Source organism: Oenanthe melanoleuca, chromosome 3 (assembly GCF_029582105.1).
Source record: "Oenanthe melanoleuca isolate GR-GAL-2019-014 chromosome 3, OMel1.0, whole genome shotgun sequence".
NCBI lineage: Eukaryota > Metazoa > Chordata > Aves > Passeriformes > Muscicapidae > Oenanthe > Oenanthe melanoleuca.
In genome coordinates this window covers 51,970,351-52,114,529 of record NC_079336.1, presented here as the reverse complement: position 1 = coordinate 52,114,529, position 144,179 = coordinate 51,970,351, and the positions used below count along the sequence as shown (strand labels likewise).

At 38.9% G+C, this 144,179-nt stretch overlaps 2 protein-coding genes across 2 annotated transcripts; one reads left to right on the top strand and one right to left on the bottom strand.

The window, feature by feature from the left end:
• Positions 1-83,841: 83,841 nt before the first annotated feature.
• On the bottom strand, positions 83,842-137,421 carry TMEM200A (transmembrane protein 200A). The gene is made up of 2 exons (XM_056488582.1): positions 137,323-137,421; positions 83,842-87,023 (listed from the first exon to the last, which is right to left on the bottom strand). Exon 2 carries the CDS (start codon positions 87,005-87,007, stop codon positions 85,532-85,534), a length of 1,476 nt encoding a protein of 491 aa, XP_056344557.1. The 5' UTR covers positions 87,008-87,023; positions 137,323-137,421; the 3' UTR covers positions 83,842-85,531.
• On the top strand, positions 136,613-138,780 carry LOC130250848 (collagen alpha-1(III) chain-like). The gene is made up of 2 exons (XM_056486960.1): positions 136,613-136,784; positions 136,916-138,780. Exons 1-2 carry the CDS (start codon positions 136,613-136,615, stop codon positions 138,778-138,780), a joined length of 2,037 nt encoding a protein of 678 aa, XP_056342935.1.
• The last annotated feature ends 5,399 nt before the right edge of the window (positions 138,781-144,179 follow it).

Below are 144,179 nucleotides of genomic sequence, written 5' to 3'. Positions count from 1 at the left end.
GCTTTTGTACAATTATGAGTCCACAAAGAGCTTATATTTATATAAGCTACATGTACACATACATACACTGAAATATTTATATAGAAAAGTTCCAACTACCCTTCAATTACCACAATCAACAAATAGAAATTTGTTTATGCTTATGGCTTCTCATGCTCCTTTGTCAGAGGCTGTCATGTGGGTATTTTTATCTCTGCCTTTTAGTGCAAAGTGCTTTTTTATTTATACAGGAATATGTAATCAGTTGCAGTCTGTGAATTAAAATATTACTCACTTGGGGGAAAATGACCTTCTTATAAAGATTGATGGAATAACCACCAGAAACTTAGAGAAATTATGTTTACCATTTTCTAAATGATAACATCTTGAACCAATTTTGATCTCTCTGTATTCCTCATCTACCTCCAACTCATTTGTAGCAGACCAAAGAAAATAAACACAAGAGGAGATAGATGTTTAATTGTTTGATGTTGTCATTATTCTCTCATAATTTCCTGTCTTTTAAACTTGTACACATTTATGATATGACTCCCTACTGAGTAATATAAATAACTACCTTTTTATGATTGTTTACAATCATAAGCAGGGGAGCTTGTCTTCCCCCCTTCCCCTTAATGTTATTCTAGGAGCACTTTAAAACCCTAATAAAGATCAGTATCTTTTTGTACCAAAATCTGTCCCCACAACATATAAACAGTGTCTGTTCCAGATAATTCCCATTTGAAATATTCACTGTGGAGGTTGCAAGCATGTGATCATCAAAATAAGAGGTAAGATGAATAACCTTATAATCAAATATCCACTTGTAAATGGCTTCTTAAAGGCTAAAAATCATACACCTCTGGGAGCTTCAACAGGAAATTTTGTTCTAACTCCACAGATTATTCCTGGTATGGAATATATAGACTCTTACCCAGAGAACAAGTCTGAAGTCATCTTTCTTCACAAAACCTGCTGCTCAAAACAAAACTGCAGTGTGTTAAAATGCTCAGAAAATAGCCTAGCTTCCCTCCTTACAGAAAAATCAGTCAAGATATTTGCAAGCAGGTTCATAAGGCATAAGAAATGTTTGCCAACAGTAGAAAACCTGCAAAGTGTTCTCTAAGTCTTTGTTTTTGGTTAACTTTAGCAGTCAACTAAACACCAAAAAGCCCCCAGCTCAATTCCCCCCTTTCTCAGTGAAAGAGGGGAAGAGAAAAATAGGAATAAAAGCAACAAAACTTGGGTGTCAAGATATAACAAGCAAGCAAACAAAAGTTTAGCAAGTGAAGAACAAGTGGAAGAAGAGAGAAAAGAATCTAAAAGCAAGTGACGCAGAGGGAATCAATCACCACCTCCTGTGGGCAGGCTGATGCACAGCCAGTTCCCAAATAAAAGGTGAGTAACACTGCTAAAACCTCTCTTTTTCCTTCTAATATTGCTGTGCATGACATTATGTGGTGTGGAATATTCCCTAGTTAGTTCTCCTCTGTTAGTTTGGGTCACTGCCTGCCCCATTGCACACCCCTCATCTATTCACTGGGGGCAGAGTGTGAGAGGGCCTTGACACTGATCAGCAAAAGCTGTAACATTAATGTGTAATCAGTACTGTCTTGGCCAAAAATCTAAAGTGCAGTGTCATATGAGCTACTATGAAGGAAATTAATTATCTCCTAACCAGGCCCAGGAAAGTCCTTTTAAATTTCACCCTCAAATCTAAACTTAGCTTATGTTGTGCATTGCTCCCAAAGGAATCCAAAATATTCTTGCTTTTACAAATTTTGCCTGGAACTTCCAGATATTCAGAAAACATCATACAGAAGACAAGAATATTACTTTCTTCATGGCATCTCTTCTTTTCTGTGGAAAAGTTATTCTTCTCTTTTTTAAGGGGGGTGTAGTTATTTCTCACACTGCAACAGCCAGCAGATGAATTGTACTGCCTCTCTGAGAATGTTGTTTCACATTTAAATATCTTTCTCTGGGGATGTGATGGACATCAGGAGAATGAGGGATTCTCAATCCTTCCAGGAGTCAGAACAGCTCTCATCTCCTGGCAGGCAGTGCCTGACCTCCCTGCCAGCTGAACAGGAGGGCAGACCTCCCCTTGACATGCATGAGCAGGATGGGACCCTCAAGAGCCAGCACAGCCTCATCGTTTTCATCCCACAAGACAAAAAAATTTCAAAAGGTCAGTGAAGGTTTTTGAGGCTTACATTTTGCACAAAGCCATGTCGCATCAGATCCCCGTTGCTAGGGAAGTTACACCATGCTGAGCATGGAGCCTACAACTGCTGGAAATTTCTTTCAGCTCAATGTGATTCACAGGCATGAGGACTAATAAGAACATATTGTATTATTAAAAATATCAGCTTGACAGGGCTCAGCAAGTGCCTGTAGCAAGCGTACCTCGGAAGCAGGGGAAAAGCCTGACACCATTAACTCTGCTTCTGAGCCTTCTTCCTTATCTGTGGAGAGAGGCACAGAAATTACATGAGGTTGAGATTTTAATGAGAAGAAGTAGAGGACTAATGAAATGCTAATGAGATCGACATAACTCAGTGTGTCACTGCAGGGTCTCAGTCCTCCCATGCCTGGTAAACAAAATAGCAACTATTAATTTGCTTGAAGTGGATTCATGAATTTAACAATAGAATTTAGAAAGCATTGAAAATACCCCATGGATTTAACAGTGACATTGAATCTTTGGGGTTCTGAGACATTTCCTGGAGGTGGAAGTAGGGACTCAATTTTCCACCTGCCATGAGCTTGCTAAGATGGCTTCAAACACAGCCAGTTCCCCCACAGGGATAAGCAGGTGACCAGATGGTTTCTACCCAGGTAACAGCTTTGTTAGGAAGGAGACCTGACAGAAAACTGGGGATGGACCATATGTTTTCGTGGAAAGCACCAGTTTTGAAAAGGGAGGCTGTTTCAGGCGCTGGTACTGGGGCATGTGGCTGGCTGCTCCACATCTGTCCAGCTCATCCCCCTTCTTAAGGCCCAGCACTTCCCAATCTACAGGGAACTTTCAGGCAAGAGTCTTGTCTTTCCAGAGTGACATAGCCCTGGGCCACAACAGCCTGTGTCATAAGACTGGAGAGCTAAGAAAGGCAGAAGTAGGTTGAAACTATTTTTAAAGCTCTGTGATCCAAAGATGATCTTTCTCTTATACAAGAGAGAACAAGTTTCAAGATGTTCTGTTTTGCTTTGGGGTACTTTTGCTGTAGCCCACACTGCTCTGCAGGGATTAGAGGGACATGGGGTCAGGGCTGCCACTCATCTCCTTTTCAGTGAAAGGACTTCACTCCATAGAATAATGATTTAACTCAGATCTCTCCCTGTACAAAAACAGCCAAAGGCACTACAGGACATGTCCGAAATTACTCCTCAAGTTGTATCAGCTGATTTATTTATTCACAGCTCCTAAAATAACCCACTTCTACATAAACTGAACTTCAGATTTCAATGTTACTGTCCATCACAGCTACATTTGCAAGTTTTGGACCTTATTATGAAGGACTTGTAACTAGTTCTAACCTGGATGATAATTTTTGCCCTAGAAGCTACCAAGACTACCATGACTGACTTTCCTTCAGATTCTTCATTTATAGCATAAAATTATGAATTCCAGGCACTTGTTCCAGACAAATTGCTTCTTTCCCACAGGGAGAAGAAAAATGCAAAGAGAGAAAATAAAAGCAGTCATTCAGCACATCTTCAAAAATATTTTACCTTGACTTCCCCTCGTTCTATGTTTTAATTTTTGTTCTTCTAAGAGAGAAGTCTCTTGCCCTTTCAACACATCTTTTCAATTATACATATATCACAATAATTTAGCATACATTTCTCTAATCTTTGATTAATGTCTTACCTTTCACTTAAATACCTATTAACATGAAACCATCACATCACACGCAATTTTGGTTGAATTCTCATATCACTGAAGTACTGTTAATGAAAACAAATTAGCATTTGGAGCTTTCAAGAGATGATTGCTGTAGTGTTTGGATTCTCTCGTGACAAGATAGACTCTCTAATTCTTTCAAGTGAGAGAAAAAGCATAATTTCCTTCCAACCGGATTTCTGCTCTTTCTTAAGCACAGAACCCCAAATGAAATTAAGTACAAAATTCACAAGCCAGGGATTCGTCATTTGGCTGAAAAGTGTGCTCAGGTCACTGTTGGACCAGCACCTGTCTGATATGCTTACTAGCACTACTTTATTATTTCTTCATTTCTTCTCTCTCTCCTCTTTTTTTTTTTTTTTTTTTTTTTTTTTTCTTTTCCTCCCATCTGATATGTATGTTTCCATCAGACCCTTGTCTTCTCTCTGGGTTTTAAAGAGTCTGGGACAGGAATTACCAGTTACAGAAACAAAAGCAACAATACATTTTAACTTTCTAAAATTTCTCTTCTGAAACAAATTTCACCTTCAATTATGAAATACCACATGAAAATTTCATTCATTCTAAAATGCTCCTTTCAACAAAATTAGTTCTCTATATGCCTTCATAGATTTAGTTACCTGCTCTATTGAAAATAAATTTCGAGAGCCAGATTTCTGTGATTGGTAGTGCATTTGTGCTCACAGCTAACACTTTCAAGATCCACTGAGAACCTTAAAGGTAGCCCTGAGATTGGCAGAAAATTACATTCCCAAAGTCCTTCTACATTTGTTGCAAAATGACAGCAGTAATGTCTTGACAGAACTAGCATGCAAGACTTAAATTAATTAGTATTATTAAAGTACTTCAGGACTCCAAAGTGAAGTAGACTAAAAGTACTGTTGCTTTAAGGAATGTTGACCTTTTCTTATCTCTTTCTGACATTCTCTCAGAACTAGAATGATGCAGTTTTCATCCTGAAAGACAATTTGTGCATAGGGTACTTTTTCATGACCCTGTGCAGCATTAGCACCTTTATCCCTTTCCCCATGAGTCATGTGGTTCACCTGGACACAAAGGTAAGGGCTGACATCACCTGCCCTGGATGAGCTAAGACAGAGGTGAGGAATTCATAGGGAGCCATGTGGTGCTGCTTCTGGCAGTGCAGTGTTTGCATGAAGGAGCTCAGATGCTTTTGCTTTTGAATGCAAATTGGGTCAGCTGCTGAAGCTGTCCCCTGATACCACTGTGAGGCTTTGCTGCTGCTGCTTCCTCCTGCTGTGTAGATTCATCTCTTTCACATATAAGTGGGGGAGGACTGTTGTCTCAGACAGAGAAAAGTTCTTCCTTACCTAACTCATGCCCTTACTCTGATTGCCACTGACCCTGCTTCTTTGCCAAGTGTAAATGAGGACTGATCTGTGTTTTCCTTAGGGCAGGGTCTGATATTCATAGCAGAGTGTGTGCTATCCCTGTGCCTAGCCTAGTTCAGCATAGTTAAATTATGTCATGTATTTACATGGCTTTGCCACTCTCCTTCCACTGCTTAATTAAATGAAAATTACTGGGGCTCAGTTTGTTCTATGTACTAACTTGTATCATGCAGTTTGTTTGTTGAACTTGTCATGTTTACTCTTGTTTGTTGAAGTTGCCTTTGTCCAGTGTTAATTAGGATGTCCACTTCACAGAACCACCACTGGAGTCCTTGACCTGAATACACTTGTGCATGTTGCTTACCAAAATAATGTGAATGGTACCACTGAAGAAAAAGCTTTAGTTACACTAGATTATAATACAGTATTTGGGCTCTTTATAGATTATTAGAATGGCATCTCATAGAATTACTTAACTCCTCAGTTTTCTCATCTCTGTACCTCATACCTTCTTTTACTAGTTTGTTAATCAGTGTCCATCTGATATGATCAACTTCTCAGTTCTATCTTAGCAGTATTATTAGAAGCTTTATGCAATGCAAATAAAATATATGGGACTTTAAATAGTGCTACATGTATATTAGATATTTAGTAGAAAATTAAATACTATAATAAGAAAAGCACCGGTCTAAATTTCACAATTCCACCAGTTTTAAAACCATAATATTGTCTTTTCCTCCAAGATTACACCTGGCCTGTGCAGAGTGGGATTTTAAGGCAACTCCTCCAAAATAAATACAAAAAGCGTAAAGTCAAAGAATAGAAGAAAGCAGTTTGAAGAGAAACTGGGGAAGAAAAAATGAAGGAAAAAAAGACAATTTAGAAAGCAAACTTCAGTTTGCTTTCAACTTTAGTTAAGGGAAAGAGGGGAAATAAACTATATGATACTCATATAGACTTTTGTTTGATCAAAAGCCTAAATTTAAAGTTGTTTATTTTATAAGGTACTCTGTAGTAGATGAAAGGAGAGAGCTACCATTCCAGGGCAGATCATATATCCATGAAATGTATAGAATATCAGTAAAACATTACCCTTTTAACATCTTTTTCTTTGTCTGCTTCCTTCAAAAGATCAAAAAGTATGTTCTAGTTTTTATTACTCTTACAGTGATAACAGTGCAAACTTCTCCTTGCAAGGATTTCTCAGATTATTCTTATGACAAATATTCATATATATTCATATATTGATATAGAGATCACCAGAACTGAACTGGGGAAGAACCAGATGTGAAAGAATTACTTGAGATTTGTTGTTTTTTCAGAAGGGTGGTGGATATAGTGGGTATTTACAACAAAGATTAACATCCAGTTATACTGTGTACGACACGTTTTCCACAAGAAGTTTTTTTGTTTTTTCCAGTTTTCAGTCCATTAAAATTCCACAATGTGATTGCTTTCACAAAACCTGTGGTAATTTCCAATTTGATCACTTTCTGCATCAGACTTCACTCAGGAAAATGTTATAGTAAACTAGCTTTGCATCCTTCTAGTCTGGGGTCACTCCATGAATTTCTGGCATCATCTACATGAAGCCTAAGGAATAAAGTGTGGCCTAAGATTCACTGGTTCTCTAATGTCAGCACCACTCTTTGAAGTCCTCTCAGTTGCTTCATCTTTGCAAACTCCTGGTTCTCAGGCTGAAGTAGAAGTGGCTTGCATTTTCCTTGCTTTGTGCTGGAAGATTTCTTTCCCAGCAGAGTCTCTCCACACCTGCTGGGGCTCTGCAGGTGCTTCTCTCTGGATTAAAGGCACTGAATCTAAGTTGGAAGGGCCAAGTGCCTGAATGTCTTCCAAGAGTGACACCTCTAGCTGGAAGTGAGACCCACAAAATCCAGCTCTTGCCAGCACCACTTTTGCCTATGAGGCCAAATTATGGAAGGGTATTGATTTGCTGAGAATTCATGGAAACCATGTCTCTCTAACAGTTGCTGTAGCAAATAGGACAGATTGGTGCTTATTCTGCAATCCCAGGGCTCTTCAAGCCTCAGCTGTTCTTGCCATGAGAGCCCAAAGCACAGCAGGTGCCTGCAGGGTGACATGTGCCCTCCACCTTCAAGCAGGATGGATGTGACAGGGACACACAGCAGGGCAGGCACAGATTGACAGCCTCACTGGGCTTTCTCCTGCTCCCCCCAAAAGAGGGGAAAGGAAACATGATGGATTTTGATGTCAAGCCATCTCTTTGATAGAAGTTGAGCAGTGAGGGTGGCAAGATAGAAGAAGCACAGCCCTGTGTGGTTTGGCAGTGACATAAATGGCCAGGACTGGCTCACATGGCACTTCAAATTGTTTTCTTCCCTGACACACTTTCTACTTTTAGATGTTTGAATTTCCTATAATCTTTACTCAGCCACATGTGGACAAGTAAACAGATTGTTTTGAATCTAACAGCTGTGCTGACTTATTGCACTGTTTAAAACAAAGCTTGAACATGTTGAATAAATGCAGGGACTGGATGTACCAGCAGATAGAAACAATCTCCCTCCCAACTAAAACACCCACAAGAGGCAGCAGCCTGGCCAGCAAGCAGGGTGGTTTGTGAAAGATTTTTGTCTCCTGGGCCAGGACTGTGCCTCAGCCACACATGGGAAGTTCTTACAATAGTTTACACACCAAATCTGAGGCCAGAGCAAATGAAAATATTCAGGGATATGTCCTTAACCACAGAGCAGGTAAAACTGGTTCTGAGCTTAGGGTCTCCTGGTGGTCAAGGTCACTTGACTCTTTATACAGCAATTTTGCTTTTTCCTGAAGTAAGATACAATCTCAACCACATTGCATTTCTGTCAGTTTTTCTTTCTTTTTCTTTCTGTTTGTAGGCATTTCATGGAGCCTGTGTTTATTAAATGAAAAGCAGGAGAACCCCACTGTGAACTAGTGTGGAAAAATACACATAAGAAATAAGCCTGTAGTGGAAACTCAAGAAGTTTATGGTCATGATCAAGTAATATTTTTTTCTTAGTTTCATTTTTGTTGTCATTTTTAGGCTTACTTTCCTTTGCAATTCTCACATCTGAGTTTGAATCTTCTAAAATTTCCCTGAATTTCCACAACATGCTTCACTGAACATTTCTGCGAGGAGCCAAGCAACCAAATTTCAACAGCATTTCTAATTATCTAATGTCAGGTGAGAGATCTCCTGCCTGTTCTTACCTCTGCACCATGTCCTGACTGCCCCTGGCATGAAAAGATATTGGGAGAAAAGTCCAGTGAGCTCTCTGGCAATGGGCAAACTTCAATGTGAAAAACAAATTTCAGGTTTCCCCTATGTCTATTCATAGCCTAACAAGTCAGGGATTTTAAAAACAAACTGGGCTGCAATAAAAATATACATATGTATGTGTAGCTGTTTTCAAGGAACTGCCCAGCAATGATGTATTCAGCAAGTTTTATACTGAGATTTATCTTTCTGGATAAATACCTGTGCTGACCTAACCCAACAATGTTTGGTAGAAAGACAACTTTAAAAAAAAAAAGAAAAAAAGAGCAAGCAAGAAAAAAGGAAACAGGTGGTTTGGTCCAGGCTTGCCAAGAACATTTTGGAGCCTTGAGAACATCCACTCCCCTGCTTGACTGAATGTTGTTTGTCTCATCCACAGAGTGATTTCTTCTCTTTCCTACCACTTCCTTCTGCTGCCAGCAAATAACCTGCTCTCTGCTCATTTTATCTGTCCCCTGGGGATAGGCCTTGCCATTTGATTCTCCACGTTTTCTCTTCTTCATATCAACTCTTCCTGATGTGCAGATGCCAGGTGCTGATAGATGATTATCCTCTGACCTCCAACCTCCTCATTCTTCACTCCAACCAAATAAGTCAACATTTTTCACTTTGGAGTTGAAAATGCTGCTGTTCCTGTGTGCTATATTGACAGTATTGGTGAACACAGATGCTCAGGGTAATCATGAGCATAGCTATGGTTTTCCTCACCTGTCTTCCTTCTCATCACTGAAAACCAGTAGAGCATTTGCAGAAAAAAATATGCCATCTTTTTTCTTTAGTGTGAGTACAAATGAGGTCCTGGGGCTTCAGCTAGTCCGCTGATTTTAATAAAAGCATGATACTGCTCCTCCTTTCTCATCCATGCTTTAGAAATCCAAATCATTAGATATGGGAGTATTACAGTGAATTACAGCATTGACATATCTATTTACACTTTGTCTTGCTCAGAACAGGACCACACATTCCCTGAAAACTCTTATGCTCTCCAAGAATTACCTCCACAAAATCTCTACCATACTTCATCAATACATAAATAGTGCTTTCATCTCTCTTTGTATGTCATAAACAAATATGCATGCCCCAGACAGCATTGTACAGTGGAGTCATTGCATCCAGGTCACAGTAAACCCTAAAATGTCTTCTGTGCTATTCATTTCTGCATGTGCAGTATCTGTCTGATTGGGATTTCCAGATGTCTGGAGCCTGGCCAAAGCTACTCCTCCACCAGGGCTTCTGGACATCTGGAAATTCCAGACATCTGGAAATTCCTGGGGTGAAAAAGAGAACTTACACAGAAACCTGAATGTATTTTTATACTTATCAAGAAACCCTAGACAAGGTGATGATGCTCACTGAATGAAAAAGTACACTTAAAAATGCTCTTTTTCATTAAAAAGAGCATTAAAAAATGTCTCCTACTGAAAGGCAATAGGAGTGCCAAATTCCTCTTTGAACCTCTCAAGTCCTGCTTCCTATCTCATTTTGCCTTGGGTTTATTTTGCTTCCTTTCATTACATCTAAACAGGCACCATCAGTAACTTCTCTCCACTGTGAAAACACTTCTGAGCTCCACAGTTATACAGTGCACTTTCAAGCTCCCATCTTTACATCTCTCAGTATGCTCAGCTCTAGTCCTGTTTTGTTGGCTTTTCCTTCCACATGGCTCCATAACTTACACTTCTCAAGGGACCTGGGGGCTATTTTTACTGGCACATCTCTCCCTGAGTCATACGTGCAGAGCTTTACAGTGCTGCTGTACAAACACTTGATATGAGCTGTGCACTGCTTTGTGAAACTTCAATCGATCAGGCAACTCTTTCAAAACAAAACCAGGCCTACATTAGTCCTAGAGCTGTCTTCTAGAGATAATAAACACATTGTGAACTGAGTTCAATCCTTTCTAAAAACAGTGTGGTCAAAGGGAGCATTCGTGCTCAGAATATTTGGAATGAGTGAATATGCATGAACACTTGGCTGTTACTGTGGGATGGATCTAAGTCCTGATTAATGAATGTAACTTTTGTGGTCAGAATGATAAATTAGACAGTAAGATTGCAGAGAAAACAATTTTAAAAAATATGGGCACATGGGGAGGAACATTTACATCCTTAAATCATCAGTAGAAAAACAGAATGCTGGGGGTGAGTTTTGGTCAGATGGTTTGCAGTTAATTTTATATTATATACTTGACCTATAAATTAAAAATTAATCAAGCATATAAAAATGCACACAGAGAAAAGGAAACGTATCTAGGTAAAATGAAAGTGATATCAGATTTAGGAAAGTGAGAATTATTTCAGATCACAATCCTGTTAAGACTCACACTTGGAATTAATGCCAGGAGTTAGTCACGTCTGCACTGAGGCAGGCAGTCTTTCCAGTTAGTGAATTCTGTTGCTTATAGCTTGGTAAACTGTGGTGAAATTTTCTGTATTTGTGAAGAGTAGTTATTACCATTTCCCTAATTCTTGTCAGGAGTTTCCTCTCCTAGACCATTCTATCCTTTAATATCAATATTATTTCTGACAGAACCCTGTTGTTTTTTACAAGCTGCTTTCAGTAATCCAACACTTTCAAGGCCAAAGTGCTGAGTAGCAACAGCCATAGACAATTTAAATAGACCCATTGTTTATTCATGTTGGTAAAGGGACAGTCTGACAACAAATAATCAAAAAGTATTTTAAATGAATCTTAAACTTGTCTTAATTTTACAAAAACAGATAAAAATCCTTTTGATATTTACTTGGAACTACATTAGTGAATTTCTGTAGTTTTTTTTCCTCAATGATCAGTGCATGTTTTCAAGCCTTCTTATCAACTTGATAAGTAACTTAAGGAAGCAGGTTGAAACTTCAGTTTTACTCCATTTAATAAAAGTTAAACCATATCAGAATTAGATCACACCAAAACAAAAACAGAATATGTTCTGTGTATGGTATAGGGTTCATTTATTAATTTTTGGATAATAATGAATGTATCTTTATATGTATTTAAAATAATATTAAAGCATTTTAAGGACTAAACATAAAATGGTCTGTTCCCTGTTTCTGTGCTGTTGGATTTGGTGCCTTTGACTTGCATGGTTTTTGTTTTTTTTTTGTTTTGTTTCGTTTTTTTCACAGACTAGCTCTTAAATACCCTTTTTGCATTCACCTACTTTAACAACTGTAATACTGGCCTGAAAATCTGTGCTCATTAACTTCAGCCAAAGGTGGCATTGAAATGCAAAATATTTGTATTTATAAATAGGTACCATTCATTACTGGTATGATCAGTGCACTCTAAGCCAGCAGGAGTTGAGGATCAAATTTTTATTGTATTAAGATGTAACTGACTTTGAGGAAAGTTAATCATTTTATGAAATATAAGATAATGTTTTCTAGCTAATGAATTGATAAAAATAATGGATTTCAAAGTAGGTTTCAAAAGGATTTCAGATGGTTTGAAATAATGCTTAAAAAGGGCAGAAAAATCTACATTATCCAAGAATACATGTAATCTATAATTTAATGCATAATATCTGCTCTAACCCAGACATTACCCTGCCAGAATCTGACTCATTATTGTATCAAAATGAATACCTCAAAAATTCTGAGTGCTATGTGAAATCTAGAAGTAGTTTTTACATTTTGGGTGGCAAAATCTTCAGAAAGAAAACACTTCCTCTCCAGATCTTTACTAAATCACACACCTGACCATTTAAGGAAAGGAAAAACAATTGTGCCTGCATAATCTTAGCAAAGACATACGAGCTTCATTATGGAAGCTCTCATTTTTTAGGAACTGAAAGCCTACTTCTCAATCTATAGCTAAAATCCCATGTCCTTCTAATCTTTATTCACTTGAGAAAGCAGATGGGACTGTTAGAATGAGTAAGACATTGAGCCCAGAATTCTTTGACAGATTATAACATTTTAAAACTCAGTTTGAATGATCTGTCAATGTAACACATAGGTTGTACAAGAGAAATGTATTTTCTATCCATTTCTCAATGAAAAATCGTTCCACATGGGAAGCAATTTTGTTTCCATTTAGAGGGAACAGTAGAGATCAGATGGAAAAATTTTAATTGCTTGTTTGAGGAATTCCAGATGCCACATTTTCTTGTTAGTTATAGGGGCAAAGATGAAGTTTTAATTTTTATTCTTGATGTGTAAACTTGCAATTTTCTTTCCTGTAGAAGCCTACAGAACCTATATAATAAAGGAAAATATCAATCTGTTTTCTTACATATGTTAAAATCTACTTGCAAAAAACTTTTCCTGAAGGCCATATCTAGTCTTTAACCTGGTTCATCCAGTTTGAAATGTTTCTTCCCAAACTGCCTTTCTTTGCAGTTCTGCCACATTTGTCTCTGAAAAATGTCATGGGGTTTACAATGGAAGACCTATTTTGGGTTTTTTGTTCTGTTGAGTGATTTTGATCATGACATTTGGAAACAAAATGCTTCTTCTTCCCTCATAAGTCTTTTATCTTGTATAATTTCTCAAGTTTTGTGTTTGGGTGCATCTCCATGACATAGTGCAGTGCCTTGGCAGTATATCCAAGCTACCTTGGGCACAAACCCAGCATCCATTAACACAAGGTCCTGTCTTAGGTTAATTAGCCCTGCTGAGAAGGTTTGTAAGCAGAGTATCACTTTGATGCTCCAGCTCTTACTGCACCAGAACTAGGTTGCAGAATATTTCTGAGCAATAATACAGCCTTGTCCTTTGATATCATCAATGTCAGAGGCTGCAGGGAGACAAAACCTTCAAGATCCCAAGCAGTCAAAAGAGGACGAAGCTCTGAGAGACAGAAGACTTGTGCAGAGAGCCCCTTCATCTGCTTTGTCTGTTGAGCCTTGGCTGGGATTATGAATATCAAATCATAGAATGACAGAATATACTGAGTTGGAAGAGACCCACAAAGGTCATGGAGTTCAGCCCTGGCCCTGCACAGCACCATCCCCAACAGTCACACCATGTGCCTGAGAGCATTGTCCAAACACTTCTTGAACTCTGTCAGGCTGGTGCTGTCACCACTTCCCTGGGGAGCTGTTCCAGTGCCCAGCCACTCTCTGGGTGAAGAGCCTTTCCCTGATATCCAACCTAAACCTCCCCTGGCACAACTTCAGGCCATTCCCTCAAATCTTATAATCTGTCACAAGTATCAGTGTCAGAAACCATTCACATTATTTCAGAGATCATCTCTGAAGGATGCTTTTGAGTACAACAAATGCAAGACTTTTGTTGCTAATGGTGACTGCAGTCATTGTGTCTCTCTTGAAATCAAACAATTCCAGGATGCTTCCACTTCTTTTGAGGGGCTACTCTTTTGGCTAATCTGTCTCATGCTATTCCAAGAAGAGAAGAAAATGAGCAAGCCTTTTACAGTATCCTGAAGTTCTCTCAGCACCTTCAATGAGTACTAGATTGCCTGTTTTCAACCTTGTACAGCACAAGAAATTTCCCTTCCCTCATTTCACTTAAAAAGGTAGTTGGCCACTCGTAGTGATGAGCACTACTCCTAAGTCAGCATGAATTTTTGCTATATTATGTATCTTTTTTAAAGCCACATCTAATGTTAGCTGCACAATGAGAAGTTATCTGTCCTCAGGAATAAAGCAGTGCTTGTGATAAGTCCATTTTTCAGAATTCTCTTCATAAAGACATATATTAGACTAAAGTGCCTGGACTGTAAAAAGTGAAAGCAAACAGGTACAGTAAGAAGGTAGGAAAGTGCTTGCTGAATTTTATGCTGATGTTTCCTTTCTCAGTGCTTGGAGCAGTGTAATTATCCTGTTGCTTAGAGAATGACAGGGAGCTTGACTCACACCTTTTAAGTAAAATATTCTCTTTGACTTGTCTAGAACTTATTTAGGTGGAAATACAGGTTTTTATGCCCGATTTCAATATACTATGCTTTAAAAATTGCAAACGGTCTGATTTCAATCTGGAAGAAATTCAAAGTAAAAAAATTCACCCAAAAGAGAAAATAACGTTCAATCTTTTGAAAATATTCTTAGTCTCTGTAATGGCTGATAGGATACACTCATGCAGCTGAAAATAACCTGTAGACTCAGATTCATAATGTGCCTATACAATTATGAATGTCTATAAATGAAACTAATTCAATGGTTTTAATTTGTTCTGTGGAAACAGAAATGCAGTAATAAAAAAGAAAATATTCAGCTTATGCAGGATTAGTTCCTGTAACATAATTGGTCTAATGGATAAAGCTATGGAAGTGCATTTTTGCTGATAGTAGATTGAAAACAGAAATCTTCTTTCACTCAAATATCTGTATGTATTGCTCCAATTCAAGACTTCAAATGACTGCAAAAGAAATTTCTTTATATTAAAAACCCAGTTGTTTTCTCATTAGGTTGTTGGGATACTCAAGAGCTGTAATAGTGTTTTTGCAGCAAAGATATGAAATTAAATAGAGTATGGTGATGTTTACTAAAGTATGGTGATGTTTACTGCTGGTACATCTATTCAACAAACTTCCATTTGCAGTAAGGACACCATAAGTTACACTCAAAATAGAATTTAATTAATGGAAATCTTGTTAATTACCACTAGGGGTTTATTAGTCTTATAGCATTTCTACTTAAGCAAATTACAATAGCTGTACCTTTCAGTGGCATTTGCTGGACTTTAATTGTTATGAAGTGGGCATGTATTAACTGCAATTTTGCTTACATCAAAATTATATCTGTCATATTGGTTTGAAGCTGACCAGGAACTTAGAAATAACATTATAAGCAACCCAACCACCTGATCAAGTCAAATTGAGAATAGACAAGCAGGACCATACAAGATGTTTACTTTGTTGTATTATAGGCAACTGCAATTCCTGATTTGTTTAATTGCCTGGGATCAGACCTGCTGTGTCCTGGGAAACTCTCAGAGCATTAATCTAAGCTTCAAAACCATATAATAGATAGAATAATAGATACTGTTTAGGAAAATTTACCTGTTAAATATTTCTTATAGCTCCCAGAAGTGTTTTCAAAATTGGCTTGCAGTTATAATGTAGCTATGAAATATTGTCCAGAAGGTGAGTCAGCAGCATATGCATTTACAGAAAATTTTTAAATGAACAGAGCTGTATTGCTTAGTGATTCACTGCCAGAGTAGTTCAAACTTTTATGTGGCCTAATCAGATGAACTCAAGATGAAGGCAAATGCTTCACATTATAAATGGATTTGTTATCAGAACTATTTAGCAAGATCATAAAAAAAGCTTTAGAATTTTTTCCAGGTGTTTAAATATTTATTTAGCATTTCTTTTTAACTCTGGTGCAAATCTTTGTCATTTGTATATTTAGTCAGTCTTTGTAGATTTGACACAGAATGAAATATCCTGTATAAATGAAGGATAAGAACAAGCAAGATAGCTGACAATGCTGGTGGATGGGCAACAGCTCCACTAACTGCTGGTCTTGTGCATCATGAAATTCTTGTAGCTGAGCAAGACAGCAGTTCTATCTACATGAATGAAACAAGTCATGGAAACTCTGGGCTCTGAAACAGATGTCTTTACTAAATGCTTTTAACTCAGCAGTAAAACATCCTGGCTGGAGTCCTACTGCATAGTGAAAGTAAAGGTGGATGTGGTGCCTCAGACACTTGGAAAAGTGGATCTGAGTAGATATAAAGTCAGAAATGTCCTCAGGGAGCCTTCAGCAGAGCTGAAGTTTTCTTGTCGAGGAGAAGTTTGTGTTCAGTAGTGGTACAGCCTTTGTCACCATTGGGTGACCAGGGTTAACAGTGGGGCAATAGGTGTGACATGCAAACTGTATAAAAGTGTTTTACAAAACTAAGGAAAGGAGATGTAGCAGGACTGCACTGTAGTGGGTTAGGGGAAAGGAAGGTGAAGAAGACTGTAGAGGTTATAGAGAAAAGCAGAGAGGGAGGGAAGAGAAAAAAGAAGAGTAAAATGATGAGAAAGAAGAAAACACCAAAACTAGGGAGACAGACATTTTAATTTAATTTTATGCAGCATACTATAAGACAATTCTTGTGGTTTGCTATTTATTTACCCACGCTCTGTCTCCATTACCTGAATCAATATAATTTGTAGCTCAAATTTTCAAAAGGATCTTTGACATAAAATTCACTGGGGATTGCTCTGACTCTGATCAATTGAGGAAAAAAAACCATACTAGTTTTTGTGGGCTGTGTGAAATAGCTTTCCTAGACCATGTGTTGGCTGCATGGCTAAGTGGGATATACCCAAGGGAAGAGACTGAAAAAGGCAGCAAAGGACTGAAGTGAAACAGATGAACAGATAGACTACTCTTGGGGAGGCTGCACAGGCAAAAGCAGTTGGTGTGCTTCTTCTTAATCCAAGATGATTCCTGAAACCTATCAGCATTAGAAGATTAACAAAGTTACTAGCCAGCCTGCTGATCCAGCTCTGCTCAGGAGTGAAATCCCTCATCAAATCATAACATTTAGAAAAGCTCCTAGAATTTATCTTCTGTTCTCTAACATTTGGACACTGATTAAACAGGATCATCAGATGGGATAGTCAGTGTCTGGTTATACAGAGCAGCATTTTGCAAAATTAAATCACTTCTATTCACAACAGATGAACTTGTGATGCTGGCTGCCCCAGTAAGCACTACTGAAGAGCCTAGGACAGACACATGGGCTCCAGCACCCCACATCTGAAATATTTATCATCAAATAGAATGGAAACAGCTTTTTAATGTATTCCTAGTAAGTGTCAAAAAGATAATATGCATCTGGAAATATATTTTCTTTTGCTAACTGTGTATAAAACACTAAAGTCACTGCATGGATGCATAAGAAAGGATTGTTAAGATTGTTTTTTAATAACATGTATGTCAGTGGTTTTGGGGAAAGGAGATTTTCCCTGTCTGTGTTTCAGACCAGAATCCTCAGTGCAGATCTGACTGTCATAGAATGATTTCTCTTCACCCCTGCCAGCTGTTTGATGTTTTGAAATGGCCACTCTGTGTTCATGTGTGTGCACACACGTGTGGAACCTTCTTCAGGTCACACCCTTACCTTCCTGGCTTCAGTCAGAGTTTTCCAATGTACATCTGTGAGAGGAAGCTGAAGGTGGAGGAGAGTTCATTTTTTCTCAGAGTCATTTGGAATCTGCTTTGTTTGACAGGTCTCTCATAGCACTTTTTTAAAAAATGTGTCTATTTTCTTTTTTTAAAAAATTTTCTTCTTTTAATTCAATTTTTCATGGAAGAATGGAAGAAGAAAAGGTCTTACTATGAATAAATAAAGACTGTCTCCAGTTGCTACATGGTGCAAATTTTGCATTTTTAAGTTTTTGTGTGGGCTCCTAGGAACTGCAGCCTATTATCAAACCTGCTCCTCGTGTGATTCCTTCACAGTTTTGGATGACATGAGCACAGACTTCCCATGCCTCTGGTGTGAGTGCCCATGGCCAGTGTGAATAGCCTTGGCTTAGAATTTCCTTCTGGGAGGATTTAAATAGTTTCATTAGGATTTCACATCCACAGATCTGTGACTGGAACTTGACAGACAACTTGTTGCACATTCAGATGTTCAGTGTAATTATTTCAGCCTCCAGTTTGTACTGTATCACAGAGGACTACAGATGTAAGTACCATTCTAAGTGTAGTAAGCTATACCAGACTGTGTTTGTATTCTGTATACCAGAAAAGTATTGTGAAGTATGAAAGCCAGGGAATTTTTCCTTTATTGAGATACACATCACCTCCTTTGCTCCCCTGTGCTCTTGGAAATTTATCTGCTAATGTGGCACAGATTGAACAAGGACTAGTTCTATTATTCATGCTACTAACTAGAACTGATAGGAAAATGAAAGGACCTTCTGCACTTTATTTTAAATTTGTATTGAAAAAATCAGAAACTGAAAATAATCCAAAAGCTAACACTACTCAGTGTGAATTCTCATGCCAATGTTTTGTTTTCCAGCTAAATTCCAAAGCCTTCTTGGGAAGCAGACTGGTAAATGCCTTGGCTCATTTCCAGCAAGGTGTGATTGGCCCTTCTGTTTGAGATCAGTATACATGAAATAGTTCATGAACTTTGTTACATCCTGTCTTTAAAATCTGATTTCAAGGAGTCGAGCAAAACAGCAAATTTGAGCATTTGATCCTCCACATTTGAACATACTTAAGTGGTCTTAAAGTTTCGTTCACTGTGTGAATAAAATAATGTTTAGGCCACACCCCAGTGAATTATTAGATTTTTATGGCATACTGATTATTTCAGTTAGATATAAATAACATTTTAATAAAAAATCTCCAGACAAAATCCAAAGCCTGAGCTGAAACCCATCTTTTTTGTGCTTATCCTGACAGATGTAGAGAAGTATTTGAAAAAAATTATTTGAACATGTGCAATAATTGACAAAACTTTTGTGCAACATAAATCTCATTGAAAGCAGTAATTTCTGTGTGCCTCTATATTTCTGATGTTTCCTAGTATTTGTGCCTTATGTGCATATATTATTTTTGTCTTAAGCACTTCATTGGTGTTGATCTTTAATAATTAAAGTTCACACAATAATTTACAAATGCGAGACAGCAAAGGATTCAGTCAGGATATTCAATGTCCTTGAAACAAGTGAAGTTTAAAAAATTGTTGTTTTGATACTTGACATTCCTTCATGCAGAAATTATTTCAGTCCTTCCTCTTCTTCTCCCTCTGTTCTTGGTTTATTTCTGTACAGTACTGTGAGTGTTAAGTGACTATTGTAATATAAATCCCCTTCTCACCACTGCCAAAGGAATTTTCCAGCTAAATGCTACATTACCAGCATATGCAAAATGTAATGAACCCATCTGTGGGTGTAAGTCTGTTCAGTATAGCCTAATATTGTCACCCAGACTGCACTTGGGCATGTATCACTTGTATGAGAGTTAACAAGTAGTTCCAAATATTTGCTGAAGAGATATTAAATTACTTCCACATAGCAAATTTTAGCAAACTGTTACTGATTTGCCATGTATGCAAGTTTACCTGTCGTTAATCCTTTTCAAAAGAGGAAAATTCTTCATGAGCTGTTAGAGTGCAATTGGATAAGCCCTAATTTATGGCTTAGGAAAAAAAAAAGATTAGTCCACATTATAATGCATAAATGTGACTCAATTATGCTGATATAGATCCACTGTAATTCCATTAGTCAATGAATTTTTTTTCCAAATTAATGTTGAAGTGACTAAAATTCAAATGCTTCCCATAATTTCTGTTGTCATCTTGAAGGAAATGCAGAGTCTCTTGGTATTTTTCTTTCTCCTCAGACAGTTTTCAAAGGGGGGATGGTCGGCAAAGATGAATGGTGCTTTCCTACAGGGCTTTTTATCCTAAGAAGGCAACATTTTTAGATCTTTGTATATGAATATGAAAATACTGCATTTCTACATATCTTTGACAGGGAACAGCCAAAAGTCAGGCACCCATCCTCTTGCTCTGCAACAGAGGCCTGAGCAGAGCACTGCAGACAGGCTTGCCAGGCTGGGGGTGTTCCCAGTGGGCACAGAGCATCCTGTCAGCTCACTCAGCTGTTTCCCACTTGTAAATGCATATGCTTGGCCTTTTCCAGGTGCAATTATGCAGTATCATCACTACTGTTTCTTACATGTACCTCAAGCTGACCTGGTACCAAGGGCTGCTGTTTCCAGTCCTTTTTCCGGACAGTCATGCATTAATTAGATGTTTGCCACATTTTTCTAAAGAAAAGCTTCCTTCAGCTTCCCTTTTTTTTTTTTTTTTCCCTACCACCAATTATAAGCAATAAAAAATAGGTGAGATTTTGATTGTGTTTCGGTTATGATGAATAATTCCTTCAGCATACAAGAGATTTAGTCCTGAAAAACTGAAAAGTACTGTTATACACAGATATGCTATATTGCCTTCATTATGAAGAGTTAAATGACATTCTCCTGCCTAAGGAGAAGAATTTGAAAAATGGGGAAATATCTCCTAAGAATATTTTAAAGTTAATTATCCTTTAAATATGCATTTTATCAAAGTTTTTTTTCTGTTTGGAAGGACTTTTTCAATATCAAGCATGCTTCTGCAATCCATACCAAAAAGTGTAGGTGCACATTTTAGAAGTCTCAAGAGCTTTTGCTATGTAGTCAGTATAGTTGGAACAAAATTAATTTCGTGCTTGAAGCTACATTTCTCAGTCTTTCTATTATACATTTTTTGGGGAAAAAAGGAACCCTTAGAAGAGACTTTTAGAGCATATCTAAATTACTTCAAATAAATGCTCAGACTGGCTGCTTTCTTCATGACAATCATGCATAACTTTATCAGGCAGTCATATGAATTTAACTTCCATTGTTCACTTGTTCACAGCTTTCTAAGGTGAGCTCATTTGGAGTTGAGGTTAGAAGTACAATCACATCAAATTGCTTTGAAAAGTCTGGTCAAAACTTTCTGAAACGATTACTGATGTGAAAACTTGAGGGCAATCAGTTCATCAGTTCAGTTCCTCTTCCATTCTTTGTGTGCTGTGAAGGAAAGAAATCTCACTGCCCTGCAACCAAAACCATTGGGTCAGATGCTGTCACTGTGAGATATCAAGCATGGATGTAATGCAACTCAAATGGTGAGACTGTGTGTCAGTTCTTGAAATGGATGGACTTCCACATTTTTCACAGAAGTAGAAGAATGATATCAGCTATCTCCATCTCCTTGTGTTGTGGCTGTGTGCATTGATGCTCACAGTCTTCCTCCTTCATGGAAAGAGGGTACATTTAAAGTAAAGCCAATAGGAAGAGGTAGGCACTTCAGTGAGCTCATTTATTCAGGTTTCCTAGACTGATCTTTAAACATACTTCATCTTCACCTTGAGAGATCTGACATTTGTTAAGACTTCTTTCCTTCTACTGTCTTAAATTGAAAACCTTTTCAATTTTGAGTGCACTGATACTAATGAAAGACTCTGAAACCTAAAGTTCAAACTAGGAATGCCATGAGAAATTTACTCTGTATAAAAAAATTATACTACTTCAGTTCTATCCATTTTGATCAGACACTCATTTCTGCAAGTTTGGGATTTTTTTAGTAAATTCTACTTGTTTTGGTTTTGGAATGGTAAAATGATGTGTTGTTGTGCTTCAAAGACATGCAGCTGTGCCTGCACACAGACCAGATGCTTTGTAGATAAGAAAATGTTGCCTAAGCAGTGATTGGGAAGATATTTATAATATGTGGAATCAGTTACTGGCATTAGAACTCGCTCCCTTTAATTCAGCATGTTTTCTCTCTTATTAAATGTGATTCTTCCTAGAAGTCCTGGCTAGGTTTGCTCCAGAATGTAAACTAACTTGGTAATGGGCCAATGGCCATTCTGCTTGCTGACATGGAGCACAGGTGCATTTTTCCAAAGAAGCTGTTCTCACTGATTCACTTGACATCTGCACCTTAGGAGTTCATGTTTCTATTCATGTTCTGAAATGGACATTGCAGGGATGAAAATGGATAGTCACAGGTTCAGACCACTTTTCAAGCAGAAAACTGATAGATAGCTTAGGGAGTTTTAAGACTTTTCACCTTTTCTAGGCATGCAATTAATGTTTCATTGCTGCATATTTAGAATCTCTTATTTGAGCTTTTTTTGGTATTTCATCTTCCAGCTGAAAGACTACAAGAAAAGTGGAAGAAGGGATTTTGGCTTTTATTTGTGAAACATTCAAGTTTTGATTTATTTTCATTTTACTTTTCTATCTGAATGTAGTTTGCAAACAGTAAAAAGGTCAATATTATACTATGTGCTTAAGCATGAAAGCTGCTTATTTAGTAAATAAAAGGTTCTAACTTGTTGCTGATGCTAAATCCAAGCAATTGACATCTTATCTATGAGAGTGTCATAAAGAAAATCTTCATAGTTTTCAATCATTAGATAGCAGCTAATTAATTTTACATTCATTTTAGCTATTATGTCCAAGTGAAATAGAGTGACACTGCAGCATTTTCTGCTTCATCTTGTGTAATCAGGGCAAAGTTATGGTCACATATGTCTGTGGTAACAGAAGGAAAGCATATGTTTAATACCAAACTATAATGCTTTCACTAGCAGATAAGTTGCAATTACAGAGAAGGGATTAGGTGAGAAAAGACAGAAATGCACACTCATTCCTTCTCCATCTTTTTTTCTAGAACACCTATTAAAATTTCACTACAAAGCAAAGCAGACTGGAGGATGTAGAAAACCCACCAGGGATTTTATTTTCCATACTAAACTGTATCACTCCTAATCTCTTCAATGTCCCTGGGACTCTGGTGATTGATAAGCCTTTGCTGATATCAGTCAGTGATGTTTAATGGGGCATATAGCTGACCAAGTGATCTGTGGAGCTCTCCCTCTGCAGTTTCCAGCTGGGAAGAAATTCTTGTCAACCTCAAACTACTATAACAGTTTGCAAATTAATTCCATTTGGGCTGCTGTCACACCACATTAGCTCTCTGAACATCTCTGGTGGTAGCAAAACACAGATCCGTGGCATAAAAATCACACAGGAAGATATGGATTTTCTGTTATTCAGTGACTCAAGTATAATCATTGCATAAAAAATAATTCCCCCTAATTGCCTAACTGGGTAGCTTTAAACCCCTAAGTGAGGCTGTGAAAGAGCAGGTCTTTCTGCAAGAGACAGTGTGTGATCTGATGGTCAGCAGCTGCTCTGGTCTGAACCAGCTGTGGTGGTGGGAAAAGTGGAAGGGCCACTTGTCCCTGATTCACTTAGCATTGCTCCTCTATGGGAAATTACTGTCCATCAGACTTTTGAATTGCTTATTTTCTTCTTGCTGTGTGAACGGCTTCCTGTGTAAACTGCACCTTTATTTGCTCCAATCAAAACAAATACACTTAAATAGTCTACAGAGGAAACTTTACTGGTCTGGTTCTTCTTTGTGCAGATAACACATGAAACTCAGGTCTGAGGAGACCACAATTCCTATGGTCAGGATCAGCCAGGTGAGGCAAAAAGGGGTGATAGAAAAACTCCCCTTCGGCTGCAATAGAGTATTCCCTGTCTGCATCAACAACTGATTCTTGTTGGGAGAGAGAATTTTGTGTTCATCCTGCTGGTATACTCTGAAAAAAAGAAACACACCAAAAATGTTCTAAAATGGCAGTGAAATCAGCGGAAACTACACGTTCAACAACTTGGGTGAGAAAGAAGATACTGTTTTCAGATGAAGGTATACCTTTTTCTGCACATTAAGACACTATCACTTCTGATCAGGGGTTTTGCTCAGCTTTTCCATGGAGCAGAGTGCTTAGTTGTATCTCACTTTTTGCAGTATAAGACTGGAATGAAAATATCATCCCTTTCCAAACACAGTGTTTCACCACTTCTTTTTTCCTGTGAAGCTGCCTCCCCCTGTTCTGGCACTTTTCTACTAGTGAATTCATTTTTGTTCGGTTCCAAAAGCAGTGATGCAATAGGGCAATTGGAAATATACAGGGCAAGTGGCATTTTCTTCACTGAGCCCTTTCTTAAAATGTCTGCTGGTTTCTTCCACCATCCCACAGCTAAGGAGGGTCTGTTTTGGGGTAGAGCCTGTCTCAGTATCATTTAATATTCTGCAAAAAGTCTCTTTTAACTACCGTCTTTAAAAATCAGAGAATTTTGTCAGTTTCTTGACATTCCTTATGATGCCATGTCCCTCATGTCAGACTTATAGTCACTGTATCTTTCTTCTAATTTTACTTCTCTCCTTTTCAAGTATCTTCTTCAAGAGTCTTTACATGGCAAGTACTAAAATTCAAGGTATACAACCCTAACAAGATCTTCTCTCTGCAATAAGTACTGCTTTGGAGTTTAAAGCTTCAGTTTATATTAAAGGCAATTTTTCAGATATCTATTTTTGTCTCCAAAGTCATCAGATGGAATAATTTGTGAGAATTTGCATGAGACTCCCAGTTGCTTGTTCCTTTTTTCAGCTCTGCCCCTAGCTCTGCTTATTTCACCATGTTACTCCAGGTTTACACATCTGGCTCAAGTGAATTAAATAGGAGCTGTCCTTCCATGTATGAAGCCAAACATGATGCAGAAAAGATGGAAGGCATTACAGTGTGGCCAGTCAAGGTTACTTAGTGCTCTTTACTTTAAAACATCTTCCTACATCCTAAGGGAAAAGTGCAAGAAGATATTCAGAGGATGTTCGTAGCTAGACTTTCTTTTTCAGAAGGTAGTAGAGAACAACTTGAACTTAAAACTTGAAACTCTGAGCTGCATAAATCCTGCTCCACAGCTTAGCCTCAGCTGGGTTTACAAAACAGGCTCAGCTCTGACTCAAAATTCCTAATAAAAAGGAGGATATCTGGATACTGAGGCCAGCATCAGGGAGGCAGGAATCATAGGTTGCAGTTCCTGATCTGGTGAAGAGTGTTGGATAAAACAAGCTTCATAGGGCAAGACTGGGAGCTGAAACTAGTTTTGGACAGTATATAAATGCCATAGAAAGAAATGCCTTCTGATAAGAAATGTATTCTATTGTGCTGTGATTCTGAACTGTCAGCAATGCCAGTTGGAAGCCTTGTGCTGGGGCCCAGCCCAGTCCTGCACTGCCCAAACCTGCTGGATCCTGGCTTCTGCCCTCTTCCAGGTAGTGCTGCTGCACAGGGCAGAGGGCTCTCTTCCTGCATCCATGTGTCAGGAGTCTAGAAAACATTGTTCAGTTTGAAAACCCCTCACCTTCGAGGGAAGCAAGAGGGAAGAGTTTCCTAGCAAAAAAAAAAAAAATCCACAGAATCAGATCCCAGCTCCACAGCAAGAATGTAGCAGTGGGAGAGCAGAGGGGATTGAGAAGTGAAAAACGCCCTCTAAATCATGACTCACATAAACCTACAAGTACTGCAATACCTGGTGATGTTATGACATGATAGATTTGTTTTCAATTTCATTACTGTCATATCCAATTAGGTTTGATCCAAATTAAATCTAGTTATGCAGAAGGAGGATTTACATTTATTTTCTCTAGTGTAGATAAAAGCTATTGCCTGCAGACTACAGAACACAAGAAGAATGGCACTGAATCTATCACCTGGTGCTCTCATTTAATCCCAGATGAAGATCCCTGACGGTGAATCTTGAGGGGAATGGAAATCTCCCACTCTTGGAAAAACAGTGCTGACTCTGTTCCCCTCTTGCCAATACTTTTCCTTGATTTGCTAAGGATGTTATTTGCTCTGTTTGTGATGGGCCAGGCACTAAATGGCAGAATACCTAAAAAGCAGATGCTACAAATTACATCCTAAATCCTCCTAGGAAACTAATTCTCGTGTCCAGGTTCTCATCTTGGAAGGTGAGATAACTACTCCCTCCCACCTTGCATGGGCATTTAAAAAATACATTCACGTCTAAGAGGCACTCAGGTACCATAGTGAGGAGAAATGCAGCCTACAGAGGATAATTTCACCTTCAGATGAGGCTATGGAGTGCAGTAAATGACATTTGGTGAGCTGCACGCTGAAAAACAAGAAGAAAGCAAAAATTAAATAGCTACTAGCTGCATGAGAATCTTGTGCTGAATGAGAGGAAGGTTAGGAAAAAAAGGTACATCATAAAAGTGTGTCACAGTTTGTAGGCATTCAGTGAAATAATTAAGGTTGTACAGGCTTCCCCTAAATGTCAAATCCTTGCTTTTTTAAATTCCAAATTTTGTTCTATGTACGGTGTTTTTCTTTGAAAATGAAATAACATATTTCCCGTGAGAGTTTTTCCTCACTTTGTCCTAAGAAAACTTTCTCATGTAAAATTAAACCTGAACAGTGTTTTTTGAAGGGATAGGCAGATTTATTTTATTCTCTTTTTGTGTGCCACCTTTCTCCAGGTCAGACCTGCATGGACACTTCCCAACTGCAGTTCCGTGGTTCACACTGTGCTCTCCTGGATCACCAGACTACTCTATCCCCTACACTGTGTCTTGGGTTGTGATACAGGATGTGACCAGAAATGTGTGTTCTATCACCATCTGTTGAAGCTGGGTGGGGCAGTGACCCTTATCTCCTTGGCACATACCATCTGCTAATGGGCCATTTTTAAAACCAGGTGGGGCAATCATCTTTATCTTTTCCACAACCCATCCTCCCTCCAGAAAGATATCATCTGCTGCTGGGCCATTCAGTCCCACTGTGTGACTGATAAAACTACATCATCCCATTGGGAGATGCTCCAGGCAGGTGGGGAGCCAAGCCTTTCCTACCTTGATAAAAACTGAAATTTTGAACACCAAAGAAGCCTTTTCCACCGGATTCCAGAGGAAAACTGGACCTTCCCACATAATCCCTGGACTTTCAGAGGAAAGCTGCACCTATCTACAGGACCATTGCTTCAGCTGAACCACATCTGTCACTGCAGGAGGACTGTAGCCACCATTTAATGGGACTGCAGCCACCTTGTAATGGGAATGCTACCAACACCCTGACTGATGGGGTGGCAGTGTTTTTGGGATTGTTCTTTGTAATACTGTATTTCTACTTTAAGTTTCCTAGTAAAGAACTGTTATTCCTAATTCCCATATTTTTGCCTGAGAACCCCCCAATTTCAAAATTATAATAATTCGTTTCAAAGAGATTCTTCTGCCTTTCTTGGCAGATACCTGTCCTCCAAACCAGGACAACCTGATATCTGCCCATCATTTTTCTGATGTGCAGCCAGCAGTCTGGGCACACCCCCACGTTCCTGTGGGGTGCTTCTGCATTGTCCCCCTGCAGGGTGTGCGGAGCCCAGCTGCCTTTGGTGCTCAATGCTTGCTCTGCACGTCTGCAAGCAGCAGCTGGCTGACACAGATTGGAGCAGCTTTTGCTGGCTGGAGGTGTTGCTCACTTACCCACAGACACTGAGCAGGCAGATAAGTGTTAAACACTCATGTCTGATCATCTGCATTCTGCCTACCTTTCTTAGAGCTTGGAGGGATGTCCAGCTGTCTCAAGCACACACAGCTAAGTCTTAGTTCACTCTCCATTCCTGCTGAAGGCTCTACACATATACATTTGTGTATAATTTCTGAAATTATTGCACTTGCTCACTCTTTCTCTCTTTTGTTGACATATTATATTGCTTTTTCATGGTGACATTTTTCTGAACAGAGATCTGATCTCAGCTTGCATACCCCACAGCCAGCAATTAGGTGTTTTCTGATAACTAGCCTTCTTCTTGCTCCTGAAGGACCCTCACTTCTGTTGCTCATCCCACTGACCCATAACTGGCAGCCTCAGAGCAGAAACCAGCAGGTACGGTGAAGTACCATGTAAAATTCACCAGATCTCTCCAGCCTGGGCAGATTTTATAATGCAGAGTGAGCACAAGTGTCAGTTTCTTTCCGTAGTTATTATTTACCCAAGTTCTTTTGCATTACCATTTTACATCAGCATTTCCAGGCTTTGGCCTTTGTCAACTTTAATTTGCATTTTGAAGAGCTTAGTGGGGTTCTCTTTGAACTGTCGTGCTGAGGTAGAAGGACTAAAAAGATGACTCCTGCTGCAACAGGCAGCTTTAGGAACAGTGCTGGCTAACTGCCCTGGCAAACTGAGTGAAAAGAGAAGCTATTTGAGAGCAAAAGAAGAAGAGACAAAAAATTTTATGTGTCCTTTCTGTGCTCACGTTGACTTTCTATTTCCCACTGAAGAGCAGAAGCTTGGAAATATAAAATTAATTTGTCTTTCTATGAATCTCATTTTCAAATGTGACAGCAAACAAAACAAGTGATAATCTGGCTTCTGTAGCAGATACTTCAAAGCAGCTTTTTGTTGTTGGGGTGGGGTTTTTTGTTGTTGTTGTGTTTTTGTTTTGTTTTGTTTTGTTTTTTGGTTTTTTTTCTTGAAACACATTGAAACAAAGCTTCCAGAAGCAACATTGAGATATGAAGCTCGTGCAGCATAATCAGTGTGCTGACAGAGTGATACCAGTTCCTCCTGTCCTAGTGGAATCATTAAAAATGTATCACTTTAGATCAACAAAAAATAAGGGGGATCAAAGGAGATTAGTACAAAGGAGATTTGTAGTTTGTGAAGTGTCCCACAGTAACTCTAAGATTTTTTTTTATATTACTGTGTTTTATATCAAGCCTTTAAAATAATTTATATCTGGATTACGTGCAAATCCTGAAACAGCAGCCAGAGCATGATGGCATGATGGCTCAGTGGTTCCTGTATTTGGCAAAAGTTGCTAATCTTCTTTGTGTGGAATTCCATAATCAGTAAAAATATGTGGTTTACCAAGCCCACTGTTTCCTATGACCTCAGGTGTAACGAGAAAACTTGGGCAGCTCAGTTTAGGAGTTGCAGAAGATATGAAGATATTATGCTTTAAAATTGAAAAAAAAGTTATAATAAAAAACGTTTAGCTCCAGCCCCATCTCACTAAACCAGCCTTATATTTTTTAATGTATAGCATGATTCACTTTTTTAGCACTTAGCATACTGTGTTTAGAGCATGGAGATAGGGAACTCTTTCCCATACCTTTCCCAATGTGCCATTTACTCTGCCAAACCTGAAAGGTGAAAAGGCAAAGAACAGCAATGACTTTCACAGGATCAGTGTATAGAAATCAGCGAGCACTGACAAAAATAGGCTTGAACACTATCACATCTGAAAGCACCTCATGGCCTTAAAAGGTAGATTAACCACAGGACATATGAGTCAATAGATAGCCAGATGCATAACTTTAATTTTAAATCTTCAGTAACTTTCTGAAATAACACCTTGTAGTTTTGCTACTACTCAGTTTTCCAGTTTCAGAAGATTCCTCTTGGTCTCTTTATTCAGGCATACAGTCTATGAACTCTTCAACAGGAGGAAAATATTTTTGGTTGTGAGACAGAGACAAAATTATGTCTCTATTCTTCTACCAGGATAATGGCAAGTAACATCCTTCAAAGCCAACTGAGTTTAAAGGAGGATATGACTTTGGTTTTGATTTCTAATGTAAATCTTCTTCCAGAAGAGCTTATAGGCAGGGGGTAAAGATTTTCCTCACACTCCTGTCATGAATTAGCAGAGAGTTAATAAAGCTTTAAAGAGGCATATCTAACGATCTTTAACAACAGGTGGTAAAACTCACTTACCCAGTTTACCCAATAGTAGCTGTAAATGAGGATCCCACAGGGGAACCAGCCACAGAAAGCCTCTCTTCTTTTAATAATACCAACCTCTGTTTCTATGGAAACAGCACATCGTGTTTGCTGCTAGCAAGGCATGCGATTAGCCCCTTTTAAAATAAACTGTGTTCTCTTTGCATTGTTTTTAAGACTGGAAAAAGCACTCAGCTTCCAACAGACCAAATTATTGATGCCTCTCCTTCTCCTCTAATTAAAAAAAAAAAAAAAAAAAAAGAGTTTGGATGTATACCCTGTTGCTTTTAATTATTGTAAGAAATAGTGACTTTTTTGTAGATTACCATTGCTATGAGGAATTGATATCTCTCTGCTTTATGGCAGGGCATTGGATATTTTGGAATTGTGGCTAAAAAAAAGTGTTAAGCTCCTAAAGATGATAACTGGCTGGTTCTGTTAAGCACATACTCCCCTGCATGCTTTTCCATGTGTTGGAGTTTGGTGATTTGCACCAATGCCTTTTGGAAGTGCTTGCTCTTCGTATCACTAGGTACTTAAAGATGCTAAAAGGCCATCTGTCAGACATTTGGTGTGCCTCATACAAGTGCATGTAGTCACCTCATCTTCTACTGGGCCAGCAGTTTTTCAGCCTGAGTCACTACAGAAATTAATGGAGTTTTCCTCCCCAGCCATAGATGTGAAACAGCACTGAGTAATTAGATTGCAAATAAAATAAGATGTTAAAAGCTGCAACTTATCTGCTTCATTGATGGGTGCTTAGGTCATACTGAAATAATTTTATAAGCTGATGAACTTACCACGGAAGCTGGTTTTATAGCTTTCCATATCTTGAGCAGTGAAAATAGACTGGTCCATTTCAAGCTGTGATGGAATGGAGATTTGCAGAGCTTGGAGAGTCTAAAGGATGGCATTATAGGGTTGTCAGAGTAACAGGCCTTGGGAATCTGCACTGTTTATGTTTAAAGGGAGAAGTCAGCTGGAGGCAGACATCTGAGACATGTTGGATTGATTTCCAGCTTAAAAGCAGATTGTGTTTGGGGAGAGAAGAATGGGACTCTGGCTTGCATCTGTTTTTCAGATTTTATAATGAAAAGATGTTTTCTTTTAAAATGGCACAAACACAACCCTACTTTAGAAGTAGCAGCAGTTTCAAACACCTAGTGAAGCACAGTCTCACCTTTGCAGTAGGCCATTAAGAGAGTGAGTGTCATGAAAGAAATTGCAACAATACAGGTTAATAAGGTTTAAAAAAAAAATTTAAAAATGTTTTTGAGATTTGAAGAAAGATATATTTTATACACCACCAGGCATATTTTATACACCACTTCATATGGTATCTGAATACCACTTCCTGAAAGATGGAAGAGATTTGACCCCCATTTTTCACTCAGCAAGATGTCCTTGTTGACTGGAGCCTTCTTCAATGCTCATGAGCCAAGTATAAAAGGGTAATTTGCATATTCAACTTAAAAAACAGCATTATGGTGCATACAGTTTGAGATGAGAGAAAAAAATTTCAGATGCTGTAGAGCATTACCAAGATCAAATTAAGAATTTGTAAGTCTATAAATTAACTCTCGTGATTGGCAATACAAACATGGCTGATAGCAAACTAGATGTCTCTCTCTTTCCTTTGTGGAAAATAGAACTTTTACAGTGCTAGGAAGCTTTTGATACTTCTGTTTTTCCAGTACTTCTCAGCTATTCTTTATAATTCATTACTGCAATGGATTCCTTGCCTGTTAGTTAAATAATACAGTTCTTTAGCCAATTTGTGAAGATCTGCAATTTTCTGTCTGCCTCTATTGTGTTAAATTGTACTTTATCTCTTCTTTCTGTAGTGTTTCCAATTCTCTGTTGATCAATATGGTACACTGTCATTTAAAGGGAATATTTTCACTGGAGTTGAAAAGGTTTTTGTACAAGACACATGGTAATTTTCTTTAGAGGTGAATCATCTTTTCCTCTGCCTTGTTCTACACTATTTTCTGGGTCTTCAGTCTGCAAAGAACTTTCTTAATATCAGCTTTTAAAGATATGTGAGACCTATCCCTATTACAGCTGAAACTGATTAAATAGTTAGAGGTATAAAAAACTTTTTAGTCAATTCCTCATAACCATTTTAACCCCCAATTCCATATAATCCAAGATACTTCTGGAAGAAATGTTTTTCTATAATAAATTTTTAATAATAGGGTCTTTAAGCCTTTCTGTTTTCAGTTTCTGTTTGAATAAAATAGGATAAAAAATAAAACTATTTGCAGTATTCATTTAGTCATTTGTATGTAATTCCGTACTAGGTAATACAGGCCATCAAATACCTCCTTTGATCTGTCCTGCTCTCTTCTTATCTCTTTTTCCCCCAGCTTTTTTTGTCATAGAACGATGAGAAAGTTTTTTGACTTTTCTAACACAGCTACAGCTGTCTAAATGTTGTTTCCAAATTTTAATGAACAGATGGTTTCTCTGCTGGTACCCAGGGTGTCAAAGAGCACTCTCTCTCTTGCTCTTTCCTCTCAACATATGTTTAAAAAGTCAGGACTGGATGCTGAAGCAGAAAGTATTGTTAAAAGTACTTTTTTTTTTCATCAGCAACAGTCAGAGTGATATATTTGGCTTCAGTTGTTGAAAAATATAAGCCTCAGAAGGAACTCTTCTTAAACAAAAGAGGAAATATGATTTTAGAAATGTCATGAAGCGGTATTGTAGACCACAGTTAAATTATTTCTCCCAGTTTGTTGATCCTTAGCAAATTTGAAAGGCTGATATGTGGGCTCTGATATACCTTCAAAACTATTTGAAGTTACACAAAGTTTTTAATGCTAAGAGATACTATGACTATGTTGAATTCTTATTTAAGATAAACCATCAAGATGTATCTCTTAAATATAAATTCATGCTGAAACCCATCAAGTTTGTTTGAGTTGCTCAGTCTTTCTTCTGTGATTAAAATCAGTGTTACTTATTTACTGTCAAGTACTGCTAGGCTTTCTTTTCATATTTAAGATCCTCTTTATTTTTTTAATATTTATAATTTGTATGATATGATATGATATGATATGGTATGATATGATATGATATGATATGATATGATATGATATAATATGATATGACATGATATTCTGGTGTTTGGTTATACTCAGACTTGTTTTTGTATTTATTTATTTATTTTTGCACCAGAAACTGTAGTAATAGATGTTTGTCCCACCCATAGGCTGTGGCACAGCTGAGAACCTGTAATGAGAATTTAGACCCTGGACCCCTCAGTGATCAAATGTGGCTCCAACACACAGTTCACTGAGAAAAATGATGTTTATATATCCATGTTTACCAAAGAAGATAAGGATAAAGGCTCTTTTTATTGCTTGCAGCATTAAAATATGATGAACAACAGACCCCAAAATGTTAAGGGCAACTGTATATCCCATGTACACTGGAGCATATGTGTATATGTGTGTATCTACTACACCTTTTTACACAGGCTCTGACACTTTGAGCTTCCATCCTCAGCATCCCAGCTTCCAGGACAGGCAGAATGGAAACCAAGAATGATACCAAAACATAACTGTAGGTATTTGCATAGAGAGGTGAGGAATTTTTTTTTACATTGAAATTCAACTGCCAACATTTTCCTGTGAAACAAAATCTGTAATCTAAATTCACACACAAGAAATTCTAGATGATGTGCTTTAACTTCATAATCAAATATTCACTCATTATATTTGTCCTCTGATTTGTCTAGCTTACCTCTTTCAAATCTTTGATTTCATTCTGACAAGATTTTAAAATCTATTTTCTTCTTCTTTTGACCTGTGCAAACACTCATAAAAGTACAATGACTCTGGAATGCTGAGTCTGTCTGAACAGCTCCTTAAGGAGAGACTGTAACAAACCATTCTGGTTTTCTGTTAAGCTGTTTCACTGATGTTAGCAACCAGATCTCTGTTGTGTCCCTGGTAGAGAATTATTAGTCTCTGCCAGTGTTCATCAGCATAATTGCATCAATCTTCCCATCTCAACTTATGCAAAAGAATGATGGAAAATAAGAATTTTTTAATGTCATTTACATGTCACAGACTTGCCAGAGACTAGAATTTGCAGTAAGAGATTGAGACCATGCTTGTTAAATGATTGCTAGGATAAACTGGCAGGATCTCTGCTTCTAAAGATAGGCTACTCATATACTAGCACAAGAGGCTGGTAAAACCCAGGGAAAATGATAATTCAGGTATTTTCCTTGATGTACAGAAAATACCACTTTGCAGAGTAGTCTCTGCTTCTCCTTTTGCCATCCCAAAGGAACTGCAGAAAAAGCTCCTTTTACAGGGAAGATTTCAACCTTACAGCTTTCTCTAGATGCATAATTTCAAATCTGTTGATTTATTTTAGAGTAGATTTCCTGTGGGAATACAAAACTGGAGCAGACCTCCTGATTGATTGAGGTCATCTTCTGCTTTGTCTGCAGTCTCAGGCAGCCACATCACACACACTCTTTTAACAACTCTTTTAATGCCATCCTAAAGCTGGATGCACTTAGATATTTTGTTTATTGAGAGAATCCCCCAAAATGGTTCCTGTGCTAAAGCCTCAGAATTTCTTAGGCTAACAAAGTAAAAGCTTTTGCAACTGGGTATCTGCCTTCATTACCCAGTAGGCTGCAGACTTGAGGAGTTCCCCGATTTAAAATTTTTCAACTTGCTTTCAGGCCAGGCTGGTCATTCCCATTCCCCTTATTCTTCCAGCCTTTGGTCTGGTGTTCCTAATTTCATATTAATTCTTTCCTCTGTTCTGTAATCTCTTTCTCCACTCTCAAATTTTCTTACTTGAGATGACTTAAGTATTTCTTGTTTGAGATGGCTTAAATATTTTCTGCAAATATTTTTCTTTTTTCATGTGACTGAACAGTCAGACAGGTAATGGCTAAATCTTTGACTACAAACACTTGCTTACAAACCCTTCAGCACTCCAGATGCTTTCTGAAACTTGGATTTATCACTGCTGGCTTTGCCTCATGATTGCTTCCAAAATTTCTAATTCAGCAAAGCAGGGCAAGAGTGTTTGAGAGCATCAGGGCTTAAGGTGTGAAAGTGTTAAGTATGAGACAGAATAAAAATGCCCTAGATAAGCACACCACAATCTATCAACAACAAGAATAATACAGAGTGGACCAGAAGATTTGGCCGGAATTATCTCTTTGTGTCCTTGGGACTCCGTTTTTTTGCTGGTTTGTTCCAGGGACGGAATAAGGAGAGCTGGCAAGAGGTCACAAAAGAGTCTGCTTGGTACAATCAACAGCTGCTTTCAAAACCAGAAATACTCTGACTGAGGTGATGGCAGCTGCTGAGGAAGTAGCTGATAAAAAGCAAAAGATGTAAATCCAAAGTGTGTCAAACTGCAATCCAACAGGAGTTCTGAAGTGCTCCTGGTGTCAGTCCCAGGGTGCCAGCACAGCCCAGCACAGCGTGCAGGGCTCCAGCAGAGTCACTCCTGCACTGCCTTGGCTCATAAGAGCCCCTTTTTCCTAACAACAGTATCAGCAACTCTGGCATACACTTGGAGCTTGTGTGAGACAATTGAGCAAATAACGAAATTGAAAATATCTTTTTCCTTCAAATAAGCTGTGAAAAGACTGAGTTGTGTAGGAGATGAATGAAAACAAGGGAGGCTTTGCCTTTTTATGTACTTAATAGCATAGCAATCTATGGGGGTCATGTTTTCTATCAGCTGAAGGAAATTGTATACATCTACTGCATCTAGCTGAAGGCATAGTTACAATAGATGATCCTTCAGAAGGCATCTATGCATTCTTTAGATGTTCAATTATTTTGAGTTTATGGTAATTGCATGTCTCAGGTTCAGTTTTGCAAGATGAAGTACACTACAGTGCGTGATTCAGTTTCTTAGAGTGCATCACTCTAATATTTGAACGTGGGAAAATGAGTTGCTGATTACTTTCCAGTCATTATGTTTGATTTTTAGGTTTTGTGTATTTAATCATATTCCATTCACTTAAATACTCAAAATTACCTTGTGATTTAAAACATGCAGCCAGTTATGCTGGTTAGTGTTTAATACAGTGAACAAATCACTGGTTTTACATGTTACCATTTCTGTGATGTTTTATATCATGGCTAATATAAATAACATAATTTTCCTTCAGTGCTTTTCATTTTGAAGAGCAGTAAAGCCTTATCAGAAGAACAATAATAATGTGGGTTTCTGTATCTCCTTCATTTTACAAGAGCAAAATAATGTGAAATCTTTTGGTATCATTCCAAGTAATGGGTTTTCCAGCATATGCATAGCAATGAATATTTTATTCTTCCAACATCTTTTCTGCCTTTAACCACAGCAGGAATGGCACGATAAGCAGGAAACATATGCCACCCACATAATAGTTTCTTTATTATCTTGATCCTAATGTCAGTTAAACTTCAGAAATCTTCAGTAAGTGACCTAAATTCTTCTAAACAAGTGTTCTGTTAAAGACTACCATACAGACATAAGTTTGAGGGATTCTTCCAGTACTGAGCATTCCATGAAAATGTAGTTACACTAGTTCAAATTGGGACAGAATGAGTTTGGATTTTTCAAACACCCGTTTCAAAAAATGAGGAAGAAAGTAATAACTCTGTATGTGCCTTATGATATTGTGCCCTGTTAATATTCCTTAATTTTTTTTTAGCTGACCACAGTAAAATCATATAATCATAGAATCATAGAGTGGTTTGGGTAGGAAGGGACCTTAAAGATCATCTAGTTTCAATCCCTCTGTCACAGGCAGGGATGCCATTGACTAGACCAGGTTGCTCAAGGCTCCATCCAACCTGGCTTTGAACAATTTCAGGAGTGGTACACGAGCAGCTTCTCTGGGCAACTCAAAATTACCTTGTTCTGTTCAATAGGCAGCTCTGTTACAACATAATGCACAGATCTCTGTGCCCACTGGAAAGATCAAGTGACCACAAAACCTCTGCTTGCTACACAGCATGTATACACATTTTCTCCTTGTTTTGAAGAGGAAGGATGGTGACTTGGCAATGGTGAGTCCCACCTACATGAAGATGCTGGGGAATGACTCTGGTTTTAAATCACTGGAAGTGGAACAAGAGAGCAGCACCACCAGTTAGCCTGGACTCTTAGGGAGGGCCCACATTCTGCTCAGTGGCAGTACAGATGGTATCTACAGGAACAGCAGTAGGGATTTGTCTGCTTGCAGCCCATGAAATGAACAGACTTGCCTAAACTGAGGGAGTGGACAGCAATTTCATGAAATTGCTGTGTTAGCAATGTGTTTGTACTGGATATCTTGTCCATTGATCACAAAAGTAATTCACTTCCCAAAATGGCTGGAATTACAACACTAAACTATTTGACCATTCCATGCCATATTTACATGGCACCAAAGCATTTTGAGCATTCAGTGCAAAAACTATGATTCTATTTTGAAGCCTGGTGCCATGACATCCTACAGCATCCTAGCCATGCTAGGTGGGCTCTTCTGCAGGAAAAAGAGTCCCCAGAAAGTGATCTGTGATTTGTATTTATCATGAGACAAGCTAACCCCACCAATAGGCAGTGTGTGTCCCAAGGCACTCACCACCAGGAAACTGCACTGTACCTGCTCCACAGGTGAGCAGTCCAAGTGGCTGTTCAGATGGCAACCTCTTCCACCCCCAAGTACTCCCAGTCCTTGGGTGTGGCAACGAGACTGAGCCCTGCCTGATCCCTGAAACCCAGATGTTCTTGCAGCCTGGTGACTTTCCTGTAGGGATACAAAGGACATCCTCGCAGCACTGCTAGCATCTCATCTGGGCAATCCATGTAAAAGACTATCCATGATATGCAATAACTCAGTCTCACATTGGTGCCTGCCAATGAATATAAATGACCACCTACACAGAAAAGCTGTCCATCTCTTCACACTCTTCTCTCTTTATCATCTGCTGTTTTTCAGAAGGCCAACCTGTCTCTGCGCCAAAAACAGCTCTGGATCCCCGTGCTTACACTAATATTACTGTTCTCAACAAAGTTACACCATTTCCTTTTGATGAATCTCTGAACAGACTCACCAGGAATTTCCCCACCTCCAATGACCTGGGAATCCTGTAGCCCCTCCCTGTAGGGATCCCAGCTGTCTGACAAGCCCCTCACAGGGACTGCTCCTTTAGGAGTCATCAATATTTGCCAACAAAACACCGCTGGGAAAATATGAAACCACATAACATAAATTTCTGATACAGAACATGGTGAAGTACAATCAATACAGTGAACCTGGAAGAATGTGGTTTTCCCCATTGCAAGAGCTAAGAAAGCTAGAAGAGACTTGTGCTGCAGTTAGAGCTGAACCTACCTTGTTATGAAGAAATGTAACAGAGGATCACTTGGTTTGTCTTGCCAGTATCTGATGAGGATGAAACTCTGAAGAAAAAGAAGATTAAGTCAATATAAGAATCTGTTTCCAGATATTATGGCAGCCAAAGTTTTTAAAAATGTAGTTGGAACAGCCTGACAAAATACGAAACAAACAGATGCAAATGTTTCAAAGCAAAATAGACGTGAAGTGTAAAAGTTGATACCTCAATTAAAAAATAAAATTCACTTCATGAAGCAGAGTTTATTATTGTAGTTTTAGAAGTAAACATATGGGTCCATGATTTTGTGCATAAATATAACAGAAAGGTATCTTTTGTCTATCCTTTTGAATTAGAATTTTTTTGAAAACGGATTTTTTTTTAAAAAAATGCTGTGTTGCTTTTTCCTACCTCTTCTGCAGAGTATCTGAAGTTGTGGATTTATTACTCAGTACATGCTGTGGAGCAGGCAGATCCCCATAAGCATGAAATCCATTCCTATGTGCAATCATAAATCGTAAAAGCACTATCCTTATCAGCAAGAAAAATAAGTGAGGACTCATTTTGACTCTGTGTATTTGTGCATCATCTTGTTTCCTTTGTGTTGTCTTTTTTCTCCCCTGCATATATTCTCATCAGAGGGTTAGAGCACTGTCTCTACCTATTTTTGTTCTCTAAATGCCACCAAATGTTTAGAGGAAGGATGAAAGCTTTGTGCTTAGCACAGACTAGGACAGGTTTGTTAGCTAGTCAGCTGGTGACAGGTATTGACACGATTTCCAGTAAAAATTTGAGCTGCTGGAACAGAAGATGAGGTGGAGATTCTCTGGGGATTTCACGGAGGGGAGCTTAGCCTCACACATGCTGTGCAGCCCATGCCTCACATACAGCCCCCAGTGACACAGGAAAGGCTGCTGAGGAGAAATGGCAGTCAGAGCAGGATGCTACAGCTGCCACAGTAATTCCTGCTGCCTGGAGCTCCATGTCCAGAGGAGGCAGTGGGAAAGAGGGCCAGTGGGCCAGATGAGTCATTTTCTCAAGGGCTGGACTGAATCATAGACTGTGGGCTGAGTGTTCCACATCTTGGAGAGCTGGTTTGATTTCAGCACAGGCCACTGAATGCTGGATCAGTTTGAGCTTCATAGAAAGAGGCCAAAAAGGATATTTATGAAGTCAAAAGCATTGGTGTTTTTACATGAGTCACCTGCTTCTGGAAATGGCAAGGGTGAAGTGATTTTAGTAGTGCTCCCACACTAGTGTAGAGTGGCTTCAAGCCAAGCTGGGCACATCCCTGAGTTCTGTTTATGTGTGTATTTCCAGTGCCTTTGCCACACCTGCTCTGAACTCATATTCACAATGTCTGCCTCCAAAGTTATATCTGAAATTATCAATCAACATATCTGGCCTCAAAGCCTTAATTTAATAGAACACTGTTCAATTAACATTTTTTCTAAATAATAAACTTTTCAGTTGACAGATGACAGAAGTGAACATGCCAAGAGTGAGCACTGCAGTGGGTAATTCTTGTACTGTAGCTGTAGATTTGTTTTCTTGCTGTCTTTCTGTCAAGCTTATGTTTTTCTAAATTCATTGCCCAGTGATCATTTATAATGTAAAAATCATAATATCATAAAATAATTTACATTGGAAATGATTATTGCAGGTATATCATATCACATCCTCCTTGAGAAAAAAAAAATAGTGACATTCTCAAATGTCATGAGCATAATTAGAGTGTTTGTTTTTCCTTCCTCTATGCACAGAAAAAGGTTTCATCGGAACAAACTGTTTCTTGGTGATTGTAATTGAGGTTTGTAAATCACATCACATGCTTACTAGGACCATCTCATTAATTCCTTGCACAACTAGGCCAAACATTAGTATCAGTTGCACTATGTTTACTTAACTGCACTTGGAACAAGAATCTAGCTTTTGTACCACTTCACTCCCTCAAGATTGGCTAAATAAAATTAGGTTCTTTACAGTAACACTAAAGAGAAATAACTGGTCTTGCTAAAGCAGTTCTTTATCCTCCTACATAATGCTGTGAGATCTGCAACAGAAGTAGTGTAAATACTTTGATTCACAGTATTTGTACCTCAGGATTTGAAACCATGGTTTTAGTTCAAGGCTTCACCAAAGCCTGAAGATGTTGCCCTCATAGCTCTAGCCCTCAAAACAGCCACACCACCAACAGCTGTAGCAGAGACAGAGGGAGGCTTGTTCTCAAAGAAACACCCCAGTGACCCCCTGGCTGGGGTGTTTGCCTGCTCCTGTAGCGAGAGAAGGTCCATGTGAAGGCTTCACCAAAAGCTGAGGGTAAGCACACGAGCACTGAGCTTGAGAACACAGGGACTGTCAATAGGATCATGATACAGGGCAGAGAGCTGGGCAGACACAAAATAATGATGAGTATGACGACATGTGCAAGTCATCAAAGGTGCAATTGGCCCTGGCACTTAACCTTCTCATAAGCAAGCAAGATGCAGGAATAGACCCTGTCTATTTGACTGCTTGCCTAAAATCCTTTTACAGAAACTTTTCCTCTGGTTTATCTAAAAAGTCTGTGGGAGAATGTGAATGCAGTGTGACATTGGAAAATACAATTTCAGCCCATTACCCAACCCACTTTGCATGTGGCTACTGCTCAAATAAGAAAAAAATGAGTGTCATGAGCCAGCTGGACACGTCTTTTGCCCATCTGTTCCATATTTATTTATTTTTGCAACATTTGATTTACTGTTTAATGTTTCTATTTCTCTTATTTGGTACTCAGTGGAGAACTACAAAAAGTCATCAATGCCTCCTTCTGTTCAAATTGTCCTGGAATTCCCAGAGTCAAAAATGGCTGCAAAACCAAGTGCAAGCTCTGTCACCAAGCAGACTAACATTTTATTTATGTGCTTATAACACCTTCACTGACAGTAAGTTTCCCAGCTATCTTTACACACTCACTACAACAGTAGCAGAATATTAGGATGTCTAATTTGACTTGGAAACATTCTTTTTTCCTTTCAAAGAATAAGGAAGTTTCTAATAGAAGAACAAATAGTCAGAATTCTAAACCTAGTATAGGAGCAATCCTAGATCCTCAAACCCTTTCTTCACTTCCTGCTTTGAAAGACAAGAAACACAATGTGTTTATTCTTGGAAAATTAAAAAAAAAAAACAAACAAAAAAACAAGGGAAGAATTGGAGGAAAATGAATTTTAATGCTGAATGTGTCTCATAGGATGTTCTTTTCAGTGTCTGTTCCGGTTTCAGTCAGTCATTGCATCTCTGGGAATTTTTAAGGCTGCTAACCTGTTTTGGAAAGCAATTTCACTGACACATTCTCAATAAATTAGTTTTGTTCTTAAAAGAGTGTTTCTTCATACTTGTTAATATTTGTATTGCAGCTCTGCTGCTACAGGGATACAAGTAAAGATAATTGGGGGAGGAAAAGGTTTACCAAGTGATCATAACCTTAATAAGCATTTAATCAATCAAGAGTACCTCTTACAACCATCCCTCCTGGCAGCACACAGGGTTAGAGCCTAATCAGCTTATTCTTTCTTTGAATAACTAAATCCTTAGCACTCCCAAACATTTCAGACCTATCAGCCCTAGGAACTGGGTTTCCTACATGCAGGAACTGGAGTTTGAAGGGGCAGCAGACCACGGTATGTGGTTTGTTACCTGTTTTTTTGCAGCTCAGCAGAGAGCACTGTCACAAGCTCTACCATTCTTCTGGGTCAGGAATGTGATCTAAAATTACAAGCTACCAGCACTGCAGGGAAATATAAAGTTTCCCAGAAGGAACAACCACTTGAAGTGTTATGTTGCACATCTAAGTCTGGCCATGCCTGCCAAGCAGAAGTTTCAACACTCCACAGGCTGATGTTTTGAAGACCACAGCAACTCAGCTCTTGCCTCAATCCCTAATATAGGGGTAAGAAAGTGCTTGGGCACAAAACAATAGGAAACAATGCACTTCTTATCTGCAGTCCCACTGCCACACTCGTGACACCAGTTCTGGTTTTGCAATTTCACTTGGGATTGTAAATATTCCTTGGAAAACAGCAACAGTCATCCCAACAGGATTAGGATGATAGAGTTTACACCAACCATGAGCACAGAGCAGGAAGTGGCTGAACAGCAGGTGCTCCTGCTATTACCATGTACTGCCTGAGTAGCATGAATTCATAACTACCAGCAGTATATAGCTCCTTTTAGTTGCTTGCTTATTTTTTAAATTTAAAACATAATTATGGAAATCATAATATCCAGTTCATTTTTCAATGAAGAGCATAGGGCTAAAGAACAATCCAGGTTTCCTGCTTTTCATATTGTGCAAAACAAAGTGCAGTATTCCTGCTGTTTGCCTAAATTCCAAAATTTAGGTTTATGATTGTGTTCTGTAGCAGAGGTAGGTCACATGTCTGTAAACAATGATCACAGTACAATGAATTTTGGATTGAGCACCTCTCACTTAAAAACATCTGTTCTCCTGTGTTTCCTGAAAGTTTACCTGGTGTCTATTTCATTAAGTCTCTCCTGTTCAGTACTGACTATTTTTTTGGACTTCAATAACTTCCTTTGAGAAACAGAAGACAGAGAGTGGCACTGTCTAGGAAAAAAGCCAAGACAGGCTTTTTAGTAGCAAACCCAGTTATCCTGAGATGCATGGGAGCAGCAATATTTGTACAGCCAGCAGAGAGGGCAGCCTGGAGGACTGAGCTGCCCTGTTGGATACACCAGTATCAAGAGGCTGAAAATGTCACTGAAGATAACTGGTCAAGAGGAAGAAGTGCTGAGACAATTCCTAACCACTGAATTGCTGCAGAGCCTGACAGTAAAGAGATTACAGCTGAAGGAGCTGGGCAGGACAGAAATGGTTATAGGGCACATGTATAGTCCTGAAGATCTTGAGAATGCTCTGAAAAGGTTTAGGAATATTTGGCAAGTGCTTAGGGCAGAATAAAGCCCACTCTAAACTATGCCAGCTGCCTGGCAATTGCACACAGCAACATGCAGGAGGCATAAGGCTGGGCTCTCTAGGACCTGACTGATTCAGCCAGAGAGGCGAATTCCATTGATGCAGCTTCCTGCCTCTGGGCTGATCTCTGCCACAAGAAAAGGGGATGATTTCAAGAAGCTCTAGTTTTCTCCATCTGATTTCACAACACAAAGTCACATGATATAGTCAAGGATCTGTTTGGGAATAGAAAAAATACTTTTGAAGTAAATATCTTAAGCTTCATTTTTGGTAAAGAGCCAACATTATTTATGTTTGTCTATGGCCCAGGAGTTAATAACATTATATTTAATGAGCAGAAAGCACTTTTGCAATTAACTTCCTTTGGAACAGTATCTGGCTTTTTAACATTGATTTTACACTTCATTGATTTGATTGTTACATTGCTATAAAAAGACCACAGGATTTTGTGCATGATTGCTATTGTTAAAGACTAAACAGAACCCCCTGTTATAGCTGCTACAGGTAAATAAGAGAACTACAAATAGCTGCAAAAATGAAAATCCTAGAATCACAGAATATTTTGGGTTAGAAGGGACCTTTAAAGACTACCTAGACCAGCCCCTCTGCAATGAGCAGGGACATCTTCAACTAGATCATGTTGCTCAGGGCCCCATAAAGCTGACCTTGAACACTTCCAGGAATGGGGCATCCACAGCTCCTCTGGGCAACCCATTCAAGACTTCATTATAAAAAATGTCTTCCTTATATCTAGTCTGAACTCACCCTTTTCTTAAATCACTTCCTCCATATCCCAACTTTCCTGCTGATCTTTATGACCCTTGTCATGAATGCAAGCACGATTGGATTTGGTGCAAAGTGCTGGTGTTTTCTTGACTCTATATTAAGATCCAGCACCAGTACCATAGGATGAAAGAGGAAAAAAAAAAAGAACCTGAGAAAACTGGCAAAAATAAATAGTCCTTCCATCCAAAGCCAGGACCTTTTCTTCCCTCCCCAGATCTCCCTCACAGACCAGCCTAGGCAAGGCTGATGTGTAATACTGGTGAATCAGCATGGCTCACCCTGAGCACACTGGCAGGTTAATGTACCTGATATTAATATAGATAGCTAAACCTCCTGCACCCACATTAGCCAACTTGTGTAGGAGGTACAAATACAGTTGCAGAGAGAAAAAGCATCGGATTTTATTCCATGCACTGTTCTTTGTATCTTTAAGGGGAAAAAGTTCTATTATGAGTTTTGTTATAACACATTTGTTAAAGTACACAGACACACCCCTAGAAGAATGGAAACAGTGATTAGAGAGGATACAATGACAAAATCACTGAAATAAAAAAATGCCTAGCTTATGAATACCTTTAAAATATCCTAACTAAAGCTCCACTTATATGATCAGGCTTTGTTACCAATTTAGTAATTTCTGTCCTGGGCTGTGTTTACTCATGTATAGGAACATTTTTGGGATCCGATTCTTTTGGAAGCAGAGCCTTTATCTATGTGAGTACACAAATAACTGGGAGTCAGGCTGTCTCTGCAGGCCAAAATCAGTGTAATAGGATATGGGGAAAATTTTGGAGCTTGGAGACACTGTTGTTGAAGAGAGACAAGCCCCTGTCTTTTCCAGAAACTGAGGATGCCACATCCCTGAGTGCAGAACAGCAGGTTGTGTGGCAGCTGGGAACTCCAGGATTTAATCTTATGTCTCTCCTGCTTCCTTTTCTGTCTGCCAAGAGCTATTAGCCACACATGCACAAACAAACCAGGAATAGTTACACAGGCTTTTAAAAAACTTGTGCTTGAATTGCTTCTTTAAAAAGCATATTTACACAGTCAATCAAAGCCAACAATATCTCCCAGCCAGTCAGTTGCACCCACTATTTCTTGTAAAATACAGCCTAAATATTCCCCCACTCTCCCCAGCCAGCCCTCCCTCCCCACAGTGGAGGGTTGCTGGTGGCATCTCCTTGCCCTTGTGCTCTGTTTTCTCCTCTGTTCTGGCAATATTAGAAATGTTATGCTCCATCTTGTCATTGGGCTGATCTTTATATAGAGGCAATGGCATTCCTCTCTCATGCAGCATGAAGGCATGCTCAGTGCTGGGGAAAGACGAAAAGAAAGTTTCAGATGCAATAATTTCCCACATAAATCCACTCACACATCCAATGCAGTAGAGCTCTCTGTGGCTGTATCCTGCAGAGTGCTTTGTGCTGAAGAGCATCCTTCTGGGATCTCCTGGGCTTCTGAAACATCTGCTGCACTTTGATTTTTAAAATCCTGTACTGGGAAGTAATTGAAAAGTAAAGAATTCATAGGCAGGAAAACACTGAGCAGTTTCCAGGACACAAGAGAATCACAGCAGGAATTGACTGAAAGTTTGATTAGGCTCTTTAGTCTATAGATGTTGAAACTCACTAATTAATACTGAGTGGTGATATAGATTATTTAATTAGCAGTCTCCAATGAACTAGAGCTGGTGAATTTTGTACTGGAGTTATTTCTGACAAAATAACATTACCTTTCTTTCTTAGCTCTTAGAAACAGAGTTAAGAAAAACTAGATTTTAGTGCAAGGTTGCAGAATAGCAATTCCAGGGAAACAAGTCCTCTCATTATTGAAAGCACTACAGTGCAACCTCTACCAGTTGCCCTGACAATGTATCTAACACTGCCATGGAGAAGCCTAGCACAAGGTGTTGAGTGGGTGTTTCTTACTACTTGCTTATAAAACCTTAGTGTTAGCTGAAACTTCCACAAGGTCTCCCAATTAGTGCCAAGTTTGGTGATGGTTTTCGCCATGTGGATGCTTTTCCTACAGGAATTGGAATCCCACTGCAGCTTTGAAAGAAGGAGTCCCAAAAACAGCATCTCTGAGATCAGTTTAAATTATAAATTTGCTTTGTATTATAATCCTTCAGATATCAAACTTATAAAAAATGTATAACGAAGAAAACAATGATAAAAAACAATACCTAAATATATTCTGGTCTTAAAGATAGCATTAGCAATTACTTTCCAGAAAACAGAGGAGAGCAGTGATAGGGAACAGTTAATATTAGAGACAAGCTGCAAATATGAGATAATTTTACTCAAAGCAACTCCTATCACAAGTTATTACTTAAATTACTTGTCTGAGTTCTAAAAGCCATTTGGACTACCTATAACTGATTCTTAGCTCATATTGATATCAGTATCTCTTATTATTAAAATAAATCAATCCAGCAATGCTGTTGTTGAAAGAACTTTCTGCATTTCAAAGAGGCTTTGAGCATCATTACTTGGGTAACTTCTGAAATTAACACATGTAAGAGATGAGCTTTTTCATAATACAGAATAAATTGGGGTCAATGCAATTTTGCCTCCATTATACATGTTGGGAAATGTAAAAATGAGGGAAGACTGGGAACCTTCAGAGGATGTATAAAGGTTTAGAAGTTTTTGGCTTGGCATCATTATCAAGTTCTTACTCATACAAATTGAATAGAAGAAAAACACAGAAACAAACTGGAAGAAAACTCCTGCATACATGCATGCTGATGTGAGCTGCAGAAATCAGCAATGGCAACACTGGAGCCACAGCTCAGAGCCTGAGTGGCCCATAAACAATCCCCAGTGTATGAGAGAGACCAGACTGAAGTCTACTCCTGTTACCAAATTTTGGTGGTTTTGATGCTTCTCCCTTGAATTTCAGACCTCTAAGTGTGGACTGGGAGATGGTATTCCTGGCAGACAAGGAGGGATTTTTTTCTTATTAGGGCAAAATCATTAGTGAAATATTATTTATCAACATCTGGCCAGATGTTTCTGAGAAAGGCAACAGAGAGGCTCAGCAATGCAAGTACAAATTGCTTGAAAGATTATCCTCAAAACAAACATTCATCCCTGGATCTCCTCTGCCCTCTCAATCCAGGAGCCTCATAGCAAAATTATTTTTGTAAAACACAAATTTCATCCTAGTTGCAACTGTTCTGATTGAGAACAAGTAGCCAGCACTTGGATCTTTAGGCCAAAGGCAGAAGCCCTCCCTATTTGCTACTTCAGCTTGAAAAGACTATGTCCTATTTATTGAATAAGTAGGAGCATCAGTGATAGCAAGAGGAAGGTGGGACCTATCTCAACACACAGAGAGGAATGCTGAACTTGTCTTGTCCCCTTATTCTCTTGTATTCTTCTCTTTTTGAAATAGAAATTGCTCTGAAAAGGGGTAGTTTAATGAACTGGCCTTCTCACATTCACATCACATACTCCCTCTGCATTTGAACTAAATTTGGCTCAGGTGATTGTGCAGATTGTCTATGCAACTAGTCAAAATAGTAACAGCTGAAAGGGAAAGATGAACAAACATTTGCTCTGCAATAGCTGTACTGTGGGAGGATGATTCAAACCCCCTATAATACTTTTTTTTAAAGTATTGAGAGATACCAGATATTTTCAGCTTTTGAAACGTTTCCATTCAGCATCCTTCCATTGGATTAATGGTTTGATTTTTTTTTCCTCACAGGTTGTTCTGAAAAAATTGCATGACGTACTTTGCTTCAGAAAATATAAAATCAATCAGAGAAAAAGAAAATTGATGTTGCCACATATCCAGTAGATGAACTGGTCAAGTAAGCAGAGAAATTGGAAGTTCTGTTTTAATTCATTGCATACAAGCTTCTGCTCTACTAGGATGGCCAATTCTTCACACAGAAACAGCTTTACAGTTCAGTCTGTACCTGAGCAAAACATAAATTTGGTCTTTTGGGTAGCAAAATATATGTTCAATCCTTTTGCTATATTATGCCAACCTCTTTGAATCAAACTATTAAGAAGACTTTTGTCACTTCATTTTTCTTCCAGGTACAGCCATCACAGTGGGAAAATTATTTCACATATCAGCACTCCTGGACTTCCTACACTAGATGTTCTCAAAGGGACATGCTCAAGCTATTATTCCTAACCAGAAAGAGATCTATTCCCATATTCCCATCCCATCTCATTGTGACTTCATCTGGTTGTCTATGCTCTTTTCCCCACCAGATCCTTTCATTTATCTAACACTTAGAGATCTCTGTCTTCAGATAAGCACGAGAAGCCAGAGCTGCTATTTATTCTCTGGTGTGGCTTTTGATGGGATGGAGTCAAGTTCAGGATGTCAAGAAAATGCTGGGAACATGCATTCATGCTAAGTTTAGGCCTAGTATCCTTCTACTGATCAGTAAACAGAGAAGCTTTCTGAGCTGTCCTGAGCTGCCCTTCTGTAGATTGTACTGGTTTTGCCCATCTGGGTTTGTAGGGAGCTAAACTGGCTTTTGTGTATGTCTGAACAAGTACATGGGAGTGAAATCATTGACACCTATTAGCCATAAAGACATCATCTCTGACTGACCTGCAAAGTATCAAAGGTTGGGAGAGTGTTCCAAGAAAATATTTTGCTCTGTTTTTCTACTCTTCTTGAGGTATTTCCTGTTGGTTACTTCTATTAATATCTGCATGTACTTGTATCCATGGTGTGCAACAGCTGGAACCCAGAGAAGCTGAAAATCACAACCTGCTCTAGAAGAAAATTATGCACTGAAGTTTGGCTCTACCAACACACCACAAATTTCTACAATGCTAAATCTTGCTTACAGAGTTTTTGCAGATCTAACTCACAGATACTTCTCCCTCCTTAACAGTTAAGCAATCTGACCACCAAACCTCTGGCTTGAATTCTGTCTAGATGCTGATGTACTTTAATGTTCTCAGTGTGGAGACAAAAGATGCAGTTTTATCTTCATCTTGGACAGGCAGATCCCTGGAAAAGGGAGACTGTAGGTACCTTGATCAACAAAATCTGAAATAAGCAGCCTGCAAGAAAAGAGACTAAAGCTCTAACACTTACAAGGATTCACACTCTGGAGCAGACAAGAACACATGGCACTTTACTATGTTTAGGACAAAGGATGTGCTGAGCATGTGTTTCAGATACTTAATACACAGTAACAAACTATTTTAAGGAAAAACACTGTAGCTATTTGCTATATTTAGAGCCTGGTCAGGGTGCACTGAAGATAAGGAAAAAATGTTCATGAACTTTGGAGGCCTTTGTATCGTGCTCTTTTGGGATAGCAAACATCAAAACAACAGGTCATGTTGTGTTTTAACTGTGCCCAGTGCCAAGGACTTCTTCCCTTTTAAGACTTTTTGGGTTTTATATTTTCTTTTTAAAATAAAATCATAGAGGCCATCCTTGGAATTAATTTCCCCTCTTCTAAAACCAGACAGTCTACTACACAGTGTAAAAGACATTTTCAGAGTCTGTAATAGGTTTCACATGTGCTGAGATGCCAGGAAGGTTATAAAGAAGGCTGCAATACAGGGAAGTCATGAAGTGGGTTGATATGTAGAGCAAACAAGAACACAGGTACAATATTATTCCTTCCTGAATCAAAGCAGTGTTTTGTTTTCACATCTTGACCTAACTTGTCTTCTCAACCAAGAGAGCAGGAATGGGACTTTAATAATTAAAAACTTCTGCCTTTACTACCACGGAAAGTGTAGGGGGAAAGCCACTGAACACGTCTCTGTATGACAGCTGTGCTTTTCTCAAGCTCCCTCATGTCTGAAAAGCAACAATATTCAGAAAAGTCCTGAGACAACACCTCAGAAACATTTTGCCTAAAGTTGCAATGGTTAATTGGGCTAGCATATAGGTATGAAAAAATTCCTTCCCAAACAAAGCAACGTTTCATGTCAGGTTTATCTAATATCTATAGTATGTTCCCTACACATACAGTTGCCACTCTGGACACTATCAAAATAAGCTTTCTAGGGAATTCTGGTAACCACATTAAATAAAGGAAGTGGAAGCCATATTTTGTTGTGATTAATTTCATTTTGCTGGTTGAGGCCTCTGATGTGTACAGTTCAAGGGAATTGCAATTGTTCAAAGTGGAATTTTTGGGTTATTTGACTGAAAACATCACTAAATTCATATGTGGGTTTTTTCCCATCTTGACATAAATGCACACCCATGTATAAGAAGAGATGTTAGCAAGACACATTTATAGAAAAGCCAGCTAGACATATTGGACTACATCAACAATGATTCCAGTGAAAACAAAATAAAAATCAAGTATACTTCTATTTTTTGCCTGTGTCCAGCTATTGCATGAGTTGGACAGAATGACAGGTTGTAACACTTATTAAATCCATACTTTGCTTGATATCAAAGAGAATTGCCTTATTCAACAAGAATATTTCAGGAAAATCTTGACAGTTTTAACACGAAACAAAAAAAAAATAGCAAGCCACTTGCATTCATCCTTACCATGAAAACGCATACCTGTAGCTTGCTATGATGATAGCACCTAAAACAGAAAATTAAATATTAACTCAAAATAAATTGGGCCTAAAATGAAACACACTTGCAGCAAGCAATTTAGATTTCAGTCTTCTCCATGCATTGCATCTATTGTCTGTGGGAGTAGAAAATAAATGTTTCAAGTCACTTGGTTACCTCTGAGTAATTATCCATGTATTTATGGTCAGTGTATAGTAGCAAGGGAAAATGTAGGGATAATTTAGTTACCAAATCAGGAAAGAGAAAGCCTTGGACAAAACAGATTTGTCTGCTCAGTGTAAATTAGAAACATGGCATATATATGGCATAAGACAATATGCAACACTTTTACCTTGGTGCTGGTGAAACATTTCTATTAATTAGAAAAATCACAGTTTTTAATTACAATTAATGTAAATAGAATGTACACATATCAATTTGCAGAAGAAAAACATCCTGAGTAAAATTCTGAAGAATTCTGAACAGAAATTGTTCTTAGTGTGATTCTGTTTATGAAGCCTTGGTTTACCAACTCAACTACATGAGGAACACATCTAACCTGAAATTACATCCTTTCTTGCCTGAACATGATGGTAAAACCAGAATGTTTCACCTGATTAAAAAAATTAACATTCAAAGTAGGACACAGTTCTATTACAAGACCTTGCAGTTCACCAGGCAGGAAAGGCAACATGTCACTAAACTCATCCCATGAGAAATAGGACATGGTTTGACACAAGGAATGCAACAGATCATTTGAATTGCAAAGAATTAATGTTTTAATCTCTAAATTACATACATATATATAGTGATAGGATTAGAGCTTCTTTCTAAGGATAGTGTTACATTTCCTGTTATTAATAGAATTAACATTAACAGTGTTTGCAGGTTCCTGCTCAGGACTAGAGTTTTGTTAGAACAGATGCTACAAACGCACATACAGTGATAGTGGTCCCTCAGTTCAAATTAGGCTTCTTCAATCCTTTACTTATATTATTTTTCTTGTAAGTCAGCCTGTTCCTCAAGACAGAAATAATTTTATTTTTAGGAGATCAGAGACAAACTTTCATCTGAAGATGTGCCAGTAAAACTTTTTCATACACTAATGCTGGCTAATATCTAATTAAGACCAGATCTACCACACCATAGAGCCTACTAATGAGAATCTTTTCTTCAGACTGGGTTGATGCCAAAAATTGCTTAAGACTGGCTTATACTTAACATTTTTGCTAACTATACCTCTTAGCTGTTTCCTTAGGAAAGTTATTAACCAAACTCCATAATTAGTTTTCATCAACCTTTTCCCGATTTTGCTCTGTCTATAAGAATAAACCACTTGAAAGTTAGAAAAATACAACTACAGTTTTGATTAATAAATTTTTTGAAATACACAACCAAGGCATAATCATTGCCAGTAAAGTAAATGCTGTGGCCTATTTGTAGAACAGAGAAACTGACCTAAGTTTTATAATCTTCCAAACCAAAAAGAAAAATGTGTACTTCTTTCCATTTTGTTCCAACAAGTGTGAATATTCTCATTCCCCCTCAGTGGCAAGTGCAGGCATGGAGAAGCTGGTACTTGCAGCTGGAATAGCCACATGCCTAAAGATGTTGCTGCCAGAACAACAGTTTCTTTACTCAGCTAGCCATGAGAAGATGGAGCAGATTCAATCCTGACACCCACTGCTGACTAACTCCCAGCATAATTAACAAGCTCAGATTAAAGCTTTTTACTTTTAAAATTAAATGGCTGCAGAATTAATTATGAATATGGGAGGAATCAGGCATGGTGTGTTGAAAATGCAAATGCTACAGAAAGTGGCCTGCAGGTGGCTGAATTATTTTGGAAGGCCTGTTGTAATAACCACTAGAGCTGGGAGGAGATTGCCAGAACTGTTTTCTGAGTTTCATGGATCCAGTAAAGTAGGCAGGAGAAGGAACCAAGAGAAAAGGTAGAGCTAGAAATGGTGCAGGAATGCTGTACATATCTGCCACTCTCTCAGATGCCCTTCAGACAGCAGTCCACAGGAGGCAGCTGCCTTCAAAACCTTGCAAACCAGCATTCACTGGAACTCTGCTTCTCTTTCCTTTGTGCACTTTCAGCAAACTCAGCTGAAAAAGTAAATGGCTTCAAATAATGACCTAGAAATGGCTAAATTTCCAGAAAAAATACTGGTGAAATAATACTCAGTGTTAAGCAAATGTTTAAACACAGAAGTATAAAATCAGGAAATGCTCTGTTTGTAGTCAAGCATTACAAAATCCACTTGATATGGCTGTTGAGGTAAGACAAACTTTGGTCTCTAAGAAGACTGAGTAATGAAAGCTACAATTTTACATAAAAACTAATTAGCCAACATGGGAGTAATAAATTCCAGCGTTTCAGAGACTTTCATAATGAGCTAAGGCTTAGACACACTTTGTTCTATTGTATGATCAATACAAGCACAAGCACTGTTTCAAAAATCACAGCAGTGTTGATGTACTTTGAATTCTCATTGTCAAAATTTCAAAAGCAACTAATTCTGCAGTAATGAGCAAACAACGTGAAAAGTTTCTTGTAAATTAGGTTTGGTTTAACCCAGAGGAGTTCAAAGAAAGTAGCTATGACAACTGAGGATGTAGTGTAGTTAATGAGGGTTTAAAGATTTCAATTACAAAAATATTTGCTCAGTTCCAGGTCCAGATTTTGGGAAACACTGCAGTAACTTTCTACAACCATAAGAGAAAATGTCAAGGATGGAATCTTCCTCCCCAGGCCATGGTAAGCAAAAAGCTAACACACATCAGTTAATTCTGAGCACAAGCTGTGCTTCTACAGCCCTCAGGAAGCTCTCCTGTGAAGAGATGAAGGTAATCCCATTGGGTCAAATGCTTTGCAAATGCATGAAAAGGATTGTTCTTGACCTGTGACAACCAGGCTTCAAGTATGGGGGATCACACAGATCATATGAGAAAGTGTTTTCCACAGAAGAGAGTGGTTTCAGTACACCAAGAATCCAACCACTGGTGAAACCACCAGAACACTGAATGAGAACTGTGGTGTCCCACTCAGCTCAAGAAAAAATCTTTTAATGGCTAATGAAAGCAGCAAGACAGGGAAGCAAAATGGAAATGTGAGAGGGCAGGACAGCAGTGCACAGCAGAGTCAAGGAGCTGATACCTGAAACAGAGAAGAGCAGAAGAGTCTGAAGGGTCAACTCACTGGTCAGTTTTAGATAGGTTTAACTTGTGAGTAAAAAGTGTCCAAAGAAATAACTGAGTAGTGAAGGGGAGCTGAAAATTACTACTTCAAAGGCAGATAGGGAAAGGGAAAGGGAAAGGGAAAGGGAAAGGGAAAGGGAAAGGGAAAGGGAAAGGGAAAGGGAAAGGGAAAGGGAAAGGGAAAGGGAAAGGGAAAGGGAAAGGAAAAGGAAAAGGAAAAGGAAAAGGGAAAGGGAAAGGGAAAGGGAAAGGGAAAGGGAAAGGGAAAGGAAAAGGAAAAGGAAAAGGAAAAGGAAAAGGAAAAGGAAAAGGAAAAGGAAAAGGAAAAGGAAAAGGAAAAGGAAAAGGAAAAGGAAAAGGAAAAGGAAAAGGAAAAGGAAAAGGAAAAGGAAAAGGAGTCCAAAAATCTCCATCCCTGTGTATGCCAGAAAGTGAGAGAAGAGAGCTGTAGGAGGAGAAGGCAGCAAAAGGATTAGACAAGGGGAATGACAGGTACTCACTGTGTCAACTTTCTCTTTGAGGAAAGCTACAAGATCCCATGCAGCAAGAGAGATAGAAACAGCAAAGGAGGATGCAAAAGAAGTGACACAAAGAGTAAAAAACCAGCAAACTATTACTGAACAAAGATGGGTGAGACTGAGGCAGCCAGGCACCTGTCCACCTCTTCCTGCCCACCTGACCTGGTCACTAGAGACTTGGCTTTGCCAGTCTGGCCAGCAGCACGAAGGGCTTAATGACTTCCTAAATTTTGTTCTCCTTCAAATTTCTCTGAAGTCTGCACTCTCTCCAGTGAGGAGTGCAGTGACTCTCTCACACACTGTCTGACAAAGCAGCATCACCTCAGTGATCCTTCTGATGCCCACGAGGCCAAAGATGAAGGAGTAATTAACTCCATGATTTGGAATCAGCTGTCTCAATTCCATCAGCTTCTGGCTTTCATGGTCTAAGTACCTTAAAATAAAGGCTTAAAGCCCCAGATATCTCCAGCAATGGTAGCCTGAACTAGTCACAGTGCATGAAATAAAATTCCACTCATTAAGACATTCTAGCTTAGTCATCAGCCAAAGGTCTTATGCCACTAGTAATGAAAAATACAGCTGATTGACCATTATCAAATAATTTATATTGATCTTCAAAGCTATGTTTGGAGATTTAAAATGTGCCCTTTTGTCAGAATCAGGATCAGACAACATATTTGCTTTAAAAGGGTAGGAAAAAGGTATAAAGGTTTGTTATGGAAGTCTGTTACATAATTTGGAAATAGACTAATTCATGGGGCCATGTATGGTATTATTACTCCCTGGATTATCATCATAACAAAAAGCACATTCCTCCCTGGAAAGAGTGAGATAAATTCCAGCACCCTTCCTTTAGCAAGAGTGTAGGAGCCTCCATTACTCCTGGAGTGATCACTCCTCAGTCAAACACTTGCAAATAAGAACAACAGCTACAATGGGGTCAGTTGAGATAAATTTTCACTTTACCCACTACAGTTCTGAGGTGGGACTGTATGGAGAATGTGAACCTAGACCTAGATTACCAATTTGTCTTACACTATTGGAAAACCCTTGGATAAAGATGTGTCAAGGAAATCTTGTCTAGAAAACACTTTGAATGCAAAGCCAACCCAATTCTCATCAGGTATTTTTCTTAAACAGTTTTTAAGTGTCTCCTGTGAAGTACTAAGCACTGTTAGAGAAATTCAGGACACTCTCCTGTCTAAGGACCATTAAGGCCAATGAGCAGCAGGAGATACATGGAGAGACAAATAAACAGAACTGCCACTGCTGATCTGAGGAACCAGGTACAGGGAGTAGAAATCTAAGTACTAAAGTAGTCATTGTTAAGAAACCTGCTGTAGTACCCAATTATTACAATATTAGTGTTACAACTTTGTGAAAATATATGGATTGCACTTGACACTACTAACCCTATGACTGCTGTGTAAAATATTTAACCATCTATTAGAGTCTCCAAAGCTTCCAAAGTCAGCTGAAGACTTCAGTGCTTTCCATTCATAGTGTATGAATAATGCATGTAGCCTTAACATCTCCAAAATCTTATTAGCCCTCCTATAATGGGTCTTCTTATTATCAGAACCAAAATTTCCATGGGTTTTATCTGTGATCAAAGTAACAATGCAGTGTGAAACACATACCTCCCTGCTAAAATTGATAATCACTCAAATTTGTGCAAGTGAAGCCTGTACATACAGAAGGAAAATAATCTTCCTGACAGTTTAAGAGAATGCCTGCCTTAGGAGCTCCATAATTGCAAAAAAAAATGGCCATTTTTCTTCATCTTCTCCCTTCTAAATGTGCTTTCACTCATAAATTCATTTTTTTGGTCTGTATGATGATTATTGCAAGTCTAGTGCTGGGAATGCATTGCTGAGTTTTAAGCAGCAGAAGTTACCATTATGTGTCTCCAGAAGAAGATATAAGTGATCAAAACTCTGGCCTGAAGCTAGATTGTATGTACATAAAAATGGATCAATAAGATGCCCAGTGTATTTTTATATTCTGTCTTAAACTAGAAGTCAAATGAGTGAAATGTGAGCAAATTAAGAAGCCAGAGAGAGGACTAATGGGTTCTGCTTTCTGCTGTGGTGCTAATTCACAGTGGAATAACACCAGATATGCTTGACACCACATGCAGCCATTTCTTCTGAGAACAGGTATTTAACCCCTCACATGTATGCTTATTATTCTACACCTGGGTAGGTATTATCGGCATGATAATATTTTTTTTCTTGACTGAGGCTTCATGAGGTTTTGTTGAAGTTCAATGCTGGCATGGATAAAACTTACCCTAGGAAAATAAAATAGTATTTAAATTAGAACCAGTTGAATGCACACATTTAGACATGCTCAGCTAATTACTTCTAGTGCTTATCATCTCTCTCAGTAAATAAAAAATATTCTATAAGACAGTATCAGGACACAAAAGAATGTAAAGTGCTGCAAGAAAATAATTTTCATCAAGAAAATACAAATTATTTCTGCATCCAAGTGATCTGTTGATAAAATATAATCATGTAGAAATCATGGTTTGAGCACTGACATCTGCCTCAGTACAGCTTATTTTTATTAAAGTCACTGAGGTTTCCCATGGGTGGATCACAAAACCTATTTAAACACCCCTAAAAGTAGCTGAGGATTGCTCTTTGGAGCATTTGAAGCATCTGCAGATGGTATTCTTGGAAGGGAGAAGATTCATTCAACTTTCAGTTTATAAATCATACTTGTATGGGAAAAGTTTATCAGCCTTTAGAACACATTCTCATATTGGCATATGGTTGTATTTCTCTGAACAGTTTCCCTCCTATTTTTCAAAATAATACACAGAATCCAACAAATTTCTTTTTGTTATATATTTGTCATTTATACGAGTTCTAGGATGGCATTAGGAAACACAGAACATTGCACAAAGACTTGATTTATCTTTAGTATGCTATGTATCCATTATATATTTTGAATTACTAACAGTATAGTATTATTCCATTACTCAGCAAGGGAGCTATCAGGAACATATGAGCAGATTGCTGAATTTTTTTTTGGCATTTCCAGTATTTAGCATAATTATTCAAAAAAATACTACAGAAGAGAAAAAAATACATTAATGTCGCTCAAGGCAAGGAGAAAATAGAGAAGATGCTTCCCTAGTAATACATTAAAGTACAGATAAATGAACACAAGCCTTTGAAGCATTGACACTACATATATGTACCAACTTCCCAGAAACTGATCTCTGTGTGAGATCGATGGCAGAGGCTCATGATAGGAATTTTGTTGATAAAATGTTTGAAGAACCCCAGTTTTGATCTGGTTTAATCTCTGTTGATTGAACTATAAAATTGTTTATGTTTCAACATTTTGCAAGCAAATTTTGACCAAAATTTAGATATTTCTTGCTTAGACAAAGTTCATCATGTCACCATCAGACTCTCAGACAAGCCAATGTTTGCTGTACAGGCACTATTGAAAAGAGCATAATTTGTAGCAAACTTAGAAATGTTTTTGCATGTGCTTAATTTTCTGCCACAAGCAGCCCGGCTGAGACCAATGAAGCTATTCTCATCAACAAAGCTAAATATGCACAAAAATGTAAGTGTTAACAGGGATCCAGTCTTCACTTATGTACAGACAAGAAGTGAAGGGGGCTTGGGATGAGAATAGAACACAGGTGTCAAAAGGTATGCTCCATAGTCAGGAATAGTTTTGGAATTGCCTTCCTGAATTTCAACTCAGAAATATATTTGCAACACTGAGTACATCCTTTGTGTTGTCCCTACACCCTCAAGGAAAACATTTAGCAAGGCTGTTATGAAGATAAATAACATGGTTTTTAAATACACAGAGGGGAAAGTGAAGGGAGTGTTCCTTCCATCATACAAGAGGGAAGAAGAATTTCTAAAGCATTTTCTGTGCTGGAGATAGACTTCCCCTGATTTTGGAGGGAGGAGAAGATGCTTTGGCCTTCATAAAGCTAAAAAAACCTATGACTTGTCCTAGTAGAAGACAAAAGAAGAGGAGCAGGCTCTTATGTAGAAGTCCTCTGACTCCACACCTTCAACAAACCTCTGCAGGACATGCATGCTTCAGTGTGGGATCCTACCTATTTATTACATAGTTAAGAAAATGTGAGCACATGAAGAATAAATTGCAAGCTTTAAATTATATTTAAAGACCTTAATTTAGGAAAATCAAACTTGAATATAGCTCCAGGTATAGAACACACAGTTGGCTTATCATTGTAGCTTTCATCAGAGCAACTCCACAGAAATAAATCAATAAGACCACTGCATATAAAAAGGCAATAAGAAGTGATCTGCCACCCCCTTCTGCCATGCCCACCTGCAAAATCAGATGGCTGTATTAGTGGAAAATATCTAGGTAGATGCAATCTATTATGATTCATAATAACATATAGACATTCACCAAAAAATTCAGGACAGATACCTTCTTCTTTTGAAAAAATCTAATCTTCATTCTTGCCATAAAACATTTCAGTAGTTGAAAATCTTGGTAAAAGCAAGGGTACCTGATGAAAACTAAATTTAAGAACTTAGAAAGTTTTCGAGTACAGTAACTAGTAAAGTAACTAGTCTTATTCTTCTCCAGAGAATTCAGTATTTTTGCATAGAATTAAATTTAAAAATTGATAGACAGAAGAAAGAGAGAAATCAGGGACCTACAGTCCTTCCTAAGATAAGTGTTTACTTATTCATCAGTAAGCTTTCCAGTTTAATGAAGAAATAATATCAGCCAGCTCATCTCATCCACGTGGAACCAAAGAAAAATAGAGGTGGAATGGATTGGAATGGAGTGGAATGGACAGTGTCATCCGTCCTCCTACTCTGTAGTACAAAAAGGTGCACCAACACCATTAATGATAAAAATTAAGTATCTTTTTCTTAAAATCACCTTCTGCTGAAAACCTTTGAGCAGTGTCCCTTGGATACAGTAGCAGGGAGAAAAGTGGGGAATTCAAAAAAAGGCATTAAGAAGACCACAAAGAAGTGAGCAGCAGAATTTTTCATCTGAAAGTGAGAATGGATTGTGACCCTTGCTTGTCACCTCTCATGAGAAGAAAGGAGATGATTATGAACATTATGGTAATTCTTCCTGGGAAGGAATGAATATTTCCAATGCAAAGCAGCTCATGAGAGCAAATGATCCAGAAAGGACTCAAATTTCCAAAGACTTGGAGGAACACTGGCTTTGCATATCTATTTTCTATGCAGATTTCTAGCCATTCTTTTCCTCTTCACTGTAATACATATCATATTTGCTTCAGTTTAATCTGTTGCTTTTTATTCCATCCATATTTTCAGTCTTTTCTGATGAGGATGGTGACTGCTGGGTTCATTTTAACTGGACTTCATGTTTCACAACCATAGGCATGCAGCATACACTTGCTCCTGTTTTCTTGTATAGCTATTAATTTCACTGGGCATGTATTTTCTTGGATGGGTTGCATGAGCATGTAATGAAATAATTTCAGTACATATATGACATCTACCACTTTTCTCCCACTCAAAAAGTATATTTTCTTGTCCTGGCAGTCCAATGTGATTTGTTCTTGAAAAATTTTTTTTCTCATTATCTGCTAATTTTCACAAATGCTTTGCTTATTTATTCCAGACTATTCAAGATATTTAGTTGATCAGAGCCAACACCCTGGTTCTTGTTTTTTAACTTCTTCAGAGGTTAGTATGTCTGGATTTTTCCCTCCTTTCACAAACCTACCCAAGAGCCACAGTTCCTTGTTTCACCAACTCTCTGCTGTGAAATAGCCTTTACCTGCTCTCAAGCTCTTGTAACTCAGAGAGTTGCTGAACAACTGAGAGCTGCTGAACAGTTTGAAAATACCTTACAGAAACTAACCCAAGGACCTGAACATTTTATCCAAAATCTAGCCTGGCTTCGTACTCTTTTAACTACCACACTATTTATAAAAGTTGGTTGTTTATGGTTAGTCTTTCAAAAAGATATCAACCACTTCAGACTTCTTTCTTGCACCCATTAGTATCATCCATCCATTGCTGAATAGCTAGAAAAAGTATTCTGTCTTTCTGTTAAGACTTCAGATCCTTTAAAATTAATTAGTTTTAGCATTTCTTAGCTTTTCTCTTTGCATACCCTTTCATACCCTTCCATTTTTCCTTTGCATACTACAACCACCTATTTTTCCGATTCAGTTTTCAAATCTGATGTTGCTTCTGATTCATCTGCACTTTCTCTTTTTCCCTGTGAGGCCATTGCAGAGCTGTTGGTACAGTTAAATTAGTTTTCTATTACTTTTCCATTGCTAGTCTCACTGGGAAATTTAGAAATTGCACTTCTGGTGTTCCTACTTTCCATTTCCCAGAATCTGGTCTATCCAGCAGCTTCACTCATGAAGAATACAAGCTGAAAGTCATAATAGTTGTTTTTTATATTTTAAAATTTCTCCATCCTCTTCCCACATGACACATAAGAGCACATCCAGAAGTGGAGAAAAACCAAGGCTATTTTATTTTGATTCTGGATGGGAAAATGTTTCCTAATTGTATTCATGAATGGAGAGGAATATTTCAATTCTTTTAAATATTCTAAAAAGAGATAAGCATGGAAGCATTTGCAACATTAAAAGAAAGAATAAATCACATAGTGAATATTTGCCTAAAAACTACTGAAGTTTCAGCACTGAAAAGTTATAGTATTTCACCCAAATGGAGTATTACTCTCAATAATAATAATAGTGTTTCATGTAAGTATGAGATAAGAGCTTAATTTGGAAAATGTGTTATCTCTCACAAATCGCTGTTAAATTTTAAACTTTTCATGTATCAGAAATGTGCATGAAAAACTGATCCTCAAGGACACATGGAAGGAAAACTGAATTTTATGGTAGTTCAATGATAATGGTGGAAGTTCTTACAGATCTAGCACTTTGGAAGATTTAGGTCTTTTAGAAAAACCTGCTAACATACAAGATTTGATATTCACTTTTTGTTCATTGAAAGACAGAGATTGACAGTGACAAGTGTCAGATGTGGTGACACAAGCACAGAGTATTTTATTCATAGAATACTCAGGTTCTTTGATGACAGTGTTAAAAGGATTTTTTTTCCTTTTTTTTTTTTTTTACAATCTTTTTTTTCAGTCTCTTGTGAAATTAACATTTTATTTCTGCCTACACTGTAAAAACTTGGACTAGTATTCTATTCACAAAGCTCCATTTTTTAATGGATTGTAAAAATTCTCCTAGCACCAGCTGACATACTCTGCTTAAGTATGAAAACCGTTGATAGCTTGCATTGCTCAGGCAGATACAAGCAATGTATGTTTTTACAAGACTACAAAAACCAACCAAAAATTAAAAAAAGAATAAACTTTCTAAATATTCTAAACAGTCTTCAGTTCCAGAGTGACATGCATGACTCTGGGATGTGTTCTATATGGTTTTCTGTTCTCTCTTAATAGCTAAGAAACAAAATAAAATAATACCCTTCTTGGACTTCCATCAACAGGTAGGAGGAAGAATGTGAGAAATGGAAGTTATTTTTCTTCAGAGATGCTCAACTGCATTACACCAGGTCATAATTAAATCAGTCGAGAGTGATATCTCCGGAACACCCATTTCAAGTCAGACTGGTATTAATCATCTCCAAGGTGATCCCAGTTTCTATGGGAACTATGATATTTGTTTGTGTTCCTAGCACTGGCTGGTAGCCCAAGTTTGACAGCCTCCCTATAGTAATCCAGCAGATTAGAATGTTAAGTTGCAGTCATGAATTTTTCATTCCTGCTGTCAGCATGACACTGTCCTTTATAGAAGTAATTACTAATTAATAAATCCTGCTCTGTGTTCAGATGGAAAAGGTTGCCTATGCTAAACCTGCCCTTTTGTAACCAAGCTGTTTAAACCCTTTTCAATTTTGTCAAGCAAAGAGAGCTCATTTTTTCACTTGCTAAGCTCTTTCAAAAATGTGTATAGTCCACTGTTTGTTTGTTTCCCATGACTTTTAGAAATACTTTCCTGCTTCAGTTGATATCTTTCTTATGTGAAGATGCCATGCTTTGCTTCCCTTTTTATTTTGATAGGAGGGAAGAGGTCAGAACTTATAAAGTCAGTTCCACTTGATTCATGCAGAAAATCTGGTCTCCTTTCACTATGAAGTAATAAAAACTCTCAAAGACACCTTCACTGTCATGGCAAAGTACAGAGGAATCACAGTACTTGATACTTTTATACTTCTTTCCTAAAAGACATGCTAATCATGAAGTTGTCTCTTCTCTTTTTATTGTAATATCTTTTTTTTCCTTTAAATGGCCCATTTCAACATTCATACCTAAATCTTGCTCAAGCCTTTCTATTCAAGCCAAGCAGAGAAGCTCAGTGGGCTCACTATGAAGACTTCTTGAAGGAATGGACCCAATCAACAGGTGAAGCATCACAGAAAAAAACCCATAATCATTTACGATTTCAGAGACACAAAGGAAATATCTGACAAAAATACTGCTCACAAAGCTTTCACATAATTTGTAAAACCCAAAAAATAAACACAGAGTCCTGAGAATATTGTTCTTTTGCATATCACAGAGAGCTGATATAAATTATTACCAAAACCTCAGATTTATAACCAAGAGTAGATAATGTTATGAAGTTTATAAGTACATAATTTACATTTCTCCAATTACGTCTGACACATATTATGGGGGCTGTTCTTTACTACTATCAAGTATTAATCAAAAATATTATTTTATACTGTAAAACATTCACAATCTTGCAATCTTCCTTTTGTTTTATTTTCTACTGAAATACTTAAAACAAGTTTGAATTTATTTGCCCTTTTACTTGGAGAAGGAGCTTTCCAAAAATGAAAAAAAGCAGCAGTCCCATAGGCAGGGACTCAGTCCAAGGTTCCTGACCTAGTCCAACATCTAATCTAATGTTATGGCATACTGCACCTCACTTAGGTGTAAGTAAGAAATTTTGACATTCTTAATTTGGAAAGGCAAAGCATCCTCACAGCCACAATTCACAGAACTCTGTGCTAGCAACAGCTCAGCCCTTAGTTGCAAAGAAATGCCAAAGGTTTGGACCAAAGTATTCCAAGCATCAGTACTTCAGTCCAGTCATAGCTACTCTAAACTTAGATACAGTATGTGAGTCAGATAAGTAGATATGATCAAGCTAGAATTAATGAATATCTGTTGTGTTTTAACCCCAGAGAGCAACTAAGTACCACTCAGCTGCACTCTGTGTGATCCTCAGTAACACAGAGTATGTCATAAATCAAGGCAAATGTTAAAAAGAAAAACAAACTAATTTTCATGTTTCTCTCAGTGGATGCCAGAGCATACAAATTGGAAGTTTGGGTTATTCTCTTCTCAGCCTATTTTATGCACATGTTCAGTAAAATACAGAGCTTCAAAACTCATTTAAGAGGATATCCTTCCCCATGAAAAATGAAAAAACCTATTACATGAATAACGAGGTGACTGAAATTAACTCTTGCTCCTTAGAGGAGTACCAGCTCTGTCTAGTTTAGAGGAACTTATGGAAGAAAGGCAATCCTGATGTCACCACTGTTTTAAAATTCATGTTGTCACACAGGGTGCGACCACTCTCTGCACAACTTTCATACCCTTATGAAAAACAACCTTTTCCTGGCACCTCTTCAGGGAAAGAAGCAGTTGTGAAGGGCATGATATCTAAGATGCTTAATCCTTTCATAATGAATTTACTTTGTGTGAAGTGTATCAGATGAAAAAGTCTTCAGAACTGTCTACCAGCCTCATAGGCATGGCCAAACTCCTGTTCAAGGACCTGGCAGTGTGCCTTGCTTCTCAGAACAGCATCTTTGAAGACAGCAGGGCAGCTCAGTGTCCCCATGAAGCCACATTTTCTTTCCTCTGCCATCAGCCAGGGTTGTCAGCCTGCCTTTGTGCAGCTCACAAAGGGGACACAGCAGTTTCCAGTACCACATCAAGAGCAAAATGAGGACTGTGTGAGAACTATTAACTTTAGTATAGATATTTGAAATCTGCTCTCAAGGCTAATGTAGCAATACAAGGCAAATACTTGTAAAAAGAGCTTTGGATAGATGCATAAATATTTGGGAGTTACTCTTCTTAAATTCCAGTACATCTCCACATATGGAAAAACTTGTATGTGAATAAGATTATTCTGTATTAGTTTTCCACTACATCTGTTTAATAAGTTTCTGTCAGTGGGGCAATCAAAAAATGAAACATTACCAAATGTGAGGTTTCTAAAGGCATCTCAGCAGTTAATGGTTTGACTGACATGGAAATCTGCAAACTCTCATGCACTCTATTAAGAATGCCAGCTCAGAGAAGCATTTAAATGTCTAAACTATTGCACAATAAGTGATGTAAAGAAAAGTCAGATTTCAAGCTCAGCTTTGGGTCTAAACACATAGGTACAGACAGAATTTAATTGGGATTAGCCTACTTTTAGGTTAGCAATGGCTAATCAGGTGAATATCTGCCTACTATAAGCTTGAGTATTTCTCTGAGTATTTATTTTCCAAATCAATATTTTACAGTAAAGTCATATATTATGAAACAGCTAGTATACTTCATTGCAGTAAAAGATTTTAAAAATAAAAGCTGAAAAACTGGGAAAAGAAAGGGGATCATTATTTAAAAACTAGAAGGAAGCCTATAAGAAGTGTTTGAGTACAGGACTTCTGGCAGGAGAAAAAGGAGGAGTTAAGATTTAGTTATGATTTATTTCTGTTCATGACAGAAAACTAACTTAAGATTTGCTTTTTTTATTGTACTTTTATAACCCAGGAACAGAAAAGATAGATGGATATGTCATTTAACTTCTGCAAGTGGAACTGTGCCGAAAAAGTACTAGATAGAAAATTAAACTCACTACAAGCAACCATACTGGTAATAAAAATAAAAACAATAAATCTCCTGCATATGCAGTAAGACAGCCCAGATATCAGATTTCTTTCCTCCATAGGGATCGTTTACTGTTCTCAGCAAAGTCCAGCATTACATTACAATGAATGTCAATTTGATAAAGCAGAAAAATTAAACCAAAGACAGCCTGGTGAATTCAAGTGCCTGCTTTACCTGAAGTGAGGTACTCCCCCCAGGATGTGCCTGAGAGGCCCCCAGATCTTCATGCAACCTCCTAGACATCCATGTTTGCATTAATTAATTAACATACACATTACACTCCGCAACTATGGGAAGCTGCAAAAGATTTGCAACCTGTGAAGGATCTCTGCAGGTGAACAGTTCATGTTTCAACATCAGCAATTTGAAAGATTTACTTTAACTAATGCAAAGCATGAGGTTGTATCTATGTCCCACATCCTTGGCTCTTGGGAGAAGAAAATGTCTTGGCCAAATTTTCTTTTGGAAAGATTAGTGCAAATTTTACCTTCCAGGACTAATTTTTAGAACAGTAGTATGCTGCTGTTGGAGGAAAGAACTCCAAGAATTGGTCAAATAAAATTATCAAAATGAATTTCATTACTGAATTTAGCTTATAGGTTTAAGGCAAATATTGGCCTTAGGTATATTGGCTATAGCTGAAAGTTGTATCCTAATAATCAAACATACATAGCTAATTAATATTGCACATTTTTCTTTTCAGTAAAGGTGTAACTAGATGTAGCAATGGAAGATGCAGCAATGGAAGATGCAGCTCAATGCTAGAGAAATGTTCTTCCACTGTCACCATAGCAGTATAGGTCACTAAGTTCCATTAAAAAAATGCAGTACTGTGACCTACATACAGTATATCACTCCTCTCTCACTGCTCTCACAGATGGATAAACCCAATGTGATAGGTGGACAGAACTCCTTCCCCAGTGCTATTCTCAGTGGTTAGATTATCATGAAAGCTCTGACTTGTAATTTGTTTTAAATTCCCACATTGCCTAATTATGGAGAGTAATTTCCCAAGGTTCCCTTCCTTATGAGCAGAGAGAAATAGGCTCCTCAAGAAGGTTAGAGGTGTTTTAGGTGTGCTGGTTCATTACTATAGAGATTCTTTTTTTCATTGAATTATTAACTTAAAGAGGCATTGGGAAAACTAACCTCACTTTCAAGTTTGTTTCAAGCATAGCTGATGTATGTCTGTGTGTTTATGTGGAAGGAAAAGATAAGTGTTCACCCTCCATTGCACAACTAAATCACAGTAGTTTTGTATGACAATGTGTGTTAACTAACTTCTGTAACCATCAGCAGCAGCAACTGATTCAAGAGGAAATGGTGAATTTATGAATGTTTGCCCAGAAAAGTAACTTCCAAATCTGTCTTTTCTAACTAACCACTTTGGATCATCTGTAAAAAGATATACAGAAATATTGGTCAGTTGGGATCCAAGTCTTACTTTTATCATTATGACTTATATATAATCATCATAATATGCTAAACATTTCAGCATTCTTATGACAGAGCTGTGTTCAGGGATGACAGAATAAATAAATGCCAGGCTGAATACTGCTAATAGGAGAATGTTATGTAATGGCACAGATCATTGAGAGAAATTAATAGCATAATGGTTTGCTTTTTCTTTTAATTGCTTTTCAATTTACTGAAAGATTGAAGCTCTGGTTTCCATCCATATCTTTTCACAAGTAATTGGTGGGTGCAAACTTCTGTCAGAAGTTAGTATTTTCCTATAGCCCTCAAACCAAAGTAGGCAATAGAACATTAGGTCTGGCATTTCTAATTAGGATTCTAATTACATAAAACCTTTTTGCCCAAAACCAGCAAGAAACTGTTCCTACTGCTTAATGGGAGTAGTGCTCCCATCAATCAGCATTCTGGCACAATATTCATTTATGTGAAAAGTCCTTTTACATTGCTGCATACTACCCACTGTCTACTGTTACCCACATGCAACTTGAGTGGCAAAAATCCATCCAGCACTTTATGATCCATCCAGCTTTCTTTAAAATTCTGCCTCAGCATGGTGCTTTTCATTTTTTAATAAGTATGTTATCAAGAATAAACTAATATCAGAAGCAATAGGGAGCCTCAGCTGCAAGCCAGCAAATTCCAGTGTTCTTTATACCACCACATAGACTCATAGTCATTAACCTGGGAAAGGCTTCTGCGATCACCAAGTCAAACCATTAAATCAGCACTGCCAATTCCATCCCTAAACAAAGTTCCCAAGTGCCACATCTATATGTATTTTAAGCTCCTTCAAGACTGGTGACTCCATCAGTTCCCTGGGAAGCCTGTTCCAATTCTTGACAAGCCTTTCAGTGAAGAAATGTTTCTTAATATTTAATCTAAACTTTCCCTGGCACACCTTGAAACCATTTCCTCTTGCCATAGAACCATAGAATATGCTGAGTTGGAGGGGACCCATCAGGATCATTGTGTCCAACTCCTGGCCCTGCACAGGACACTCCAAGAGTCACATCATGTGCCTGAGAGCATTTTCCAAACAATTCCTGAACTCTGCCAGGCTTGGTGCTGTCACCACTGCCCTGGAGAGTCTGTTCCAGTGCTTGACCATGATCTGGGTGAAAAACCATCTGACCTAAAGCACCCCTGGCTCAGCTTCATGCTGTTTCCTTGAGTCCTCTCACTGGTCACCAGAGTGAAGAGATCAGTGCTTCCTCTGTTATACCTTTAGTGTAATAATTTTTCTTGCCTCTTTATACTTTTTCCCCCCTAGAATGTTCATTAAAAAAGTGCCATTACCTCACTCTCTGAGCTCTATATCACTTCATTACTATTTGTGGATCTTACAGACTGAGATGCCAGTGGCAGCTGATACTGCTCACAGTTAAATACTATATAGTGTTACTCACCAAAGTAAAATTTTTCACCCAGAAGAAAGAAAGAGGAATGGAACAAAATTAAACAAATACACAGAACACAAACCCAAGATGCCCTAAAAAGGAATAGCTTGTACTGTATGGGCAGGAGGGAGAGCAGGGGGGTGTCTCATGATGCTTTCTTCTCTGTATTGAATTTTGCTTCCTCTAATTACCTGAAGAAACAATATAGCCCTGTAGGAAAGAAAAACATTGGCAAACAGCATCGTAACCAGCTTTTCACCCACTTTCTATGTTTCTTTTATCAGACATAAAAGAACCTTTTAATTCATACGTATAAAAGATGAAAAGAGAAAGCAAACTTTTCTCAGCACAAAATAAAGGAGTTTTCTGGCTTTGGGAAATTTCATAGAGCTGACCAGGAAATAAACACATCTACCCAGCACAATAGACTCTGTAGCAACCAGTGTGTGTGTGACAATTTTATGTTCTTCCTGCACAGTGATTGAATGTATGTGAACTGCACCAAGCTCATGATACTTCTTCTGTGAGCATAAAAACATAAGACCATACTCTTGCCTAGATGGCTGCACCAGCCTGTGATATTGGTCAGGAATAGACCTAAAAATTTGTGCACAAGAGTAGAAATGCCATTAATTCTGTCTTTACTATTCACAGGTACTCTGGCTAAAGACTCAGAGAAAATCTTTGCATGTGACCTTGCAGAGTTTATGTTCAAATATCAGAGCACAGCTTAAACAGTAAAATTTAACCAAGACCTGCTTTTTAAAAGGTGTTTAAATTCCTATCTCTCCTTGCTGCCTTAAAAAAACTAGAGTGAATCCTGTAAATTTGGCTTCATCCACATACAAGCAATTTTGCTTAAATGACATCAGATCTGTAAGCACATTTCCAGTGCTATGTCTCTAAATTCCAGCTGTGTTCCCAGAGGCTCAGTAATGTAGAAAAGCTTCTGATAAAAAGTGCTGATAAAATGGAAAATATGCCAATGCAGTTCTGCTGTAGCACTTACACATCAAACACCCTTCCAAGGGCTAAGAACAGATCTCTAGCCTCTGCTGTGAATAACAAAAGTATAGCCCCAAGTCTTTGTCTTATCAGCATATATCTTAGTGTCTGAGTCACTTAAAACCTCATGTTCAAAGAGATCACAGAAGTGGTACAAAATATCCATTTGTTTGAGAAAACACAGAGCAATAGAGGAATAAAATATTTTTTCTTGTTGCTTGAGCACAGTGGTCGGAGTGCAATGGATGTTGCCTAGCCAGAGTTAGGAAAATTGGAAAAGAGGGTCAGCAATTAGACAGCAGATCAGTGTGTACATCCAGTTTAGCTATAAGGTGACTGATTGAGAAGTCCATACAAACTGAAGAACAGCAGTGAGAGGGAGTCTCTGAGAAAGGAAGCCAGTGGCTCCATTCCTAAAAGTCAGAATTTGCCATGGGAATGGCTGATCAATGTGCTATCCAGGCAGCTATTTGCATTGCTCCTCACCCAGATGGCTAATATGGCCTTTTAAACACAATTCTGCCTCCACTGGCAGGCTGAAGCTGGCTTCTCCCCTGAGGATTTTAGGACCTTACCAGAATTGCTCACTTGCCTTAGTCATAAGAACAAGATGTCAGAGTTTGACAAAACAACAGTCCTTTTTAATTGGTGAAAGCATTCTTCCTTCTGATCTTTCAATCTTCCATTCATTTACAAATAATAATTTGGCTTTGCTCTCTTTCTTACAACTTTTGTTCTGCAACCTGCAGGAGAATCAGCCTCAAGTAGGGAGTTGGGGGTGTTGTCTCTGGGTCCTGCAAGAGCCTGTAAGCCCCAGAGGGGTCTGCCACAGGAGAAAGCAGCCTCCATTCTGTGCCTCATTTTGGGCTGTGTTTGCTGTTACACTCTCAAAACGATGACAATAGACTCCTTCTGTAAATGGTGCTTTTTTGTGTTTTATATTTTGCAGAGAAAATCAAAATACAGTGTACTTGTCCTGTATCCTCTTACATAAGAACCATTCTTTCCAGTGATGGTTGTCCCAAGAGCCAGCATGCACATTGTCCTCTCTGCCCCAGGGTCTCTGAACCATTTATATAATCTATGTGATATCTCTGTGTGGCATTGTTTCCTCTATCCACGGGGGGTTTAAAGGCTCTGCTCCAGCCTGCAAGGGGGGATGGCAATCTCTGTGGGTAAAAATGTATATTTAGCCATCAAGCAGCAGTTGCTTAGGAGCCTTCCTATCTCTCAAGTGTAAAGGACAGCCAGATTTCAGGGCAGTGTAGACAAAACCACCAGTGAATGCATCTGTTTAGGAGTTCTTACTTCATTTGTCCCAGCCAAAAGCAGCAGCTAATGTGGTCATTTGACTTGTGAGCTAGGAAAGAAGCAGAGAAGACCCTCTTGTTTCATCAGGATGGGGCCCTTTGCAGGCTGGCATGCTTGTATACAGCTGGTCTGTGCATCATGAATGAGTTATGGCAGCCTCCAAGGGTCCCAGGCAGAATATATCCCATAAAAGTATGAGTCCATAGGGTTCCTACAGATTCCTGCATACCAGGCAGTGTTAAATCAAATATTGAGACACCTTATTTGAAAACCTGGTGAGTGAAGGATCTGTAACTACTTAAATGTTTCTGCTGTTCATTGGAGTTAGGTAAACAATCCTGGGAGCAAAATGTTTTTCCCATCTCACAAGATGAATACCTCCTTTTGACACTGCTTTGTTGTGAAAAGAGGTGTAATAAATAAGTGATCAAGAAGGCAAAGAAAGAGAATGAGAATAGCTTACACATCTAGGAAATTTTCTCCTTTCACCCTTTTCTGTTCCTCTGCTCTGTGTTTTGATCTGACACCCACTGAATTAAATGGTTCTTAGTACAGGTCTCCATTCCTGCCAAATCCTGCCATCAGTCACTTCTGAGGAAGGAAGCAGATCATTCTGAAATAAACATCACTTCTTTTCTCCCCATCTCTACACAGAAACTACACTTCAAAATTAAATTTCTCTTCTTTTCTGCTCTTCCATATTCTTTTGTAAGAACACTAAAGAAAAACAGCACCAAAAAAAGTTATTATAGTAGGAATCTATACAGATAGACCTACAATCATGTTAATTAACATGGTGTAGATTCATTCACCTACTTGTCAGCTCCATAAGCAGCCACAAGACAGATTTAGACTCACTGCTGGGATACATATAACCCATTCCCCATCAGATGGACATGCATGTTTTCTTTGGGTGCACATGGCTCTATAAGGCACTTCTTGTTTCTACAAGGAGCTTACCTCCCATTAGCTTTTACAGCTACCCCAGCTAATTCTCTCCAGGCCCAGGCAATCAAAATGAAGTTAAAAAAAACCCAAGAGTCTCCCTTAAAAAAAAAAAAAAAAAAATCAGATATTCTACAAACAACTTCTTAAATTTAAAAATGTAAGCTTTTCTCCATCATTTTCTCTCTTGGAAGCATGCAGAATATGCTCAAGCAACATTTGCAGGAGTTTGGATAGGACAGAGGGCAAAGAACGAAGGGATTTTCTAAGGTTTGTTTTCCCCTCCAGTGAGAACATCTATTTCCACAAAGAGCAAGAAAATTAGTCTCCAAATAGAGCAAGATTTACAATCAAAGCATGACAATTGGCAATGTGGCTACAGCAGGCAGCTCTTTGGTGCCTACTGCTTTCCAGGACCCTTTCCAGCAATCCTCAACCCCCCACTTCCCAAAATACACAATTTCCAACTCTACTGGGTCACTGTCTTTGACAGAGTCCCTTCAGCTCTGTTCTGGGCCAGCTTGTACCCCTCCTGTGGAGAGTCACTCCTCTGACAGCTTTCTTGCTTGCTCAGCAACCTGTCCAGTTTTTTGTCACCAGACTCCTACCTGGTTCATAATCTAGGGCAGCCAAGACCTCAGGCACTTCTGCTATCTCTAGACTTGAAATCACCTCCTGATGCTGACTTATTTTCAGGCTAAGCTTCTGCAGTAGTCAGTGCTATCTCTGCTGATTCCCCAGGCTTACTGGGGAGTGTAGTTCTCACAGGGTAGTTATCCCTTCTGTTTGTCACCAAATTTCTGGGTTACAAGGACTGGGAGGAGGACTACCCTCTCTTCCTTTTTGTATCAGCTGCCTGCTTTTCCTCTTGACAAATGCTGCTTGACTTCAAGGGGAAAAAAACCAGACTTTTGTTTTGCAATTGGTCAGCCTGTTAATTTTTCCATATACTTCTGATCCTGTCTGGCAATTTCCCCTCCATTTTCTCTGGCAGTCTCCCCACAGAACAAGCATCTCACTCCTTGGCTGGCTGCTGCAGAACTTCATGCCCAGCTCCATTTGTTACCTGCTGTGGCATTTATAGAAAAATGTGTATTGAACCTGGCTGAATGAAGAGGATATGAGAGACCAGACGAGTGCAGCTTCCATGCCCAGGCAAAAAAGAAAAGAAAAGCAAAGAAGTGCTACGTATTCCTTTATTTAATATCTTCACATGGAACCAAAACCAGAAATTCACCTCCATTTTTCTCTTTCAAAATAATAATTTCACAAAAACTTCTACTTTCCAGTCACTCCATCTTGCTATTTTATCACTTATTTATCCTACTTTCACTCTTATTTAATATTTTAATATTGTCTTATTTTCATCAAAGGAGTGAAGGTGACTAAATATACTGCATGATTATTAGGAGGAAGCAAGGAAACAGGAAACCCACTACTGAAGGGACCAGCCACCTTCTGTATTCTGATGTATATCCAGAGCTGTGGTCAGACTGCAAACAATCCTTTTTTTTACTGTTCAATCTCTTTTATATTTATAATTAAGTCTTGATGGTGAAATTGAAGTCAGATTCCAGACTCTGCCCTGCACAGCCAAGGCTTTCCCTGGAGGAGAGAAACTGTTCTATGGCCATCTTCCTCATAACTATTATCAAATTATGGGTTTTTCTTTCAGGAAATCAGACAGTGCCAGGGAGGTATTTGTAAGGGACCTGAACACCAAGCAGATCATTTCCCATCCCACTTAAAACATTTAAACCAAGCAAAACAGAAAAAGAATGGCTGGAGGGACTTCAGTCCTTTTAATATGAAATGTAAGCAGCACTCTATTGTTTAAACATGAGATTTTTTTTTTGGAGGAGGGGTGTGGTGTCATTTCTTTAGAAATATTGCCAATAGCATCAGCTCTATGAGCACATAGTAATATGATTCTATGAACTTTACAGAAGCAATTTAACTTTCTAGAAGTGCTACAAAGCCAAATTTCTTCCTATGCTTATTCCTTCAAAAGCATAAAGAACTTACACTTGGGATTCTACAAAGAGGTCTTTAACAGGAACTAGTACGTTTTAAATCATGAATTGTATTTGGTGGCACCTTTACAAGGATATCTGTATCCTGAGGCTTGTGGCATCACTATTGTAAGGTGCAGGCTATGAAGGACAAACAGATTCTGGAACAGAGGTAGAATGACATGGAAAATAAATTAACTCAGCCATTCTTGCAATGGAAATGTTTTACTGCAAGAAGGAGTGTGCCAAGCCCCTGATACTGTTGCATTGCCTTAAGTACCTGTTAAATCTTTCCTTCGCCATGAGCAGCTAAGGATGCCACTGCTCCTACTGAAAACATCCACAGTTTGAAAGTGATGGACAGGGCCAGAAGGAAAGACAGTTAATTTAAGCACAAAAATTGGAATAGCAAGTGTCTGAAACAGGAAGGATTTAGACAACCTGCTGGGCAAATATTTCCCCTCTCATTTTCTTGTCTGTTAAAGCCAACCTTTCTCTGTGATGGGAAACACAGAAAAGGTGACAGGGCTGACAGAAAAAGTAATCTAAACCTCAATTCTGACCAATAGAACATTGACATTTTCTTAATTAATTAAATTCTGCTATATCAAATCACATATATGCTGTGGATGTTCATATACTTTTCAATATGTTATTTATGTTCCTTGGAGAAAGCAAATGTTGTTTTCCTTTGAGATAACATTGCAGCAGTTATATATGTCCTTTGTCAGTATTACTTGAGTAGGAGAAGAAACAGATGGTTCCTTCACACTGAAAAAGGCATGTACTACATTCTGAGCTTTAGGATGATACCCACAGCCCTGAGTAATAAAAGGAAGGAATTTATTGCAAATTGAACTATGCTGATTCAGACAGAGAATCAAGATTAAGTGGGAATTTTATGATAATTTCAGGGTCTGCATCCTGCTAGTCCTGTTGGTATTCCCTTTTCTGACACTGTTCAGCTTTTCCCATGTTATTAGGCAGAAGTCCAGAAACTGACATTTTCTGCAATTCTACTGGAAGCTAAATGTCATTTTAAGACAGATGAATCAGTTGTAGGATCAGCTACTGGATTTGCAGGAGATATGGCTGACTACATGAAGACCTGTATCAATACTGATGTAAATCTTATAATACAAAACACAGATACTGAAGTTTCTTTCACCTTTGTAAAGTTCCCAGTGTACCCAATGTTCCTAGGATAATAAAACACTACCCCTTACAATTTAGCAGCATATATGACATAACTAAAGGGTCTTCAATCTGTTTTAGACTCTTGCTTATCACACTCATATTACCACTAACTTTAGTTATTAAGGCTTTTTCCTACTATTAGAGAGGCATTAAAAGACATTAAGATCACTCCAGCTGGATTTGTATTCTGGGAATACTTTCTTTTAAATAGAGCAGATGCTAAATGATGAATAAACATGAAGAAGCCAACACCTTTATAAAGAGATACTCCCATTTTACCTCTTCTGGCCGGCTTTAAAAATTTAAAAAGAAACATGTTTCAAGCAGTTGTATGCAGGAAGGAGAGGGCCAGGACACATTTCTGCAACAGGCTTTTTTCTATAAACAGAAAAATGAGAAAAATCCTTGTCCATGTGATTTATCCACTCTCCAAAATGGCATGTAGTCAGATGGTGATATTTTTGTCTTTGCACTATACCCAACTCATGCACAATTCATTCAAGTGTGGTTTTTGACAAGAAGCATAAGTTTTTCAAAACCATTTTCATTCAGTTTCTACAAGTTCTGTGGCAGAGTTTCACCACAGAGAAGCCAGTTTTAAAAGTTAAATAACTTGTACTCCTCTTGGAGTAAAAGTTTGCTTCTTGGCATCATTTGCTTCTACAACCTTGAAAATGTAAGACAAAAGACTACACTACCTTACTGCAAAAAATGAGGAAAGGCAATCACAACATGACTATTTTTGTCCTCCAAATGTCTGCAGCTTTAAAGTGACTTATAACTTACATCTTTATCCTAGCAGATACTTATTTGGAAAGAAAGTAATCTGTAGGCAATAAAAGCAAAGCACTTCACTAAACCAGGCCCTGGGCTCCTTAGGAGGACATTCAAGTAAACATTTTTGCAGGTTATGGCTGAGCTTTCTGAACAATTAGAAATGATCCACCATCCTTGTCACAGTACTCAGCCTGGGCTGAGTATCTCAAGTATCTAGAGAGAATCTGTCAGCTTCAACAAATTGAATTTTCCCCTTCAAGAAAGCCAGGGTTCTCTTCACATCTCACTGTACTCAGGTTTTTAGTAACACAAATCCTGTCTTCCACTGCATGTTTCTTTATTCTGAATCTATATTTTACTAAATAGAAAAGGTTTTATTAGATAGAGAACATAAAGAAATGTAACCTGAATGCAAGGCAAATATTCTTTTCTGCAGGTACTAACTGGAAAATTAATGTCAGCTGGACTACATGATCTCTGTATGTGTTTGCCAGGAGTACTCCCACATTGCTTATCCTGGCACCTGGGTGAAAATACTTTTAAGTGTTGATATCATCAGAAGGAAATGTGAAAAATATCCTTGCAAATAAGGTTATCTATTGCTAATTAATTTTTTTTTTTTGGTTCAGTGAGAAGCAGTCTTCTTTTTCCCAATCCAAGTTTATAAGCAGGGTCCAGGCTAGTGTACCCCATCATGAAGCTTTGCAAGCCTCATACCTGCCGTGTCTCTGGTGCAGCTTATACCTTATCCCTATCAGATACTTTCCACATGCATTTGAAAAGCAAGGACTATGCCTGAAGCTTAGGTGGCTATCTTTTAAATAAATTCTAGTTTCTATTTGGCAAAGCATTGTTTTCTTACAATGCATTTAAATGCCTTTCAATCTGCCAACGCCTACACATGCTTTCAAAGACTGGTATCAACACATCTGAAAAGTTAGAGTGTTTCTATACTGTGATATGCATTCCTGATGTCAAGGAAGGGAAGAAGGGAAACTAGTGTGATTTCATGGAATTTACTGCTTATGTTGATAAATAGTCACTCTGTAAGGAGTCTCAGCCACTGATCTCAGAGATCTGACTCAGGCTGCAAAACTGTGTTGGGAAGTCCAGTGGCCCTTTCCCTTTCCAGCCAGTACACAGGTTTGAGTTCCAGGATGTCAAAAGGAAAGAGTGATTTCTTGTCACATGAAGAATTAAAAAAGATGTATCTCAATGATGTTTTACACCACATTAAGGAGGTCATGTCTTCTTAGGGGTCTTTTGCTTTTTATTAATAATGTGTGTGATGGTTTGCTCCTCCCCTGCTTATGCCATAACCACCAGTGAGGGTTGTGATGGCAGCATCCAGCTTACTCTGGACTTCAGAAATGGATAGAAACACGGCAGACAGGGACTGTCTGGAGCAGTGACCCAGATATCTTGCTGGCATGCAAATATGACTGGAAATCAGTTATCTTACTCCATAAATAGAGGACATCCCAGAGCCCATTGAGCTCTCCTGCATGGCTGCACACCAAGATATTCCTGTGAGCAGGGATGCCTCTGCAGGTTATTTCTTGAGGCAGAGAGACTCTTTGCCACAACAGACTTCTGGTAAGAGATATCAAACTTCTTTGAAATATTAGCAAAGGTGATACAAAAGAAATGGTTGTGTACATATATTCCTTTAGATGTAAACTGTTGACCAATCCTGGATATAATTGTACCTAAACTCCCCTCTGAGAAGGAGTTTAGAACACAAAGGAGACTCATCTTGAACTCATCAGGAGAGTCCCCCTGACAGTTTTGCCTAACCCTGTCTCTGCAGCAAATAATCAAATGTATCTTACCATTGAATCTTTTTAAACCATGGTCAGCTTTACTATCAAATATTGTTAAATCACAGGTTTATATCAATAAACATATTGCTACTTACCTATTCCCTCTACTTACATACACCCTCATATGAGGAAAGGGCTTCACTCCATCTGCAACACTGTGTGATAAGAACAGAAATATGTTTGCAATGAACTTTCCAAGAATGTTGCTAGCAACAGATCTCTTCCTGATTCAGTGCACTAGCCTTTTAATTTCTCTGGGGTTCTCCAAGAATGATAAAATCAGAGATGTCGCCCTGTTTTTATAAGTCAGAGAATTTAATAACATAACCTGAATTCTTCAAGTAAGTATCTGTTTGGTAATATTTCACACTGCATTAAGTCCCAGACTTGGACTTAGGATCCTTTTACGGTTCTTTAATCCCATTAATAAATTTCACACTTTATGAGTTTCTGCTTTAATGATTTATATTGTGCTTACTTCCACCGAGGCAGGAACAAATAAAGGCAGCCCATCATTTTGAACACACTTATCTTCCTCTCCCCACTCCCTTTGCACCCTGCTGTTATTCAAAAACAGAATATTCTGAAGTAGATCAGCTTTTAGGTCTAATAACAAAAGTTGTGTGTATATACATATATGACTATGTCTGTAAATTCTTCTGCATATATCATCTAGCACATGATTCAAATTAAATAATTTTATTTACAAAAATAAACCTTTCAATATGTTCTGGAAGTCAGTAAGACATAGAAGGGCTCAGGGATACATTTTTTCCACCTGCCTTAGGTCTGGAAAGCTGCTCATAACAGGAATTAATTAAGATCTGCAGATCTCTGAGGAGAAAGTAACTGACTACTACAAACACAGTCCTTTAAAAGCAGACCTTTAGCAACAGAATAGAAGCTGAATAAATTACTTACCAATAATACATATCAAGAAAACTTTCTGCTCTCTTCTCTTTTCAGGAAGAGATTTTGATTTCTGCTAATGATGTGCTCATTCACAATCACCAAGACACTGGATGCTTGAAAGATGACAAGAGTAAACACAGACAGAAAGTCACAGAGAGGTATTCCATAGATTCACAGGGCTCCATTATCAGAATGGAGATTAGAAGCCATAGCCTGTTATGTTTCTAAAAACCATTAGTCTATTAATGCTGTCCAAAATCACAATTCATCTGAGTCACTGTGCTATTACTAAGAGAGGGTGAGTTGCACAATCAATTGAGGCCCATCTGTCCCCTGGCAATCTGGGATATATGTGAAACTGCAAATACCAGAGTTGTTAATGACTCCCAGAAATGCCCTAACCTGTCTTATCTGCAAATGGCAAGTGCAAAACGAGGTATTAAGATAAATCATGAAAAACCTTGCAAAAAACCTGTCAGTCTTAGATAACAGTGAGATAGGTAACAATGCCATAAGAATAAAAGCATTCATTCAAAAATTCAGTGAAAAAGAAACAGGTGTGGTTCTTATTGGAATAAACAGGACTGTTTTCTGGGACAATAAGTAAGAGCCCTCCATTTCAGTGTTAGTTATAAGGTATATGGATTTAAAAAATATAATATAATGAGAATCTAATGTCCATTTTATTAATTCCTAACCCTTCCTAACATATTGTATTCATCTGACTCCTCTACTCAAGCATCAAAGGGTGCTGCCATGTAATAAAGTTATAAATCTAATTCCCTTCCTAGTCTTCATAAAGAGATAATAAAGAACACTTGTTTGCTGGAGGTAATACAATAGGCTCACATCATTTATCAGAGTGCTTCCTGATGTTAAAATGATAATGAATTCTCTACAGGTGCCAGATGAGTTTAACTGTATTGTACCCTCTATTGTGTGATAGAAGGTGATCTTCATATTTTTAATTCACATATTTTTATTTGAATGAATGAAGAACATTGGAAAACTAGTGACTGCAGTAAGAAAGTAATCACAACAATAATTGGAGCAACATTCCTTTAAGGTGGAATAAAACATGACTAAATTTATAATTATTTCCAAAAAATGCTAAAAAATTGCATCCTGTAAATAGTTAGGTGAAGTGCTTCTGTACAGTGGAATCAAAATTGCATTCATGAACGCATATCAGTGAAAATACATGTTTAACAGACACAAAAATGAACTTTTATGACTATACTATGGAAACTACACAGGTTATTGCTGAAAATATTATATTCCATTGAGTCCTCATAGTAACATTATACTCATGGATAACAGTTCTGGCTCACTGTTTTCAGAATTACATTGGACAAATATCTTAAACCTCCAGACAATCAAGATAAGTAGGTAGAAGAATATTTTTTCCTGTGGTGACTGAATTAAAAAGCAGATAATTGCTAATCAAATTAAATATTGTCTTTACCTAGAATTTTTACCTTCCCTTCGTATAAAATGTAATTTCCCAGTTAAAAAGACTTTGAGAAATGGTAGTTGTGATAACTGAGCAGAGATATCCCCAGGGACAAGATCCAAAAGATCTCTACCACAAACAATCACTGTAGCAAATACCAACTGGCTCTTGGTAAGCACTGTGTGTGCTGTAGACATGATGCTCCTAGAAATGCTCATGAGCTGATTCAATTAACTTCAAACAAAAAGGGTAAACTACAGTGGAACTTCAAATTAGCTGTTGTTCTCTTCCGAACAAATTCTGAGAGTTTCAGAAGAAAACTAGTTCTTGAAGTCAGCCAGGCTGGTGATTTGGGTTTCAGGTAAAACAGACCTTTTTTTAAGCCAGCAGCATAGTACTCTCTGAACCTAACTGTACAAAGCTTCTGGAAATAACTCCAGATCCAGATGGATTAATGACAGTGTCACCAAATGAAATCTTCAAAAAACACTGACACCTCATGTAAGGAAACAGTGGGGAAATACATGTTACACAGCAGTCAGTGTGGGAATACAGTGCAAAGCCTGAAGTGCCATGCTTTAAATAATTTTAAAATTAAACAGCCCCTGCCTAAAAACCACTAAAAGTGACAGGTTTGTTCCAGATTAAGCCTATATGGCTAAGTGACTACTCTGCTTCATTTTTTCAACTAGGGTAACTATTAGAAATGGCAAAGAAAAGGTCACCAGTAGGAAAAAAAATCTGGAAATGGGAGATGGAAAAATGTGGAAAATTGAAGAAAGAAACTGTGAAAATGGAAGCTATGAAACTCCTCACCTATGAGAAAGCTAAGTTCAAGCCCTGAATGCTCTCACAGTGTGAGAGCACATAATCACCAATACCATAGACAGAAGAAATCAGCACATGAAACACATCATAGAAAGGGATTTCAGTAAGTCAACTGACCTGTCAGAGGTAAGGCGATGTATGTTAAAATTAGTAATTCTTTGAATTTATTTATTTATGAAATTGCAGAAGGGAGAAGTTATCTGTCTACTTGCAGACTATATGACCTGTCAAATACAGGTCATATGGAAGGCCTCAGAAAAATAAAAAAAATCAAGGCACTAAAGACAAGAATGAAAATAGGAAGCAGGGTAAGATGCTGAGTAGATGTGCCACACTAAACTGGTATATCTTTTTGAAATAATTTTCTGGACAAAACATGCAAACCTTCAATTCACCAGTTTGCTCAGAGCCCCATTCAACCAGGCCTACAACACCCAGGAATAAGGCATCCACAACTTCTCCTGGCAACCCATTCCAGTGCCTCACCACCCTCTCAGTAAACACTTTTTCCTAATATCTAATTTATGGCTACTCACTTTCAATTTTAACACGTCCATTGTCCTGTCACTATGTGCTCTTGTAAATAGTCTTGCCCCATCTTTCTTGTATGCTGGGGTATGGGAAAGCCACAGTTAGGTCACCCTGAAGCCTTCTCTTTTCCATCCTGAACATTCCCAAATCCCTCAGCCTTTCCTCTTAGGAGAGGTGCTCCACCTCTGGACTCACTCCAGCAGGTTCATGTCCTCCTGTGTCTGGGACCCCAGAGCTGGATGCAGCCCTGCAGGTCTCACCAGGGAGGAGCAGAATCTCCTCCCTTGACCTGCTGGCTATGCTATTCTAAAATAAAAGTATTCTAATTATCCCATTTCCATTCCTAATGAGACTTAGGGCTGTAATTCTGCCAACTGTTACTCAGACAAGTAATACTATTAAGAAATGGGCTTTACTGAATGTGTGAAATACTTCAGTTTTATTTCAGACACTGAATTCTGAAACACAAACCAATATGGCCATACACAGAATATGGATAGAGGAATTAATAAGTGTCACTTGAAAGTTAAACAGAACAGCTGTGATAACTGTAATCAATTTGCTCCTGAGTTTAATTTGAAAAGATTTAGACAAAGGGCATGAACTTGCCCTTGAGCAGCTAAATCATAATAATTGAAGCACTCTTACATTGTAATAGGCTATTTAGTCCATTTGCACTCTCATATACACATGCACAGTCTTGCTAAAAGATTTATACTTGCTCATCACAATACCATATTTGGTAGGAAAACTAATTAAAAAAAAGAAAAAAAAAAAAAAAGTGCTGGGAGGATAAAGGCAGAATTTCCTGGACAGGATAAGAAAAAAGCTCATGTAAAGAAATAATTTAAGAGTATAAGATTAAAGCAATCCAGGAACTCCACAAGCAGCATGAAACTTTTCAGAGAGAAGCTGCTGCTGCAGGTTAATCCAATTTCCCAAATTTCTCTCAGCAGAAACTATAGGACCAACAATGCTGCGTTTTAAGAATGGGCAAAATTAACTTAGGATCTGAAAAAGGCACTAAGATATGCTGGCAAAAAAAAATTATTTAGGTAATGTAAGAGGCAGGATAGTTGTAAATAGTTGTCTACCTCCAAAGCTGGCAACCTCAAGAATTCTGCTCACTTTCTTCCAAAGCCATACTGAGGGTGCCAGCTCACCTTTCCATCCTTTACACAGCTCCACCTCAGGACAGCCATCAGGGTGAGTAACACTGTGCCAAAATCCTTCTGCTGCTGAGAAAACTCATACCTTCCCATCCATTAAGCCTTGTACAACTGAGCAGCTGAAAGCATTTGTCAATCCCTCCCGCTGAACTGGGCACTGCTCTGCCAGGAAGGGTTTGGTTCACTGCCTCCCAGGGAGAGTAAATGGGAATCACCAGGGAGTAGTTAAAGTATCAAACTGTCAAGAACCCAAGCCCTGTTTCAAGGATTTTATCCAGCAACCATTTCATGTAAAATGCAGAAGCAATTCTGGAAGAGGTTGTAACCCAGCATTGTAACCCTATCACTGCAGAGTGGTGCTTTTTATTTAGTGATGAAACTTGCCCAAAAAATGTGCTTTGCTCAGGAGGGACAGACCTAATCATCAGTCTGATCAGGCAGTAATTATAAGCTTACTTAAGAAGTAGAAAGCACATTTTTTAATAGGCTTAGGCAAAGAAGGAAGAAAACTCATTGTTTTTACAATCTACATGATCTTTTTTTTTTAGTTACTACAAAGGATGCAGAATCATGACATGTCCTCTGAATAGATGCAAGGTTTAGCTCCTTATTCTGGGAAAAAGTTTGTGGTGTAGCTCCACAATTGTTTCCTCTGATGACAAAACTGTCCTGACTTTGGCTTCTTTTTCACCTTGCAGTGTATCTGAGAAACTCATTATGGGCTGCACATCAATAATGGAAATCAAATTTCAAAAATGTCTGTGAACTGTATCAGAAACTGAATATGATACTTATATCCTAAAGATACAATTTAAGACTTGCTTTTGTCTTTATCATTTTCTTAATTGCCAGCAGCACATGGCTCCCACTTTGGCCACTGTAAGGTTCCTGAATACCTTTGTGTATTGCAAAGGGTCCAGACATCTTTGCCCTACTGCAGTTTCTGACTTAGGTCTCTTGAACATCTACAAATTTTCCCAATCTGAACTTGAGTTAGAACTACCTAAGGAATATGAAATTATGTAATGTCCTACACGAACCCTTCCCCTCTACACAGCACTGGTGAGGCAACATCTGGGGTGTTGGGCTCAGTTCTGGTCTCCTCAGAACCAGAAAGACATGGACATACTGGAGCCAGATGTGTGAAAGGCCACAAAAACAATGAAGGGACCCATGAGGAATGGCTGAACCAGCTGGGACTGTTTTGCCTGGAGAGAGCTCAGGAGGATCTTGTCATTGTGTATAAATACCTAAAAGAGGTACAAAAAAGGAGCCAGGCTCTGGAAAGTATCAGGAGAATGGACAATGGGCACAAAGTGAAACACAGGAGGGTGCCTGTGACCATTAGATAAACTCTTACTGTGAGGGTGACCAAGCACTGGCACAGGTCACAAAGGGAAGTTGTGAGGTCTCTCTCCTTGGGATTATGCAAAAAACCATCTTGACACAGTTCTGGGCAAACAGCTCTACATTGTGAGACAGCCTTGCTTGAGCAGGAAGAGGGGTGGACAAGATGACCTCCACAGGTCCTTTCAACCTCAACAGTCCTGTGATTGTCTGAATGAAATACTTCATTTTATGTTAATATGGGAATATTTTTGTAGTAGGTCTGTCAACCATGAAGTTTCTTTATATGATGCTATTTTGATAGCTTTACCTTGATAATTTTTTCCCAAGTGAGCACATTTTTCAGGACCTATTATCTATGTTAAAATTAAAAGCTCATCCCCTACTATACTTACAAAGGAACTACCATTCCCACATATGATAGTATGTGAAAAGTCTTTTAAGCTGTGATTTAATGTAGCTATTAAGGAAATAAAAAGCTTACATCACTCATGTCTTTAATAGTGTTTTCCATTTATATAATAATACTTACTGCCAAACCAAAAAGAGCAGGATGTTCTTTTTCATACAAAGTTTCTTGTAGCAAAACCACTTAGAATACATTTCACATTTCATGGGTAAGAAAAGCATTCAACCTTTCCATGTGTGGATATGTCACTGAAAGCAATTAGTCATGGTGAAATATCTTGTGGTAGGCTAATAATTTAGGCAGAATGTTGTGTACAGTGTTAAGATACACAATTATATTTTGATATGTAAGATTGGAGATCATAGTGGAAAAAAACAGGTCTTACAACAGATATGTGTAGAGAGACATTTTATTGCAAAAAATAGCAAATGTCTTAAGAACACAAACCAGTGAGTTATTAAAAGCTTCATAGCAAAATATTTAGCCAACTCTGTTACAATATATAGGCTTGAGGTTCTAACAGTTAACACTATGCCTCAACTCACTGAGCAAGTAATGCTCCTGGTACATAAACATTGCACAGCTGAAATACGGAGCTCAATATTAAAAAAAAAAAAAAAAAAAAAAAAAAAAAAAAGAGAGGGTATTTTATCCTCAATCTTTCATAATCTAAGTAATTGAGAAATTACAACATTTTAACAAGCTTGATTCTTTTTGGGAAAAGCCATTAAAAATAATTCCTGAGTATTTAGGGTAAGTGAATATATCAAATCCGACCAATTAAGACCAACATCCTGTTGGGTGAGCCTTGCAGCTCTGAAGGGACGTCCTCTAGCGTGGCTGTAATGGCAGGATCATGGCCTAAACAGCAATGAAACACATGAAAACCTTCTGACATGCCCATTCCCATTCTCTTTTCTTTAGCAATAACCTACAACTGTCAACTCTGAAGTCTGCTTTGCTGAGAAAAACATGCTTTAAAATGTCAATTCCTTTTGTGAAATCTTGTAATGCAAATTGACACAACTAAGTCTTCAGTAAACCATCACACCAATAATTATGTGAAATATATAAATCAAAATTTAGGCAAGGGGCTTTCATACTATGTTAGTTTACATTTTGAATTGTATGCTTTGTATCAGTATTTTGAACATAGAGATCTAGTTATTTAGCATCTTGTTATTGTAATGAGAGGCAATATGTTCATCCTCTGTTATTGTCTTCAGATAGAAGTTACAGTATCATCTTATTACACACCACATTTCTAAAATCCTGTTGGCATCCATCATCTTTCTAAGATTTTAATTGAATCTATTTTGATTTTAAAACTGCTGCCAATCAAAGCAGTTTAGAGACTTAATCCCAGAAAAAAAATCAGATTTCTTACTTTATATATGCTTTTCCAGAATTACAGGATTAAATTACAATGGATGTAGAAAGATTATTGTACAAAGCATAGTTATTAATTCACAACACTGGTATTCAGCTTGATCAATTACAGTGAATTCACAAAAATGGTTTTATTATATCCACTCTTTTGTATCCACCCACCCCAGTATGTAAACAAGTTCCTTACAATGACAATGGCAAGACTGCAGTTACTGAGATGTACTGCATGTGAAAGACAACACCTAGGAGGAATAAAGACCTGGATTTGACAATTCCAGTACATGCTCCTGCTCACTTCCCATTCTAGACCTCAAGACCACTGCTTTCAGTCTCTTGCAGCCTTTAAATCAAGAGAACTTACAGGTAAATTGAGCTATTTCCTAGTGCAGTCTCCTGGAGTCAAATTGGTGAGAAGTAACATGCGTATATAGAACAAAAGAGATAGTGGCTTGGGAATAATTGGGATTGTTACAGTCGTAACAAAACTGTCCGAGTAATGATAATGTACAGTACTGCAGCTGAGTGTTACTAAGACAAGAAACTCTTGTATTACAAAGATGAAGATCTCTGTTTGCACAAGCCAATTTTAATGGGCTATTAAGCATTTGGTTAAGAACAGGCTTGTACAGTCTCACTGAAAAGGAAACACTTGTCAAAATGCTTTTTTAAAAAATACCATATGACATCCTCTAAATTGCAATTTAAATATTAAAATCTTGTTTCAGAAGTTCCTCGCTTCAGGTTGTTACTCAAAAACTCATCATGTTCAAAACTCAAATTATTATGAGATCTTGATATCATAAGAAGCTTTTCCTTATTTGTAAAGTCTTTCTTGACTGCTGCTTGTGGCACCAGTAATCTATCCATTGGGTCCTCCTTGTTCTCTAGTTTCATATAGCCTTTACTGTTGCTCCGATCCAGTCTGGGCCAGCTGGGGTGTTTCCTTTGTTCAGCTTGGACAGTGAGCGTGGACGGACCCCGATCCAAGTCCAGGGACTTAGAATGTGAAGACAGAAGATGCAAAGATGTGTTGGAACCAAACTGCTTCCTGGCAGCACCAGGAGATAAAAGCTTTCCTGTGCTTGGTTCGAGAGTCATAGGAGATTTGAATGGATCAGATGGGGTGTCCACAAATGAATTGTGTCGTGGCAGCATGGCAGCGGCCGGTCTGTAGGATTCATTGGTGTCCGTTAGTGGAATGGCCAGAGAATCCATGGACAGATTTCTGGACTGACTCCTGGTGATCTCTGAGTCCTCAGTTATGTTGTCTATACTGGGTTCATCGATAACACAGTTATTCAGTTTAATTACTGGCAGTGTGAAAGCACTAATGGAAGAAGATACGATGGATTTTGTTTCACACTTTATAGAGTTAGTGTTTTTGTCATCTGGAGCCTTGCTGGAGTGAGGGTAAAGTCCAAAGACTGAACCAGACTGCTCAGCCAGCAGAGGTGGCAGGAGGCTACTTGTGGTCCTGTCTTCATTTAGGGTAATCTCATCTTCTTCAGCAGAGCTATCCATTCTAAGATTACTCCTGAAGCCAGAGAAAGGCGCAACCGTGTTGGCAGCCAGCCGTGATGCACAGGAGCTCCCGCTGCGCCGGAGCTCTCCTTCCCCCAACAAGCCAGGGAAGGCACCACTCAGCTGCTTTTGCTCCCTGATCCTCAGGGTGTGGATGTCTATTACTGTGGAGTATATGTCTCTCATGTGTATTATTTTTGTTTCCTTGTCACGGTTTTCATGCAGAATGGCATTTGCACAAATAAAAATGAAGATTCCAATGCCCATAGTGAAAGGGCCCAGCATTTTCATCTTATCCGAGTGCACGTGCTGCTCAAAGAAGCGAAGTAAAATGCTCCCTTGGCCTCTTGGGGTCCGGGTTTCATTTACAGATGGATTAGCTTCAGATCCTAACAGCTGTTCCTTCTGGGGCCAGTATCCAAGGATGGCCATTGCAATTCCAAAGAATGCGATAAGCACCCCCAAAACAAGGAAGAATCCCGATGGAGAATAGAGACGGATTTTGCCCCTGACAATCACCACATCTGTCCTGGGCCGCCGTCTAACTGGTTTCTTCTCCTCAGGAACTGGTACTCCAGCAAGATTCACATGTTGCTGAGATCTGGCAGAGTCTTGCCTTTTTAAGGCAGCCAGTCCTGTGATGACTCCTCCGGTTGCTATCATAGTCCTATATTGTGCCCTGGAGAAAAAAGAAGAAAAAGCAGAAGTGTTGAGGCTAGCAAAGGTTGTCTCTACAAATATAAATAGCTTTTTGTTAATATGCAAATATTTCTTGATAATTAAAACACTTTTGGACTATAAAAAAGCTACTATTATAGTCCCAGTTATGACATAGCAGTTTTGAGATTCACAGGGTATTCCAAAAAAACAGATTTTCCAGAAGTCCTTTTTCACTGTAAATATAGATAATAAAGCTTCCATCACTGATACAGACAGTAAAGCTAGTGCTCTTAGTGGTGATAAATCAGGACTAAAGATAAGATATCCAGAAGTCTTAACAGATAATATATCTCTGGACTGGTCTGCAGCAAAGTCAATATATTATTATCTTGTTGATAATTTTAGCACTTTAGTACTAGTTCTTTTTAAAACTTCTGAGACACAATGTGAATTCAGTTCATTCTACATTTCCCCTTCAAGAGATCTTTCCTGATAGATTTCAGCATATATTCATACATATTTATTACAGCATTTAAATAAGCTTTTATTAAGTCTATTCGTATTCCCTGAGTCTCAGCTAGAGAATCATTTTTGCCTTTCTTAATAATGAAGATCCTCACATACCTAGATATTATTCCTCCCTTGTTTGTTCCTCTTGGACTAAAAAACCTCCACCAAATTTTATCAGACAAGAAGTTTTCATTAATTTCAATTTATTATTGAAATTAATAATTTCAAGTTTTCTTAGTTTTATTTCATTTTAGACTTACTTTGTACCTGATTGCATATTACATGAGAAACATTAATTCGCAAAGGTTTGGAAGAGAAAGTCATCTTTGATATTTTTTTATGAGCAAAAGTAACAAATGAAACACAGTTTAAAATAACTCTATTTTACAACACATTTTTGACTAAAAAATGGTTTCTGTGATTAATTAACTAGTATTAGAATTAAGGACATATGATATTATAGGGTAAAATTAATATACTATAAGTTAGGTACGAAAAAATTATGTTGTCTTTGGTAGTGTTATTATGCTCAGAGATAAAGAAAGGCTGACAGCCTGTTGCAGGGGAAAAAAGCTCTGTGTCAAAGCTGGGGGTGGTTGAAGAAGGAAAACCAAAGTGCAACTGAGTGAACAAAGAGAAGTGCTGAAAAGCAAAGGTAAAGCAAATTGGTGACTGCTTGCAATTTACAGCAGTGATTTTCATCAAGTCTCTCAAAACTCGTCATTTCGTTTTAAATTTTAGCAGTGCACCTCTGGAAAAAAAAATTAGATCTGCGTTAGGAGAAACAGACAGACTCTGTTATGATATGACAGTATTACAGATTTCCAACACTGCAAGCAGGTGTCTCATAAGTTCATCTACAAACAGAAATCGGCCCCACCCACCAAATATGAACTGGATTATGAAATTAATAAGGCATTTGAAATAGGTGGCCAAGCAGAAGGAAATTGGAAGCAGTAATTCAGATGACAGAAAGAATAACAACCTGAACTCCCTCCTTGCACCCTCTCTATTAAAGGACAGAGGGCTTCCTCTCTTTCTTGGAAACTTTTCCTTTATGAAGAAAAGAATTGAAAAGGTCTAGGCTGCTAAGTATACTGCATTTTCTGAATTTTTGCAGAAGAAATCATAACATTATTCCAAAAATCTCAGAAATTTCACTTGTACTCTCAGGTTTCATGCTCATAATCTCTCTGGGAATTTTCAGACTTTGTAATTAATTTCCTTTTTGATGCTACCTGGACAATTTCCATACTTCAGGGCAAATTAATGTTTTGAATGCTGCATAATTTTTTTTTTTTTTTGTTTAAGATAACAATTTTAAAATACCCCAAAGAAAGTTATTTGACATTGATAGTTTTTCAAACTTTCTCATGCGCTTATGTTTATGGGTCTCTGCCAAAACAAAAGTTCATTATTCTGTAAAACAATGTTTTGAATATCTGGACAGAAATACACAGGACTTAGTCATTACAAAAGATGTTGTATTTTGTCATGAATTAATTAAATGTAATTAGTTTTCTCTGTGAAATAAATTAAGATAATTACAGCACATCTTTACTGAAATGTAACATCATTTAGCCATAATCTAGTTTGTTCCAATAATCTTTTACAATGGCCAGACCTTTGTGGCAAACAAGGAGTTTCCATATTCATGTGGTATTTTACAGGCATATATGAACCCACTCTGTTCCTTCCCAGGGCTGCCCAGGAAGTGCACAGGTACAGCAGTTCAGTGCTAAATTCACACTGTGCCTATTGGCAGGATTTGTTATTTTGTGTACTGATCTGTGCTTATCACAGCCTCCTGAATTGCACTAAAGGGTGAACAGAATAAGCTTACATCTACTTGCTAAATATTTTAAACATACCTCCCCTCCAACTCCAAAAAGTACAGCAAATAAAAACATGCTTAAGAATTACATCTTGGGGTATCTTTCTGTAGAAAGTTCTCATTTACAAATTTTGCAGAAACTGGGAAACCATATCTCAATTTCATTATTACCTATTACTTGAAGGACAGAAATTGAGATTTCTGAAAGTGAGAGAAACAAGATGTCTCAAGGCACACAGCTGGGTTCCAAACCATTTTATGATTCTCTGATTTAAGGGGAACACATTCCTCTGTTCCTTTTAACTGCATCAAAAATCAGGCTCAGGGGAGGAAAAAGTCTGGCTGCCAAAAGATACAAGCTTATTTTGTACATAGGAAGAGTCTCCTTCCTATTTTTCGAGTTCACAACAATATTATTGTACTTCCTTTCACAGAAAAAATCACAATCAGGTTTATAAACAGTTATTTGTAATAAGCCAATTTTGATCTCTTCTGTATCTAATAAAATCAATAGTATTAAAATACATAATGGCATGAGATGGTTTCACTTCATGCTGACAGCTTTGCCAAACCAATTACAATGAAATGCATATTAAGATGAAAACCACATTTTAAAAAATATTGTATTTATAATAGATGTTGCAGATACATATGATTTATTCTGCAAATCTGTTTAGTTTTGTCACATACCAGGCATAATATGAGTGCTGCTCATTAAATGCTGTTTAAAATAGAAATATTTCTATGATGGAGTTCTGCCCTTCCATCTTTGAGGGAGGCCCTCCATTCTTGAGGGAGTCAGAGGACTCCCATGCCTCCCACTCTCAGGCAATAGGAGGGTACCTGGTTGGTGAAGGGGAGGGGAAATGGGAATAAAAATTCCTCCCAACCCTCGTCACCTCCCCAGGTGCCACTTCAGGACAGGTATGAGACCCTGGCCCTGGGTCAGCCAGATGGTGTAGAAGAAAATGACCTGACCAGAGAGCCTCCCAATTATGCTTCATCTGTGAGATGGATCACCACCTCTAACATCAAAAAGAGTGACAGTCGTGGTGATTACTCCCTTCTGAGGGGAACAGAGGGTCCCATTTGTCGACCAGACCTATCCCTGGTCTGCTGCCTCCCTGGGACTTGGGTAAGGGACATCACTGAGAGACTCCCTGGGCTGGTTCATCCCTCTGACCATTACCCACTGCTGATACTGCCTGACTGGCAGTGATGAGATTGAAAAGAGGAGTGTCAGGGCAATTTAAAAGGGACCTTAGGGCACTGGGTCAAGTGGTTGATAGGGCAGGAGCTCAGATACTGTTCTGCTCAGTCCCTTTGGTGGCAGAGGAAAATGATGAAAAGAATAGGAGAGCTCACATTATCAACAAGTGGCTCAAGGGTTGGTGTCATCAGCAGAATATTGGGTTCTTTGATCATGGGGCAACTTTTAAGGCACCTGGCCTGCTGGAACTGGGTGGGCTCCATCCCTCTGTTAAGGGCAGAAGGATTTTAGATTATGAATTGGCAGAACTCATTGAGAGGGCTTTAAACCAGGTTTGAAGGGGGAAGAGGATGCAGCTGGGCTGTCTGGAAGCAGGACCAAGGGTGGTAAGCCTGAGTTAGGGGTGAAATCAGTGGCCCAGCTGAGGTGCATGTACACCAATACACACAGCATAGGTAATAAACAAGAAGAGCTGGAGGCCATGGTACAACAGCAAAGCTGTGATGCCACCCTGGAAACGTGGTGGGATAACCCACACAGCTGGAGCACTGCATAGATGGCTACAAGCTCTTCAGAAGAGACAGGAAAGGCAGAAGAGGGGGAGGGGTGGCCCTTTATATTAGGGAGGCTTTTGATGGCATGGGTGTTGAAACTAATGATGATGGAGTTGAATGTCCATGGGTAAGAATTAAGGGGAATGCCAACAAGGCTGACATCCTACTGAGAGTCTGTTATCATCCACCCAGGCAGGAAGAAGAGCTGGACAACTTATTCTAGAAGCAGCTGGAGAATGTTTCAAGATGACCAGCCCTTGTTCTTGTAGGTGACTTCAACCTGCCAGACATCTGCTAGGAACTTAATTCAGAGAAATGCTGAGATGCTTGGGTGTTCATAAATCTATGGGACAAGGGGGGATCCACCCCAGGGTGATGAGGGAGCTGGCAGATGAACTTGCAAAGCAACTCTCCATCATTTACCAGCAGTATTGGCTCACTGGTGAGGTTCCAGATGACTGGACGCTGGCCAGTCTGGCTTCCATTCACAAAAAGGGTGGGAAGGAGAATCCTGGTAATTATAGGCCAGTTAGCCTGACCTCAGTACCTGGTAAGGTAATGGAACAGTTTATACTGAGTGCCATCACACATCACTTAGAGGATGGCCAGGATATCAGACCCAGCCAGCACAGGTTTAGGAGGGGTAGGTTGTGTTTGACCAACCTCATCTCCTTTCATGACCAAGTGATCCACCTGGTGGATGCAGGAAAGGCTGTGGATGTTGTGTACCTGGATTTCAGCAAGGCCTTGGACACTGTCTCCCACAGTAAACTCCTGCAAAAGCTGCAGCCCATGGCTTGGGCAGGAGCACTCTGTGCTGGGTTAGGAACTGGCTGGATGGCTGGGCCACTCTCTGGGGCTGCATCCAGCTGGGATCAGTCACCAGTGGTGTCCCTCAGGGATGCTGGGGCCAGTCCTGCTCAATCTTTTTATTGATGACATGGATGAGGGTATTGAGTCTTTAATCAGTAAATTTGCAGATGACACTAAGCTGGAAGTGTGTTTCCATCTATTGGAAGGCAGGATGGCTCTGCAGAGACACCTGGAATGGTTGGATGGATTGGCAGAGTCTAGGGGGATGAAGTTTAATAAATCCAAGTGCAGATTCCTGCACTTTGGCCACAATAACCCCCTGCAGTGCTGCAGGCTGGGGCTGGTGTGGCTGGACAGTGCCCAGGCAGAAAGGGACCTGGGGGTGCTGGTGCAGCTGACTGAACATGAGCCAGCTGTGCCCTGGTGGCCAAGAAGGACAATGGCCCCTGGCCTGGGTCAGGAACAGTGTGGCCAGCAGGAGCAGGGAGGTCATTCCTCCCCTGGACTCAGCACTGGTGAGGTCACACCCTGAGTGCTGTGTCCAGTTCTGTCCCCTCAGTTTGGGAAGGACTTTGAGACACTTGGGCACATCCAGAGGAGACAACGAGGCTGGTGAGGGGCTGGAACACAAACCCTGTGAGGAAGGGCTGGGGGAGCTGGGGGTGTTCAGCCTGGAGAAAAGGAGACCCAGGGGTGACCTCATCACTCTGTACAGCTCCCTGAAAGGTGGTTGTGGTCAGGTGGGGCTTGGTCTCTTTCTCCAGGCAGCAACCCACAGAACCAGAGGACACAGTCTCAAGCTGTGCCAAAGGAAATACAGGTTGGATCTTAGGAAAAAGTTTTTTACAGAAAGAGTGATCAAGTACTGGACTGGTCTGCCTGGGGAGGTTCTGGAGTCACCATCCCTGGATGTATTTTAAAAAAGACTGGATGTGGCACTAGTGCCATGATTTAGTTGAGGTGTAGGGCATGGGCTGGGCTCGATGATCTTGAAAGTCTCTTCCAGCCTTGAGATTCTGTGATTCTCTTATTTAACTTAGTAAAGTGATTATTTTTGCCCTCAAGTCTGAATTTAAAGTTCTAAAAAAGTAAAGACTTACAAAACTTTTACTCAGAGGCAAATAAAGATTATGCTAAGAGCTCAGTGCACCTCTTTGGTGGCACTGTGAATGATACATCTTGGCTTTGCAAGGAAATGAGTAATGGTAAAATAGATGTGGAACACAGAACAAAAAGAAAGGAACAGGTTTTTAATTAATTTTATAAAACATAACCATCTTGCTGATACAAAAGCACCAGAGCTTCCAGACTCCTTTTGAAAAATAACTGTTGAGCAGCTTGCTAACTTTGTTTCTGTTTAGTTTGTTTCATCTTCACTGGGAACATCAGCTCCAAAGCCCTGGAGAGCTTAGGGGTTTAGCCCTGAAAGAAGCAATGGCCCATATTTACCTCTACATTTAGCCTAATTTTAAATTTTTCCCACAAAAGATGGGAAGCAAACTAAAGATTATCAGTATCTTTTTTCTTTAATATTATATTTTATTCCAGATTCATTTCAGTGTCCCTTACTATTTAAAATCTTTGCATGATAATCTTGCTTGCAAAAATATTTTTTCTCATTTATTCTTCCAAAAATGACTGAAAATTACGTGAAATTATTAGAACTGTACATACAATTTCCCTGTATACTTCCCTGTTTTAATTGATGTAAAGCTTTTTGAAAAGCTCAGTTTTTGTATATCAGCAAAAAATTAAACATTACTGCAGTAAGAAGTAGCGTGTGACAGAATCTGATTTATGTTACTGTAGCATTTCCTATCTGAGTATTTCAGCTTATCATGAAATTTATTTCCCAACAGTATTTGATTTGTTATCAGTTAAGTTACTAAATTTCAAATTTTAACAAGAACACAAATTTCAATATCAGGGAAATCTTCTTTCACATTTTATAAACCTAGAGTCCCAGAAATGAAGGAGATGACAGACTGTTTACTCATAAAGAGTTTCTCATAATTAAGAATGCAAATGACAAAATTGTAAGAGAAAATAAGACATAACTGAGTAAACAAATTAATATTAAGCTGTATTTAACACAACTATACTTCCTCTTCATGAACAATGTATATATATCAATATGCTATCTGTGCATAGAAGTTGTCATCTGGTACAATCTGTTCTATTCCAAGGGTAAAAATATCCAACTTTATAGGCCCAAAGGGATTAATCATTCTGGTAGAGACAATACAGCAGCAGCCAAACAGAGAATAGCTCCACAAGAAGCAGAGAAAACAATCTCAAATTACAATTTTATGTAGCAGCAGTTTTTTATTTAGCAGAGTTTAACAAGCAGCCCAGCACACCAACAGGAGTTACTTTGCATCTCCCTTCTCCTATCCATTCATCAAAATAGGACCTGGCTGAACAGATTAAAAAACAAAGCAACAAAGCAAAAACCGTCTTCTGCATTCTTACTATGGGGTATTTTAAGTGCACTTTAATTGATAATAGGTGAGAAGAAAGCATGTGGATTGTGGTACTAAAAATCTTTGTGACTCCAGCTGGTATTTCAAAGTCATGCTAGCAAAAGCCAAAGATGTGACATTTAAAACATTAAAGCTTTGAAAAATCCAACCCATTTGGGCTCAAATTCCCTTTAATGGTGTCTCTTCCAGGCTGTAAAGGAATAAGCTTAGGGACTAACCATGCCCTTTTAACCTCCTGGTTGCCAATCAGCTTGTGGAAGCCAGCCAAATTGTGCAAGCAGTTTGACAGCACAAAAAAGGAAAGGCAAGCTGCCCACAGGTCAGGCAAGGCAAGAGCACCAGGGTGTCCAAGTAGCAGCAGTAAGCAGAAAGTCCACTGCAGACATTAAAAGATGAGGTTCCCTAGGTGTTGGCAGACCATGCAGCTGTATCAAACAGTCTGTATTTGCTTTAAAATAGAACCATGTTAAACAGTCAAATCATTGCAACCACAACTGAAAAATAAAAGCTTGCTATTAAGGACACATCTGACGATAAATCTGAAGTCTGACAGTGATTCAATTATTTTAAAAATCTAGATCTGACAGTGGTTTTCAAATCTGCACTGTACTGGTTGAAGCAAGACCACAGGGACCCAGCAGAATCTGTGAAAGACAAATAGGCTTGGCATCAGAAATTTTTCTTTGTCCTACTGTACAAATTTGGGAACTCAAACTAACTAAGAAGGGAAAATGAATTTTTAAACAAACAAGACAGGCTTTAATGAGAGTTATGAGATCTCATTTTTACACTTTCTTTTTTTAGCCATACTGTCGTTTTGAAGCACACACAAAGAGGTACCTTTGCATTGTACAAAGGGTCACAGTTCCTTTCTGTCAAAGTGACTTGGATGCAAATTTCAGTTGTGGCAGGTATTTGAAGAAGACATATTGAATCCACAGTAGATATATCAAATATTTATTTGCATTCAAATTCATTCTATTTCATCAGTAAGCTCAGACCATGGCACTCCCAATCATGATCATTATGACAGTTCACTGTCTTGTACTAAAGCACAAGGAAAGTACAAGTATGCCTGTGAGTAACCTAACTTCCTCAAGCTCTTAGATTAAGTGTCTGCATAACAACTCAGTGGAAAGGTTATAAAACTACACCAAATCACAGTAACTACAATAAGAAAGCCTTGACCCCCCACTATTATTTGGAGGGAAATGAGACCCATACCAAACCACCAAACTAGTCTAATAAAGTTATACTGAATTACTATTAATTAATTCTCTCAACTGGACAGGGACCAGATCTTTCTTACAGAGATACAACTGATCAATACCCAAGTCTTCAAAAGTACTCAGGTTCTGTTGGCAGTAAATCAACCCTCTCTTTCCTTTAGAATCTTTTTCTCTGCTTCAAGGGGAGAAAGTTCCTTCCTTTATCCAGTCTGCACCTCTTGTGTGTGTCCTTGTCTTGTGTCCTAAGACCATCTGCTAGGTTCTGCCTTCTTGATCCCCCCTCTGTAGGTACTGGGGGTTGTTGCTTTGTCCTCCCAGAGCTGCCTCCTCCCCAGGGCTGAATCTGCCCCTTCTCAGCTCAGCCTCTCTCACAAGACAGCTTCAGGTCCTGGCCTCCCTGGGGCCCCATGCCAAACTTGCTCCAGTCTGCAAACATCTTTCTTCACACTTTATTAACATGAAACTCCATTTTTTGAAACCACCTGGGCTTTTATTTGGCTCTAAACTAACCTGAAATAATAAAGCAATAACTAGGGAATTTGAACTAAAAATTGTAAACTTAGAAATACTGATAAATACAATTGCAGGATAAGTTAGGGTGCCGTTACTGAGATTTGGGGAGTGCTGTGACTCCATACTTTAAATCACAGCCAAAAAAAAACCCTTTTGATTACTTCTTCACTTACTGTATCTGCCACATACATCAATTATTCCAACTATTACGCCAAGGTCAAATATAAGGTGAACACACAGCAATACTGCATAAAGATGAATGCCTGAGCTGCTTATCCTCTTTGCTATTATTTCTCCTTCAGCCTGATCCTTTCAGTGGGTCATATATTGTAATTCTGTGCAAAATCAGCAACATTCAATATTGGCAGCATTACACAGAGCTCGTTAGCTACTCACAAAAGCACAGAACACACATCAAAGAGGGAAAGAAGGAACCTGAGTTTCTATATTTTGTTTTCAAGATGCTGCTCTATGACTTGGCCTAGATTTGGTCTGCCAGCTTTTGCCTGGCCCAGTTGAACTCACTTTTAAATTTGTTCCATCTGCAACTATGTCTACTGGCACACTGCAGTAGATTAGGCGTGAGTCTAGACAAGTCGTGGATTTTACCAATGTAAAACTCACAAAACATAGTCTCCTATGCCTAGAACAGCTCCCCAGTTGTTGTACAGTGAACAAACATGTTCTCAGGTCAAAAAACATCTGTCTCACACAGAGTAAAACCATCTGTCCCAACACTGTCATGTGTGGTGTCCTGAAATTCCCAGCTGTCCGTCTCTCTCTATCTGAACCGTTTTAGTTAAAGTCCTAGATTATGAACTAAAGAAACACAAGGTCTCAGGTTCTGTACTTAGTTGTGGAATGCTTACATAACCCCTGTATCCACTGTATTAAGTTATCAGTAAATTCAGAGTTGTAACTTGTTTTTGGGAGTGTGCACCTATAACTTCTTCACTTATGCATAAAAATTCCACTTCCTATGCACAGATACACCACATCTTGTTCCATAATCTATTACAGAACTACAGCAAAAAGCAAGGAGCTAAAAAAAGACTGGGGAAACAAAATGGCATGTAGCTTTATAAGATTTGAAGAAAAGTTGCTTAAAATGCGGTTGATTAATAAAGTTTTTTAATTTTCTTCTTAGAAGGAAAGAAAAACCCCTTAGAATATGCACATAGGAAAATAAAAACTGGATAACAAGGCTTTACTCTTTCTTTTATTTGCTTTCATTACCCAGTTTGTCAGAGTCTTTCTGCTAAAACACAGCTAGGATTTTTTTAGCCTAAACTGAGCAAGGTGGTAACTGCCCTTTATGACTGAAGTGACAAAATCTGTTTCCAAGCTATTTTAGCACTTTAGTTTGTGCAAACCCATTTTCTAGTGAGAATCAGTACTACAAATGGAAGCAGATATTGGGTATTTAGCCAAATATTCATAATTATTTTAGATACTTTTATCCACTCAGATTATTAGTGTTCATATTCAGTAAACAGAAATCCTGGTTTATATATGTCTACAGGTGAGAGAAGTAGCCTATTTTAAACCTTTTATGCCATGCAATCTGTCACTTTCAGTATCAACAGAAAGTAAAGCATTTTGTTGAAAATAATCACATAATAACCACAATCTAATTTAAAACATGTAAAAGAAGCAAGCAGATGTTTATGCACTTTTTTTAATTTAGGGGTTTTTAGTTTTTATCTTTTAGACATCACCAAGGAAAAAAGGAGCTTCTTTTAGAAGAAAAAGAAAATTATGATGTAATACTATAGCCTATCACCCCTAAAACTGAAATCCAAAATGCACAGAACTAATCTAAATTCTGAAGCAATGTAGATCAGAGCCCAGTTATCAACCACAAGTCATGAAATAGATTTTGTAAAGGTCTCTGTATGTTTCTGAAAAACTGAATGTGTAAAAAGAGAGTAAAAGATATGTTCTCTGCCATCTACTGCAAAGGAAAAGCACGACTAAACACTCCAGGGTTCAGCACACCACAAAAACTCAATTTCCTAATAAAAAGAAAGCATGAAACAAGGTTGGAAATGTTAGGAAACACATTAATTTTCAAGCACTAGGATTGCTGGTTCTTCGGCTCTTACAAACAAGATTCTGAATAAGACAGGGACTGGCACTTGGTGTGGAGGTAAAAGCACAGCAATGCTGGGGTGCTCTGGCTACCATTTCATGCTCACATATCATCCAGCTTAACTAGCAATATGTTACTTGATTTAGTCAGAGGCAAAATCTCCAGCCTGGACACACACTTGATGTAGGAAGTGAGCAGCTCCCAAGACCAAACACCAAACAAATATCTTTATCTGCACTATGTGCTCGGTTAATCAAGTTAATTGGCAGGTTCTAACAATTGTGATTGCCCACTGCATACAAGTCCAATGACTGTAAAACCAAATAGTACCAGAAACAAAATGGAGTAGGTATTTCACAGAGGGCTTAAGTAATACCCATATTAGATATGAAATCAACTCTATATGCTCCACAGCTAAGATGTTTGAGCAACACTTTCGCCCTGACCTAGAAAATACTTTTTGCTCTATAAAACATGCAAACTCAAAGGAGCAGGAGTTAGCATGCTGTGTTTACTGTCAAAAGACCTAGCATCAATTTTTTAAACATAAATAATGCAAGAGCCTGACTCTGAATAGTACTTAGTTATCTATAATGTGTAGATGTGTTAGAAGACCTCAGTGCACGACAGAGGTACAAAAATTACAATAAGTGCTCAACAGAACATAAGGACCTAGGACCAAAAATTAACTGCAAAAGCCACAGACCTAGCCCTGCTACTTGTTCATTAAGCCTAGCAATGTAATTTTAAATTAGTGGCCAAGATACTTGTCCAGGAATGGAGGTGTCCCAAGTGCCAGGCCCCTCCTCCAGCAGGAGACTTTTTTCCATGTCATTAGTAAAGTCCATGCAAGGGGTCCTTAGAAGGAGAACTGGAACTTGGGGTCCCTGAGCACCCCAGCCACAAGGTGAGAGTGTTTATATGACCAAGAGAAACATTTACCATGGCACAACTGTGGCCCTAAGGTATCATTACACTCACCTTGTCTGTCACTTCCTTCTGAAATCTCTTCTGAAAACACAGGTCAGTGTTAGGGTGTCTTTTGCACTGAAGGCCTTCATGCAAGTTAATCTACTCTGCCAAGTAGCAACACAAATCAGTCCCTCTGTTGTTAAAGCTAGCAAGGTCACAGTACCTGAGCTGTCACATTTAAAGACAGTTCCAGCATCTCAACACTAATTTTTGGTAATTCAGAGGTACAGGTGGACTCTCAATTACAATACCATTATATGCGTTCACAGGGGCAGAAAAAAACAGTGTATGAGGTTTGGGTTATTCATTCTATGTTAGCAAATAAATTTTTTTTCAAAGGCTATCATTTTATCATAGCTATTATTAGGCCATTAATAATAGAGTGAAAAATTTCTTGGGTCTAAAGAATCTCACAAAAATAAGCAAACTGGTTAGTATGATGCTATTTCCAGTATGTCAACAATAGTTTCAAATACTAAATACAAAAAAGGGATAGTCAAGCACTATTTCATAGAGAATGGAAAGCATAGTTCAAAAATACTTCTGGTATACCACATAGTCAAACTTTTTTGTCCATTTATGGATGACAGAGAAATAAATTATTATTAAATTAACACTAAACCTCAATTATGTCTTCAACTGCAGACTAGAATGATCCTGCCAGACATCCACATGGGGGCATCAGTAGAACCTATAAGCATTCACACTGCTCCCAGGCTGCTGATGGGTAAATACAAGTTACAAAGCACACACAAGAGCAGCAGTTTCAAGACACATATGAATATTTTACATGTGTAAAACAAAAGAAATGTCAATATGAGGCCACATCTGTTCCACAAATTAACCATCACAATTTCTTCTGTAATTATAACCATCCCCATTATCACTTTCATTATAATAACCACTCTCTTTGTAGGACCCAAAGCTAAGGGTACTATGAACAGGAGGAACCCACTGGGAGCAAAGTAACTTACAAGTAGTGAGACACTAAGAGAAAGATGCTGAAACACCGTGGGCCAAATTTATGGAACTGAATCTTAAGCTTTGGTAGCAGAATTCAGTTACACAGGATACACGACTTCCATAGTAACTCTCTTTTTTCTTTTACCATCAAAAATCTGTGAACATTATTGGGGGTTAAAGCCAAACAATTCCTTGGCAGTACATGAAGAAAGGCCAGCTAAACAGAGCAGAATAACTGCTGCCTTCTCACTTCTACTTTGCTTCCAGAATGCCCAAGTGTTGCTCACACAGGGGACTTCACATACAGCACATAACTTGTGACCCTTAGAAGGTGTGCCTCCCTTACCTCAGACACCTACACTCCATACTGCTGCCCTACATTTTGAACATACACAGCTCATCCATGGGACTAAGTCCTCTGAAATATGGCTGAATTGCTCTTACTTCATTTTACCTCTACAAATCAGCATAAGCTTGTCCTGCTATTTTGCAGAAAACCACCTCCCTCCAGTTGTTCCAGTCAGATTGAACTCCTAATAGAGAGCTAGTGGAACAGTAGGCTGCCAGGCCTTAGGAAAATTAGAATATTGCTAGCACATAAGGATTGATAACCAGTAGGGCTACCTAAGGCGTGGTGCCCTAGTTAAAGACCTATTAATGGATGCACTGCTGATAGCATGCTGGCTTATCTGGTGTGTTGTGCATTTTCACTGTACTCCGTTTGTAAAGCCTGTATATCTGTGTTTTAACATATTTGACCTAGCCTGTAATTGCCCATGTAATTTAAAACATGATCTCAGTTGACTCGTGATCATGACAGATGTCAAAACCGACTGATGCCAGGTAACATCTTAATTCAGGAGGAAAAGGAAACTATTATTAGTGTGTATTATAGGTTGCAATTTCTTCACAAAGACTTGTAGCAATTTTTTCACTCCTTGAGGTCCTCATTTACTTTATTGTTATATCACCTCATGCCATTAATATTTTACCTACTTTGCTTTAGCCTGAATATAGTCATTGTTAATTAAAGAGATAAATATCAGTGTAATGAATATTCTCCTGACTTACACAAAGCCAGAGTAATGTTCAGAATCAAGCACTTACAAATTTGGCACATTTAAACTAAAATGAATGCATAACCATGATTATTTGAGGCACTTTGTTAAAAACTGTTGATCTGTGATACAAATATAGACAGCACAGACAATTAAGAGAAGATTCCAACAAAAAGTTAAAAGTCCAAAAGACAGAAAACAAAGTCAAGTTTCTCAAGTGTAAAATTTACATTTCTGGCTTTAGAATCTTCTCAGATAATCACAGAGCATTTGTAGCTATCAGACAGTCTGGTATGTCTAAACATTTAGCCAAATTTCTGAACACATTGCTGAGGAGAAAAGAAAGTGAGGGCCAGTAAAACTTAGCAGACTACTGAATGACAACAGATACATTATGGGTTACTCTTTTTTATTTCAAGAAACTACTGCAAAACTGCCAACTCCGTGTAAAAAACAGGATGAAGAAATGGGGAGATTAAGCTGAAAGTATAGCTACAGGAAGCTGCCAGCAGTTCACCATAAAGGTTTCAGTTCAGAGTGTAGGGGAAAGAGTGAAATACAATGACATCAGTTAATTCCTTTTTCAGTAGAAAGCTAGCAACACGTTGCCAAATTACTTCAAATAGATTTTTTTAGGCAGTTAAAGAAACAAGGAAAAACAACACTGAAATTATCTATTTGAAGGCACTCACTAAGATTCACAGAAAATGTAGAGAACACTTTTTAACAAATCTTTATGATTTCTCTTTTCTCACAGTTGTGTTCAAAGGTCACAATTCAACGCATGTTCCTCCTAGAGGAAATACAGCAGCAATGCTAATGTAAGTATGGAGCAAGAGGCAGCTTTAAAATATAAAAGACATTATGGAACAGTTGGAACTGCCCAGATTAGTACAACCAGGGCACACCTGAAGTGTAACCAGGCTCCAGTTTTGTGACATACTGTCATAATGTGACAATTCTGGACACAGGTACTAATCTCTTTCACTTCCTTAAGAAAACCTCAAGGGCTTTGATTCTGCAGAAAAGACACTTCCTAGAAAACCATGGGTAAAGTAAATGGGTTAGACAGCTAGATTAGTGTGCATATGTATATATTTATCCAAGAGTTCAGGTTCATTATGTGACTAAAATGTGAATAAAGTAATTACTTTAACCGCAATGAAAGAAGTGCAGTAATAGCACAGTAAGCCAGATACCCGATAAAGCAAAAGGACAATTGTTTTATTTTTTTTTTCTAAAACTGTGCCCAAGAATTAGCAGAGCAAATATCAAAAGGAAAAAGTCCTGTACAACTGAGCTGATGAACTGAGCCTGACATTTGAAATCGTGGCTGATAGAGCTGCAGACATCGAGGACCACACAAAATGAATAAAAAAGTAGAGAAGCATGCAGAAAGATGAACCAGATCATGCAAGCGTGCACAAACAGCCTGGAATGTCAGAGATAGAATGTAATTTAACCAAGGCAAATGCCAAAAAAATTAAGATAACAAATGCAAACATGCTTGAAAGCAAGCGAAAAAATCAAACCAACAAAGATACCTATGCAAGCAATGAAAAAACATGACAGATGATAATAAAACCAAAAGGGAAAGTAAAAAAAGCATCTGGTTATGAGAACTGTTTGATTTGTAGGAAATATGTAAGGTCTGTGGGAGTTAACTAGTCAGATACACTTGCAGCTTCTGGCAGATTTGGCAGCTGATCACATCCTCCAGGTTCAGCTGAAGGACAAGATTTTACAGAACAAGATTCTCCTTTTCCTTTCCCATCACATCACTGCTCTTCTTCTATAGAAAGGATCTACCATCACCTGCCCAGAGGCCAAAATAATCACTTCACTGGTGCTTTATTTAGACTTCTCATTTAGACTTCTCATTTACTCTTTCATTTTCCTTATCCTAGGGCATCAGTAAGACACCAGCAAGAAGCAAGAAGGATTCCTGCAGACTTTTTAGAAGTCATAGCCTGTTCTGTGCTTGATCAGTATAGCCAACTAGCACAGCCACCATCAGACAGAGTGGGTCATAAGCCCCCCAGCCTCTGACACACCACCAGGTTGCCCTAAAACACATGCAGGTGGCCTCTCAGGCTGCCTTGATATCCCAGGGTGTGGTTCTAAGAGAGGTACATCCCAACTGAGAGCATTCCGGGTTCCTGCCAACTCTGATGATCCTGCCTTTCAAATAACTGTGAATTTGAGAAAAGGTTCAACACAAGCCTTTGGCAATTTTTCACAGCTGAGATGATGAGTGGGTGAAAGAATGGGTCAGAACAGAGGGCACTCACAACATTTCTGCTGTAGCCACTGAAAGCTAAATTCAGAAGTTGCCTACAACATAATTTGAAATAGAATTTCTGTACTGTCTGAAAATGGGATAGACCATTTGGTATTTTTGTTGTTGTTAATACTGGCAAATATCTATTTGTTGCAATGTTTTATTCAGGATCTTTGAAGGATCCTGCTGCAAATTGCAACCTTGAACATCCTGAGCACTTCAGATTGGCTCAAAGCTGTGTCTAGATTTTTTTATGTGGACAGTCCACCCCATATAGTTCCAAGTAACATTTTCCAAGCTATGGAAAGATGCTTGCATAGTAGACCTCTATTACCTTCTTACTGATAACAGGTGGCAGCTTTGTGCCACTCAGACAGAAGGAGCCTTCCCCATCCCAGGAACAGTCAGTGACAACATTGGCCCTGATGGTTTCCCAAGGGCTGTTACTACATGCCTTTGCTGCAACAGGAGCACAACATTCAGCTCATCACTGCCAGACATGCTGAAAGAAGAGAGATGATACTAGGAACTGCTTTATTTAAGATGACTTAAATATCCAAACACAAACCCAACTGCTGTGTACTTTTCCTAACTTTTCAGCTCATAATAGATATGTAGATCCAGAAATCAAGCCTAAAAATCCCCATCTGAGCAGCAAAATAATGTACCCATTTTGCAGAAAGTTTGTGTGTGCACATTATAAGGAGCCAGGACCCTAGAAGACAAACCCACATGCATCTGCCTGCTTTAGGACTAGTGAGACAGATCTCTAAACTAGCCTGGAAAAAATGACCGCTTCTCCAGCTTGCAGGTCTTCCCAAAGAATACTCCTATGCATGAAAAATCTTTCTTGATAAAATATTCTCACTTATATTGAAATCATTATAGAAATGTGAGTAAAGAACATTTCTGTTATCATTAAAGATTCACAGAACAGCTTGGGCTGAAGTGACCTTAAAGACCTAGTTCCAACCACCCTGCTGTGGACGGGGACAGCTTCCAGTAGATTAGGGTGCTCAAAGCCCAACCCAGCTTTGAACAGTCCCAGGGATAGTGAATCTACAATTTCTCTGAGGAATCAGTTCCAGCACCCCACCATCCTCATAGTAAATTATTTCTTCCTTATATATAATCTAAACCCATCCTCTTCTAGTTTAATGCAATTTCCCCTTGCCCTACCACTACATGCCCTAAAAAGTCCCTCTCCTGCTCTTCTGTAGGCCCCATTTAGGTATTGAAGGCTCCCCTGAGCCTTCTCTTCTCTCAGCCTGCATTTATTGGAGAGATGCTCCAACCCTCTGAACATCTTTTCAGCCTCCTCTGGACTCTTTCCAACAAGTCATTAATCATTAACAGATGTTAATGACATCACCACCATCATCCCCTGGTGCCATAAATACCCATGTGATCCTGCTCACAGAGGATCAGTATCTGTAAGAAGATTCTAATTTTCTTTTCATGTGAAGTATGATATAGGTCGTGCAACTCCTAAAGCAGGACCATGGTGTCACATAAACTGTTTTCAGAGTTGCTGGGACATCCATGTCACTCTAAAAGCCACAAGTCCTGCAAGCTCTGAAAGCTGGCCAGAAATTAAGATACCAATGTGCCTTATTTTTCTAGCTTGAAAATGTGCAATCCATGCATGATGCAACAATTCATGCATGCTAGAGCGCCATACTCCTTTTCTATTCTATTCTATTCTATTCTATTCTATTCTATTCTATTCTATTCTATTCTATTCTATTCTATTCTATTCTATTCTATTCTATTCTATTCTATTCTATTCTATTCTATACTACTGTTGTTACACTCATAAACAAGTATAATATAGCAAGTGTCAAAAAACTCTAATTGCATCACACCACCATGTAACCCTTGCTCTGAAAAAAACAGTACTGAAGAACACTGGTGAAGCACAGCAGAGCCCACAGAATATTTGTATGAAACCTTTAATTTTCCAGCACTTCCTGATTATCTTCTGATTTGAGCTGTGTGACCCAGCTGAGCATTAACATTGATTTTTTGATTTAATTACTGACACTCTGGCTTGGAGAGCTGTGACATGCTGAAATTCAAATGAATAGGGCTTGCCCTGGCCTCCTCCTAATACATGCTGTGCTGATTAATCCAATCCTGTTCTGATTTTCTGCATGCACGATACGTTTATCCATTCCCATTCCTTCACAATGAGTGCTGTTCACAATTTGCATCCCTGATTTACCACTGATTAACCATATGCCCCACATCAGCTTTGTGTACTTCACTGAAAACATTATCACAGAAACCTGTTGCTGTAAAAGGAACAGGGCAGTAAGAACAAGGCAAAGAAACAGCAGGCAGGAGCTCAACCTGTGTTTTGAGGAAGGATTTACAGATTTAGATTTGTATAAGCTGCAAAAGGCATATACTCTTCACAAAATCTTTATTCTTATTCCTTTCTCTCGACAGCACATGTGGCTGCATTACAGCTCAGTTGTTAAGAACCTTTATTTCATCAATAAAGTAAGTAGATTAAATCCATCCAGTGCCAACTCTACTGGCTTGTGGAAGGGGTAAGAGAAATGCTATTCTGAGCTAAAAAGTACTCACTCATGCTTCTTACTGTAAAATTATAACCAGATCCCCATCATACCAAAGCCTACTCTTAGTCAATCTCACAATGAAGTCATGTTCAGGAACATAGCTGTATATATATATAAAAATAACATCATCATCAGATTATCACCAGTAGAATTTAACCACTTCCTAAATTCCTCTATTTGGAATAATTAATGCACAAAAAAGCTGAGGGCAAAATCTTCAAAAGTGATTCAGAACTTTTTTCAGAAATTACCTGGGAATCTTCATTCAAAATGGAAACTGAGTTCCCAAATTACTTATGAGTTTTTTGAGAGTTTTACCCTTGGAAACTGTAGGGTTTGAATTTACAATTACAAAAAGGTTCCTCTTTAAGCATCTGAGTATTAGATCTTTCCAGATTAAATCTGTTAACTGAGCCATGGCTCTTTTTCTCTGATCCTACAACACAGTCTTCAAATTCCTATTTAGTAATCACCAAGAAATTAAGTTATAACTGCTTCCCCAGGGCAGCTGTTCCTTCCTCGTTTCTGCCTTATTCTCCCTATATGCCAGCCTTATAAAGAATTGGATTATAGATTTTCAGACAAGCTTTTAACTGATGAATACCCACCTTTGCTGTCTGTAGATCTAGAGGCTTTACTGCCTAACAATCTTTCTCAATGCAGAAAGAAGAAAAAACATACCAAACAAGAGTATTCATGTCATACTGTTCACTTCCCTAATGTGTTTCTAAGAATCACCCTGTCATTAATTTTGGGACAAAATCTTTGCATTTTTCATTCTTTATTTCAACAGTCCAGTCTGCTTGATTTACCAGTCTTTTGCTAAAAGGATTTAATTATAAAGTTTTTCAATTCTGCTCTTTGAAAAAATGCTTCCTTGTAGTTCACAGCCAACCTGTGAACTTCTGAAGAGCCTTCTGTAGAAAATTACAGTGAGGGGGGGAAAGAATAATATATCATAAATCTACGTAGAAAACAATATTTATTATAACATATTGCTATCATATATTGGCAGTGGCAATAGTGAATTCAAAAGCTCTCTCTTGTCAGCAGCATAGATAATTTGTGGACTTAGCATCAAATGATCATCAAATGATTACACAAGTGCTACATTATTGAATATACCATGCATTCAAGACTGATTTGCTTATACAAACAGAAAATAAACATACTAATAGTGTAAAGAAATTACATAAGACTTTTTCCCCTAAACAGTCTGCCTTGAAACACTGAGGCTGGCCCCTCAACACAGTCCTCTTCACAGGAATCACTTCACATACAACATTTAATATCCATCTCCTCAGAAAACATTTTGTTCTTTATCTATACAAAATATAAAAGAAACCTATGCTTTGTATCTTGTGAACATTCAGAATAACTTCTACAAATAGAGAATCATAGCATGTCCTGCGTTGGAAGAGATCCAAGAATCATTGACAAGAACCACTGAGTCCCACTCCTGGCCCTGTACAGGATTCCCCAAGAGTCACACCATGTATGTGCCTGAGAGCATTGTCCAAACTCTGCGTGAGCTCTGTCAGGCTTGGCACTGTGACCACTTCCCTGGGAGCCTGTTCCAGTGCCCAACCACCCTCTGAGTGACTAATCTTTTCCTAATACCCAACCTAAACCTCCTCTGGCACAACTTCAGTCCGTTCCCTCGGGTCCTGTGACTGGTGATGAGAGTGAAGAGATTGGTGCCTGCCCCTCTACCTCCCCTCATATGAGGATTTTGAAGCCTACAATAAGGTCTCCCCTCAGTCTCTTCTCCAGGCTGAACAAAGTAACCTCAGCCACTCTTCATGAAACTTCCCCATCTGAGTGACAATGTTTCTTTGATTATTTAAAAAATATTCTCTCTTTAATGCTGTTCTTAAAGCCAATCTAAAATCTAGCCAATCTAAAATGGAATCCAAAATCGTTTTTACGAAATTCTCTTACTGCCATTCTAAATCCTGTATCTCAGAGCCTTCTACTCCCAGCTGCTGTCGAGCAGCATTAATGGAGCCCTGAAGAGCACAGGTCAGTCTTATATGGAGCAGCTTAGGGAGTTGGGGGTTTTAGCCTGGAGAAAAGGAGGCTCAGGGGTGATCATTCTGTACAACTATCTGAAAGGGGCTGTAGCTGGGATGGGCCTCTTCCCCCAGGAAACAAGTGGCAGAATGAGAGCAAAAGGCCTCGAGTTGCACCAGGGAAGGTTTACATTGGATATCAGGAAAAACTTCCTCACCACGAGGGTTGTCAGACACTGGAACTTCCCAGGAAAATGTCTGAGTGACCAGCTGTGGAGGTATTTAAAAGATGTGAAGCTGTGGCACTCAGGGACATGGCTCAGTGGTGGGCTTGGCAGACTTAGGTTAATAGCTAAGTCGACTCAGTTGGATATCTTAAAGGTCTTTTCCAACCCAAACAATGCTATGACTGAAGGGTATCTGAGGATGTCTGTGTTAGACCCTGTTCTCTATGGAACAGACACACTGACTGATCTGCTGCTCTTTTCCAAGTGTGCAGGATTTAACAACTCTCACCCAACAGCTTGTGTACATCACCATCACTTACCTACTATGCATTCTCTCAATTAAATTATTCTCAATTCTGAATAATTTTTAGTTAACAGGTGATTTTTAAGTGTTTTCTGTTACTAGATACATTTCAGAAATTGAAGCAAATGATCAGTGAAGGTTGCTTTGACACTAATTAGTTAAATTCCTTGAAAATATGTAAAGCAAAACTTTTATTTCTGTTCCAGTTTTTGAGCAGAAGTGGTCCTATTGGAATCATCTTGAGGGACAGTTCCAAAACTGTGAGATCAGACTGCATACTGTTACTCCTCAGGGAAACATTATTAAAACAAAAGAAAAACTCGCAGCCAGTGAGATTTAGATGGACTGTTTGTGCTAAGCATAAACACAGATGTCTTCCTGAGTCACTGCCTGAATCCAGGCACCCTAGATTAACAAAAATTAAATTCTCCTATCATCATAGACATAACACAGATAAAGAATCTACTGCTTACTCTTGCAAGCCAAATATCATATACTTAAGAGAATATCTGTTGCATAACAGCAGTGAATTTAATTAGTTTGTTTCAGTAGTGAATTTAATTATATTGTTTATCTGTGAACACTTATGCAAAGATATATATCTTCACATTTGCATCCTGACATGACTAATGAAAGTACAGTGTTTTGTCTGCAACTAATTCATTTTCACTTAATATGGCAATGACTGATTAATTTCATTTTCTAGTGTGGAGACCATCCTGGAACAGAGTCAATGTTCCTTCAGAACCTCTGAACTTAATTATCTCCTAATAGAAGGCGGAGAAATTGATACAATTTTTCTCTCTCCTTTTTTCTTTTCTTTATCTCTGAAATTACCTGCTGTTTCACCCGATTTTTCAAAGATTTAAAGCTAAGCAAATGCTACTCTGATTGGTGCCCAATTCTCAACAAAAACTTTGCATTTGTAAAGCAAGTAAAATTCATTATGAAAATGTCTGCTGGGATTACATTTAGCGTAATTTATTTAAACTAAGTTAGAAAAAGTATCACCTACATTTATAGTTCTGGTCCTACTTTTTTAAACTGCATATAAAACTATGCTTGGCTTCTGTGGAAGTTTTAGATGTGCAAGGAATATAAAATGATATTAAAGGATATGGGCCATTTATTCAAGAGTTTGACTTGATGATCCTTGTGGCTCCCTTCCAACTTATCCTGTGAATTTTTGAATCTGTGATATTAAGTCACTCCTCCCACAAGAAATAGTACTATGAATACAAATAACTACACTGAGGAGATCTCGAGTTCTAAGAACACAGATTTACAGACGTCTCCTCTTAGTAAGGAGCAAAAGTAGGTCTTTTCATTCAATTTCTAATTGTTTCAGCTTTCCAAGACTTCGTACATCATTGCCAAAATATTTTTCCATTCCATTATGGAATGTAATCTCAAATTCTGATACATGACTGAAAAATAATAAGTCAAGTATGATGGCTGAGTCACAAAAATCAAGATAGCTGTGACACCACTGCATGAAATTCTAATTACTGACACGAATTACAAAATTTGCACTGACTTATGCAAGGACAGACCTTCTCTTGAATAATAAAAGATTATTGTGTGGATATTCTGACACTCTCCTTTCAAATACACTACCATATTTTGGAAGCTACACAAATGTGAGGAACATCACACAGAAAATGAGAAAATGCAGCATGCAAAAGAAAATTTTTCTAACAGTGCTAGCTTTCCAAAATAAAATATTATTATTTCTAGTGGATACCAGCAACCTGTGCACCAGCTCAGCATTCTGAAATTTTAGTTGCCCAGGAGTGACTGTAAAAGTGGAACAACACGGAGAACTGTTTAGATGTGAATATAAATAGCTTTTGTCTTAGCAAAATCTTAAGCAAGCAAAACTGGTTCTGCATCAGACAACTTTTTTTTCTGTGTGTCTTTACCAGTTTAAAAAATTACTTTTCTGAACAAATTTTGATTAAATACTCCCTTTGTGAGGGAATAAAAAAGTTTCACTTTCCAAACACTCAAAAAATATTTTGGTTGTTTTAGCTTTTGTTTTCAATTTTTATTACTTTAGCGAAACCTGTCTGTTGAATGTGGTATGGATGCCCATACAGGGATCATAAGTTTTTTAATCTCTTCTGCATCTTCTGCAAACAGATTTAATCACCAAAACTGCTCTTCTGATATATATGTAGTATATCCTCAAATTTTAGCTCCATTCTATTCTGAATTTACAACAATGATTAAATAAAAGCCTCATGTAAAGAAACTTTCTAGCAACCCTTCTTTCATATTATTGGCAATAATATGAGTTGGAATGAACTGTTTCACACGTAAAAGTGATTTCTTTAATCAAAATATTTCAGGTACAGAATGAATCATAAATCACACAACTTCTGTCAAAAGAAAGACACATTTCATATTGAACTGAAATTCATCTGAATAAAAAAAATCTGTTTATAAAATGTGATTCTGATCTCTACAAATTACACTGCTTGTAACAAACTTTTAAACAATACTCACACCATTTTTAGAATCATACATTACCACCTGTCACAGACTGCAGCCAGGCTTGCCCCCTGAGGTTTTCCACATTTTTGTCTTTGCTACAGAACATCCTACAAGCTTGCCAAGAGCTAAAAAGCTGCTGCCCAAATAGAGTAGATTTGTTAGAAAAGCTGAAGATGTTTATTGCAGCGACCAGTTATTTTCCTTTAATGTATCCCATTGTTCTCCCACTGAAATGTACTTTTGGTTGCCAAAACTTTTACATATTCCTGCTTGCTGGGTTTTATGAAGGACGGATTTTTAAACAGTAGCTGCAAAGCTATTTTAAATCAGGAAGCTCCACCAAATAAATATTCTCTAAGGGTGATGGAGTTTATGAACTTCATTTTCACTACAATATTTTTTGTCAGACAACATAGTACTTATCCTGGATGGAAGCTCAGCCAGGAAAACTTCCTTGCACGATTTTTAGTATCCTGTTGCATCTTCCTCTCTGCCAGGCAAAAGACCACACATATCCTTCCAACTGCTGCCTGGGGACTTCTGAGCAGCATTCATTTTACTTTCATTGAAGTGACCCCTTTGTCCCCTCTTTGGGGCTCCCTGCCTGGTATCACACATGGGAGGATAAGCAGAGAAACAGAACAGATGGTGGCAACAGATGCCATTGCTCATCACAGGTGAAAGGCCATGGCTAAATTCACCATCCCACAACTCCCATGTTTCCCTCAGTCCCCCACCTCACATATTGCTACAAATACATCATCAGGAGAGGAAGTTGGTTACACTGCATCCTCAGGCAGAATCTTCCAATTCACAGCAAGGCCAACACCTTGTTGAAGCTTTGAGTCCATGTTTAGAATTTAAGCATAGCTAATTAAAATAAAACCAAACCTCCAAGTATTTTCTACTCCTGGTTTTACTTGCAGGAACAACTGAGAGCAACTAGCAAAAGGACACATTTTTTCTTAACTTTTTGTATCTGCCAGTATTTTTGCACAGTAGGTTCTCTTTTTCATGTGGTCATTTTGACTGTTATTTGTAAGAGGTTTATTATACAGCAATACAGAAAATAGAGATAATGTGTTAACATATTTGGGAGCGCTCACAAATCCAGCATTTGAAACTCACATTAGGCTCTGATTTCTACTGTACATTGTCCCCCTTATTACTCCTTAGTACACAAATAATACATATTGAAGCTAAAAGCACTTCAGAAGTATTTGCACTGTCCTAACAGACAGCCTTAAAATTGACAATGAATAATAAAATGCTTATGTCTCCTGGGAAAAAAACTTCATGATTACTGCATGATGACACCTGCCAAAAGGCAAATACTAAATTCCAGTTTCCAGTCAAAATGCCTAGGAGAGACTAAAAGCAAAGAAGAGGGCAAGCCTTAGCAGCCATAGTTCACCTAGTAAAATATTCATATTCTACATCAGGGATTTTCAAATTTCTGATGTTTGAAGATACCTAAAAATTTTCAATGCGACCTCCTCTAGAGTTTACACAAACTTTTTTCCTCATCTTTCATAAGTGTCTTAGATGTTCACAGACCCAACCCCATTAACTTTCCATACATTCCAAAGATAACATGCTGAAAGCCACAATCAGAAATTCAGCAGCCAAATGAACCATCTTTTAAAGCTGAAAATAATTAGGTTTAGAATACAAACTTGTGAGGAAAAATTAAAGCAGGGGCGGGGAAAGAAACCAAAATAAAAAAATCACATACTTGGAATTTCTTTACAGCATGTCAGAATGATTTCATAGAGGTGTTCAGACATTGCAGCAAAAAACTTCTCAGGGCCAGATCTGTCCTTATCCCACAGTAAGGCCAGATCTCCAACCCTCTTGCAGCTGTAATGGACTGCTACTGAAAGTCAATGGCAAGTCTCATGCCAGCTCCAGAAGGCAGAACTGGCAGTGATCAAATGTCTCTCCCATCACCATTATGTCTCCATCAAGTAATTCCTTAAATCTCCATGTCTACCTGGTATTTTAACAGGCAGATGTCTTAAACAGGCACACGTGAGCTATGAGGCAGATCTTCCACAGATGGGTCCAGCTCCTCCATGCTGACTTTGACTGAATCCTGCTCTCCCCACACTCCCTGCCAGGGAACCTTTGGCAGATCCCAAGCTAGCTACTTCACCCAGAAGCTGTTTCATTCACATGTAACTGTAGGAAGTGCTATGAGAAATTAAGTAAGATCTCTGCAGTGTAAGAGTAAGTACACTTGATCAGAAAAAAATAAAATAAGAAATTAGAAGAAATCAGAGGAAACAAAAAGCTCAGTATGAAGCTTTTACTCATAGGAAGAAAGCATTCATACAATAACCTTGGATTAGCCCTAAAACCTAGAAATGAACAAGATGTCTGCCTCTGAAAATATTTGCTTTCCTGGTGCTCATTGAATTTTTGAAATATACAGTTACTTTTGCACAAATGTTCATATTGTTAACTTACTCAATTCATCTGTATTGGTGATAAAGCCATTATAACTTATCATTTTCTCTAGTCTCAGAATTCAACATTCCACTCCATAATACCACTTAGGCAACAAAGTAAAAAGTCCCTGAATGCTGTTTATCAAAATAGCAGCATCTGAAAATGAATTCAAATACAGAACATCTGCTGCCATGCTGTCATAAAAATTCATAGCTGCATTACAGACCTGTGGTCTACATTCTCTTGGGATATCTGCTGAGGTGGGGTAAAAGAACCCCAGAAGACAGGCTAGAAAATCTTCCCCCTGTAATAAAGGAATTAAGACAGACATGGCATCAACCTCGAGCTGAAATGCAGCCATGTTCTTGAACACAGGACAGAGATTTGCTGCCTGTAGTTGCAGCCATTCTTGCCAGATAATCAGTACTTTGCTGGCTGGACTAGATGCTGTTGCTGTGACTCATCTGGGATATCACCACGCTGCAGGAGAAATCCTGCTGTGAACTACAGTCTGTTCAATGTAGGAGTATTACAGTAGCTCACAGAAATTGTTCTGGGGCACTTACAGATGCCAAGATGCATTAGTTCTGTTACAAACAGTTCAAGTGGAACAGACTGGAACTACTCATTTGAGTAAGATTTTATTTACTGTTGGTACACATGAAAGAGTTGAGTCCTAGTGATGCCCTCTCTTTAAAAAAAAGCTGTTTCTAATACACAGTACACTGCAGATTATAAAATCCTTGAGGAGGTTTTGAGAACAAGTCCCACTGACTCTCTCTGCTCTTGGGTCTTTGTGTCTCTAGCTCTTCTGCATCCTATCAGCATTACATGCTTTCCTCATACACTTTCCTCAATCTTTCTCACTTTTTTCCTATTTAGGAAACAATTCTGGATTTCAGTTTTACTGGGAGGATTTTAAGATCTGAGATAGAGATCTGTTATGCCAAAAATTCTAGGAGCTGGCACCAACCAGTTCTTCAATCTAGTGCAATGTTTCTCACACTGAACTCAGTACAACAGGCAACTGAAAATCCAGGAAACGGAATGAAAATATTTTTCAAAAACCACACCAAAATTTAGCAAGATGCAATGCTAATGAAGATTAAGAAACATACAGATAAGTTATGTTTACAAAGCTATTAAAACAGTGACTGGAGCTCTTACTAATTAAAATGTTCCAGCTCCAGCTCAGTAGAGTTGAGTAGTGCCACCAAGGGAAGTATGCTTTGCCCTGCTGCATCCAACTCCAAAACTTCTCAGTTCAGTCTTGCAGTGCCCTTGCAGAACAGCAGAATCAGATGTGCCAGGACCAAAGTTACTGCAAGTTGCAGCAGAACATGCAAACACTTTGTTAACCTTCATTAGTAATTTATGCTTATATGCTAAAATATGACCTGTAGCAACTGAGGAGTTGTCGTGTTCACCTGCTGTTCCAAAACAGAAGGAAGCCTTTGGCAAGCATGGGGATGGCCAGCTGCAGGACTGACATCTTAAACCACCACTGCAAAACCTGCCACTGAACTGGGGTCAGAGACCAGGAACATTGTCCAACTAGCCAGATGCCTGCCCAGCCTTTGGGTAGGTTGAGAACAGATTACAGAGCTCAGGCTGTCACTGTCACCAACACCACAGCCTGTTTGTGTAGGGCATGTGGAAAGTATCAACTTCATTAACTTTATCCAAATAAGGACCTCTTCAAGGGGATAGTAATCTGAGAGGGGAAGTGATAAAAGCACAGAGACACAAACTGTTAGACAAGGGATAAACAGAGACAATGCCAAAAACCCCCAGATGCTAACTGATGGGCCATTAGAAAATTAGGGGTGTGCATGAGGTATGCTGGTGCATTCATCCACAATTCTCAAGCTGAACTAGGGGTCTGAGGTGAACAGAGTCCACATTGGTAGTTTTGGGGATCCACAAGTGTGGAGTACCTGTGGGACTGTTAGCAACAAGCACCCAGCTGGACCAGCTGGTGAGCAGAGAACCATGGGGTGGGTAAGGGGATCCAGGCAGGAGTGTTGGGCAGGCAGAGGGGGCCACACCAATGCTTGGGGGATCCACAAAAGTGTGAGTACTTTCACTATTGAATGTCAATCCCTACCAGCCGAAGGGGAGGAAGAGAACCTGGCTGTAACATCTCTCCTGAGCCTGAGTAGCCACATCCTCTGTGTGTGTGTGTGTGTCTGGGGTACCAGTTTAGCCTTGCTACCTCTAAATAGGAAAGCAGCTGTCATGTCCATTATCCAGGAAGGAGACCTCTAGGATTTACAGCATCTCAGGCTGGGCTCCAGCAGCCAGGAAAAACTGTCAGGCTCTGGAGCTGCTGGATGGAATGGCTGCTCATAATATCCCACAACAGTTTGGTAAAAGCTGATGTACAGATGGCCTGCAATACTACAGTAAAATGAACATTTCTTAAGTAACAGCCCTTCTTTACAAGGCCCATACTACCAGCTTCCCATTAAGAAAAAAATTTAATTCACATTCATAGTCTTAACTCACTGCTCCTGGAAGACTGCTGAGGCTTTTGGAATAAAATACAAAAGCAATCCATCTTATCCCTCTCAGCAGAAATAGAGTGGTAAGTAAAAGCATGCCATAAAAAAGAAGACAAGCCCATACTTTTTTTAGTTACCTAGTTATAGGAGTGTTACATGAACTAATCTTTAGTTGAGAAAAAAGGTTGGAAAGAGAGAGGTATGGAAGTCACCAAATTCTAGTGTTAACTTTATTCTCCAGGTATTCTGCCTATGCTTCACCTCCACTTCCCCATGGTCTGCATAATTTTCAAGTCATTTGTCCTATCAATTAGATATCTGAATGCCTATATGTGCTTTGAAAGCACACAAGACAAAAGGTTAAATCTTGAGTTCAAGCAACAGGAGTTTGCCATCAGTTTAAATGGGATCAGAATGTGATATGCAATTCAGCACTATTTTTTTTTTATTCTCAGTAATTCTTGAAGTGTGCCTTGCTTCTTTTCAAAATGATTGCTGCTACAGTTTATTATTTATCTGCTTAGGAGTCTTTGGAGGTGTTTTTAAATCTAAAGAGGTCAGATCTTGTTTTTCATTCTTAAACATTCATGCTTCAGCATTAAATTGGCTTATTAAACAATATGGTCATCATTATTGTGGAACTTGAAAACACTGATCTTTTTATAACCTTAAAAAGTAAAAGATTAATTTTAATTTACCCACAGGAATTATGGGAACTTAAATTGTTATTTCTGTAGTGATAGAAGTATGCTTTATGCTTATAAATTTAGCATAAACTTCTGCAGACAGCCTGATTTGTAAACATCTGCCTATCTGCACTTTCTTCTTAATTTTAGAATCCCAACAACTTCACAGCAAATTCAGAGTTACTGCACCTTGTATGCAAAATAACATTACAATCTTACAAGCTAGATGAAGAACTTGTTCAGAAATAAAATTATTTTAATGCACCTAAATCCTGGAATTCCCTCCATTAAAATCAGTGTGATTTTTCATGTGACAAATGCCTGCTAAAACTGGCAAAAAAATGAAGAGTTGAGGCCAGAGTGCCATAGCTTTTAATTTTGCTGCTTGGCAGTTAGGGAAAAATTGTCATTCCACAGAAACTGGCAGATCTAATCATATGTGTATTTTCATATGGTTTTGCTTATCAAAGAAACACGCAAGCTGTATGATTTTCTAAGCTTGTATTTTAGTTTATTTGTTGGATTGACACTTCGACTAACCATAAGGAATTAATAGGAGACACATTACCAAAAAGTGGAACAATTATTTTTATAAGTAGTCCTGCTGTGTAAAATTTCTTCCATTTTTAGTTTATGAAAATAGTTCAGCTCTTAAGCTTTTAGAAGCAATAACATACACAGTAAAAACAGCACCTATGAGCTCCCTTCAGCATCACAGACTATAAAAATAAAACACAGTCATCCACATTTCAAAAGAGAACCACAGAATCACAGAATACTCCGAGTTGGAAGGGACACACAAGGATCTGAGAGTCCAACTCCTGGCCCTGCACAGGACACCCCAAGAGTGACACCATGTGCCTGAGAGCATTGTCCAAATGCTTCTTGAACTCTTGGTGCTGTCCCACTTCCCTGGGGAGCCTGTTGTCATCCCCAGTCATCCTCTGGGTGAAGAACCTTTTCCTGAAGTCCAACCTAAACCTCTCCTGACAGAGCTTCAGGCCATTCCCTCAGGTCCTGGCACTGGGCATCAAAGAGATCAGTACTTCCCCTGCTATACCTTCAGTGTACTAATCTTCCTTGCCTGTGTATACTTATTTTCCTAAAAAGTTCAATTAAAAAATTGCCTTTGCCTCACCTAACTGATGACTGTAGAGAACAAGCCTCTTCTTTCCCCAGGAACATCTGTGTACATGCTTCCAGCAAATGTAATATTACCTTCACTCTCCTGAACTTCCCCTAGATTTTAATTTTCTATTACAGTGCATCAATTATCCTGAGGAATCGTTCATATTAAAATTAATTGAAAGGTGCATTCAGCAGTGCATTTTCATGCTCATCAAGCTGACTGCAGTTAAGTATGGTATGACCACAGAGAAAAATATTTTCTCTGAATATCTTTTTAATCTAGGCCTGTCATATGCTTCTGTACTCTAAAAGCCTCATTTTGGCTTGCTCCCAGTGTTCTCTGGAAACAAAGCCTGGTCTCTCTGTGGGAGATGACTTGTCAGTATGTTACCATACGTGTTCACATCCAGAAACAGGGTTGGGTACTTCTTCACTTCCTTAGAGGAACCAGGAAAAATGTTTTAGCAAAGTCACTCTAAGATGTTGACTATCAGAATGACATTTATTTATTTAATTATTTAATGTGATATTTATATATTTAATGATGTTTATAATGACATTTATAGATAATGCCTACCATTGCCTCATCTTCCTTCAAAAGCTGTTTCAGAGTGACATTAAAGGCTTTATCCATAGCAACTTTATGACAAAGCAAGCACTGAAGTCCACTGTGCGTATTCAGTATAAAGTAGTCCACATGAAAAAAAAAAAAAAATTCAACCAAGTAAAACAGACTACCTTACAGGGAAAATAAGGATTGTATGAAAATAGTAATAACTTTAGATTCTCAATTATTTCTTTAGCTCTCTATACTTCTCTTCATCTTTTATTTCATAAGTCACTCATTTGTTCCAAGACCTTAGGAGTTTTACTCAGCACAGCACTGGACAGATTTTTGGTAATGATAAATCATAATTATTAGTAACCTTAAATCATCAAGAAGCTGAACTTCTTGTTAAGTTCATTAATGTATGGTGCACAGTGTATAGGTTTTACAGAAGGTTTTACATGTACTAATGGATAGGACACATGTACTAATATTTAGTGCATGTGGAGCTTTCAGCAAATAAAAAGTGACTAAAATATTACTATCAGATAAAACAAGGGAGTTTACAGATAAATCCAGCATGTATTATTAATTGCTTTTACAACATTAACAGCACTTTTACAACAATCACTGGATATTCTCCGTTTTCCAGTCTTTGAACAGATATTCAGGATCTTTTGTTTAGACCCATAAACAGTCTCTTTCCCTTTTATGACCAGCCAGAATTGCAGCCACTAACACCATGGCATACTAACATCATGCAAGCAAGGGCAGTAAACTGAACTCTGGGCTACAGACACAAAAACCAAAACAAAGCACCATGCAAGGGGTGCTTGCCTGGGCTGTAAAAGCAAAGAAGCACATCCTGCTGCCTTGGATGCAACATCACTTTTCTATTTCTTTTTGCAGAGGTGTTGTTTTCCCAGATGGCAGAGTGCTGGTTTAGCAGGTAACAAAATCTCTGACACTGCAAGGTGCAGATACAATCAACTTTGTGTTGAGCAGCTCGTTACTAGCTGAAAGGCTCTCATGAAAACTAATAGCCCTGCTCTTCAGGCACTGGTACCAAGGATTGCCATTTGTCTGAGGAAGCTGCATCCTAGGGAAAGTACAAGAGAAAATTAGTCCTCATGTCTATCCTTGCATTTTGAGAGCCACATTTTCTCCACATTCATCCAAACAGAGTTAACTTTTAGCACAACTCTGTGTGTGTGGCTGACAGAGCCCAATTTCTAATGAACACATATGATTAACTGGAATATGAGATGCACAGTTCTAGGGGAAGATCTTTATGAAAGGTCCACTGCAGACCACTTACTATCTTGTAATGACTTGGCAACAAATAATTTCTATTAGATTTTGAGGGAGTGTATCGAGCCAAAATATTTCTGACTGCAAAGATTTGTCATTCACTAACAGACAAATGATGGACTAGAGTATGTATACAACTGTCAAAATATTTAAATCATGTGACATAATATAAATCCTTAGATTTTCAGGAAACCTGCATAAAACTAGACCATGAATGTGTATTTTTAATCACTGTGAAAAACTTGTATGTCTGCATATTAAGGCTGCTTGATGTCCTTTCTGTAAAATCTCCCACTCTCTTTGCCATCAGCATCTCAGCTTAAAATGTAATCATTGCTAATGATCACTACAGACAGATATACTCCAGATGAAGGGCTTTTGCAGTTAAAGTCAAACTGAGAATAATGAAACCTCCCATAGTTCACTGGAAAAAAAATTGATCCAGAGTATGACTCACTTCTCTTTCCTTAAGCATTGTACTGAAGAAATGGTCATGAAAATCTGACATTCTTCAGTAATTCCTGTATTTTCCCTACTGATACTTTTCAAGATTATCCACCAAAGATACTGAGCTTCTTCAGTATTTTCCTTGTACCTCACTCTGCACTGACACCTTCGGTTTGCAGGCAAGATGGAATTTAGAACTAACTAGATAGCTGTAGATTTAAATTATTTCCAAATATTTTGCTTTAAAAGATGATCAGAGTCTGCAATTTATAATGCATAAAACTGCATACAAGAAGGAATCATGATGGCTTGACAGAACCTGGTCCAGCAGATCCAGCTGATTCTGTCACCTATCACAAGAATTTATAAAATGACTTTTCTAAAAGCCTTTCCTCTCTTTTTTCCTGTAATACATTGTATTCTGCATCATTGCACGGAAATAGTTTCCTTTTCCAAAATCCATTTAAATGCCAAGTTAATCAGTTACTTGGTTATTTCTTTTGTAAATTCTTCTTTGTAATTTTGCTAAAATTTAATAGCTTAGGGCTTCTATGACACTGCACCTGATGTTTTAGTGAAAACTTCACCAAAAACTGGTTGCTTGACTGTTAAATGTGATTGGGGGAAAATATATAGCAACAGTGTCACTCATATTTTTAACAGCTTATTTGAAAAGCTGAAATTTCTTACATACATATAAATTCTAGGCTGATTATTGACATAACTGGGACATGAGTTCTGTTATCTGTTAAGGCTCTACAGTAACATGAAAGAACAGGATACAGACACACACAAAGAATAATGATCTACTCTGTGCAAAATACCACTTAAAGAAACATATATCACAAAATCTTTCTTTATGCACCACAGATTTTTCAGACTAACACCTCAGTTCTCCATTATTAACCAAGACACTATATTTATGAATGGGGATAATTCTGAATGTTTTGCATTATATTCTGTCTATTTCTCATATAAGTGATTTTTCTTGAGAAAAATAATAAGTCAGAAAGAACTGCACAATCATATTAAGTTATGAATCTGGGTAATAACAAAGTTTACTCATATTAAATCATGAATATCAGACTTTGAGCTCAGTTCTAGACTCTGCAAATACAAAGGATTTGTTGAAGTCCAAGAGATTTGGGTAGCAAATAAGAATTTTTGGACCAACAAGATATTTATATTATTAAATTATGCATATGAAATCCTGGTTCCACTGAAATTAACAGTCAAGCTCTCAATGATTCTTCAAGACCACCACATCATGAGCTGCTTTGACATGTGAACAAAGTGAGAAATCTTACCCACATTTTGGTTTAACCTTGCAAACACACAAGCAACACAGTATTTCCCTCTAGTATTCTTAGTAGGTGCTAGTGCAAACATTTTCAACTTGTTAGTTATCCCATAAACAAGTCAAACTAATTTCTTTTCACCAACAGTGTGTTTGGTAATTTTTACCTTCTTTGTTAAAATAGCCAAAGCATTATTTTGCTTCTGAAATATGGATTCCTCCTTACACTGCTTATTTGAGATAGCATTTGCATGAGATACTAGAGGGATAAAGTATGTTTAAAAATCATATTTCATTCATAGTTAGCCAGACCACATTGTCATCTATTTTATTTCTGTTTGGTAAAAACTGGCATGTCTAACCTTCCTTCTCTCAGGTATACCAGTGGGGCTGTCCAACACCTCACCAAGAACAAAACACAAATGTCATAATGTCCTAATCATCAGTTCCTTGGGACAGAATCTCCAAATCCCACACTTGAGGCTTAACAGTGGACAAGAGTAACTGAGACTCAGCTGACAGGAGTTGCCTGTAAGAAAGACAAAAGGCAGTTTTACAGTGACACTTCTTCCTTTTGAGTGTCCTTTCAGGAACAGAGATATCAAAGGTGCTAGCTGGCAAAAAGGACAATTTTCCCAGGGAAAGAAAGAACATCCTTTCTGACTGTCCTGCACATGCTACCCTCCTCTCTAGGGCAAACTTCTCATTTAGCTCCAAAGTAGAGAGTCTCCCTCTCTTCCCAGTCAGACTTGTCCCCAAAATCTCATGGAAATACAGGATCTTGCCACCCAAAAGCTCTGTCACTAAATACCATGATGATAAAATATATCCTTGAATATTTAATCACAGGTTTATTTTGTTCAAAGTTAGCCTGGCAATTTGTCACATAATGGCTCCAGTACTAGCAACCAGCTGCTCTTCTGACCAGGATGGTTTTCTAAACAACACAAGCAGTTAATTATTGCTTCTTACTGGCAGATGCCTCCAGACAGTCAGGATACAGAATTAATACCAAGGTCACACATGACGCTCCATCTGTCAAAAATCTATTGGAAAGGTAACCCTCATGAACTTCTTGCAATATTAGTCAACACTGGTAATGAAAAAAAAAAATCATATTCCACAAACAAGATATTTTAAGACAAAAAAAAAAAAAAAAAAAAAAAAAAAAAAAAAAAAAAAGAATGTCAAACTTTCAGCTATTTTTCCTTCAGTTCCCAGAAGTAAGGCTCAGGCTTTCCTGATGAACTGCTGAGCTAATGCACAAGCAGGAATTCAGGCAGGGAATTTAACAGGGCAGAAGTCACAACCTTCACAGAATTGTTAGACAGACAGTGAACCTCATCTCCACAGTCAGTAAAAGGTGTCTACAGACCACTTCTAGACACTTCTAGAATGGCTCAAACTCTATCTATCTCTGTCCAACTACCTGGCCTCAAAGTGTTCAGACTCATTTTTACATGCACATAAACCAAAATCACATATTTTTAAATCACAGAACTATGGAATAATGTAGGCTGAAAAAACCGCCACCACTAGCTCCAAAGTTAGATCACATATGCAATTCACATTGATTTTCCTATGAAGTGCAGAGGAAGACAAAAGAAAAACTGCTATTTCAACTGAGAAACAGTTCTGAAAACGATGAAATGATTTAGCTGTGTATGTCATGTAAGACACACGATTCAAGTCTTTGTTCAAATGATGAAGAGCATTACCAAACTGCTGGTATGCCATATTGTACAATAAACCTTGCTCCTTTCAACTCATGGCATGACAGCTGCCCCTGTACTTCCAGAGTTTGTGTCAATTATCCCACCCTACATGGAAATATCTGAAGCACACATCCAACAGACATCATGTCCTGTGCTGTATTAGCTCAGGCATCACCAAAGGTACTGAATTTTGTTTGACAGGCTTACCAACACCAATCCTCCTTCTGCCAGCAGAAACAATGCATTAGAGGCATGAAGGGTCTGCAGAATTTTGCTTCTACTTAACACACATTTGTTTCATTCACTACATTGAGTATGTGCAATATAAACTTTATCCAAGAAGGTGCATGCTGGAGAACCACAGTATCTCCAACATGTGTTTATCCATACAGTTGGAGAGAGCTGCCTAAAGTAAACATCTGGGCCATTATGTTTGTCTACATAACAAGCTTACATTAAACAGTTCAAAATAATATGTTTGATGGAATTTAAATCCCTCTAGAGAAAAGCACTATTTAGCCACAAACTTACGACTGACTGTTCAGCCAAAAAAAATATGTATCTGCATGTATATTTTAGGCCAGAAAAGATAATTTCCTTCTGCATACATAAGCAAGGAAATTCAGTTCTGATTTCTGTATCGAGTCTACAACTCCTCCCTGAATTACTTATTTCAGAAAGACAGTCTTGATTTTAGTAGAGAAAACTTGGCTCTTAGAAGATACTTAAATTCATTCTTCTCACCGTTAGAAATGTTTCCAATTTCAGTTTTTATTTTATCTGCAGTTTCAATGTTTTGATTTCCAATATATTTTGGTGCATGACATCTTCTAGGATTGATGAGACTGCTCAGGTATCAGCCTTCACAGGGCTCTTCCACTCTTAGTATCTAATACTGATTTGCCTTTGCACAGCACCTGTCATTCAAATGTCTCAAAAATACTCATGAGTGTGTAAGAATGGCAAACTTCCTACAGAAACATCCCCATCTTGCAGCCAGGCAAACTGAAGGAAAAGATACTACAGACTATATTCTCCAAAGGGATGAAAATAACATAGGAACAAGGTTTCTATGTATTTCTGGGAAGGCAGGTCAGACAAGCTGTCCAAAGTCACAGGCCAGCTCTGGCAAAGCCAGAAACAAACCCCTCATTGACAAGATTCTTATGCCTGTGCTTCCACAACAAAATCATTGCAATCTGAATATATTATTTGTAGATACTGCTGTATAAACTTCAGCTGTACAACTCTGCATTTGAAACAGCTCAGAAATACACTATAGCTTTAATACTGATATTTCAATTACAGCAAACTGCCCAGCACTGGAATGCAACAGCTTTTACACCACTTGAGCAACTGGCTACTCTTACCCCTTTTCATACATAAGATACCTTAAGCCAAATGAATCACAATGAATCACAAACACCAATATTCACAGCAAGCCCAAATTTGCCTTGGCAGCTGCTGAAACTCTGACTTGTGGCAGAGGAAATGAAGACCTCAGCCTGGCAGTTCAGTCCCCAGTGACTGTGTGTCAATGGAAGTGTGCACACTCAGTTGCTTCTTTTCACATCTGAACCTGGGAGGAAGGCTTTTTTTCTGGATCAATGAATACTGCTGAGTAGATGAAAGAACTTAATAGGTTTTCTCCAAAATGCAGCCAACAGCTATCAGAGTGTATTCTGAGAGGAGCTTTATTAGGCATAGACCTCTTCCAGCCTTATGTCGTACAAAGCAGCAGGTCAGATCACAGAAAATTAGCATTTCCAACCCCAGGAAGAAAGCAAGTTCTCAACACATCTATATAACCCTTCCTATAACTCCAATCTTAACTGCTCAAGCATATAGGGAAGAAAAGGTTACTGAAATTTTACTACTATTTTTGAAATTAGATATATGGGCTTTCATGAAAAGTTGGGGTTTTTTTGTTTGTTTTTATCAGAATGAACATGTCACCTCCTGAAATTTACTGGCCACAGAAAGTATTCAGTACCTGTGTTAAGGCATTTCTAAAAGTTCTCTAAGAAGTGTTTCTCCTGGACTAGAAGAGACATCTTGCCCATTATGTTGCCATTAAGAGTTTGAATATCATTAATAAGAAAACTATATATCTTCTTAATATCCTGATCAACTTAACTAACCTATCACATGGTTCATAATATTCTATTATAATAAAAGAAATTAGAGGGAAAAAATCTCTCCTTCCAAATCTGAACTTCCAAAGTGCATTCTACTTGAGGCATCTTACTCATCGTTTAGAAATATAGAACACAGACATTTTAAAATCCAGCTGATAAAAGTTCAGGGACATTAAGACAATAACAACAAAAAAGACCATCTTAACATGGCCCAAATAAACTAGGGTGTCATCTTTGCAGAAAGCACATTCAGAATGCTTTGGGGGTTTCCTAGGATGGCAGCTTATTAGCAGAAACTGATTGTCATGGCTTTGAACTAAAACACTTCTAGCTGCTGAGAGCTGTTATGGCTCGCTTGTATAATAAAGGCATAAGTCACAGAAAACATTTTTGACATTTCTGGGCCATGTAGGAACCAGCACTAGGCCACGACTACCTAACATACTGAATGACATCCTAACCTTGCTGAAACACAAAAGAAATCTGCCTGTGACTTCACACAGTCAGGATCTCAAGACACTACCAGAGCAACAGTAACCAAATAAGAATAATTCAATCTTTTTACAGTGTTCTTGAGCTCACAGCAGGAAAAGACAAGTTTTGACTGTCATCATCCAATACTCAATCCCTAACATCTAACCCTCCACCAGTGTTGTGACATGTATTAGAACTTCTGTTAAAATAGAGGATTTATAGTGATGCAAAATGTAACAATAGCAGAGAATCCAAATTCTTACGTCTTTGCTGGCCTGTTTAATTTATACAACTCTAAAAATTAGCTCTGAAGGAGTCATTCAGTGGTCCAGTATGCAGCTCCTAGCTGCACCCTAGTTATAAGCAAAGCTGAATTACCCTTTGATTCCTGAATCATTTGCTGCTCTGATGTAGGAAAAAGCAAAACAGGAGATGTGAAGCAAAGGAGGATAGGATGGATCTCCTACACTACAAAGAGAATAGAGAGCATTGCGTGGACACAAAAAACCTGAAGGATTTAAAGGACTATTTCACAGAGGAACAGGGTAGGTCAGCAATTACACCTTACATATAACACCATGCCCGTAAGTTGCACATATTCCCCAGTCTTGTCCCAAGACAGACAGACAGACAGATAGATAGATAGATACACCCACTCACAAACATACATACACACTCACATATGGAAAAGGAAGGTTTCCTTGAGAAAAACAGAAATTACGGTCATATCAGCCAGAAGAGCCACATTAGATTCAGATGAACATTCAAATAATGCAATACTAGCTTGTCTACATAACCATGTTTTTCCATGCTCCTTCTTCAAGAGCTATCCAGACATAATTTGGAGTTGCTGCACTATAAATATGCAGTCTGTCTCTGTAAAAACAAACAAAATCCATATCAAGAATGAGCAATAAAAAAGTTTTACAATAAAGTATCCTGAAAACTCAAACAAAAGCCAAACATAAAATTATTAACAGAAGCCATACATCAACTTCAATTTTATCATTCTCCCAAAGCTGCAACATGAAGTTGTATAATCTTTTGGGTTTTGATGGAATCCAGGATCATTTCTCTGTCTGTTTTACAGATCTCTGCTGTGGCTCATATTTTCCGTTTTTATAGTCTGATCTTGATGACTGATAATCCTTCAGAAAAACCTGTTTAAAGCAAGTTATGCTCAGCAACAGTCATCCCCTAGCTTTTGCACACAATAAGCTTGTTTAATCACAACCACATGGTTTTACATGTGATGTGATTTTAAACACTTTTCAACCATTTCTATAACCTCACTGCATCTAAAACAGTAAGAAATACATAAAGTAGGATCTATAGACATTTTCTGTCTCATCCTCTCATTGGTAATTTCCTATCAAGATGAGATTTTAGGCACAGGAATTGTAGAAACCTGCCCAGTATCTTAACTTCAAGGTCCATATGACTATATGCTCAAAATCTCAGCTTTTGAAAAAATAAAATCTGGGTAAAAAAATCTTGAAAACCTGAATCTCATGCTTATCTTAGCAACCTCTGCAAATATCTGCTCCTGCAGACCCTCTGTCCACCTTCCATATTGTGAATCAGCATGTGTGGGCTGGAGCATGGCTGTAACATTCCCCCAGGATACACCACCCACATCAGCCACAGTACATCACAGTCTAAAAGGCAGAAACATAGTGAAAAGGAAGACAAGAAGCACTACAAACACACATATGACCATGCTAAGGACAATCTTTCTGAGCAATGCAGCTGCTGAAGAGAAGCTTTTAAGTTGAGTGTTTGCAAAGCGAAGTGTTCTCTCTCTGGAGAACAGCAGGCACAACAGACCAGACCCCTTTCTAAGGCCCTTTAACTGCTCTGTCAAAGCCTCTGCTGTCACTGCTGAACCTCAGTGTTATTCCTACCATGCTTTTTCTCTTCTAAATTGCTAACCTCGGCAAATGTGAACACCTGGCCTCATCATTCCTTGTGGATTTACTGAAAGACAGGAAGGAAAGCAGTGTTATGATATTAATGCCACACATACCGCTAGCCACACTAGACCCACTTCCTCCAGTCACTCAGCTAAGAGCCTCCCTACTACTTGACTAAAATATTATTTGCAAAAATTACAGTCTTGTTGCTATGGAATAATTGATGTTTGTGGTTGTTGCTGACCTATCCACCTATCTACATTCTGCCTTCATAATACCATTATATTCACAGTCCTGCAATTGTCAAGGAATGAGAATTTGCCTACAGTTGCTTACCTACAATTTTTTACCAAAGTATAATAAACTGTGTCAGTTTGTGTGAGTTTTCTGCTTCAGCACACAGCTACTGAATGCCTGTAACTGAATCAAATGTAGGTGATTAAGCACAACAACGAGACTACTAACATAAAGCAATCAAAGAACCCACATTATAAACATTATCCAGACCTCTAAGCTTCAGGTCTAATCTGAGAAGCCACAAGCCTCTGAGTCCTAGAAGAGTTTCAGCCACTTTTGGGAATATAGGTATTCCCAAGCACAGTCTTACTGTTGGAAGGGCAACATTCTCAACCAATTTCAGAGCACATGACTCATCAGAAAAGTCTTCCAATCCAAATTTCCATAACATCAGTACCCTCTCCAAGGGCCTTCTCAATTTCAGACTGGTTTATCTAGACTCTCTCACTTTCCCCATCTGAATTCATAGTCTGCTCTAACAGACCTTTTGTATTTTCCTTTTTCTTTTTCCTCCCCATTTCCCTTCTTCAACTATGAGAATAGCTAGATTAGAAAAAAAAAAAAGCTCCAAATTGAATTCTGAAGCCAATCTCTTCAGTCACAAGGTCTAACAAAGCCATATCCACAGGGTAATGCTGCTCTTGACTTTTTAAGGAGTTTTAAGCAATGAGTTAGGCCCATTTCTCATGCACTCAATATTGTCAGCTGAAAATTACCTCCTAAGTGCAAACCTGAAAACCAAGATGACACACCTGACCCAGAACCAAGTTTTGCACAGAACCAATTAGAATATTCTATCAAAAGATAAACAGTCTTCCCTGAGTCTAGGTCTAAACTCTGGAAGGAAGGAGTGCAGAGACTTAGGCTCACACAAACTACTTTCAACTACATATTCCTCCACTGGAGTTTGCCTTCCTTTACACAAGGTATATATTTGGTAACACTCATGCTGATAAAAATGGTTGTAAAAGCAGAGATCAGGTACTCTCAAAATTCTTTAGAGAAAGTAGGAAAACCATTGATGGCCACATGTCATGAAGTCATAGAATCATTTAGACTGGAAAAGACCGCAGATATAACGAGTCCAACCATTACCTTAGTACTGATTTCCAAGTCCACCACTAAACCATGTCTCCACATGCCACACTGACATGCTTTTTAAGTACCTCCAGGGATGGTGACTCAACCACTTCCCTTGGCAGCCTGTTACAATGCCTGACAACTCTTTCGGGGGAGAATTTTTTCCTAACCTATAATCACACACTTGCATGCTATAAAAGCTGCACAACAAAACATTAACAGAAAGCTATACTACTTCATCAGGGCCCAGCTTCTCATAGCCTAAATCCGATTCTGCGATAATCTTACATTTTTTACAGGAATTATATAATATTATAATGCCATCTAGTCGTAATCGCCGAATTTCACAGGGAAAAACCAATCTAACTGAATTTAAAAGTTCACAAGGTTAATAACTTAAATAAAAAAGAGTTATAACCACTTCTGCTGTTTCAACTGTAAAGCCAGTAGGACAATAAAAAAATTATAAACTGGCATTCTGCAAAACACAGCATTGCTTGTCCTTAATCAGTAAACGCTTCTGTGTGTAATTTAATTGGTATGCAAACTGGTTGCAGGCTTGGATTGGACCTGTGTCCTTCTGATATAATATAGTCTATTGAACTATGTTCCAGCAATGTATGCAGATATTCCATCATGGGCACCAGTTAATGAGGCCACGTCCCAGGAGAATAATATTGAATTAGCAAAAGAATGGCAATAAATTCAGAATAGGCGTCTGCAAAGTAATTTGAGAAGAAATGTCTTCCTGGCAAAGAGCAAAGCAAACACTTTGTAGGGGTCATAGGAAGGGTTGGGGAAAGCACTTTGGCACTGAATGCAAAATGATTCTACTGCTCTAAACTCTATAGACTGCATTAATACGCAAGACAGGACTTCCCAAGAAGACTCTGTTAGGCCTCCAGATGTTTATTATTAATATCTGCTAGCCATTTTTGTACAGGCTGTTATTACCAGACAAATAAATGTGACATTAAGAAACTGTCAGCTAGATGTTTATTTTGTGTGTAAGTTTTGAGTTGTTTTGGCAGATCTCTTGTAATCCATTTGGGAGTATGGTCACAGTATCAGTGAAGCTGGAAGTGACCACAGTAGGTCATCTGGTCCGACCATCTTTCTCAAGCAGGAGAATGTGGCACAGGATTGTGTCCAGGCAGTTCTTCAATATCTCCAGTGATGGAGACTCCACGGCCTCTCTGGGCAATCTGTTCCAGCACACAGTCACCACACAGTAAAGAAATTCCTCCTTGTATTCAGGCAGAACTTCCTATGCATTAGTTTCTGTCCACTGCCTCTCTCCTAGTGTTTGCACCACCAAGCAGAGCCTGGTTGGCACCACCCTTAACACATTTATACACATTGATGAAGTCCCCGCCCAGTGATGCGGCTCAGTCCCCTCAGCTTTTCCTCATAAGAGAGATGCTCCAGTCCCCCAGTCATACTCACAGCCCTCTGCTGGACCTGCTCCAGGGGCTCCATGTCTTTCTTGTACTGAGGAGCCCAGGACTGGACACAGCACTCCTCACTAGGTCTCACTACAGCTGAGAAGAGAGAGGGGCAGGATCACTTCCCTTGTCCTGCTGGCAATGCTCTTCCTAATGCACCCCAGGACTCTTTTGGCCTTCTTCTCCAAAATGTGGCCACTCTCTTGGTGTCCCAGTATGTTGTTCCACCAAGTCCACAAATTCTGTGTATCCAAACAGTGCTCCAAATTCCATTTTCGATATTACTGAAGTTACTACAGTGATAGCAAACAGACATCAGATTTCTTTTAACATAATTAGAGCAGACAGTGTCTTCCAAATATAGCTTTTAGCATACTACTTCTATTTAAAATCTGTGTATATTAGGATCATTGTAGTAAGATAGTTTCAGCTGACATCCTAACAAGTCATGGATCTTGTGCTCAGAACCGGCTGGTGTCCCTAGGCACAGGCCCAGGTGGTGGGACCCACATGTGCCTTTCACACTACCACAAGGGACATTTGTGGTCAAGGTCAGCTAGCACCCTCTCAGACACTTCGCTGGTTCAGTCCAGAAGCTCTTTCTAAACAGTCAATTTGGATATGACCATCTAAAAAAGACACTTTAACACCCACACAGTCAGGCCACTCTGGGTGACCTCATGGCCAGAAAACATGTCTTGGCTTCATCAGTTTTTTACACAGATATAGCAAACACATATCAAAAAGAAAAATCTATGCAAGTAGGGTAGCTAAGTATTCACAATAAATACCAGTTAATTATCCAGAGTTAGAAGGATGTTTTTACTGTGCTCACTGGTCTTCTGTGAGACAATGACAAATCACATAGATCAACATGGTGAAAACTTTTGGGTTTAGAGGATTAGTCTGCTTGAAAACGAAAACAACAATTCACCTAACTTTCAAGTATTTCAAAATGCAGTTTCTGTCATTGTAAGCAAACTATCCTTCATAGCTCCCTTTCCTTTCTTGTCTGTCTGAACTGATTTACTTACAGTATATTTTCTGGAAGAAGTGTTTAACATCATTTTTGCAGAACATTCTACTTACTACACAACAAAGATAGTTCATTTAAAATGCGTTTCAGTGAGACAAGAATTAATCTCTTCATTTTCCAGTCTGATTTTTCATGAGATGCTTCAAAAAAGAAAAACCACCACATCCTTTATTCTTACTTTTATTCTTATTCTCATCTCCATTATTTGAGTTTATTTCCATTTATAACACTGGATATAGCAAAATTTCTCTTTAGAAATGCAACTTATTGTACCTCATCCTTTTTCTGACTTCATATTTTTCCTGTCTTCAATACTTCCATTTTGTGTTCTGCTCTTTGTTTCCCTTTCTCCCTTGTTTTTTTTTTTTTTTTAAATTTGTTTTCTGTCATCTAACTTCTTCCTGCAAAAATAATAGCATGCCTCAGGTGAAACAAGCCAACTGTTAAATGCACAATAATTTATAGCAAGAAGCACACCTCTGTCCAATCTCAAACTGTATCAGGTTTATTCAGCTGACCCAACCATGACATCCATGTCTAGAAAGCACAAGCACATCCCTTTTTCCAAGCAGAGGGCTGCCTCACACCTTCTGCACCAAGTTTGTCTAGCACAAGATCATATAAAAGACAGCAGCTAGAGCAGCTGTTAGGTACACCCTGTGTGCTCCAAGGAACAGCCCTTGGGAAAACTTCTTTGCTGCAGTAAAATGCTGCCCCAACACACAAGGCTGTTTTCACCCTCTTTATGAAGGAATAAAGTTTTACATCTCACACAATACATCACGTACATGATATGCCTTTGTTACTTTGAATTACCCAAAGGAAAGCGAAAACTCCAGGATTCTGAGCAACAATTTTACACCAGACGGATGGACAAATAATAGCACTTTTCCTCATTTAATGCATAGCAAAATGGAAGGGCTAAAATTAACTAGATACAAACTCATTCTTCAACAATGTACAACTGATTACAGCTAAGCAGAATGATTGATTCAGACACATTCAGATAGCAAATGTGAAGAAAAAAATCCTATATTACTGTTACCACTATGACACCAAATTCAACACAATAAGTGACATTTATAAAAGGCTTCTAATTAATGTGCTTTTATGGTGGTTTAAATTGGCAGAAATTAAAATTACTTTTGGAATTTCCCATTTATTAGAAAAAAAGAATTATGACTACTACTGAAAAGCTCTAAAAAACTTGGTTTGATATCAAATCCACTCTGAGCTAATGCTACAGATTTATAGGTATTGAAGCACAAACCTCTACTACTTAAAGAATTTAGTGAAACTAACCAATGTCAGAACTGATAGGTTATTAGCACACAACTGTATCAATGCTTTGTCAAAAATGTCCTTCCCATGTCACAGCCAGAATGAATGTCTTTTAAACTGATTTAAATTTCAACATTTTTTATCAATGGGTTTTAAAACCACAATGGGATGCTCAGCCCAACTGTATCCGTGAAACAGCAAGTAGAAAATTCATTTTAAAAGGGATTTTTTTCCTCTTTCCTTCTGCTTCTTTGTCTTTAAACTAGTTCCCATGAAAAGTAATCTACGCTACATTTTACATCTCCTGAGATTTTTAAAATGTGATTTATTATTGAGCGTATCTAAAGCTTTCTTCATTAAAGTGACAAAACTCCATTTTTCCAGATACAGTAAGAGCTTCATCATTCAGTTTAGTTTTTTTAGTTTTTTCAGTTTAGGAAAAATTAAAAGATAATTTAGAGAAACATCTCCTTTATTTCTACTTATTTCAGAGGAAAATGGTCACACTTCCAACAAAAGGAACAATTCCAATGGTTTATAACAAGATGTTCATATAGACATTCAAGAGAGTAAAGTGAAAACCATTTACACTTCATGTAAGACTTTTCAGAATTTTCATACACAAAAAGGTAGTTTGTTGCTTTATTTTCCACAAGTCTATTTTTCCTGAAAAATCTCTGGTGTACCATTACATCTTATTTGCAATGCTCCTCAGATGCCTAGTTTTGTTTAGGTGGATTTGCGCCACCCTATCACACTTTAGGTACTAAAACACACAGAAAAAGGACTAGCAACTTTCCCCAACCAGAAACACTGACAGATAGAGGAAATGACTGAGGATAAACATCCTTCCTTCTCAGGTCTTCTGGATAAAGTATCACTTCAAAACCACCACACACATGTTCTGCTACTGCTGCAGATAAAAGGCTTCAAGTAGCCCTGTATTACAGGTTATCCATCCCATTTAGCTAGCTGTGCAAAAAAAGAATCTTGATTTTTAAAAGGCATCTATGAATCATGTGGTTTAAAATCCCTGACCATGCAGGAAAATTCAGAAAGGGAAGTGCAAGTACACTAAGAGATCAGTATTTCAGTACTAAGTTCTTTCATCAGGTCACTTGAGTTGCCTCTGGCAAGATTCACCTATTTGAAGAGCAGTTACATATATATATATATATATATATATATATATATATGCACCTGGTATGAATAGTCTGTTGTGGAAATAGTTAATGATGGAATAGGGTAACAACATCTTGCTTTAGAGCTAAACTGAAGCCTAAGCATGAAAGTTTAGAACAGTGCTTATTCTCACACACTCCACAAATGGTGGACACTGAGGAGCTAGTAAAACTAGTGGGAAGAGCAACAGCAGTGTAAAACATCTGCTCAGTAGTTTAATTCAATTATGTTGTCAGCATTTCACCCTTTCATGTGATCAACAGTCCACTAAATTCACACAATCTCTGGGTAAGTAGGCTTTTATGCTTTACCCAGTAAAGAAGAGAACCAGAAACTTTTCCTTACAGTACTTTTATTGTACAACTAACATGCTAACTAAAACTAGAGCACTAACTCAAGCACTGCTTGCAATTTCCATTTACTTCTCGTAGTTTGGAGAGCTTATGCAACTTCTCTAAAAAGACTTTTTAACTCCTCAGCTGTTTATAAGTACTTTTGAGTTATTCAAAGGCAGTTAGCAGCACAGGAAGCAATACAAAAATTCTACTGATAAATGGACACTGAGAATGGACCTCCCTAAATCCTGACATAAGGGATTTCTTCCCATATCCATCATAATGCAGCATCAGAATTTTTAACGCGGTTTCACAGAATAGATTGGTCTTCTTAAAGGCTTTCACATTACTTAAAGGCTTTTTAGAACTGCAACACAAACAATAGCATTCTGCCTGGTTTTCAGGTGCCTTTCCAGAAGTGTTCTCCTTAGACTGTGTTTACCAGCCTCATACAGATGTCTAAACTGGCATGAGACACCCATGCCTTTATGTTTCACACATCTTCCTACACCACTCTCCTATCTTGCACACTAGGAAGTTATTTGCAACTTTGTATCATGAGACCAAACATGTAGATTACAAGGAACTGATCTGTTTATAAAGCACAATGGCACCAAATCAAATTGAGGCATCATAACCAGCTAGGACTCAAAGTTCCCCTTCTACTACATTATTACAGACAAGTCTGATAGGATTCTACGTTAATTTAAAAAAATTGGAAACTATTCATGAAAACAGGTTTCATATATTTTATATCATAACTTTGTCTGGTTTGAGGAATTTTAGGGGGACTTTTCATTGATTTTCAGCTTTTCAGATTTCTGGCTCCTAAAATACACTGAACAAAACACAAGAAGTAGCAGTCTCCTCCTACTGTCGCATTGATGTACTTTACCCCTTAACCAATTTTCACTTTTGCCCCCTGAGAGGTGAGAGCCAACAGAGAACACACAACCCATGAGATGTCACTAAGGTGAGCACCTGCTCACAGCACAGGAATTTTGTGTCATAGGCTCAGCATTCAGGGAAACAGAGGCAGAACACACAGAGACGGCTTGGTCCAGGGAAGGTCCAGTAGTGCAACAAAGAGTTTCACTGAAGTTACCAGGACCTACTGCCACGTGCAATGAATTCAGACCCTGGGTGATCATTTGGGATGGAAGCTGGAACTGCATACCTGCTTGAGAGTGAGCAAACTTTTCAGACCTTTGTCAGAGCAGGGCTTGCTTAGTCCATACTTCACAGGATTACATTCAAACAGCCCACTTTTTATAATCTGATTACAGAGCTTCAATAAAAATGAATTCCAGAGAGGTTATTCCAGTGAGGCAAAACTATTTCTGTGCATAGAATAAAATAATTCTAGCGTGCTGAACGATTGCATCCAACTTTCGTTTGGATCATTGCTGCAATCCAACCAAGGAGCAGCAAATAAAATGTTTCTATACCAACAAAATATAAATTATATATTATTTTGTTTCCCAAATTACTAGGTAAGTACCTCAAATCTTCATCCATGAGAGTGTTTTTCTATTTTCTGGACAAAGCATCTAATTGTAACTCATGTTTTGAATTACTAAAAATCATCTTACAATTATCTTCTAACAAGTATTTAGCTAGAAGTACATTTCCTGGCAACAAAAGTACACTAAACCATTCCAAACGTGAATGACCCTTTAGCTTCATCATTAAGGAGCTTCAGTTATATATAAAGGAAATATAATTTTCTGGTTTAAACATTGGGAGGTTTTTTTCACACTTTCTACAAAGCAGCATCAAAACTATAAAAAAAAAAAAAAAAAAAGAAGGAAAGAAAGAGGGGAAAAAAAAAAAAAAAAAAGCACTGCTTCTTCCTATCTGGTCACTTTGTTTCCATCACACGGATTGTATGCACCACCTACTTAGGGAAAAATAACAGAATAGTTGCTACTGTATTGATCTAGCATCAAGGTAAGCCGAGAAACCTTTGCTGACAGAATTTTATTGAGCAATATAGCCCTCATGTCCTAAGAGCATTATGAAGTTCAAGTCCATTAATAATCGCTACAGGTTATTTTGTAGTTCATGTTACACAGAATGCTACACTAAAGGAATACTTTTGTCCGGGTACTTTTGCCTTTGAACAATAAAACCCGCTTTATTTTTCATAATTACTGCATACAATGACTACTAAGTGTCAAGCAGACGCAGCTACTGCAATTCCAGATGGGCACAACAGCTGCACGAGTACTGAATTCAATTGCAAACACTAACAATGTTTACGTTCGTAGGATATCGGGGTATCTGCCGTGCACCCCAGCTGCTCGCAGTACTTTTGTTTCAAAGTCTGCCTCACCAGTGAGATACCCGGTGAGCGATTTATTCAGCACCGAGTTCCGTTCGCACGCGAGGGAATAAGGCAACCCCCTTGTCATCCCCATCTGTCTCTCATCCTTCCAGATAACCAGCACACCACCATTTTCCCCGCAAACAAAGGTTAAGGAAAGCCCAGCTCCCGTGAAAACAAAGGCAAGGGGGCAACTCGCCGGGTGAGGAGCGGCACGGGGGGGAGCAGCCCCCGGCGGGGCAGGGCTGAGCGGGATCCCGGACGGCAGCACCGAAGTATTTGGGACCGAGCACAGACAAAAGAGGGTGTGGAGCAGCTGCGCGGAGCGCGGCAGCGCCGGCACGCCAGCCCGCTCCGCTCGGGAGGCAGAAAGTCCATTTCTGGCAGGGAAAACCCACCCACCCGTGCCGCTCGCTGCCTGCCCCTCGCCGCCGAGGGCAGGGGCGCGTCCCCCCGTGCCCCAGGCACCGCCGGCGGAACGCGCAGGGCGCAGCCCCGCCAGAGAGAGGTGACGGCTGCGGGCGGGTTGAAGTTCGGGGGCGAGGGGCAGACCCCGACCAGATCCACCCCTCCTCGCCTCGCCGCTTACCTGCGGGAAGGTGCGCGGTGCCCGCAGCCCTCCCGGCGCAGAGAGCGGCGGAGCTGCGCGGTGCCCGGCAGACGCGGGGCTCCTCCGCTGAGGCGGCGGCTGGCTCAGGGAGTGACAGGGCGGCGGCTCCCCTCGCCCTTCCCCGGCACCGTGCTCGGCGAGAGGCGGGCGGGGGCAGGCATGGCGAGCGGGCAGGAGCGGGGCCGGGGCGGTCACTGCCGGCCGGAGGAGGACGCCCGCCGCCCGGGGGCTGCGCGCCCCCCCGCCGGCGGCAGCGCACGGCCAGCCGGAGGCGGCCTCCCCCTGCTCGCCCCGCGGCGACGGGCGGGTGCCATAGCAGCGCTCCGGGAGCCGCCGCGGGGGAGCGCCCGCCGAGCGGCACAGGGGGCGTGGGCGGGCGGCGGCTCCGCGGCGCGAAACTTTCCCGGCTCCGCTGCGGGGTGCCCGGGCGGCGCTCGCCCCCGGCGGCGCTGCGAGGGCGGTGGGAGGGTCCGGACCCCGCTCTCACCGCCGGCCCGAGCGCTCCGCTCAGCGCCGCCCGGGCTCGGCCCGCACCGCCCGCCCGCAGCAAAGTTTCACTCCGAAACCTCGCGGCTGCGGCGACATCTCCACGGAAGCGATCCCCTGGCTTCCCTCCGCTCCCCACGGGACGGGGCGGAGGCGGGCAGACCCCTCGCCAGCCGCGGCGATGGGAGGCAGCCGGGACCAGCCCAGCGGGCGCTAGGCAGGTCTGGCCGCAGGCAGCACCCGGGACGGGACGACAGCCGGGAAAAGGGGCAGGCTGAGCCGCGGGACCGGGACGCGGGTCCTCCTCTACCGCCCGGCCCGGGGGAAGTTTGCCGGCTCCCCGGGGGAGAGCGCGGGCCGGAGCGCCCCGCTCCCTGCTTCGGGAGCGGCCGGGAGCGCCTCCTGTGCGGGACCTCCCCGCTCCCTCCTCCGGGATCAGCCGGGAGCGCCTGCTGTGCGGGACCTCCCCGCTCCCTCCTCCCGTGCGGGCCCTCCCGCGCCGCTGTGCCGCAGCCCCGCCGGAGCGGAGCATTTGTAGCGCGCCCGGTTCCGCCCCGCCGGGCTCGGGGCCGCGGCCGCGAGGGAGGAGCCACCGCAGGGGCGGCGGGGAGCGCGGGGTGCCGGCCGCGGTGCCGCGGGCTCGGATGGGTCTGCCGGTGGGAATCGGCCTTTCCCGGCGGCGGTCGGTCTGTCCCGACGGTGCCGAGGGGAGCGGGGGCGCTCCGGGTGTGCCCGCCCTCCCTGACCCCGTGTGAGAGCCGGACGGAGCCGTGGGAGCGCAGAGTGATTCACCGCAATGTGGGGGCTTTTCACCATTTTTATGATTCAGCTTTTCATTTTTACGCATATTTTGGGGAGTTTCTTTTGAGCCGCCCGCCCATCCCTCGCGTCCAGCCAGGGACGGCAAAGGTGATCTACCTGGTGCTCGCACCTTGCAGTCGGGCCAGGTAATCCAGCAGATGCGCTTCGGAGAGGGGATGACTCCAGCCTGCATGGGAGCTCTCCACATTTATAAGTCAAACATATCTTTTTGGGGGAAAATAAAAACAACTCTGCACTTAGTTTGCATTGATAGCAGGTATTTTTTCATTTTTTTAAAGTTGATTAGACCTAAGTGTTGCTGTTTCCTTTTATTCAGTTTACCAGAATTCTACCTAATGCATCTCCCAAAAAAATAAAAATACTGAACTTGCTATAAGCATACCTAATTTTTTCTCAAGAAGTGCTTTCTTCAAGATAGTGGCTTAGGAGCTGCCATCCATGCTGCAATAGTACTTCCAATTGTAAGTGCCTACAGTTGCTTTGTGTTTGTACAGTGTGTTGTCACTTCTCAGTGTATGCTTTATAAACATTGTAATCCTGGTGGCTGCAGTGGCTTCTGCGTTAAATACAACCTCCGTTATCACCTATTGTAGCAAGGAGACACAAATGCCAGTGACTCCAGACTAGCAAAGAGATGGCTACTGTTCCTCAGAAGTTTGAAACATTGCATTTCCAGCCGTTCGGCATGTTATGTTTCAAGGAGTGAAGAATCACTTTCAAGTGTCAGATTTCTATCTGTTCATTCAGCTATTGCTGGATCTGTAATTTGGTTTGTGTGTGTTGTATCATGTATTTCATGTCAACTAGTGACAGGAGAGGTCTGCAGGCACTTGTGTACTTCAGAGATGTCAAATTTTGAAAGGCCCAGCTGTGTATCAGAGGCAATGGATGAAAGGATGATACATGCCCGCCAAATCCCAAGCAGATGTAATATCTCTACTAGTAAAAGAATGGGAATTTTCTTTAGAATTTATGGGAAATGTTGATGTGGAAGAGATAGGGAAACTTCACACTCCCGTGCTGTCAGTAGATGATGAAATGTTGACCAGGGATGTGACACAAACCACTGCTGGTTTCACCATTGCTCTTGTACTGTCTCTGGAAGGGCTGGGGCTTTTAAATCTAAAAGGCAAAAAAATTGTTCAGTTCTTGCTACTGACCATCTTTTTCCTTTCAACAGTGGACTTGGTAGAGTATCATCATACTTTTTTTTCTTGTTGTAGTTTAACCCCAGCTGGCAACTGAACACAACACAGCCACTCACTTACTCTCCCCTAGGGGATGGTATAGAGAATCTGAAGAGCAAAAGTGAGAAAACTCATGGGCTGAGACAGACATTTAATGGGTAAAGCAAAAGCCATGTATGCAAGCAAGGCAGAACAAGGAATTCATTCACCACTTCCCATGGGCATTCAGCCATCTCCAGAAGAGCAGGGCTCCATCATCCATAGTAGTGACTTGGGAAGACAAATGCCACCCCTCTGAACATGCCCCTCTCCCTCCTTCCTCCAGCTCTCCATGCTGAGCCATGATACTATACACTATGGAATATCCATGTGGTCAGTTGGGGTCAGCTATCCCAGCTTTCCAGTCCCCTCCCAGCTCCTTGTGCACCCCCAGCCTCCCCACTGGTGATTGGAGTGAAAAGCAGAAAAGCTCTTAGATAAGCACTGCTTGACAGTAATTAATGCATCCCTGTGTTATCAACAGCACAATTCCCAACAGCTAGCCCCATACTAGCTGCTATGAAGAAACCATCCTCATAAATCCTCAGGTGATTTATGGTCTCAAACAGTGCCCGTCCTAAAAAAAAGCCTTAGGCAAGTGACAGAAAGAACCAGAGTGGTTTTTGTGGACAGTGAATAGGTTGGAGGACCAGTGCTGTAACTAGGTGAGAAGCATCTCTAGGGTAGACTTCCCCTTGCATTTGCTGTATGTGCAAAACCCACTGTCAGTGAATCACATAATTGTTGGTATTTTACATGATCCATAAGTTATATGTAGAAAAATGTGATAATTTATATTAGCATGGGCAACACATTTTGTGGGAGATTCCTGTGGATTATAGTACAAGAGCTGCCCACCCTAGTGACAGACATTTGGAAGATGTGTTTTGCAAGCAGATGAAGTTCAGTTTTGCTACTTGCCTGTGTTGCCTGGAGCCTTCTAAAATTCTACCATTCTGTATTCTTACAGATGGATAGTGTCTGCTCCTCCTCCTAAATACACCAGTTTTATACTGACCTTAAAGCCATTGATTTAAGGAATTTGCTCCCGATCTGCAGTAGAAAGGAAAGAAAGAATAAAGCCCTGGGGCTCTTCAGATCTCAGTCATCTGCACATCTCTGGAGAGTCAAACAATGTTAAGACCAATATGTCAGGCATTAAATATCAACACTGATAATGCTAACACTCAGTAAAACAAACATTTTAGTGCATTAATTATGAAAGTGGCTACTTCGGAGATTATAGCAAGAATCAGTAATTTTAGCCTCATGAGTGAGATTCTCCCTTTGAAAGGCATGGAATTTTTTTCATTTGAAAGTTGGGATGTCAACAGTATTATAATAATTTCCCGTCCAACCTACACCTTTCAGTTCATGCTATGAAAAGCCATTCATTTACTGTAATGAGCAAGGCAGTGGGTGGATTAAGCTGTGTGTCTTCCATAAATTTAATCCAATAAAAGAGAAAGCTGGCATTCTTTTACCTTTGCACAGGATATTTTTCTAAGGTCAAGATCCATTTCTACTTTGAATTTTGCTAAAAATTGTCACACTTGACTGTCCTGTGTAATAATGAGGTAAATGTGAAATATCCTGAATTGGGAACATGAATGAAACTGAAGATTGAAAGGATCCCCACTAGAGGTAAAGAGCTGAAGTCAGGTCCAGACCATTACAATGAGAATAAATGACACCATAAGTTTTTATTTTTGCTAAGTCTTACTGTGAATTGTACTGTGATACTGTTATCTTAGCTGCCTTATTTTCTATATTATATATTAAAATATAGTCTATATCTGTTATCCCTTTAATTCTGATTAAGACATAAAAGAAGTCTTCAAACCATCATTTGTTCTAATGGATTTCTTCATATTCGATTTTTTTGCAGTGTAATTGGCAAGAATATGGTCTCTGTAAGAAGTGGATGAGTGTCAAGAATTTCTGGGTGATAAATTATTTGTTAGTCAATAAATAATAAACACATAACTGCAAACACAACTCTGCCTTAATGACTGATTTCTGCCTCTGAAAGTATAAAATCTAAGCTCTTTAATCTCTACATGAGAAAATGCTTAAGCAATCAAAGACTGAAATAGCGTCTAAGTATTATATATCAAACCTGTTCCATGCACTCAGGACATAAAAGCTAGTAACCAAAATTCTATCATAAATGATCTGAATAATCTCACTGTCTCTCTTCAAACAAAACCCACCTTTCTTCACCATCAGAAGTCTAGAAGAGGTCTCCTTACTACATTTTCTTACTCCATGCTGTACTGGCCATATACCTGCTATATACTGATTTATACATGCTATACTGGCAGATTAGCTCCTTGCCTTTTAGGCCAGTAGCTATTACCAACCAACAAGATGGTTAACAGGTAATTAATTTTTTTTTCTTCTCTGGTTCCACTAGGCTTACCAGGAGCTCATCAATAGCACTAGCAAAGCTACTTCACTGGTGTCTGTGTCCCACCATTGTGAAACTAATTTCTATATGGCCTAGAAAAATCTTGAGAACGACTCAAAGCTGACCAGTTCAGCTGGCATTTGTCTGTTGCACACTGTCTTTACTCAGCTGGAAGCTCTCCATGGCAAATAGCATCTCCTCCGTTCACAGCCGTATTCCACCGAGGGAAATCATTGAGATCCTGTTTAGCAGAAGTATGGTGCAGATATTTGATAACAGCAAGGAAAGCCAAGAAACACAGGGCCAAGAAAATGTCAGAATCATACAGACAATCTTGGCATGTGTCACTATTTATCTTAACAATAGTTACACAGCATGCAATACTATGTAATTTGCCTTTTATTGGCTTGAGCTTTACCTCAACAAGTTTCTGAAACTAGTGAGAATACAGATAGAAATGTCTGCTTCCAAATGATTTGTGAGCTGTCAACAGCACTTAGAATGCTGATTTAACTTAATCCTTTCTTACTTCCCTACAGTCTAACTTTTTAAAAAAGGATAGAAACTCAGCACTCTGAGTATGATGGAAGCCTATATATTAAAAAAATAAAGCTTTGGAAATCATGTTGGTCATTTCTTTAAGTAGAAACTCAAAGTTTTTTCTGCTAGCATTGAGAGTATGTATGGCTTTTTGTGTATAAAAAAGAATTTTCTAGAATATCTATTCTCTTCATTAACACCTGAAGTATGAAAAATTGCTTGAATTGAGTGGGTTTTAATCTATCTTGAAGTGGTTTAAGAAATCAGATCTTCTTAAACATGTTCCACTGGCATAACAAAAATTTATTTTGGTTGTATCGAAATGTTCATCTGAAGAATGCATTATTATATATAATGAATACCTGGATATGTTGGGATGCATAATGATGGTGTCTAATAAAAATCACAGAAATAGAACTATTATTTATTATGCACATGTAAGTGAACAGGCTCTGAACAATACACAGAATAAAGGAAGCAAAATATCTGTAAAGTGGAACTCTAATGCATAGGATAGTGAGGAAAAAAATTTTTACCAAAAGTTGTTTCTTTCTTTTCAGTTTATTATTAAAGTTGGTGTAGCTTAAGAACTTTAGCCTATTGTCTGGGAGACTTTCTCTAGCTGGCATCCTTAAGCAGCAGCACCATATTGAAAGAAATTTGGAAAGTAACATACATCTTTTATGTCCATCATACCAGAAACACTTGATAAATAAAGTACTAGTGGAATACATTTTTTAGAAGAACAAATATACAGAAAATACAGTCTTTTCTCAGATTACTGGATTGTTTGAAGCAGACACTCCTTCTCTGCATGTAAGGTTTCCTGATACTGAATTAAAAAACACAGCTCTTTTGCTTGAGCTTCCAAGTCAAGGCAAGAAGATGGGATGGTGGGACAGCTGGAAGGATATTCCTTTGTTGGCATAAGGATTTTCTCTGCATTTGAAATGCCAGAAATAGTGCCAGCAAAATAGAAGATGGCTTATAAGATTGCCATCTTTTCATCATTTATTTCTGGGAAGATAACAAAAAGCAACATACTATGCAACTTTGCTTACTAATTTCATAAGAAACTTCCCATGGAAGTGCAGTCATGAGCATCAGTTGTAGTATCTCCAGATAAAATTCCTCTGGGGGCTTAGAGGAAGTTAGAAACAAGTGAAGCAGAACCATCTTTGAGAAAAGTATTGTTACTCTTCTGAATCTAAATGAAAATCTAAATCATGGAGAAAGTATATTTGCTTCACAATTTTGAATGGTGTCACTGAAGTATTTTATGACATATGGTAATTATTTTGTGATTATTTCAGCGAGTTCAGTCTTCATGCCATTCCATGCCATCCCGTGCC

Coding starts and splice junctions, on each gene's coding strand:
- TMEM200A (XM_056488582.1), bottom strand. CDS start 87,007: ATGATAGCAACCGGAGGAGTCATCACAGGACTGGCTGCCTTAAAAAGG.
- LOC130250848 (XM_056486960.1), top strand. CDS start 136,613: ATGGGCACAACAGCTGCACGAGTACTGAATTCAATTGCAAACACTAAC. Junction 136,785..136,915: donor TTTATTCAGCACCGAGTTCC/GTTCGCACGCGA, acceptor GTGAAAACAAAG/GCAAGGGGGCAACTCGCCGG.